Here is a 144,179-nt window from a genome sequence, read left to right as displayed (position 1 = left end):
CTGCTCCTCGTACTGGTGGACGTCAGCTGCTTCTTCCTGCGTCACTGCGGCCTGCTGATGTGCATCACGCGCACGCTGTGCAGCAAGAAAACAGCCACCAGCGGCAAGGGCAAAGAAATAGAAGAGGGCAAGGCCGCCTACCTGTGAGTTTTTTTCATGTTCTTTTTTTTGTTTTTTCTTCCCAGTGAATTTAACTTCTTCAATCAGAGGATTTGATTTCTATGGTAACAGTTGGGATGTATCCGTGTTCGTCAGTCACAAGATCATTCATGCTTGCAGAGGGAGCATCTGCTGTGGGTGTATCTGGATGCTTGTGGGTTACGTTGTGTCACGCTGACCACTGTTTTTGCTGTATAATTTTGTGCAACAATGAACTGAAAGACCAGATTTATTCAGAGACGGCAAGACATTTGATCCAAAATGTTAGATAACCAGCTGCATACAGAAGAAAATGAGTCCATATTTCGCATAAATTGAGAATTTATTGTAACAAGGATTCAATACCAATTCGTGACTCTTAAAAAAGTGTCACAAATTGGTATTCGTTTTTTCTTCTTTTGCCAGATGAAGTCGCATGTCATGTGCAGCCTAGAATTCTCTTAAACATATTTACTGTGAATGAGAAAAAAGGAGACTTATTTTTACCATTTACTGTAGGTACACCTACAACAGCCGCCCAACCACCCTTTCAACCACAGTATGTCTTCGATTATGTCTTATTCACTAACATCAGTGCGTCTCATACATGTATGTGCAGTGATTTCACCTTTGGAGTATCTCGTTGCATGCATTGTGTGTACGTGTACATTCATGACGTGCATGTGTAAAATCTCTACGTAATGTGCTCCCATGCTTTGTGTTTGTATTTATATAAATTATGCATGCAAATAGTCTATGAGTGACCCCACAAAAAAGGCTCATATTAGTGCATGTATGTCCAAGATGAGCAAACACGTACTTTACCTTTTTTTTTCATTTTATCAGACAGCGTGCAGTTTTACAAGCCTACCCCCATGAAATTCATAGAACAATTGATTTTCACATTTAGTCCCTGTGTTATTTTATGCAGGGTGCTAGGCATACCAAGGTTTTGCAAGATAGCACCCACAGCGTCTGATTCATTGGCCTCGGCAGTGCCATTTTTGTGTTCAAATTGTCAGTGTGCCAGCCCAGTGTCTGGGATGCAGCAAGAGGGTACAAAGGAAGGTAGGAGGAAGGGGGGGTTGACTTTTGCTGAGTCACTTAAGCGCACACTGCTGGAGGGCAGAGTGACTGCCTGCCTGCCTAGACAGCATGTAGACAGTGCCCCAGCTTTATGTTAGAGCTGGCACTGTAGCAGCAACTCACACGGGCATTTACAGGCTGTGTGAAGAGCTGTATGTTGCTACTCCAACTTCTTTATGGCTATATTGTAGTTGATCATTTAGTACAGACACATCACAAACACAAAGCAGAGTCCCAGACATACAGTACGGTGCCGACCTTCACATAAATAGCAGCAGAATGGTGCAAAATGGTCGTGAAAGGCAAAGATAGTATCAGGGTTGCTCTATATTTCTTTTACAATCTGGGTCTTATTATCAGAGTTTTGTCCATCATTCATTCTGTTTATGTTTTTTCTCCAGCATCTTTGTTGCTGAGATACAAACGCTTGCTTTAAAATAGAGTTCACAGGGCATCCGGATGAGGATTGTTGTATTAACATTGTGTTTACCAAACTAAAGGGATACTCCAGAAATGTAATACTGCACTTCAATAAAGCTAAGACTAAGAAGAGACAATATTTGAGTTAGTTTTATTAGAGAAACTTAGTAAACTGATATGTGTAAAATCAGAGGGGGGGATCTTTAATGGTTGAGCTCCGGGACCACTGCCACATTGTTTACTTCCTGGGTCATCTTTGACATGGACTTTTATGTGTTTATCAATGCAGAGAGATTACAGGTGACTATACTGTATATGCACATTTCAGGCGCAATCAATTGCAACGATGTCTACATGTACCCAGATGCCCAAATACTTGCTGTTTCAACTGGTGTCTCTGCATCTGCAAAAAAAAATGTTTTATATCTGATGGGAATGATGGCCATAACTGTGAAAACAAGACCCTGGTTATATAGAAATTGAATTTTTGTCTGAGTTAGTGTGGCGAGAATGATGTAATAAGGTAGCCACCCAAGATCTATACCACTGAGTATAATGAGATAAAGCTTAAGATAATATAAAGCTCAGACACTCCTACTGAGTTTGCAAGATGTCAATAGTGTGAGTCTGAAGATGCTGAGTGGTAATAAGTTGTAAAGACAAACAGCAAACCCTGCGCAGCAATATCAATGATATCGATAAGAGTGTACACAGTGATAAATAGCGAATAGTGAACTTTAAATTAGGAGGGTGTAAAGTGGCAGAGGCTGTTTGTGATGGGGGTGTATAGTGGAAGGGAGCTGAAGAGTGTGGAAGCGTGTGGGCTGGAAATCTGGAGGTGACAGGTAGTGCAGACACAGTTTGTCGGGTCATAGATGGTCTTCACCGTCCATTTTTCTCACCTCCATGTGGGGCTGAAGCTCCACAGCGCGGTTTTAACTCTTGAGGCAGAGCTGGACTACCAGATGATGGAGGATGTGAGGGTGTCTTTCTATTATGAATCTGTCGAATTGCGCCAAGATCAGTGGGGACACCCTGGGCTTTGTGATTGCCTCAAGAAAAAAGTTGAAAGGTGTTCGCAGTGCCCCCATCGACTTCAAAAGTCAATCCTCACTTCACGTTTTTTTTTTAAATGTTAAGTGTAAGTTCTTGACTGTGAGGTGTGAAGTCAATCATTGGGTCCGATGGAAAGATGAAACAGACGGGCACATCTTGATTCTGGACAGGTTAACCGAGCTGTGGTCTGTGCAACATACCTTTTAAGACCGAAGCCTAAAAGTGGGCGTGATGAAAAAACACATATTCAAGCAATAAAAAAAAAAAAAAAAGATTTAAGTAGGGCTGCTCCCTCTTAGTTGATTAGTCGACTAATCGGTCGTTTTGGTCTTAGTCAGCTTAGATATCTTTAGTCGATTAGTCATGTTTGATGCTTTTTTCATGCTGAATGACTTATTTCCAAGAAACGTATGAGCACATCTCTGGTAAACACAAGAATTAAGGGTTGACATTTTACCTAATAGATATCACCGTGAAACCTTTGATTACTTTCATTAAGGTAATTATTTGTTGTATTACACGTTTTCTGAAATGTTGTGTTTAAATATGAAAAGGAGGCATTATCTTATTCAATATATGCATCCTTTTGCATGACTCTTTGCGGAGAAACTCAGATTTACAGATCTGTCGATTAAATCAACTAATCGATTGGTCGATACAATTGAATGAGTGTTAGTTGACTAAGAATTTCTTCAATCGAACACAGCCCTAGATTTAAGATTCAAAATCCTTTATTAATCCCACAATGGGGAAATTTACACTGTTGCAGCAGCAAGGGATAGGGGGGAAAAGTACAAGACACAGATAAACAAACAAAAATTAAAGAGAATAAATAGTAAAATAGTAAGATGTATTTACAGTATACATTTTTATTGCACTGTTTATCAGTCCTGGTGTGAGTGTGTGTGGGTCTTTGGAAGTATTACTGTCTATAATTTTGGTTCGGCACCAACCTTTTTCAGCATTGTCTCTATGCATTTTTCTTCATATGGTTATATATAGTAGTATATGGCCCAATGGTTAGCACTGTGGCCTCACAGCCAGAAAGTTCTGGGTTCGAATCCAGGTCGTTCCGTGTGGAGTTTGTATGTTCTACCCATGTTTGCGTGGGTTTCCTCCAGGTGCTCTGGTTTCCCCCACTATCAAAAAACATGTACTCTCCAGTCAGTGCCCTTGATCAAGGATCAGATCTGGAGTTGGCCCCAGGGTGCTGTAAATTACATTACATGTCATTTAGCAGATGCTTTTATCCAAAGCGACTTACAATTGCTATATACTGTATGTCAGAGGGCGCACCCCTCTGGAGCAATAAGGGGTTAAGTGTCATGCTCAGGGACACATTGGTTGATGTATCGCAGTGGGAATCGAACCCTGGAATGTGTCATATCCACTGCGCCATCACCACCCCAAAATGGTAAATGGCTGCCCACTGCTCCCTTGAGGGATGGGTTAAATGCGTGTGCAGACATGTATGTGACAATAAAGTACCTTTACCTTTATAGTCCCAGTGGCAAATCCAGTCCCACCCTGTATCATACAGGAGTTCAGTCATGACTTACATAAAGAACTAAATTCGCTATTGCTGGAATAGTTCTGTGCTGATATCCAACTATCTGGTGATAAAAATTGATGTGGAATAAAGGGCCACTTCCCTTTCTACTGCAGACAGCAATTATAATCAATTTTTTAGCCCAAACATACAAGTCTGTCCATAAATTGGCACAATACGATACTGTGTCATGGCACAGTGAAAGTTTATATGTCAGGGTGATGCAGGAGAGGGTCTTACTGACGTCAGTGAACAGTTTGCTGTTTACTCAGCCTTAAGTGATGAGTAACCGGCAGACTGTGTGAGTGTCTTCATACTCTGATGACTCACAGCAGGAAATATATATAAAACAGAATGCTAAATTATAGTTTAGGCTCCTGTATCCTGCAGCGATAGAAAGATAAACAACAGTGCCAAACACTGAACAAAAATACATACTTTGAGTTGCAATTAGATTATTTTATTTTGACATGTTTCAGTTATACAACGCTGGATCACTTTCTGTCCACTAACAATGTGCGGTATGAAACAAATATTTCAAAAAGAAACCGTATTTACTGAATCACAACTGCCTTCGGAGATGAAACGAGCTGCAGCCTCGAGGATTCATCGGTTTACTGTCTGAAAAGACTTCATCCCCAGTAGTGTCGCAATCTGAAAAAGTTGTCTTTTTGTTAAGAAATCAGCATGTATATTCATGGTGTTTGTTGTGCACTTATTTTGTCAAAGTTGTAATTACCAGGAACAGAAAAGAAATTACAGTTGTTTTCTTTCTGCAGTAATAGCGCCCCCTACATAATAATTTGTTACGTAATTTACATAAATGACGTTAGTTAAGTATGGTACATAAGTTAAAATAAGTCAACGTTGACTTTTTGTTTCACATGTGACACAGACAGCTGTATACGGGACATTACTGTACAGTAATATGAGTGGAAATGTGATCCTGTCACAGCGAGATGAGGATATTTTTTTGTTATGGGATGTTGTGTTGCAGAAAATTAACTAAAAGGCATAAGGGAATTAATGAAAAGCGATGGATTGTAACTACTTTGGTCAGTCATCCAGGATTAGATGGCCTACTGTAATTACTGCTTTGTGCTACGTTGCATTGTATTATGCAAGCAAGAGCATTTCACCCTCTTTGTCATGCTAGTAAAAAAATTACAGTGACTCTTGATTATGCAAACTTTTTCGGAGGCAAGACATTGACACGTAGAGAGCACTTAACTCTCAAATTCTGGAGCGGCAGGCTCAGATGTCTGACATTTAATTAAGTGTGATTTTGCGGTACTTCATTTTAACTCCAGAGCAAACAAAAAGCTGCTTGTCAGGAGAAGCTAAAAGGCTTTGGAGGGAGCACACCTGAATTTCTAAATGAAAAAAAAAAAAAAAAAAAAAGACATACATCTGTTTGGCCTTGGAGAAGAGGTTTCCACACATTCTTCCCACACAATCGCGCTCACAAGCTGATTTCTTTACCAGGTCAGGTAACAAGGTCTCTGGTCCCCGTGTGTCCAGCCAAAGTGTCCATCAGCAGCTGTGTCCTTGAGTAAGACTTCTACGCTCACTCTCAGATTCTGGATGTCAGCTATGATGAAATATGCATGCTGAAGAAATGACTGTAAGTGTAAAGATTTAGTGTAAACAAACACCTCTGCGACGTAGTGTGTTTTAGACCCCGGGCCACCTAATTTATCCAGGATTGTTGTCAGCCTTTTATGGCCTGCTGTAGATGGCCTTGTGCTTAGTTAAGAGGGAGGAACTAGTCGCCCCTGCTGTGCTTTGGTTTCACTTAGAAGCTTACAGATTACAAACACACATCTGGATTCCCACTCTGATATCTCCCCGGCCCAACATGAGGTGCACACAGCTGCTGGCTCTTGCAGCATTATCAAAGAGGCTTGTCAAGACCCAGTAGCATTTCTGTTTGCTTTGTGTCCCAAACAATATTTTAAATGGGACTTCTGAAGGAGTGTGTGTGTGTGTGTGTGTGTGTGTGTGTGTGTGTGTGTGTGTGTGTGTGTGTGTGTGTGTGTGTGTGTGTGTGTGTGTGTGCGCATAGAGTAACTCTTGCAGACACATGAGGGTCCATTACAGTACGTACCTCCGCATTTGAGGAAAAATCCACAGCCTGATTACCTTTGACTCAGATTATTGTGTGAAAACAAACCTGTCTTATTAACCAAAGTCAGACTCTGTATGTAATTTTCACAAACTCTTTTGCCTTCTTTATTTGCGATCTGTTGTCTATCAGGTGTGAGACATCAGCATCACTGACCTGTCTGACTGTTCAAGACACACCAACTGCAACTTGCATCGTGGTGTCTAAAGTCCTGCTGACAGCACAGCTGCTGAAGCTAAAAAGTACAGCCGGGGTGACAAATTGCACGAGGAACAAATTTACCGGACAAAAATGGTTTTCATGTCGGCTCTGAGAGGATCATACCGGGGGGTGGGGGGGGGGGGTGTATTGTTTTATTAATTGTTTCATTTCAAAAGCAACATGTAGGGATTGTAGGTGGCAAAGAAAATAAATTTCCAGAAGTTTGACGTATAAAAAATCCTTTCTGATTAGTCTTATCCTGCTATTTAATCCTTTTTCTATTTGATCCGGTCCAACAGTGGCCCCAATTGCCGCAGCATGATAAAATGTATTATTTAATCATCAAACGCCCTTGTCAAGAGAAACTAGTGGAAATGAGTACTGTCAGTGAAGCCAGGCTTTGAGACCTTGCTACAGTAGCTCCTGTGGTGCCTTATTCACTCTTGGCAGTGTTGTTAGCGCTGTTAGCAGCCCAGCAGCAAGAGGACCCCCGTGCCCAGTTTTGACAAAAGTATCCCCCACTAAAATCCTACAGCCAACTCCTCTTCCTCACTTATGGTGTAACTTTTGCCATTTCTTGCAGTGTCCGTTGTTTGTGTGTGTAGTTTTCATTTTATTCTGACACGAACAGTCGCTTCTCAAAATTCCCAAAGTTGGCTGTATTTCTGCTTTGCTTGCAGATTGTGCTGAATATTGTTTTTAACTTCAAAATATATGTAAATTTGGTTGTTAGTTTTTGAATCAACAGATGTTTTTGTAGTAGGCATGTGGTACTTGACATGTACTACAAAATGCCACATGTATTCATGTATTTACCATAAATTCAGTAGCCGCACCAAAAAATAATTAAAAAAACTTGAGCCCCAGCAAAAAAATCACTGGCACCACCTTTCAATTATTGTATTTCCTTCACTCTCCATAGCTCTGTATGACAGTGAAACTGGGAACCTTAATCAGTTATTATAGATATAGTTAATACACTACCGGTCAAAAGTTTGGGGTCACTCCATTACAAACCGAACACCAGCTGAGATCAGTTGCATTGATTTTTTTAACCAGGGCAGCAGTTTTCAGATTACATTATGTGCTTACATAATTTCAAAAGGGTTCTCCAATGTTTTCTCAGTTAGCCTTTTAAAATGATATCAGATTAGTAAACAGAATGTGCCTTTGGAACATCGGATGAATGGTTGCTGATAATGGGCAATGTAGATATTGCATTAAAGAACAGTCGAGAACCCTTTTGCAATTATGTAAGCACATAACGTAATCTGAAAACTGCTGCCCTGTTTAAAAAAACAATGCAACTGATCTCAGCTGGTATTCTGTCTATAATGGAGTGGAATGGAAATGGAAAAAGACCCCAAACTTTTGACCGGTAGTGTAAGTGAACAGCATGTGGGAGATATTTTGTGAATTGAACAGCTGCCTGGGGATTACACTTCACTTAACACACTAGAAGGGGGAACATTTAAACTTGGAGTGTAAAGAGCCCAGGGGGTCTCTTCAACTTGGTATGGAGTGTTACATTTGATTAAATGGAAGTGTATCTGTTCAGTGAAAGAGTAAAAGATGACACCGTGGTCAGGGAAGTAAAGAGTGTGTTGTATTCAGGTCACTGACGCGTCAGCAGTTACTTCCCCAGTGTATCAACTGCTTAATGACAAACTGTTGATATGTTGGTAGAGTGACTGCATTTGTGGTTCCCTTGATTTGGCATCCACACTCAAGAGAGGAAACATCAAGCGGCAAGCCCTTCCCAAATGTTGAGAAAACCTCCCCATCTGAACATAAATCCAATCTGGGTTTGCATGAAGCTAATGGGACATGAAATTGGCTCCACTATGCAGCAACTTTAACATCCACCAATCAACCAAAGGGGAAACCCCTCTGGCCGATTGCAATATTTGGGCTTATTAGGTACAGTATCACGCAGGGCTACTGTTTTACATTCATGATCTCACTGGAAAAACTCCCATGGAGTTGTGATGTTATGCTGATGCAGAGTGCCTTTTAAAATCGACTATTCACTGTTTATGTAATAAAATAATTCAATATTGTGAAACAGCTTTTTGGACCATCATTGGACACTGTGGCAGCATTAGGCTTTTTTAATGTAGATACCAAGGCTTTATTAAAAAAATAGAGCTCCATCACATAAGTTTAATATTACATTGTTAGAGTCAAACCCCAAATTCCACTCATTAAATAATATATGAATCATCCAAAGACATTTGATCTCATATATTCAACTTACCCAGTTAAATATTTGGAGTTTGTTCTCAGTCAGAGCACATGAAACCTTAAAAATGCAAATTATTTTCCATTTGATGGCTAAGAGAGGGGATGGAGCAGAATCTTTGAGTCAAAAGGCATCGATGGATGGGCGGTTTATGCGTCTCGTTCAAGGTGACGAACGAGTCTCGAATGATTAACAGGAGTTGGGGAAAAACAACACAATAAGAAGCAAGGCAACCCTGTGAACTCAGGAAATATGTAGCCCTTAGCTAAAGTGGTCAAATACCGGCAGATCATCTTAAGTCTGCTTCGTCTGCTCGTGACCCAGTCCCTTGTTCCAAATCTGTTAGAAGAATAGGAAAAACACTCTGAATGTGAGGGACAGTGATGAGTTAAGCAGTTAAAAGCCCCAGGTCCTTATTGATTCCCTTTATTAAATCTATGCCAATCCCAAAAGATGCACCATAGAAGAAAGGATTTTGAAGCTTTGATGTGCAACTCAATATATTCTGCACTTTCAACATTTATTGTTGTCTGTGCCTGTTGTTCAGGCGTCGGAGCAAGCTTATGTTGAGGGACAAATTGCCTCGAGACGTCAGCACAGGGGCTTTATTTGCAAAATGAAACGACAAAAGATAGACAACTGTTCATTTCACGCTGGTCTGTGCATGGTTCATATTTTCACAATGAATGTGTCCCTATCGGTTTTGTCAATAAGTGGTTTTTGGTTAGGCTTTGGTATTTTAATGGCTACAGCAAATAAAATGGACTCTTAGTCGGTAAATAATTTAAAATCTGTGTACTGCAGATGTACAAATTCTTTTTTGGGCTTTTCTGCCTTGGAGAGAGAGGGGAAAGACATGCAGGAAATTGTCACAGGTCAGATTCAAACCCTGGACCTCTGCGTCGAGGCATAAGCCTCATAGTATATGTGCGCCTGCTCTACCCACTCACCCAACCCGGCCACTTGGGCCTTTTTTTATGTCCAAATAAAGTAGTACCTCATACCAAACTCTAATACAGAAAGAAATTTAAGTCACATTATGTAACTCTATGATTCTATTCAGACTTTTACCCAGTCTCTGTATTAACTGCTATAATTAAGCCGTTTTTTATGCCGAATGCAGATAAAAGTTCTCGTACATCATATCACTGGAAACACATCCTGGTTAGATTTTCATCTTGCGGTCTCATTATCATAAAGATAAAAGCTGTGATGTCCTTTTACTGAATTACATGAAGCTAGAATTATGGAGGATGAGAGGAACAAGCGCGCCTGAGAAGAGGTAGTAAGACAATCAAATGGCTCACGCTTAGTAACACAGCAATTATATTTTATCTCTTTATTTCCTTCTTTTTTTCCTGGAAATGAATTTACAAAAAGCAAATGGGAGATGTGCCAGCTCTGAGGTGATGTTGTTCAGGTCGACTCAAAAATGAGAGCGCAGCACTGAGGAGGCATGAACAAGAACAAGACCAGTGAATAAACCAGGGCTGACAGGACAAAGGAAAGCCTCTGATGATGTTCTGAATGTGACAGTTTGATCAAATCTTGAGATTCTCTAGTAATAATCGCGCTAAAAGCCTAATATCTGACAGGATGTGTTAAGTCCTAGTGCAGCTCTCTTCAAATGAACCCTCTTAGAAAATTGTTTCTATCCTTCTAAAGGATAGTGTTTGCCAAATAAGTTTTGAAAGACCTGTTCCCATTAAGAGGTACTCCAATGATTTAATATTACACTTCCAAAAAATTAAGGGAAAAATTCACAAAAGAATGGTTGAAACTGAAAAAGCTGATGGTGAGAGATCCTGACTTTTACTCCCTAGTGTTAGTCAAGCTCCGAAAACGCTGGATCCTACATCTCCTGTATAATGCAGCTTTAAAGCATATTTTCATGTCTGGTAAATGTCTTTCAAACCCCATGCCTCTGGTTTAAAATGCAGTCTTTCTGGGCCGCCTGGGTAGCTAACCTGGTAGAGCATGTGACCCATGTACAGTGGCTCAGTCTTTGCCACAGTGGCTACAGGTTCAATTCCAACCTGCGGCCCTTTGCTGCATGTAATTCCCCTTCTCTCCCCTTTCATTTCTAAGCTGTCCTATCAAATAAAGGCCTTACATGCCACACAAAAAAATCTTTAAAATAAATAAAGAAACTCACTCTTTCATTCAACCCTGATGACGTCATAGTGATGTCATCAGGGTCACCTATTTCCTCAAACATGACAAAGCTGCACAGACGTCCTTATGTAAGTGTTTTTACAGGCTGCACAGTGCTCCTAATGACTTGTAGACTGACGGTCATTTGTAGAATAAGTGGAATGCCCCTTTAAACCTCACATACCATGCACACAGCAGACGACACTCGGCAGCAAGCTAATATTTTGCTCGGAGACCCAGAGTCCGATCAGTACTCTTGGGAGTTTTGGGGCAGCTTGGGATTTGTATCTCCCCGTGTGGTTAGGTTTAGGATGCAAAAACACTTTGGTTAAGGTTATGGAAAGACTCGTTTAAATATTGACAGTAAACACAACCCTAGCTGATGCTTAAAGTCAGCACTGTGTTCCTCTACGAACCGTCTTTCCCCTGAGAATGCAGCAAAGTGTCTGCCAAGTCATGTATAGTCGTGACTATTACAAAAAGCTCCGTGTATCGATGTGATGTCCAAATACTTAGGTCAAAGTGAAGCATAAATATGAATAATCTGTTTCTTTCTTCTGTGTGCAGCCCTGTAGAGACTTTTATATTTAATATCCCTGCATTCTTTTCACTTCACTTCAATTCAGCTTTATTAGTCCCGATGGGGTCAACTCATTCATGCACCAAAAGGTCTAAAAGGTGATTACTGGTGGGCTCTAAAGCAAGAAGTGCACAGTTTGTGGAGAAAACCATTAAGCCCACACACTCTCATGGCAGTAATTCAGTTCTAATTTCACTAGCATTTAGCGTTTGTGCCTGCTTCATACAAACACATCCTCCAGGTGGTCACTCTCGAGTCTGTGTCTGTTCACATTTATTGTATGTGTGCTTTGAATTCCTGTAATTACCCAGCAGTGTGCAAGTCTCAAAATGTCTGTGCTTTTTTTTTTCTTTTTTTTTATTTCACTGCAGGAAACTACCGCTGAAGGAAGAAAATGGAAAAGAGTCTCTCAAGCCGGATACAATTGAAATCAAAGTGCACAGTGACAACAGCATCCACACAAAGCCCGACGACAGCAAAGCGTAAAACGGGTCGGTCCCCTTCCCCACCAAAAGAACATTCGGATCACGAGACCAAAACCCAGAGAAACTACAACACTGGAAAATAGTGGAGTAAAATACCATATCTGTTTATAACAATGCCCCAGTGACAGGCATGTGTAAATACAAATAATAAAGAGAAAATAGAAAGAGAGAAAGGGTCAACCTTTTAGACACCCTGAGCGATAAATGTATCATGTTCTTAAAAAAAACATGGCATCAGTGGAAGGCTGTTGTTGATCAATGATTGTTTTTCTGTTCATAACTGACACTTTCTTGAGCATTTGTTTGTTTTACAGCCCACATCAGACTTTCAAGCAGTAAAATGGTGTTAGACAAGCCCCCACTATGACTCCTTACACCAAGATGGTATGCTAGTGTGCCCCCTTCGCTCACACCACTAATGCACTTGCTTTTTTTTTTTTTTTTGAGCGAATGCATGGGCCGACCCTCACTGCGGGATATCACAATTATTTAAACCCAGTCTGCCGTTTCCATGCCTGAGTGTTTCACTACAGCAACCTTTTTATGCCTTTTAATAGCCGAGCTAGGTGCCTGGCTAATGTTAGGCAAATGCTGAGGCATTGTGTTAAAGGCCAGATGACTTCAGTGACAAAAGGTCTTAATGAGATGTTGAGTTTTCATAGCTTCAGGAAAAACGCGACAGTTCTTATGGGAGGCATTCGTTCCCGGTAACATTTCAAGGGTGAAAAATTGTATCAAATGGGGCCAGGTCATTAATTACTAAGGAATTTGGACTTGATATTTAATGAATAATGCTTACTGAAGGGCTATTGTGGAGTTTTTGTTGCAAGAAAACTAAAAATGACAACAAGAAAGTTGCAGTCTGCGAGGTATACAGCATAATGCGCATCGATGCCATTGTTAGCAAAACCTTTTATATTAACACTGAACATTGTTGATGCTCTCGGACGGTCTCGTTCTCCAACAGTTTGTGCATAAGTAGGTTTTATTCATCTGTTGGCAAGCTGCATTTACAGTTCAGTATACTGTACCTGTGGCAGAGGTTAACTGCACTGCAAGCTGATGTGCGCTTTGGTATGCAGCTTGAGAAAGGCCACAAATGCCCTGATTGGTGTCACGTAATTGTTGCGATGTGAATGGTAGGACTCAAGGCATGGGAACAAACGAGTTTCTGACGAGAAATAAATCAACATGAGTGTCGTGTGGTTTTTGATTATAATCGTTTATTTCTTCATTCATTTCTGCCTCAGATGCATTTTTTGTTTCCTGGTCTGATCGCTATTCTCTCTGATGTTGTCATGTGTTGTACATAGGTGGAAAAAAAAAAGAATATTTTACAGAGCTTTTATGTAAATATACCCCAAAGGATGTCTTTTTTCAAAATGCAACAGGCTTGGCTTTTTTTGTGAACGCTCCTCAGATGAAAAGCTGTTTTTCCTTTTCATTTTTTCTTCCTCTGTTGTGTTTTGGTCCAAAGTTCAGTGATGGTGTAATATTGCTTTTTCTAGTCATTTGCTTTCCCTTAAGAAAATCCATGCCCTAAGGCTATTTCATGGTATTTCAATGGAGACAGTAATTACGGCATTAGTGTGCCTTCTCTTCTTTTTTTTTTTCTCCCCCCTTGTGGCCAAATGCAGCTGCAGCAGTCTAGATCTTCAAAATGAATTTTGATCATTCTGCTTTTCGCCACAGAATGTGTCAGAAGATTGAATTTTATTGTGGTGCTGTGAACTCTGGGAAATGTAGTTTAAGAATCGTGGATTGTAGTCGACAACACTGGACAGAAACAGACGTGTATAACTACCATGTGCGACTAGATGTCAGGTTGCTGCTGTAACTCTGGAGTAAAAAGCACAGTGATGCGTGCGTGCGTGCGTGCGTGCGTAAGTGCGTGCGTGCGTGCGTAAGTGCGTGCGTGCGTGCGCATGCATGCACATCTGCACGCATCACTGTGCTTGGTGCATCATGCATCAGTGAGTGAGTGAATACACTTGTCTACATGAATCAGGTTGCATGTATGTCTGTTGAATGTATCTGCAAGTACTGTAAGTAAATCTGTGTATGTTTGAGTGTGTGTGCCCAGTAAGAGTTTTTCACAATAAGAGTCTCCCAATATTAAATAATAAACCTAAATTTAAAGAGTATATCTATCTTACTATTCTGGCATTAATTTTGTTATAATATTAATTAATTAATTAATTATATTTTAAAAAATATATATAAAAATTAGTAATATTTTGTTAATTTATCTATTTATATTGGAGGAAAAAAATGTATTCTAGAGTACACTTTTCAGTTCCATGATGCATCGGGCAGCTCTGCAAGTCATATACAGTAGGCTGTGATGACCACGTGCCAGGTATGAATGTCCGAGTGCTGGGAGTGTTCCTCTTTGAGTTGGCGAGAGCTCTCCCATGGAGTTTCAGAGTGCGCTCTGATAGGTAAAACCTGATTATGTAGTTCTCGACAGTGATTAATTCTCCAGGCTGCAGCACTCCACGCATGTGTCTGCGAGTCCCCAACCACCCACCCCCCCCACCCCTACCCCACCCCGCCCCGCCACCACCCCCTCAGCCACTATTCCCTCTCAGACTCCATTTGTTTTTTTTATCTCAGACCTCATAGCACTGGCTTTGTTTTCCTCCCAGAGAGCCCTTGTACCTGCATATCTCAAATGGATGGTCCTGCCATGGAGTGGTTCCGCTGCCTGTTACGATGACTGTAAATATGGGAGCACAGTGCCTGGAGGCTATACGATTTGTACATGTTCTTTTGTATTTGAATATGACTCTAAATACCGATCCACCCCTACCTTCTTATCCTCTCCTTCCCCTTCCCCCTCCTCTTGTCCTTTCCTCTGTCTCCTCCACCTTCGCCTTGGTCCTTTTTCTGTAGGGGGTAAAACAGGTGTGTTTGAGCTCAGTGTACAGTGTGTGTCCTCTTTGTCCCCTGCTCCCACCCGTGTCCCCTTGGACTGTCCCTGCTGAGTGTGCTTTGTGCAGGAGGTGGGAACTATTGATGTCTCTCTGTACGTACCTGTGGAACACTTGTGACTCCTGTCATTTGCCGCTGTAAATAAACATGTCCTGGTAGAAGAGAGTGAGACGTTGCAATTCATTGTTTCATTTTTTGCCTTTTCACTGGCTCTCCAGCGCACAACGTGGGCGTGCGAAAGGATCATACAAGTATTGTTGAGCTGTAGCTCCTATCGCAGGTAATTATTTTACATATTTATGTTTTTGTAATTCAAAGGTACTTGTTAAATGTTTATGATGATGCTTTATCACCAAAGTAGATGATTTATGTATCCTTTATTTAGCCAGAAAAGTCCCATTGAGATACAATATCTCTGTTGCCAGGAAGTCCTGGTCAAGATGGACAGCAAAACAAATAAGTTTCATATAAGTAATGTATCATTATTATTATGTAGTAGATGAAAAAATAGATTTTTGGGAAATGCACTTTTTTTCCTAAGAGTTAGATGAAATGATTGATACTCTCATGTCTGTACAGTAAATGTAAAATGCTGAAGCCAGCAGTCAGATAGCTTAGCTTAGCATATAGACTGGATGAATGACTATATGGATAATTGATACAAAATCTTGGAGGCATACTGTAGTTTGTAACTCCTATAATTATTCATACATGGTTGGTTATCAATCATAAACAATTGTTGTGGTATGAACTCCTTGAAGACAAGATAAAACACTGGTATTGCCCTTTAAAGCTAAAATCAGTTTTGAATTTTAGGACTTTTTTGGTTTTAAATAACTTAAAAACTGATTTAATTTTAAGTTTTCAGGCAATAAACATGTCTCATTGCATTAATGGGACAGTAAAAAAAAATTATGTGAGAGATTAAATGGATTTAAAATGAGTAGTAGGAGCATTAAACAAAATGTGAAGGTAATGTAACACTGATCACCACCGCGGGGAGAAAAGATAGTCGTAGATACTAAAACTGGGTGAACATTTTGTTATAATCCTCGTCATTGTAACGGGCTATGCTGCAGTCTGCTGGAACTGTGAGATAAAAGCAGACTTCTCCACAAAGACACAACTTTAATAGCTTTTAATTTTTTTTTTCACCGTTGAAGTCGCCAGGGCTCATTTTTCCGGAGGACAGAGTGCTATTTCTGTCAAGGTCATTCCTAAACCTTCATTAGGCCTACCCCCCGTTTTAAATGGTAACTGTGATGCATCTAAATCTGGCCTCCGTTCCTTGAAACAGTAGAAGTGCTTTAATGATAAAAAAACAGAGAGACTGAGAAGCTCTGCTCAAAGGAGGAATTAAAAACAATTGTGAATAGCATGGAGGAGCCACAGTGTTCCTTTACAAAGCTGCCCCCTCTTCAGCACTCATTTGAAGTCAGCAGATAACGTTTCTCAGACGTCTCCCCCCCCCGAGAGAGAGGGAGGGAGGGAGGGGAGCAGCGGGCTGCCTGTTGGATCCTGGCTGCAAGGGCCTCTGTTAACAAGGGGAACAAACTTCAACTTCGTCTCCCACAGGGGCTCAAAGGAAGTCTGCACATCAAACACTGAGTCTCATTTGGATGAAGAGATGCAGAAAGGAGCGATATCTGTGGGGTAGTGAGTTGGGGGGGCGATGGATGGGGATGAGTTGAACAATCACAGGAAGAGTAGGAAAGACACTGAAGTTTGTGACGCGGTAGCCTGACAGGTGATTACTTTCTCCCCATGGCAGAAGTGTTGGACCACACACACAAACACACACATAAGCAAACATTGTGTTTTAGCCCATTAAATGCCGCTGGGTAGTCACACACCACGTGAAAAGATAGCGCAGTAAGCCTTAAGGTAATATTTCCCCCCCTAATCTTTCCGTTTGCAGAGACTCCCATGATACTGTGTGCTGACAGCACCTTAATCCCAACTAGAAGAGAAGTTTGGGAAGTGAGGGGGAAAAGAAATCTCCCCGCCATTGCTGAAGTTTTCTCTCTTACAAACATGCACGCACTTAAATGCCTCCTGACAGATGCTTGCACGCAGAACACAAATGCATTTTGAAAACTTTGCCTACATGCGAGGAAGTGGAGCGTCCCCAAAACTCTTAGCCTCATGGGCAAATCCAGCAGGGAGCTTTTTTTGGCAGGTACCACTCTCCACTTCCTTAATCTGCTTGATTTCAGGCTCTCCCAGCAGAGGGTAGAAAGCGGCAGGTGTGTGTGTGTGTGTGTGTGTGTGTGTGTGTGTGTGTGTGTGTGTGTGTGTGTGTGTGTGTGTGTGTGTGTGTGTGTGTGTGTGTGTGTGTGTGTGTGTGTGTGTGTGTGTGTGTGTGTGTGTGTGTGTGTGTGTGTGTGTGTGTGTGTGTGTGTGTGTGTGTGTGTGTGTGTGTGAGAGAATTGGAGGCCTACTGTCTAATTCACCACACACACACACATTACGATACAATAGATCTGTCATGGCAGAAAAGTTGCGTTTTTTGAAACTGTCACCTCAGTTACACTTGTGACCACGCCCAGCAGTGATGTAATGTTTCACTTGCAGCCAAAGCAGGATTTCTTGGAGTTTTTGTGTAAAGTTTGCAGAGGTCTCGCTAACAAAGACACTGCTCCATAGAGGTACTAGCAGTCAAATCCTCCACAGGGTACCTTTTAAGATGGAGGATCATGAGATTAATTCACCATTCTGCTGCAATGCTTGCCGAAAATTCCTTTTTTTAAATCCGTTTGACCTTATATACGCTCCTTATAGCACACTCATTCTTTCAAATGAAGAAAAACCCAACCATGGAGATGACACACCCTAATTCTACTTTTGCATGATTTAAGGGAATTTTAGTAAAGTATAATTTGCTTTATGTGTGCAGAAGTTAGTATAAAAACTTTATACATCTGGGTAAAGCTTGTATCACAATTATCACTAGTGGTAGGGAGCAGCATAATAAAATGTAGTTATACACATACCAGGTTATTGCTTGAAGATGGATATTGTTTTGCTGAGTCATATTTTAAAACGTGGGCTTGTAACATTGCAGGTGAAGCTTCAAGATGAAGGATGGATGCAAATATTTAAAGTAGTGCAGATGCTGGGAGCAGAACAGCTCCATCAAGACTTGCATGAAGAGTTGAAAAGGTGAACACACTTGGAAGCATGCCTCGTTACGGAGCTTTTGACTTTTCAGCAGATTCCTGTAGCTGGGATCGAGGGACATTTCCCCTCAGTACTTCTATCATAAGCATTTCTATCAGTAAGTTCAGCATCACTTAGCATTTCTATGAAAGCCATTACATGCTCACGTCCTCGTTCATTTGGAGCTACAGCTGAATAATGCCATAACACGACATCTCCTGCATCTGTCAAACTCAATATAACCCTATTAACTGCCGCAAAGAGGAGCGACTGGGCAGAGAATTTTTAATATCTTCAAGAACTTGCTGACTAATGTTTTATAAATTCAAGATGAGGTCATGTCACCCGCTGAGGCTTCTTAAATTGGCTTTCGGAGCAGCTCATACAGGAAACATTGCGCTCTAACAACGGGGAGCAGAGGTGAAAACATAAATAGCTGAGGAACAAACACAAAAGCCGCACCACCTCTATTTTTCTTATTAAAAGCAACTAAACATCAAGCGATAAAACAGTCCCCACACTGTCTCTTTCTTTGTCCCAACAAGCGAGCTCTGGAGGGAACTGAGACACAATCCAGATGACAAATGAGAGCTTTATGGCGGTTCGCACCGCAGGCTCAGCGTTCAAGGACACACCGGGAGGATTTTCCAAGGGAATAGGCCTAAATTACTTCAGGTTGTAACTCTTTCAAAGTGATACAGTGCCTTAAAAGTGAAACACATGGGGTGTGTTGAGGCCTTTTTGATATTCAGTGCAGACACAGATAAATACATTAGGATGGAAATCGTCAAAAAGTCACGTAGGCTGGTCACTTTATCTCTCTGTGCTGTGATTCAGGGCTCTTTCATTATAAAGCTCAGCGCTGCAGGGGACATAATTGAGTCTGTGCATATACAGCTGAGCTGTGAAATACCTTTTTGTGCTGGATGAAAGGACACTTCCTCATGCAATAGAGAAGTTTCAGTGCACCAGTTGGATTTCTTTGCTCGGTGGAATCAAATCACAATGAATGGATTTTATGCCAGCAATAACTAACTGCAGTAATATACTCAAAATAATTCAATGCTATTATTTTTGCATTTGAAGGCAGCCTGTGATGTATGTTCAAACCAAATTGCACTGCAGGTATGGTTTGTGAGAAATCAAGATTACCTCCCTTTTAGAGTAAAAGAGAATATTTGAGAATATTTTACCACCAGCTTTATTATCACTACTAATACATAGGATTCATCTTTTTTTCCTACAGTTGAAATGAAGTGTGTAATGTCACACACACAAAAAGACCTGCCGCTGGCTGAGTTTTAAGTTAAAATTCTCCCTTGGATAATCTTACACAATCAGACATCATCAATTAGTGATGCTTAGTGCATTATTTTTTATTTTTTGCTTTTGCAGAAGCTGCTTTGCTGAAAATATATTGGTGTGACTTTTATCTACATTTGAATAATAATAACAGATCCCAGCATTTAAATTGATCCTTGTACTAAGCCTGGTAAACTGTGTTAGGGTGTTTCAGGGTGAATTGGATCTATGTACTACAGCATTATCTGAATTCCCTGTCTATTATGTCCATTTTATTCCAAACTGTAAAAGCAAGGTAGAGCAGTTAAGTGTGCAGCATCAAAGCTAGCTAACGATGCCCCACCCTAACATCCTGTTACAACAGGAAGTACTTAAACTTCCAGGAAGCACGCTTCTATTTGACCTTGACCATGCGTTTGACATGCTGTTCTGGAGTGACTTCAAAAACCAGCTTTGTGTGGTAAACTAAATCCATTACGTCTTATATTTTCCCAATTCAATTCATCGTGTGACACCTGGATACTAGCTTTGCATCATCTAGTTAACAGAGAGCTAACATCATTGCTGCAGTCAGTTTACTTACCATTTACTTGGCTAGACACCTAGTTGTGCTACATTTGAAAGGCAGTAAGGTTTGCTCATCTCTAAATTCCTAAAGTCCTTTCAGAGTTGTTTGAAAGTGAATTAACAACAAAGCGTAATTAAAGACTGCTAATATCAGCTAATCATGCTAATTCATTGCTTTTAGGATTAATGAGCACGCCGCTCCACTGAAAACCGTGTGTATCTAAAATGTAATTTTTTTTCAAGGGACTTAAAAAGAACCAGCCTTGATGATTAAGCTTAGTGACAGTGTTTTGAGATAATCCTATATGCTAAGATTTGAGAAAAGGACAGACGTGATTAATATATTACGGATTTCTTCCAGGAGAAAACCTGCCAGAGCCAGAACCAAACAAAAAGTCAACCCTGACAGCAGAGCTGAGACTTTCCCATCCCTTTTAATCACAACGTGTTGCAGCCAGGGACCCCGAGGTATGACTCACCATACTCTGTATTACAGCATGACTTACATTGTGCAAAAACTGGCATGCCACATGGGAGTAGTAGAGGTGTTGATTATGTTGTCGCCAGATATTTCACTGTTAATTGGTCCATTTTGACCTTAATAATCTTTGGAAAATACAAAGCAATTAAAACTAATAGAACAGTTGCCCTCTATTTATGTAATTTAGCTCATTTTAAACTCTCCGCTGTCAGCTTTGTTTTTAGTTACGCTAGTGCTGTCTCGAGGGATGCCAATCAGAATCAGAAAAGGGTTTATTGCCACATTAAGTTACACTTATGTGGGATTTGCCTTGGTGAATGGTGCATACATGAACAAGCAAACAACATTAATATGAAATAAACCATAAATACAGAAACAAATATATACAAAGAAAGTAACTGTTGCATTAGGAAAAATAGGCTGAATAGGTTGAGTGCAGTATGTGTACATAATTTGTGCATGGCCAAATGTATTGTCCAGGATGTAGGTCAAGTGTAGTGACTAGGGGTGGGGGGGGTGGTGTTTGAGTGTCAGTGACAGTGGGGGACCGGGGCCTTGTTGGTGAGGCTTACTGCTGAGGGGAAGAAACAGTTTTTGTGGCGTGAGGTTTTGGTCCTGATGGACCGCAGCCTCCTGCCAGAGGGGAGGGGTTCAAACGGTTTGTGTCCGGGGTAAGAGGGAGCTGCCAATTGTCCAATGTTATCGGTGGGTCCACCATTTTGATCTAGACTAAAATATCTCCACAACGTTTGGATGTCTTGCCATGCATTTGCTACAGCTATCCATAATGGATGAATCCTTAATTCTGGTGATCTCCTAACTTTTCCGGCAGCGCCACCATTAATTTGACTGAAATGCCTCAACAACTATGGATTGAGTGGATTGCAATTCATATTTTTTACAAACCCTCATGATTCATATTCAGGTCCCCTTCATAATGTTCTGTAATTACTTTAGTGATCCAGTAACTTCCAAGATGGCGCCTGTGAGGCGGCAGCCTGTTGCGTGCAGCTGTGTGTAGTTTGTGTGTGTTTTAGTATTTTATCTAAACTACAACCATAGCGTGTTTTTTTAGATTTTTGTAACCCCGACCATAAAGACTTTTAGCAAGATTTTATCTTAACTAATCACCAGTATGTGCCTGATATCTGCAAGACAGAGGGAGCAAACTGACTTGACATACAACCACCAGGAACTGCTGAACCTGGTACATGGCTCAATATTCGGGATTCGACATGACATACCGAAGGAACTATTATGGAGGAGGCATCGGGGAACGCGTGCTGGGGTGAAGAGAAACAAGAGGAAGGTGGCGAGAACATGGAGAGAGTCTTTTAAACAAGTTTACCATCTATAACCATGGGAAACGTTCGTTGCTTAACAAACAAATTAGAGGAGATAGAAACCCTTGTCGGGACCCAGAAAGTGTACCGGGAGAGCAGCATCATATGCCTGACAAAGACGTGGTTGACAAACAACACGCCCGACTCTCTGATCAGTTTCATCGGCTTCAGGACGATACGAGCTGACAGGGAGACCGCAGCGAGCGGTAAGCAGAAAGGAGGGGGGCTTATACTGCTCGTCAACAACAAGTGGTGTAACCCTAAGCACGCTACCATTAAAGAACAGGTATGCAACAAGGACATTGAACTTTTAGCGGTTAGCTTAAGACCATATTACCTACCCAGGGAGTTCACCGTGGTGGTAGCCATTGTTGTTTACATTCCTCCATCTGCCAAGGCGGAAGCCGCTTGGGACGTGGTACACACAACTATCGCGAGACTTCAGTACGAGTACCCAGACATGTTCATTTTTATGTCTGGAGATTTCAACCATGTCAGTCTCTCTAAGACTTTCCCACTTTTAAACAGATCATTGAGTGCACAACCAGGGGTGGAAAAAATGCTGGATCTCTTGTACGCCAGTGTGAAAAATGCATACAAATGTACACTGCACTGCCCCCTCTTGGGCGCTCAAAACACGACATGCTACACCTCTCTCCATCCTACACCCCAGCTGTCAAGAGGCTGCCTGTCACCATCAGAACATCAAAATGCTGGTATCCTGAAACTGATGAAGCACTGAAGTGCTCTTTTGAGACTACAGATTGGGATGTGTTCTGTGAGAAGTATGGGGATGATATTGATGGCCTAACAGAATGCATTACCCATTACATCAATTTCTGCTATGACATCATACCATTCGTTGCTTCCCTAACAACAAACCATGGATTACCGGCAGCTTGAAGGCCTTGCTAAACGAGAAGAGAAAGGCTTTCAGGGAAGGAGACAGGAATAAAATCGAATAACTTCAAAAGGTACTGAAAGGGAAGATTAAGGAGGTAAAAGAAGCGTATAGGTTAAAATTAGAACAACAACAGCTGCAGCAAGATGGAGTGAGGCAGGTACGGGCTGGGATGCGGAAGATCACAGGCATGAAGCAGAAGGGCGGTACGCTGCCTGATGGCGAACAGAGTCTGGCTGATGATCTAAACAGATTCTTCAACAGATTTTGACTGCCCTGTATCACTCCAGCCTCCCCCACCTGGTCTGCTGACCATCACTGCTTCTGCTCCATCTCCTCCCCCTCTCTCCAACACACCAATGATATCATCCGCTTGTAGTCCCCTTTTCCCACCTCTTACCACACCAGCAGCCCCGCCTATGATTCTTCATCCAGCTCAGGTCAAGAGGATGCTGGGCGGACTGAACCTAAGGAAAGCAGTGGGGCCGGATGACATCAGTCCAAGGCTACTGAAGACCTGCTCTGCAGATTTATGTGGTATTTTAACACACCTGTTCAACCTGAGCCTGCGTTTACAGAAGGTCCCAAGGCTGTGGAAAACATCTTGTCTGGTCCCTGTCCCAAAGAAAAAACATCCCACCCACCACAATGACTATACAAATAAAGCTATACAAATAAAGCTGCCTTGCCTTGCCTACAGACCGGTAGCGCTCACCTCACATGTTATGAAGACTCTTGAGAGACTTGTCCTTTTCTACATAAGGACTAGTGTGTCAACTCAAATGGACCCTTTACAGTTTGCATATCAGCCCAACATCAGTGTTGATGATGCCCTCATTTATATGCTGCAAAGGTGCACATTTGGACACCCCTGATGCATCTGTGCGGATTACATTTTTTGACTTCAAGTGCCTTTTAATACCATTCAGCCTCGACTGTGAGGGGAGAACATGGGAAAGATGAAGGTGGATCCATCACTTGTCCTGTGGTGTTTGGATTATCTATCCCTCAGACCACAGTATGTACGCCTGCAGTGTCTCAAGCACTATTCTAAGCAGAAAGGGGCGCCACAAGGAACTGTGCTGGCTCCGTTCCTGTTTACCATCTACACAGCGGATTTCCAATACAACACTGATGGATGCTTCTTGCAGAAATTTTCAGATGACACCACAGTCATCGGCCTTATCAGAGGAGGCGATGAGGAGGAGTACAGAGGAACACTCAACAACTTTGTGCAATGGAGTGCGGATAATCCCCTCCATCTCAATACCACAAAAACCAAGGAGATGGTTGTGGACTTCAGGAGGGGGAGGAGGAGGATCCAACCAACACCAATCGCCATCAGGGGCACTGAGGTGGAGTTGGTGGCCAACAGTGCAGCTTGACAGCAAGCACACTACTTCACACACTACTATTGGCCAGGCGTCCATGCTTACATGTACAGGTCCTATCCCCTGACCAATCCCCTAACCCTAACCTTAACCACTCAAGGTCAAATGCCTAACCCCAACCAATCGAGCTGCTTCGTAGGGCGGGTCTTGGAATGGCCATAGTGGGATTTGTAATTTTGCACCCTGCACACCCACTTCACCTCCTGAAGTTGATAAACAGCAGCACCTTCAGTCAAAGACTGATGGCGCCAATGTGCAAGTTGGAGCGGTATAGGAAGTCCTTCATACCAGCTGCTATACGACTCTATAATGCACACAAATAAAATAACTTTCCTTCAATTATATTTTTGTATTTTAACTTATTGGTATGGATACATTTGAGTAAATGTGTGGTGTTATGTCTGTCTTGAAGCTGCTGTGACAATGTAATTTCCTGCAAAGCATTAATTAAAGGATCTATCTAACTTTACATCAGCATCTTCGCCATGTCAAACTTTCAAGCTGCCCAATACTTTGGTTTATGACCAATAACCTGCAAAACTAATGACATTCCCTGAAGCCTCAGCTGTACTTTGGGTTTAGTGCTAATTAGCTAATGTTAGCATGCTAACACTCTAAACTAAGACGTGAACATTGTAATTATACTTGCTTGGAATTTAGCTCAAAGCAACACTGTGCCTCACAGAGCTTTAGCATTGCTGCTGAAGTATCAACTTACCTGCAGGGCTTTGCTTCAGTTTGTAATACTACTACTAATAATAATAATACTCTAATTTAATTCAGCGATAAATAAATGAAGATAATTGTTCTATCCATAGATGAATTGTAATCATTTTGTTTTAAAATATTCCACAGTCTTCTTTATTTCACTTGCTGTGTCTTATATCAAGCCAAGCTTTCCTATCACGTTCAAACATTACCCAGCTAGCGAACCAGTTAACTCGATGGTTTTCTCCATCTGCTGGGGGCGATTGTGGTTTAATGTAACAGACCCAACTGCGAATGATTCAAATCAGAAGCCTTGGGCACACAAAAGAAGTCCTCCGCTCAAGTCGTTCAATTTACATTTATGTTTTATACATTCTCCTGATGTTCCTATCAGAAGTGACAGTGTGATAGGAGTTTAGCGTTTTGCTCAAGAACACTTCACACCCGCTCAATGTTGGGGGATTTGACATGTGAGCTTCCAATTATGATGCTATCTCCCCTTAGCACTAAGCCATCCTGCTAAGCACACAGTTCGGCCACATATCAGCAGAGCATGTGCTACAGTGTCCCTTAAAGCCTATATATATTATTACATTTGCAGAAAGCAGCATGCATAACTGAGCAGAGCCTAAGGATAGAATTCTCTCCAATAATTGAGTGCATGGCAGGGTAAATGTCAAGCTATTTGCAAGACATTCGTGAGCTGTGGTATTCTTCTCTATTAGCCTAATGTGCCAGAGTTACTCATCTAGGCTTTGTGCAAATTCATATTGGATTTTTATTAAAACTCAAACCAACAGTAATAGTTGTGCCTCTGGGGTAGCTTCAAAAATCAATTCGTTAAACAGCACAAAATTACCCCCATAATTGTCTCCTTGGACCGCATTACCCAGCAAAGGTGATTCTCATTCGAATGTAAGTAAACTTTCCCTCATCGAGGAAGATGTTCCCTCACTTTTGACTCCGCAGCCATGTGTTCCCTCATTACAGTAACAACCCCAAAAATACAAATGGAATCCTGTGCACTCCGCTGAAAATCAGACCACAGAGCCTGCCTGTCAAATGGCCCTGCGGCGATTTCTGCTGCTAATGAAGTGCAATATTCTGGCATATGAATCCGAAATAGAGCTGTATATTTGGACACATGAATATATATATACAATCAGCTAGACTTGGCTCATTAATGAGGCGGGGAAAGCAACCAGCAGACAGGATTCATTAATTACAGAGTGACATTTATGGATAATAACCTTCTGGTGGATATCACGGCTAATGAATATGCATAAGACTATCAAAGGGGAAGCATCCAGTCAAGATGAAATATCTATATTCAGATCGGTGATCGGGTTACTGCCACGTTGTCTGAATCAGCAGCACATCATGATTTCAGAGCATGTGATGTCGTAAATGATTTTTCCCAACTTGCCATGTGAAGAGACAACGCAACTGCCTTCAAGCAGCGCCGCCGCAACTTCTACAAACTGTTTTTGTGGTCTGAGAAAAACTTCAGAAATGTTAAAATTCCATAAGACAGGAGTTGAACCTTTGCTAACAGAATATAGCTTATTATTCTGGTGTTACAGCTACAGAGAGCTCATTGTAACCGGAAGTGGTGGTGATGTTGTTAATGCGTGTAGGGGAGCAGTTTTCGGATCATGCATGAAATGATGTTCAAGGTTGAGAAAAATTAAAAGATCAGAGGAATGCAGCGACATTAAAGGACTAGAGCAGGGGTGTCGACCTCAACTTCACTGAGGGCCACACTGGAAAAAGAGAATCACATCAAGGGCCAGACAAGTAGAGTTTATTGACATGCTTTTATTTAATCAAAAGTCAAATATTTTTGACTGTATTATTGCATGTCTCGTATAGCTTTCTCTCTTACAGTTTGGTTGACATAGATCCCTAAAAAAGTCAGCAAAAACATTCCTTAGCCATCATAGAGTTTAGCAAGTCAAGCAAAACAATCCTTCTGATTTACATTTTTTTAAAAGGAGGCTACCTGACTCACCTGTTTCACAGGTTTAAATATGCAAACTCACTGGTTGGGTGCACATTTCTGAGTCTCAAAGTCTGTAAATCTGCCAAATTCTGCTTTGAGTGTTGGCAAACTACAGTTTGAAAAACCGTTTCCCATCTTTTTAGTTTGGCGCACATCTAGGGGGGCCAAAATGTATTGTGATTCTAAATTGATATGCGGGCCGGATCAAAATTAGCAAGGGGCCAGATTTGGTGCGCGGGCCTTGAGTTTTACAAATGTGGAATAGAGCACTTATTTTCTATCTTGTCTCAAAGCTAGGGATAAATGTGTGTACTATGTTTTGGTGATATGGCGATATAGCTCTCTCTTTAATAACTGTGATTGTGTACGTTAATTGAGAGCAGTGCACGCATCAATGAACAGGAGTGCTTATTGAGCAGTATTGGATTTGTAATGAAGAACTAAAAACAGAAATGATTCCCATCTGGTTATATTGTCTATAAATAACATCTGTATTACCATATAGAGGTATCGCAATATAAAATTGCATATATTGTGATAGGTATTTTATATTACTTATCCTAACAATCCTTTGTATCTCTGCTATCACAAATAGTACACTTGGCTTTACCTCGTGCTGCTGTCTTTGTCACTTACTAGAGCAAAGAAAAAATTAAACAAGGTTCTTGCACACAATATTGACAGGTGCGTCGGATCTGAGAAAAAAATCCAAGCAAAAACTATGAAAATTAGAGGACTGAAACGGTGTGAATAATGTGGGAAGAAGTGATTCTCAGCACCAAACGGCAGGCAAACTAGCTGGTGCAAATAGTGTAGCGTTTTGCGTTTCTAAGAGCCAGATATTTCTTTCAGGAGTTGGTGGAAAACAAATCAGAGCTGAAAGGAGAGAAAATATTGGACTTACATTCATCAGGTGAACACGAGCATGACTCCAAACGAATGCTAATGTTGCTCTGTATCTGCTGGATGTCTAATATAAGGTTGGCTAATAATTTTTTTTTTTTTCCGGGTGGTTTCAATTTTAGTTTGGTTTTAGTTTTTCTTGAATATTTTAGTTTTATTCAGTGTCAGATACCAACAAATGTTTTCACTGCTTATTCATATTTTGGTTTGTGTTGACTAACCCTGATCTGGATTGGTTGTGGCTCCCTTCGTTGGGATTGATTGTGGATGATTGACTCCACCTGTGCAGTATTGGTTGTATAATTAAACCCACCTGTGTGTGGAGTATTGTTTGCAATTGGCTGTGCACACGCTGAGGAAGTGAGCGGGCCAAAACGTCCGTTGTGTGGCAATAAATTATCAAATTGGAGTGCTTTCCTAGTAGCTTTATTTACGATTATTCACTTTTAGGATCCATCACCCAGCCTTCTAAGCTTTCTAAGTATCTACATGAGTTGAGCGTGTCCAGTCCTATTATTATTTTTTTTTTTAATGGCTAACAAGTTCACCATATTAACTTAAAAAGTGACAAAATATCACTGTTGTGTTTACAGCTTGTTTCCACTGCCAACGTTTTTTTGTGGACATGTCTTTTGTGTGTGTTTTTTAGGAGCCATTTGACAAGAATAACATCTTAAAACATTTCCCTGTTGTCACCTGGAGAGATAATAATTAAAGATCTTTGTTACAATCAGTCACCCTGACCTGCTGCTCAGAAACGACAGGGTGAAAATGTGGTGTGTTCATAATAGGAGAAACACTACTTCAACATTTAGTCACTTTTGTGCAAAGGTTTAATCAGTATAACTGCATGAACTAGGGAAAACAGCACTTCCACTAATGCTTTTCTGCCAGTGTACAGCACATACTGTAATTAACCATCACAAAGAGGCAACTCCTTGTCAGTTCAGCAGATGGTAGATAGAGCATAAAAGTATTACTTAGGAGCAAGAGGCTACTGTTGTTTTCATTGCTTGTCAGACATTTCATCTAGCATTGGTCTTAATTGAATTCCCTGGCTGAACATTAATGTGATACCCCTGTAGGTCAAACTAATTAAATAGTCATAATCAAAAGGATTACACAATACGATGGTGTTAAAGAACATATAAAGATCCCTGTATAAGAATAATCGAATTCAGAAGGTCAAGTTAACTAATGTCCCTGTTTCATCATCGTGGGATCTTTTCCCATAATGCCCAGGCTTTTAAATCCGACTGGATGTTAAATTTAAAAATCTAAAGCGTGGGGACAAAACGCTTTGAGTGTCCACACCAATGACCTTCTGCAAATGATGATTGATACCGCTCCCCTTATCTCATTGTCTCCTTCCTCTGCTGTATCAATCACTTACAAAAAGTAATATGAAAAGATGTGCATTCTCTTCAAGTCACATAGAGGTTAAATAAAGGAATGGACATCAAAGTGTCCAAAACCGAGAACCATATTTCTTACTGCTTATGAGATAACGCATGGTTACTTGTCAGCTGCAGGAAGAAAAAGAATTGCGATTTAATGTCACAATGGTTCAACTAGCAATATATACGGCGCCAGAACAATGTGAATTGGTTGTGTTTCACAATGAACATCTAATCACATGTGCAGAAATAAATCCTCACGACTAGCAGATCTGTTCAAAGTGTCCTCAAAGTTTTGAAAAAATTTGCTGAGATTTTACAGTGCAGTAGACAATATAATACCTAACTATGTATGAATAATACTTGTGAAAGAATAGGGTCAGCTTCTGCCGTTTTAGATCAGCTTCAGTCCTCCTCAGCTGTGTGTAGTGGGAGATTGGATCATTTCTTCAAAGGGAAACATAGCTTCCGTTCTTTGAGAGATGAAGGAATTGGAAATCTGCTCTACACCATGTGCTCCACAACATCCTGTGAAGGTTCACTGATATTTTGATGTGAGGATCAGGGAGACGGTGGACGGCTTTTCACTTTATTCTGCCATCCATGAAACCTCATTTCTTTCTATTTCTACACACGTCCAGATAAAGGAAGAAGGAAGAGAAGTGACTCTTGCACCAGGTTACTGTATGTGTACGAACCTATAGGTCATAGATGCATGAGACTTGGCGGCGGTCCTATCTTAAAAAAAAAAGAAAAGAAAAAGAATATTTTATATCATACAGATTTTAATAAGTGCAATGCTAGCTTGTAAATGTAGTGACAGGTGAAAGGTAGTATGCATTGGAAAACAATTCCCATATTACTCAGTGCCTTGCATTCCCAGTTAAATGACCCAATCAGGGATGTTCTTTGAACAGTATGATGACATTAAGCAGTAAGAGCCCGGCGTTAGAAAAGTCACTTTTAAATGTCAATGTTGGACAATTTCATGATTGAAATGTGTTTTATTTATTACAGTCACAGGAGCTAGAACGAATGGCTCATTTGTCCTTGGCTCTGAAATGGATGATTGTAATGGACGTTTATAGTGCACTTACTTTCAGTTTCATTTCAGTGGCTTAGTTAATAAGTTGTCTGACCACTCTTAATGCTTAATGTTCAACATATACCAGCTTTGCATGTAGCATATTATCATAACCAGTATAGTCTGGCTCAACGGATTTATTGCTGGGATAAAGCCTGACATCCAACGTGTCTCCCACCCGCAGGATGGCTCTCGCTATCTCCGCCATAGGGACTTGGCGCTGCACGGGACGGTTATGATTGGTTGCCGATTTTGTTTTTCCCCGTATCCCAAAATAGATGGGATGGAGCATACTCCAGCAGTGACACAGCGCTGTGGATAGGTCATGTGAGACTAACCAGTAGAACCAGTAGGAATGATGACCAAAACTATAAAGGCTTGAGTTGTAGAAATAAAAAAAGAGTATGTTAATGATGCACCTGCATTCAGAGCACCCAACTATTTGCCTTTGTTATAACTTTGTCAGTGCTGTTCTTTTTGTTTTGCTTGTTGTATTCATGGCATGTAAATGTTTTTTTTTTTTTTTTTTTGGAACCAGCTTTGTAATTCAACATAAAAATCCTTTTTATGTGGTGCTGCATTCACAGACAGCAATAAGAACGGCCCATGTTTGCACCTTCTCATCTTAAAACACAACTTATTTGGATCCTAGTTCCATCATTAACAGTCGTTAATGGCAAACTAACTAGATCAAGATTATTCTTGACCTGTTATTAGGCGTGTTGATTCAGCCGCTTTATCCCACCGAAATAACAACTTGCTCTCATATATAATCTAATTTAAGAATGCACATCTGAATATCAAGCTTGCCCAAGTGCCATTTATTATGCATCATTAACATATCTGTCCCTGTTGGGGTCTGTCAGTCAGGGCACAGAGTCGTGTCGTTTTGCAAAACATATTGGTTTCTGTGTACATCCCCCAGAGTCTACACCTACAGCCAACCTGTCGGCCTGGCAAGAAAGATGAAGCCTGTCACCTTTTAGTGTGCGCCGAAGGTGAAATGACATTTGAGCGCCGTGCCAAATGTGAGTGCGGTCTCCACTCATGCGCCGCTGTCAGGAGTGATCACTGTTATTTCAGCTGCCTGTCCAAAGAAGGGGTTCCGATGGCTCACCCCCTTTGTGCTGCCTTAAGGTAGTCAAGCTAGGAGCCTCGCTCTGCAAATCTGATTAGAGGGGCTGTAATAGCGGGCTGTGTGGGAGAAAGCACTATAGTGTATGAGGAGAGGACAGAGCAAAACACTGCAGCCATCTCTTTGTCTCTTCCCCCCTTTACCCTCTCCCTTCCTGCTCTCTCTTCAAAAAACAACATGAAAGTGTATTATAGAGTATCATGCTGTCACCTTGGGATGTGATGGGAAATAGAATGGACTACTCAATAGACCGCTAAATTAACTTACTTTAATTTTAGAGCCCATGCGACGCACAAAGGCAGAAAGGCATGCACACACACGTCCATTACTTAATATGTTTTATGGATCCTGCCTCCAAAATGAGATGTCCACCCTCTGAAGAGGTGACAGGGGCTATTTGGGAATGATCGCTGATGCACTGCATCAACAGAAAATGGCTGTTTGTCTCTATAAACACACATGAATCATGCAGCTAGGGACCTTTTCATGTCTTACAGGATTTTGTATGGGTTTACCTTTCTATTAAAATCCACAAACATGTTGTGAGATTAAAAATTAAATACACATTAAAAAGGGAAATTGTTTTTGCATTGTAAATTAGTTTTGCAAACAATACTTCATTATGATTATTGGTAAGTTCCTCTAAACACATTTTATATATATATATATATATATATATAAAATTGTAAAATGATTGCAAAATAACATTTTAAAGGTTGCAAATTGCATTGGAATTGGTAGAAAATATAATTGCAATCCATGTTGGCTACAGTTACAAAAAAGCAAAATGGGACTGACTAAAGGTATTATTATCAAACAAATGTGTTTTTGCTATCATGTGGTTTTAGTTAGTGTTTTTTTTTTAAATGATAGTGCTCCTATGAGGTAAATTATTATAATTGTTTTGAACAACACAATGTCCCCATAACTTTTGCAACAAACTGACTCACATATGGAGACGAATATGACCGTGTTAGAGCTGTGTGCGGTAATGTGCGTGGAACATCTGTTGCACCTCTCCACTTTATTTCAGAGAGACTCTTGAGGTAATTGCACCGATGGCATTTCTAATACATTTCTAACACCACACACTGTACGACGGGGAATTCAGTGGAAATAATAGCTGAGTCACTGACTGATAACGTACTTTAAAACCAAGGAGGGATATTAGAGACAGCGGTAGCTCCTTTTATAATGCAGATGATTAAATCCACCTTGTTAACTTTGCAGTTTAGGCTCCTCATCCTCCGTTCTGAATCTATATAAGTCATCTTTAAGTCGTGCTGCGTGGAAATCTGAGTCACTCTGCAGGAGAACAAGCTCAGCTCCAAATTCCTGCTCATGTCATTTTTATGGATATTTGTTCCTATGAATGAATGTGCTCTACTTTTCTGATACCCGTTATGAACTGGCCGTAACGCTCAGTGTTCATTCTTTTTGAACACGTTGCTGTTAAACCTGCAGCTACTTTACAGTTAAAGCCGCAAAGTGGTCAATCTTTGCTCTTCGGTTTGTGTGCAGCCACACAGAAAACCCATCCATCAGTGCAAGCTGCTATCATCCGTCAATGATAGCTGCTAGTTCAACATTTTGGGAAACGCACACATTCGCTTTCTTGCAGAGTTAGTGGAGAAGATTCGCTTTCAAGTCTGTGTGGGGAAATATGAAGCTGAAACCATTTAGTTTAGCTTAGCATAGAAACTGGAAACAGGGCGGAAACCGCTGTCTTAAATGTTATATCTTTCACTCTCCCCTTCCATTTTCAAATTAGTTTAATTTCACAATATTTATTTCTATATGCTCTTTTAAACATTTAACTGTGGCTTGATTTTCTTACTCAGTTTTCTCATTACTCTCTCTCACAGTTTATTACTCAGTCTCACTAACTCTGCTCTCTGTCCACTTCCTGTCCTTTCACAGCCTTTCCCTCCTTCCTCTCAGCAGGGGAGTCACGCCCAGGGCTTTTACTTTGATTTTCATCTTCACATTTTTCAAGCCTTCGCTCCACGTCCAATAAATATTCCAAACTAGTTCAGCTGACATGCTAAATCATGTTCTCTACTCATCGTGTGTTTAGTTGACCGAGTGCTGCTTTTTCTTTTACAGTAACACATATCCTGTCAGTAAACTATTAGATTTCAGCATGCTTTAGAATAATTGAATTCTATTTGTGGCCTCGAGGCCAACTGAAAAGATATATCTGGCAAAACTAGATATGTAGTTGTTGGAACGAAAGGGTCAGAAACCGCTTTTATACCCTTTTTATAAAAGTTTAATTATATTACCTTCTAGCTGATTCATCTTGCCTGACCGCAGGTTAAATCTTCAGTTGACATTACCGTCATGACATTATGGCTTTGTCTGAATGGTGGTCGCGCATTACTCCCATTAAAATTAATTTGAATGCCCAGCTTGTTAGCCTTCTCCTTCCACTGGTTGTGTGATTTGAGCCATCGATTCGGAAAGTGTAGCGCTGACTTTTTGGATTAAGTTTCACTGCTTATTTTACATCCCAGTGTGCCATGTGGACACATCTGTACAGTCGACCACATAAACCAAACATCAAGTGGGGGCGGCATCCTAATCCTGTACGCACTGTGCGTGATTTTATTCCGCAAAACATGTAATAACAATGCGTAAATGCACACATGAGCAGCAGCCGACAGCAGCTCTGTTCTGCTCTCTGCTCTGATCACAGTAATAATTTCCTCATTAATTATACGTTATTTCACATAACACCCATCCACTATTAATCAGAATGTTCATTTTTATGACTCCATCCATAGATAAACTGAGTATTTCCAAACCCACAGACGACGCTAGCATGTTGTTTAAATCATGTGTGTTAACATGGACATGAATATTGCGGTTATGAGGCTTATTCCGTTTTTGATCATATTGGGGATATGATGTTTGGTCATGGCACACAGAGAAATCATGTTATTCATATCTCCAAACAGGCTTGCTGACAGCTGTCTGCTCTTACCGCATCCACCTTTCTCTCTCTTACAGATCGCTTCAGTAAAATATTGTCATGATCTGGTCATTATGATATGATAAAAAGTATACTAGGAGCACACTTTCGTAAACATAAAATATTATAAAAACATCTGATTTCTGGCGCAGTAAACCGGTTCAGCGGGCGTTTTTTGTGCGTACTGTGAAATAGAATCCTGCCAGCGCCACTGCATCAACCCCAACACTGCCCCAAGGAAGGCAAAGATGTCCTAACATTTTCAACTTCTGTAAACAAACACTTCTTCTACCTGCCTACCACATTGCTAAAATCACATTTGACCATGAGATCTTTTTTTATATAAATAGCCCCCCCCGGAGCATCCGAGTCACCAAATCAGCATCTAACATCTGCTTCGCTTGGCTGCCGGCCAGCTTGAGCTGAGGCAAATGCCTGTTTTTCCTGTAGTCCACCAGCGTCCTGTCGTGGACGGCGCCCTCTCCGGCTCATTTCTCTCCCCGATCCCCACGCCCAGCTCCCTCTCAGGCCTCTTGGTAAGCCAGCAGCCTGCCAAGCCACCCTGGGGGTCACACAGTGTCATGGCTAATGTGACAAAGCCAGCTGCTCATCATTGCCCAACCAGGCTCTCACCAGCTGTGATTGGATGTAAGGGGTCGCCTAGCTTTGCCCGCAGGGGCCCTGGGGCATCGAAGGCGGCTCAGACGTGTCCTCTACACAGATAAACGGGCTGAACTGTGTTCCTAACTTTGAAGCTGTACTGAAACGGCTCTTCAGAAGTTTATTTTATTAGCCGGGTACAGAAAAGTGTATCCGTGTGTCTTTGTCGGTCTTTGGCACATGAAAGTACATCATTGGAGACACAAGATATGATAACGTGTGGAAACTAAAAGGAAAGGTCAGCTCCCTGCGAACAGCAGAAAACCCGTATTTAAATGAAAGGATAAAATCTTAAATGTACAGCGGAACAAATTATCTTTCAAAGCAGATGTCTGATATAACTGTCTTATTTTAAGCATTTTATTTAAAACATTTCTGTCACTTATTTGGTGTCATACAATACGCCACATAATCCGTATCAGAGGTTTCAAGTTTGGGGAGTAGGAATTTGTGCCAATCGGTGACAATTAAAATATTCACATTTGGAGTTGACTGATGTTGAAGCGTTTGTGGTCCACTTAAAGTCCTGATATATTACCCTATTTAATCTCTAATTCAACACTATTAGGCTACCTTCTTTAGTGGTAAATGGACTCTTGATTGGTGTGCAATTAAACACCAGCTCAGAGTTAAATCTGGTACGGTACGCTGCTTATTTGGGGCTAAAATAATACACGTTGTTACCCATCAAATTGCATTTACAGCTGGGTGTTAACCTCTGTATTTTTTAAAATGTAGCAAACCTCACAGCTAGAGACTATAAAATACATCTTGTCTTCCAGAAAATTGCCCCTAATGTGCCAACATATCTGAAATGTTATACTTAAGGTTTCATGTTTAAATACAAGTGTAGTGAAAAAATACCCACTTTCTAAAGTCTCCATACTTCACGTTCCCTTACTGTGTAATATGTAAACTAAAGACTGATGAGTCACATGTACAAAACAACATTTAAAAAACTTATTTTGCTCGTAATGGCTGACCCTGTGACCCCATAGTTTTGAGTTTGTCTCCTGTAAAACTGGCAGAGCCAGAATATATGTTTGCCACGGTTCCCCTTTGGGTGGTGACAATCAGTATTGAAGACAATAGTGAGACAAACAACCCCAGCTGCCTAGGATACCACTCTCCAAACAATCAGCCACAACAAAAGCAAGAGAAAGCCCCCTCGCCAGCACTAATTGTTAATAAGGGGTTTTGGCATAATTGATTTTTCTTTCATTCAGTTTCCAATTTGCTCCTGTTGCGATGGCATTTGTGTCCCTCGGGTCTAATCTAACGTTTGTGTTTTTCAAACCACAAATGCTTTGTGCAGCAAACAGCCCGGAGGAGGAGGAGTATGTCGTCTAACCAAGTTGCTCAGGAGCCTTTCGACAAAAAAAAACAGATGCATCTCATATGGAAATGTCAGAGTGCCTCAGAGACTTCTGCTCATGGTGGGGATGGAAATGTCGACTGCTGTGTAGTTAGTGAACTAGTGTTGTCTTGAGTGTCTCCTGCATGGATTCCGCTGTCATCCTGCAGCTTCGTACTTGCTGCATCAAATTAAGCAGTCCTACAGGTAGTTCATTCAAATTAGGTTGGGGTTAGTTAGCAACAGAATTAAATACCAGACGCCTGGGGTTTTTGCAAGCTTAAAAAGCCCATGATATGCATAATACATGTTTATCAGCTGCTTGTACCAATATTTTATCTGAATGCTGTGCAGCATGAAATAGCAGTTCGGCATTAATGAGCTTTTACAAAAGCAGATGTGGAATCATGTCAAATAACTGTGTGAAACACAAGAGCGCATTTAGAGCCAGTTAAGAAAATAAAAGTGTTGATGATGACTCTAATATTACATGGTAGCTTCATCAGCTTTTAGAAAGAGTTGACATCCTTTGAGCTTTATTCATGTCAAATTTGAAACCACAAATCAAATGAGATACGAAGCAGTGAATGTGTGTTTATTCCTTCTTGGACAGCCGCGTATTGGATGAAAGAACAGCTGTCTTTTTATTTTATGCTATTTTTTTCTTCTTTGAAAACCAGCCTGAAGGAGAGTTTTCCTGAGGGCCCGGATGTAACGGGGAGCCAGATGCTTTTCCAAATCTGTGTTGAATTGTGCTTGAATTCTTTGATAGTGCAACGGGCGATAAGGCAGTGCAACTTATCTTGGAGCTGCCACACATAAACAAGCATGGCTGAACATATGCATCGATAAGCAGCCCAGCCTTCAGTACTATCTACTCTTTGCTGTGGTTTATCTTTATCTCATGAGAGGGTTATTCAAAACAATATGGTTAAAACTGGTTATTTTCCCATCTAAATGTATGCCTCTTAGACTGTTTTTGCACTTCTCTATTAATTGAGATTAACACTATAGCGATGTTCTGTGTGTGGTAGAGGAGAAAGTGAGATTGTCTTTGTTACTACATGCACTCTCCCCTTAGTGGCAGGAAGTTCCTTTTTGTTGAGCTGCCTACTTAATTCATGTTGAAAGCAGTGTACTGTGCAGCGTGGAGGTTTTTTAAAATATATCATTAACCTATATATAGATTTGACTTGTGCTCTTGGGTAGCCTGAACCATTTGGTGAGTTATCCATCTGAATCACTCCCTGTAATTACAATAAACGCTAATTACGAAGGCATTTATCACACTATCGGATCATTTAATTGGTTCCTGGAATAAATGGAAATGCCATAAATTGTATTTCTGTACCACTTTTGATGGCTACTACCCTTCCAGGAGCTGTCTGGTGTTCAGTAACTTGCCAAATAGCACTTCAGAAGGATGAATAGTTGCCCACACAGGCTGGCATTGATTCACAGAAGCCCCACCTCAGTTCCAAACCAACAAATGTTGGATTTTGAGACTGTCCAGCATCAGTCCCTTGGTCAACATGTTTTATAAGTGTCATTCTAAAGGGGAAGGACAAACAAAGTAATTTGGAAGAATTCTTGGAGATGGATGGAACAGAAACAACCAGCAGTGTAGCGTTCAACCCAGGCTTCAAGATCATGATCAGTTTCCATATTTTGTTTTTAAGATTTGTTCTGTTCGATGTAATAAAGGAATTAGAGGAGGAGATGGTGCATCTCCTCTAATTAAATGTTTTAAATAAATTAGCCTTTAACATACAATAGGATGGTGTATAGATGATCCAAGAGTACATAATCATCTTATTTTCTATTTCAAACAATAGAAATGTTTAGAAAGTTTAGTAAGCATCACATTTAGCTGATAATGGTCATGGATTTTGAAGAATACCTCAATCCTGCCCATTAGTTACTATATCTTAAGGCTTTGTACAAGGATGGTTTGTGCAAAATTACAAGTTGCTAAACTTTATTGCCATTTCAACCTCAGGACATCCCATAACCACACTAGGATATAAAACGGTGGTATAAAACATATAATGACCATAGTCAAACCATAAATAGCAGGTGTTCTATCATCACCATAAACCAAATACGATGTGTATAAATACGATCATTGTATACATACCATAATAGTGTCTTATGGATGGGAATGCTAACACATCTGAGTTAAAGGCATTTAAATGTGACATGTTGCTTAGCACCATCACATTTGGCAGGACCTTTTGGCTGCTATTGCTCAATGCATTCATTAATTATAGCATTTTACGTCGTATAGGCGCTGTGCCTCCAGGATTTTAGAAACCTCTTACAGGAAAACATATCTTATAATGAGTAAGCCATATCTTCCTAATTATAATGTGCCATGTACCAAATTTGGGGAAGATTGGATGAAATGTAGTGGTGAAAAACAAGAGCAAACAACCACAATTCAAAATGCAGATAGTTCATTCACTAATATCTCAGCACACTTCACACCAGTTGTTAGGATTTTAGGTTTTTATGTCATCTTCTCAACATTGTCACGTCAATATTTCTGTGCTTAGAGATGAGGCATTCTGGGTGTCCCCCGATGGTGTTTGAATGCCTACAGCAAATACAACTAGCTTTATTTTAAGAGGCAGTCACTCTGTTTTGACTAAAAACGGGCAAAGTGCAGTCTTCATGCACAGAGAGAACTGAAGTAGTGCTTTAGTGAACACAAGGGAACACAAAATGTTTACAATAATGAATGTATTTTGGTAAAATCAAAGACTGGTCAAAGTGCAACTGCTTTCTCTTGTACGCACTGTTGCAAATTAATGAATAACCGAAAAACAAAAGGTAGCAGACTCCATCCCTCTTCCTACCTCCTGAAGATAAAAAGACTCCCATTAAACAAAAGTATTTTGATTTGGTCCTCTCCTGGGAGCTTGTTACTCACTCGTACCCCGTAAGATGAAGGTCAACAACCAAGTTTTGAAAAGCGGAGCACCCTGTGGCGAGCTCATTTTGCCAAAGCTCCTCTCGGTGCTCGTCTTTCTTTACTAGACACTTCTAATAAACAAAAGAAAAACAAGCCTCCCGTCACTGTTCCCCGTCACTAGTTTGTATTTAATAAGATGATTAATGCATAGGATTCAACCAAAAAAGCACATCATTAGATGAATAAAGCTGACACACCATCTGATTCATTTATCATAAAGGCACTGAGGCAGCTTAGACAGAGAGTACTGTGTGTAAATGAGGGAATAGACTTTTTTTAAGTCTGTTACAACCCCTGGGAGATCCCTTTTTGTCTTGTCTACAAGGAAATTTGACAGTATTAAGTATTTATGACAGGAAGTCTGTTTGGTGTAGGGTAGCGCCTAGCAGTTTTTTGGTAATTAACTCATTTTGTTGCACTTAATCAATCACATTGCAGCACCCTACAGGGGAAGGCGTGTCAATTTTATCACTTCATATGTCATAGTTATAATTAGGGCTGGGCAATATGTCAAGATTTTATCGATATAGATATATGAGGCTAGATATCGTCTTAAATATTGAATGTCGTAACATCGCTACAAGTTTAGTCTTTTCCTGGCTTTAAAGGCTGCATTACAGTAAAGTAATATTCATTTTCTGAACTCACCAGATTGTTCTAGCTGTTCCACGTTATTAATGATTATTTCTTAAAAATCTCATTGTGTAAATATTTTGTGAAAGCACCATTAGCCAACCCTACAATGTCGCCGCAATATTGATATTGAGGTATTTGGTCAAAAATATTGTGATATTTGATTTTCTCCCTATCGCCCAGCCCTAGTTATAATCATTAGGGTTTTCTTTACATCCAACCCCATTTTTTATAGTTTTTATGGCCAGAATTATTTCAGCAACAGTCATTGAATGCATCTTTTAAATAGTAATCATTACTGTAAGTAGAGGAATTCAACTTTTTAAACTGCACTTGATGGTTCATTTTTTGACCTTGGAAAAATGTATAATCACAAGGTCAAATATGATTCAGGAATGACCACCTGCTCCATACTTCCGACATGTGATAACAACTAAACCGTCTCCATAGCAACTGAGTGAACTCCATCCATGAGATCTGTCTGGAAGCAAGATTTCTTGTCAACGAGGATTCAAATTGCTTATCTGGCAAGGGATTTACAGCAAAACTATGCATGCACCGACTGCGCCTGATGCAAAAGACAGGGTGCTCACATGGTTCGAAACTAACTTTGGTGCGTTTGCTCGGTTAATTTACTGCACAGTGGGCTGGTCTGAAAGCTGTCAAGCGTACTCTGTTGCGGTTCGACAGTGTGAAAGCGAAATGCACCAACCACAGGACTGTGTGGTTTCAGCACGAATTGAAGAACTTTACTATTAAATTAAAGCATTAAATCCTACTGCTTTTCGTTAGCTGCCAAGGAAGTGATCTTATAAGCGAATATATACAAGAAATATCATTTGGTAACTACAGTTACGTGCAGTGATGAACTGGGATCAAAAAAATGGCCCTGGCATTTGCAACACACCAGCCCTATTTTTGTTAATAACCTAGTTTGGAAATTAGCAACTCCGCCTTCCGAGTGTATCTTTCCACGCACTTTGCCACAGTACAATCTTGAATATTTGTGGCTGCATGCATAAAATAACTTATCAAAATTAACCAATGACAAATTATCAGTAGTGGCCCATAGGGGTCCATAGTGGGGCGGCCCTTCTGGCATTTGCCCAAATTCCGTCACTGGTTGCATCACCATTTAAGTGCGTTAGCTTTTTCCCAATCAATCAGAGAGAGAAAACATGGAGACAGGTGTATTGAGCTTGGCCGGTTCTCATTACACAGTGTAACATAGTGACCAAACAAAGCTGCATTTCATGTAGCAGAGAGCGACAGTAAATGGTCAGACATTATTATGACTGTGGTATATGTCGTGCTGACAAAAGCTGTAGCCATACATCTCTAAAGAACAGAATAGTTTGTCCTAATATTCAGTTACATAAATGTCCCTATTGAGTAAACCCGAAGATAACCCACATAAAAAGTGATTTGCAGCTGTCTGTTAAATACAAAACAAATCGCTGACTCATTCTACACTTAACACTAGCTTGTTTCAAAGTTTGATGGCTCATTTGTGAACGTATGCACCCCACCCCACACAGAATATAAAGCTAACAATCACTGACAGTGATTCCTTTTTTAATTACAGAGGCCCATTGTCTCGGTGCGAAGGCTAGAGAAAGCTTGGCCTGAGTGGGCAAAGGGTGTGTGTGTGTGTGTGTGTGTGTGTGTGTGTGTGTGTGGGGGTCCAACCGCCCAGACACTGAAGAGATGCTGTCTGACTCGGAGCGGGTGATTAGATTTTCTGATGCATAATGCACAACTGTAGACTGTTTTTCAAGCATGAAAATATTCTTTACTGTATTCAGAATAATCCACATTTTGTCCCACTGCAGGGTTTTAAAGCTATACTGTAGGAACAGTGTTATTTTTAAATGTACCTACAGGCATACATTGCTGTGGAGAGTAGTTGATGTCACCCTAAGATAATTCTAGGTAGGAGGATCATTAAAATAATGCAAACAACCTTAAGAATGTAGTAAAAAAAAAAAAAAAAGAGAAGCTGCATTGTTGGGGTTGCCAGGTGACAATGGCTAACTGTGCTGCTAATCAAGGCTCTTCCAAAGATCTGGCCTTGCTCGCAGGTAAACACACACTTCACTTTCAAAGAGTCTACCTCCGCCTTTCAAAATGCTTCTCTTTCCTCACAACCAGTATGCAGTCTGTATTCATTACCTTTCCTCTGGCATCCCCTGCGGTCAGGCTCCCCCTCCAGACGTTTGGCATCAAATAGCTTTAGCTGCAGGAAACACTTGGATGCAGATGCATTGTTTATGCCTCCCATTGTTTGAAATAATGGAAATTGAACAGATTAAATGTGGCTGATGTAGCTGTCAACTTTGTATTTTTTTTTTTCCCCTCCACCCTCCTCAGGTTTCATTAACATCCCCAGACCATAGCACCACAGTGGCAGATTAGAGTTGCAGTGTCTGAGCATTCATTAAGGACTTGTCAGAACAGATGGTTACCATCCCGGCCCTAGGGATAGAGAACAGACGATGGAGTTTATCTGTTTTGATAACTGACTTGCTGAATTGGAATCATGCAAAGCCTAATTTTTTTTTTCCCGTGCTCATTCATTTTTGAGTGTTTTGTCCTCTGGTGACGCCTCGGAAAGGCTCGGAGACTTTGACACTGCTAACGCCGTTGCATCTTGTTTGAAGAATGAAATGCAGTTGCTATAGCAACCTGGCAAGACGGGTGTCAGTTGGCCAAAGTCGGTTTAACCTGGAGTAGCCTCTGCAAAGAGAAAAGAAGAGAGGGGTAGCAGGACTATGAGATTCTCACAAACTCAAAGATTCTTTTTTTTTTTTTTGCTTGCTTCTGAGGACCACCCTTTAGCAGGATGATTCAATCAATAAATCTTTTCAGATGGAATTGCCTCTGAAAAAAACCATTCCCCTGCTGAAACTAAACATCTATTGACAATACAAATTCAGAGCCTTTTGGAGGCTTTTTGCAGATATACTCAAGGGAGCAAATCTGAAAAGAAATGACTTGCCGAGGATGGAAAAGGAACGCCACAAGAGACCAAATTTAAGGTTTTGCCTTTCAACATTGCTGTAGACCTACAAGCGTGGCATTATCCCAAAAAATAATGAATGTGTTCCTTTGATGTTTTCATGTGAAAAAACTTGGGACTATAATAAAAATGATTTCTCCTCAATATGTCGGACATACTGGGCTGATTGGAAGTATAATGCTCGCGTTGTCAATAAAAAGGAGTCGTCATTGGTACCAGTTGCAGCCTTTCACTGCGTGCCGTTGTGTCATGCATTTCAATACAGACACTCCATTATCTCTGAATGTGTATCATCAGTTTGCAAATGAGCCAATTAAACAACATGAAATGTTCTATGCTGTTGTACAAACAAATCCAGCCAAAGCCTTTACTATCGCACTCTATTCATTTCTCATTACGGCTCAGCGGGGATTTTTGTGGATTGGAAGTGTTGCCCGATTTTGTGGCGCCAAGCAACCACTGTGTATCTTTGCTCACGTCTAAAGGCAGTTAAGCTTCCTTTTCCTCTAAGCAAGGAGAAACAGGGTTATATATTTATTTTATTTTTTATTGCCTTGGTGGTGATCTGGGGCGCGAGTAAGAACCCAAGCCAGGGCTTAGCCTTTCTGTGAAAATGGACGATCCTATTACATCGCTCGTAATCTCAGCGGGGCCAGACAGGGCGCGGGGGATATCCCATCCACCCCTTCGTCTCCTCTGGCACGAGCATTGCCCACTGACCTTCTGGAGTCCATTTCCCAACAGCAGATCTAGTCCAATAAGTCATTTCTTTGAGCCGCCGTAGTGCACTGGGCCGAACTCGCGGCAGATATGATGGGAAATGTTGGACACTCTGAGTTCATGTGATGTGAATAAAGAATTAGAGAGTTAGCTGCGATGATATGATACACATGTCCAGCACCAAAGGGGGAAAGTAAATACATTTACTCACTTAACTGCCAGATATACTTTACTTTACTTTACTTTTCAGATTAAGATTTTAGATTTTTCAACAACAAAAACAACTTTGCTGGCTAAAGAGGCAGGTGTTGTCTTGAGCTGTTTCATTTGTCGTTTGCTGTACATTTTTTCCAGCATTCAGGCGTGAAATACGGAGCTTCCCTTCTCCGGGAAAAGCTGTGATCTGAGTAGATTTCACTGCACAGTGTAATTTGAGTTCTTCAACTGTTGAGGGCTGAGATATATCAGCACTTGGAAAGACAAAAAAGTCCAGGGTGCTCAGGAAGTTCAATCAAATGCATGAAGGTGCTCTTTGGGGTAAGGAATTCAATTGAATGTAGAGGAAAAGAAAAAATCCAAGGCACTCTTCTTCAAAATGACTTAAAAAGCCTTTATTGTATTGGCTATTTCATATATCAGCACTTATTTAAGTTACAGTGTCAAATTCCAGTTTCCATTACTGCTCTAGCGGTCGTTAAGTGCTAAACTGTGCGTTGCGTTAGCATGATAATCAGCAACCGTGAGCTATTGCTGTCTTAGCGGCGGCCAAATTGCAAATTTAAAAATAATTAGAAATAAACTGAAATGGGAAACCGGAAACAAATCTTACGGTATCCTTGGCCCATCGTCATGGCACCCCACTTTAGGAGCCATTGGATAAAAATGTATCATCTCATGACCCCTCAGAATATTCTTGTGACCCCTTGGAGGGGACCCGACCCCTAGGTTGGGAAACTCTGAACTACACTACCCAACAAAACTGCTCGCTTAATCAGTAAAATGCTAGCCATACGATGTTGCAATAACAATCTAACCTAATATATCAGTCACAGAGGATAATTTCCTGCAAAGTGAGTACTTTTACTTTTAATACTTAGCACATTTTGCTGGTAATACCTCCTTATTTAAAATTTTTTACCAGAGTAAAGGCTGTGGGATCTTCTCCTTCCACTGAACAGAACACACTGTAGCACTGTGGGTAGCGATAGTTTTCAGTATCGCCTGCCCTAAGTGTTAAGCATCTTAATTCATTTCAGCATATTTCAAAATATGACTAGAGTGCCAAGTGATTCCCTGGATCGCCCTCCTTACATTACCAGATGGCACGCTAAATTACATGTGAAAGAGGAAAATTAAATGCAAAGTTAATGATATTAATTTTGGCAGCTCCATGCAGGACATGATGGCCGTGGTATTTGATAAGGACTAAATACATTTAGCTTGGAGTCCTAATTAATATGTTGGTTAAAAAAAACTCCAATACAAGCAAAAAGAACATTTTCTAATCAGACACTCTGGTGTGTTTTCCACTTTGATCCGATCCAGTTTGAGAGTGCTTAGTTTTTGAGGAACCATCTTCACAGGCTGGAGAGAAAAGGCTTAGAAAATCTTTAATCAAAGGTAATAGCTTTGAATCTTTCTCATGGGGGAACTGAGCCTTGTTTATTCAGTTTCAAACTCCTCAGGCACCTATAAATTATAGATAGGCGCTTTAGCGTCGTGATTTAATTATTAGTATTTTCATAAGCACGCTGGCGTGCTGTAATCTTTAGCAAACTTGTAAGAAATAGATGTGGTGTTTATTTCAGTGTGCTCTTCATCTCCTCTTTTCTTATTACTCGTGTTTCTATAATTCCTTATCGCCCGATCAGGCTGCCAGGCTCTTGTTCATTTTGTTGGATGTATTTTGCAATTATCTCACCCGACGACCTGCGAGTGTTGCATGTGGGGACTGGATTGTTGTGATAGCAGTCAAGCTTGTCTGTCACCCTCCTCGCTCTTGTGATTATTGGGGTGCGTTTGTGTCATAGGTTGTAATATCGAATGACCCAGTATCAAAGTCCCAAATCAGCAGACAGTCCATGCATTAGAATCATGCTAGATACCTTTTTTTTCCGAGAGAAAACTGTTGTTCCATGGTTACCTTTTTTTTGTTTGCTTTCCGACGACATGAGCGATTGTTTATTGTTCAAACTACCGGAGCAGAAGGCGTAGCTCGTGCCACCTCCTAATCTCTGATGTCATGCCAGTGTGTGCAGCACAACTCCACAGGGAATCAATTAGAAAAACTGGGAGAAAAGACTTTGATAGCAAGCAGGATGACATTTTTGGGGATGTGAGAGCATTTCCTGGCTCAGCCTCGGTTGGTGTTAATGTAGAATCAAAAGCTGCAGCTGTATGCCTGCAAATTCCTCCGCCTGTCAAAGGGGCAGCTCGGAAAGAAGTTTGTTGTCTTTTGCTTTCTTTGGCAAAGACTGTTGCTGTTTTTTAAATGTTAATCAGACAATCCAAGATTGTAGGTATAATTTGAATAATTTTGTAAGAGTTACACGTCGTATATGCTAATTTCTGTCGGTTTCCATCCAGGTCCCTGCCAATCTCCCAACATGCTGCCTTTGTAGAAGCAAACATCCCCCATCTTGTTTTTAAATCGAGTTTTCTTTTGAGGGGAAAAAATAAATAAATTTGTGCTGCAAATATTACCTTTTATATCCCAGGTCTACTTTGGGGAGAAATGACAGCGGCTGACAACACGCACTGTGAAATTGATAGCAACGGAAAACCCAACTGTAACCCAATGGTTTGGCCTCCCTCATGTAAGTCATATTATTAGCCAGTTCAGTGGACGGGTTAATGACATAGTGGTCTATTACACTCATGTCTGTAAACAGAGGCACATGTTGCTGGTGCCAGGAATCTGCCCATCACAAGTTTGACTTTATGACTTGGAGTCTCTTTAAAGAGCTGCAAGCTTGTTTCCACAAATTAAATCAAAATAAAAGATCTTTAAACATAAAAAAAGCCTCCTACATTACATCAAATCACTTCCTGAATCCAAAACAAGTGCTTCACAGTTTGTAGACCCATTTTGTAATTAGTTTTGAAAAGATGTCGTTGTACATCCAAGTGCATATAGGTACAGTATTATAAGATAAGATAAACCTTTATTGTCATTGCACAGAGACCCATACAAAGGAATTGTGAGTGCCACAAATGAAGGTGCATTAGAGATAATAATCAAGAGACAAAAAATAGCTTAAAACAAGAATAATTTCAGGCATAAAAACACTAAGGACGGGACAGGAAAAGTATGTATTCCTGCTCTGTTCATGCTGCAGGCATGGCAATGACATGTATGGCAACTAAACTGATTTATAAGGCCTGTTATAGTCATTTGTAACACTACATTTCCATTAAATGTGGTGTGGGTTAGGTATTTGTCCAGCGAAAGGTTGGTCTTTAATTCTCATTTGAAGATCAATTTAGTTTTGTGCTTTCCGTGTAGAAGACGCTTGACTCCTTCTTTTATCCAGGCTGCATGAATACGGAAAACGAGGGCCAACATTTTTTATTATTTCAAGTTGATCAGTTTCATAATTCATTTTCATTTATACCTGTGATTTATAGTTAAGGGATTCCCTGAGTGGAAAAATAAAAACATGGAAATATATCACATTTATTGTCTCCTGTGGCAAAAACTCATACGTTTTTAAAAAAAGAAAAGCAGATATTCAACTGCCCTGGAGCAGTTCAGTGTAAAAGTCTTTGTAAAGACTATTTTCGTGGCACTTTTGCTTTATTAGACAGTTCACAGTGAACAAGAAGCTGAAGAGCAGGAAAGTAACAAGCAATAAAGGTCCAGGCTGGTTCAAAAGTCAGAAAACTGCTTTTACATGGTAGTTGACAGAGCTGTCCAGACGTTACCCTTTCAGAGAAATGCCTCCATGTGTCTGTGTCTCTGTGAAATGTGTAATAGCCTCAAGTAATATCCTGTAAGTCAAATTAATAAGTTCACAAACTGTAACACCGTTTTTTAAAAGCTGATTTAACATTAAATGTCTTCAGCTGCTCTCCATTTTATTGAGGGTTGCTTGCCATTTACAATATGTAGGGCCATTTTATAAAATTTTATCCTTCACAATGGAGGCGATCTATCACCTCTGCCTCGTTTTTTAATCCCAGGTGACTGAAACATCTGTCAGGATGACTGAATGTCGATATAGCGGTACAGCAGGAAGGGAGGGGAGTGGGGGGAGATGCAGATCCAGCCAGGAGTGATGACTGAGAGACAGCCAGAATCTCATCTAGATGTGATGAGTATCACTCAAGTGTGTGTGTGTGTGTGTGTGTGTGTGTGTGTGTGTGTGTGTGTGTGTGTGTGTGTGTGTGTGTGTGTGTGTGTGTGTGTGTATGTATATAAATAGATGCTCATTTTTTCAGCTGATGGATGCTTTATCCATAACAATATCATGGCTGCGTCTATTACGGTGGCACCAACAACCCTGGCAGAGATAGTGTCATACTTTATCTACTGATGGTATATGGGACCAACAGATGGTCTACTGGAAGATATGTAACGCATGACAACAGCCCCCCCCACGGTGCATTCAAGGGCAGCTGTACAAACAGATGCGCAGGAAAGTCCATCTTTAGCAGACAAGGTTATCAGATATTCATGGAGCCTAATTAAACAAGTACAGCCTGCATTCAGTCCCACAGCACATTTCTTAGCGATGACATATCGACCTAATTAATTTTTGGTTTTATTAGAATATGATTTCAGCTCTCGGGCTTTCAAGTTAATCAGCTGCCCTCCTCTCTGCTTTGGGAAAAGCTGCGATGTTGCATGCATGGCTTGACGGTTAATGTTAAGGAACTTTTTGTAACTTTTTCCTCTCAACTTACCGTGCCTGCTTCTACAGTTGGTCATTTCTTACATGTCCTGAAATGCAATTTGTTGTAGACTGAAGCTGTGTGGGTTTTAAGAAACCAACTTTAATTTTACATGACCGCTATAGTACATCCCTCATGTAGATCCACAGGCCTGTCCAGCCCAGCATCCCTAAGGCCGGTTACACACTGGCTGCGTGGCGTGAGCGTGTCAGCTGCGTGGCGTGTCCGTTTATATTTCGGCTCCCATGTTAACAGGTTAGAGTTTACACACTGCCTGCGTGACACACACGTCTCAGCGTGCCTGCTAGAAATAGAACCGATGCCTATTTTTCATGTGACACGCAAGTGTGTTTCCAGGCAAAATAGAATAGGAAAACATGTTTATATGTCATTTAGACACAAATACATATTAATAAATGACATGTTGATGTTTGAAAGGATTTGATATAAATGCAGATATATAAATGTAATTTAAAAACAAAACTATTTTCCAATATTGCACCTGTCAATACAGAACGAAATGTTCTGTAGCCTATTTTGCCGTCAATACTGCTAACGTTGTCTTTGCTGTAATCAAATCAGTATATACTGTATTTATGTTTAACATGGTATTTCATTTTATCAATGGGAAACATACATGTGTCCAGAAAAGGCTAGCAGCAGCAGCACTGCGTCAGACACATTTCTTGTGTGTAAAGACAGAAAAATCCACGCAGCTGACACGCAACAGAAACGCCACGCTCACGCCACGCAAGCAGTGTGTAACCGGCCTAAGGGTTACACTCATACGCAGGCAGTTGGATGGCGTGCACGTATACAGTAGGGCTGGGATGACATGCTTGTGTCCCGATTCGATTCTTTCACAATACATGGGTGCCAATTCAATTTGTATTTGTGATTTATTGCAATTCGATAGTATTGAGCATTGCGATTTTCATTTCCTTCTTTAACAAAAACAGAAGTTGAATAACCTGCTTCTAAAAGACAATATATCATGAGACATTTCTGAATACTAACTGTTTTCTAAAAAGAATGCACATCACACATCAGTCTGACATTTATTTCATTTGTAAAGAAGTACATAACATGGATTTTCTGCATTTTGCTGGAAAAGAATATGTTGTAGTTGCCGTCGGCGGTATCATATAAACAGAAAATATTAAGGGGAATCACTGGTTTAAAAAAAAAAAAAATCAAACCAAAAAAATCACAATACATACGATTTTAGATTTTTTTTTTTTTTTACCAGTAATATACAGTAGGGCAGTTTGTGAGTGTGCATTCAACATTCAGGACTGTAACCAAGACCCTTCCCTAACCTCAAAGCTGCCCTGTGGAGGTTTCCTGTATTCAGTGTTTCTCTCCCAAACTCTCCATTGTGTGCACCTTGAGGTCAAACAAACATGTTGAATGTATTTCTTTCCTCATAAAACATAAAGTGGATTTTTTAAATATTAAATCTTGCATTGGTTACATCCATATTTGCTAGCTAGAAGTCTTCTTCTTCAGTACCGTTTTTGCCTGTGCGCATGCATATGCGTCCTCCTGCATGTGCACAGTACAAACAAATCGGAGATCCACTTATAAAAACATAGTGCTACTAGTGGCCAAAAACTTCACAACGTACCTTTTTAACCAAGTGTTTAATTTGCCTCATCTTAGCCACCGTTTATTTTCTATAACTATGATATTTCCCTTACCTTAAAAAGCAACATAACAACCTCTTTATCTTGTCAAAAATGCATTCACACCCACCATCACAAGTCCTCCAAATGTATTAAGGTAAGGGACCTAAATGCACTGCCACACATACATAAGCTGTGTCTCATTTGAAGTAACCGTTATTGGTTAATTGGTTTTCTGTGTCTGTAGGGTTGAAATATGACTTTATAACATTAATTGAATATGACAACATGGAAAACATAAGCCAGTAAACCAAACAACAAATGGCTGTCCATTAGAGTCATTGCAATGCTGAATCATATTTGTAACTCTATGTTTTAAAAGCCTGTAAACCTGAGGTATGTTCCTCCTATCTGCTCTAACACAAACTGTGCTGCAGGGTTTTTATATTTGTCTCCAATTAACACTGGCACACTTGTGGTGTATCTGACTTCTGTGTCTTTATACTGTAAATTCCTCTGGTCAGACTGCCCAATGTAAATGTCATTAAACCAATTTGCTTGTCCATTGGCAGAAACACCCAGAGAGATGATGTTAAAATTCCAATTACACTCCCCGACATTGCCACAACCTGCTTTCCCTCGCCATATCTCCCAACAGCTTGCATAATTGATTAATAACAGTAATTGCTAATACATAATGGATAATAATGGTAAAATGGCAATTAGCAATGACAAGGCCTTCAGCAGTTTCTCCCATTCAAGTGTGAATGAAAAGGATTTAACAAACTGTGGATATGAAGAATTTAGAACACCTGTCATGTCACATTTATTAGGGAAAAAATTATTTTTAAAGGCAAATGTTTTTTTTTTATCTTACCTGTGCAAACAATATTTTATAATGTGAATGGTAAATAGTTTAAAATATGAAATGATAACATATAAACAGTCAGCATTGGGTCAGTGTTTACAAGGTGGATTTCAGTGGTTTAAGTCAAAGATTTAAAAGACTGTAGGAACTTGAGGGTTAAAGCACTGAACTAAACTGAAGACTCTGCTGTTTTTCTTCTAAGTCACCTTCCCGTAAAATAAAAACCCTGCCGGCACCGGAGCAGCAGTATCATCCGAGCCTTATTAGCAAACCAAACAGGCTGCTGCTCACTGCCCCGTGTACCTTATAAAAGTTGTTATAATCCCAATAAAGGTGAGAGGAAACGCTGCCCGGATGCTTAAGTGGCCGTCCTGGACAGCCACCTGCATCTATTCCTGTCTTCTTTTGCTTAATTAAGATACAGATGTCGGTTAATGAGAGCGGACGCATCTAATGAGTGATGCTAAATCCAATGGGTCACAGTTGGCAGTGCCACATGTGCTGCTGCTTTTGATCATGCTGGCTCTCTGGCTCTGTAATTATACAGAAATTATACATATCCCAGGCTATTTATTCAATAATGTATTTATCCATTATTTGACTTGTTTCATTTTCCTTTTTTTGTCTCATGCAGTCACATTTCTGGCAGTCTGCAGCAATTTGCCATTTTTTTTAGTTTAAGTCCATTCAAACTCGTTACTTTTTCACCAAAACTTCTCTCCTGCGCAAGCACAGTCAAGCACCTTCATTTGACAGGATAGAAAAACTCATTTCACCTCTCACACACATCGGAATTAAATGACTTTTCCCTTTCAAAGCCCAGCACAGCACTTTTTCTTTCGACTGTATATTACTTTTTTTTATGGAAAACAGTAAAGTTGATGTAAGTATTACATTAAATTGCCTGTAAATGCACGCGTGAATGCATCCAACTGAGATCCCAGCCGACTCCAAGGTGGATGAATGAGAAATTCATTTTTAGGGAAGCGGAGAACGAGCCGTTAAGCCCGTGTTTGCACACTTTTCTGCATTCCAGACACTTCCACACTGAACTAAACTGTGAGATGGCATCACGATTCACATGGCGTCCTCTGAAGCACGCACACAACTCCCACTATGCTGGAGAGTTCTGGCTAATCCAAGACCTTCATAAAGCATGTGTTGGGCCTTAGCGACACATCTGTCATTCTGACGTCCACTAGCGTGGTCTGGACTGTCGGTTTCTAATCCATCTGTGCTCTGCAGAGAGAGTCCGCTGCCAACTGGATCTTTGCTAAGCCTTTGGAGGAGCAGAATCAACGGCAGCTCCTGCCAACTTGCTGAAAGTTTTTATTTATATCTTACCGTTTATTTCACCCATTTCTGATTTTTCCACTTGCCTGGTTAAGTGAGTATGTTGACAAATGTTTTCTCTGATGAATCGGATGCTTGTGCTATTTGCTTTGATGTTGCCAGGCGATCAGGAGTCCATGGAAGGAGGGTAACTTTAATCCCGAGCACCAAAGGCAGAATAAGTCCAATGACTTTGATCTCCCTCATGCAGAAAAACCTAGTAATTTGCCACTGCAATGCCACCGTGCTGGTAATATTGGATTAAAAACTCCCTCTTTTCTTCTGCTGTCCACTCATGTATGGCCTGAGGTGTGCGGTTGAGGTCTGTCAGGGGTGCTTTGGCAAACTGCATAATAGAGAAAAAGAGGCAAGCCGTTTTGACAGCAATTCTGTACAGCAGGACAACATTTTCACGAGGGCATAAGAACTCAAATGGGCACAGTTTGTTGATAGACTGTTGGTGATATTGTGCTTATATCAGGCTCTACCTGTTTACATGCATCGAGGCAAGTGGTGGATAAGCAATGTAATAGCTAGATTTAAGGGTCTGTTTGTGTATGTGCCTCAGGCCTATAGCAATGCCGCGTTCCAGCTGGTTTTCAAAAGGACCGTGCCGGCCTTTTTTCCCTCGAGCAATCAGAGGTCAGCGAGCTCATTCGCAGCCACTCAGATTCCTGTGAAAGAGCAGCGTCAATTATACAGCTGGGGAGTGTAAGGGCCATAGCAGTGTGAAGTTCAGATAATGAGTCATTACTGAAAATTAACAGCCGTGGTGATGGGCCATCTCATAGCAGATGATGGATCCGGTAATAGGTTTTCAACAAGTGTTCATATTGTCATAACTAGTTTCATTACCAAAAGCATCTCCAGCACTACTCAACCTCGGAACAGGTCTAATTTCAACTCAGGTCTAATTTCAAAAGACGAACGGCACAATTTTGCAATTCTTTTTTTGGTTGTGATGATAAAAAAAGTTGGAGGCTGAAGTAGATTGTCATTGTCCACAGCTTAAATGTCCCACATTATGCTCACGTTCAGGTGCATACTCGTATTTTGGGTTTCTACTAGAACATGTTCACATGCTTTCATGTTAAAGAAATGTCTGTCTGAGTATACCTGTAGTCACCCTCTGTCAGAAAACACTCTGTTTTAGCGCCTGTCTCTTTAAGACCCCCTTCTGAAAACGCTCAGTCTGCTCTGATTGGTCAGCGTTTTTGGGTCTTCCGCATCTGGCTCTCAGAGTTTCTGCAATGACTGTGCAGCCGGGGAATGACTGTAACGGCACCGTAGCGGCACTTTGATACTTTCACAGTATTTTTAAAACACCTTGACCTGCTTAGTAATCAAAGGCATAAAAATATCACTACAATATAGGACCTTTTAAAGCTGCACTAAGGAATACTTTTTTGGTGTAGCTCGTATTGATGAACCCACAGAGACTCGATTGATTCACTGTCACCCCCCTCATTAACCTAATTTCCATTTAGTATGTGCATGTGAGCTGTTTTCTTTTTTTTATTAGATCAGGGTACATCAACACTGTAATGTATGCGTTCCAAGCATGTGATTTGCCTTTGCATGTTTTGGAATGTTTACTCTCAGTCAACATATTCGCTCACACATTTCTTCAAAGACTTGCACCCTTGGTGCAGGTTTCACTTATCATTTGAATATGGCTTTTATCATCCTTTTCATGCCCAGGACAGGTGACAGGTCTGGGTGCTGAAATCACATTTTGTTATGAGACCTTCAAAATAACATATGTAAGATGTCATGGCCGCTTGTTCACAGATCACAGGTTGAATATGAGATTCTCGGGCAGCACAAGTGTGAATGGAAGGGGGGGTCATAAGAGATGTGGAGGTATGAGACAGAAAGGAAATTGGAGTGACAGAATTTGAGACAGTGAGGTGAGAGAGGTGTGACCAAGTGCAGCAGAGACAGAGATCAGGTCATATTTCATCACTGTATGGAGAGGTGGAGGGGGGGCGTCAGAAAGGCCATGAAGGACCGTCACTGCGAAGCTTAAAGTAGATTGTCAACACTTGGTGTGTGTGTGATACCAGTGTGCTGTGTTGACCCGTTCACACAGAGTGAGGACTCTTCAAACAAACAGATGAATTTTCTCATACCTGTGTGTGTAATGCCAAACCTTTTGCTGAGAATCCCCCAGACACCCTCGTACCAAAGTGTGTGGTAAGCGTATATGTCCATGTGTTCAAAAAAAAAAAAAATCTCAATGGAAGAGTCTCAGTGTGGGATTAATTACAACAAGAGAAGTGGAGTTAATGAATGTGGAAATGCTTTGGAAAGTAGCTCACATGTTGAGATCAGGTTACTGCCAGATCCATAAACACTGCTGCAAATAGTTAATACAATGGCTATTGTATTCATAGATTCATCCATTAACCAGAACCTTTTTATATATGCATGTATCCATTGTGAGCTAAATTCAAAAGTCCTTCTGCAAATACAAGTCATAGAGATTTGCTATCATAATCATGGGTTTCTCTTTCTCTGCGGACATTTGATTTACAGACTCAACGAGAGCACACGGTTTAAATCTATCGCTGTCTGGTTCAGCAACCAATTTTTCAGTGTTGTCCTGCAATCTTGAATGATTCTGACCCCCCCCCACCCACCCCACCCCAACACCATATCTGCCCTCATCGATCACAGTGGATGGTTTGGTCCAGATCCTGCCTTTTAAGATGGATGAATTCACTTTCCTTGGACCCTTTGAGATATGGTACATTCCATACCACATGTAATAAAACAATCAAACAATCAGTGTGGCGCGCACACACAGAAACACACTTTATTTCTCTCTCCTTAGAATTAATCTATACGCCAGTGTGTGCATTTTGGGTGGCAAGTGTTTTGAGCAGTTTCTTGATGTTTTTGACTGCCTTTAGTGGAGCCGGATCGGCAAGGACGATAGACAATTTGTTGGCGAGCAGCAGGTGGTCGGGTTAATTGCCCACGGTGCTGGTTGGAGAGAAAGTGCCTTGCTGAGCGTGGAGTGCCTTCTGCACTGGCAGAGCTGGAGTCCGGATGAAGAACAGCAGTAAGCATATTGTCAGCTCCCACCTCGCCACCCTAATCAGCACTGCTATGCACTCCCATTGTTCAACCCAACTGGCTCACTTCCCGGAGGAATTTCTCTCTTTCTCTCTCCCCGTTTTTCTTCTTTCCCAGTGCCACCCACATCCTCTTCTTTTCAATCCCTTTCATCTCCGAATTCACTCCCTTTCTCTATCACTCTGTTGCTAATGCCGCTCGATCTCCATCCCTCCCCAGTCTTTAGCATTGAATTCCCATCAATCCTCCCATCTCCCTATTACCTTTTACTCTTTCATCCTATCTCCCTATGCACCTTCCCCTTACTCCCTGTTGTGTATACCCCACCTTGCTCCTGCCCTTTCTCTGTTCGCAGTCCTTTCTTTTCTTTTTCTTCCCGGAGGAGCGGGATATTGATGTAAACACACACAGAGCCCTGAGTGGTTCTTAAGCTGCTCTGACCGATCCACAGGCCTCCCTCCATTGTTCCGGCAACTGCAGGAAGAGACTTGATTTCCAATAGGCTTATCCCACCAGTCCTCCCAGTGCCATGTCCATAAAAAGATGGCGAGGGGTTTGACTACATTTTTTGTGGGGCTTGGCTGGACTGAGCACGCCTGGCTGTCAGTGTCACGGCTCCACCGTGTTAATGGATCAAAGGGATGTGGGCGGCGGGTGAGAGGCAGCGCTGTAATTAAGTATTTGAGACCACGCTGGCAAAAATAGAAGTGGAACTAAATGGATGGTTATGGCAATGACTGCTATGGAAAGCAACACAGCTTTGGAAAAATTTGATGAAATCAAATCAAAAATTTAATGCAGATTATTCACGTGGAATAATGAGATTGTGGTCCTCCAGCACGAAATGATTACGTGACGGCAACGTGAAGGGGAGATAACGTTCTCATGTGTGAAAATCTTAAAAACAGACAATTTCCTCACCACAATAACAACAACATAACGTGTGTTTACTTTTCTGTGGTGAAAGTAATCCTCCCTTTGTAGCAAAGGTGGAAGTAGCATGCGGCTGTTGTACCGACACAAAACATCGACAGAATGGGAGGAGGTCTGGGTTAACAAAGCGATTGACTTTGACACAAGAGACTGTGGTTCACATTCATGTACCAGCAGTCTATGTGGTGCTTTTCTAACTCCAATCTTTTCCTACTTTCTCTCTGATTTTCTAACCACTCCGTCCCCATATAGTTCAGATTTTGATATTAAAGTGCTCATATTATGCTTTTTGGCTTTTCTCCTTTCCTTTGTGTTATATATCTTTTTGTGCATGTTATAGGTTAACAAAGTGAAAAAGCCCAAAGTCTACCCCAAAGGGACTTACCATCTCCAACAGAAAACACTGTTCACAAACTGCTCCAAACAGCTCTATTGTAGTCCAGCCTTTACTTCAGAGACTAACGTGGTCACTTTGTAACTTTTCTTTAACTTAACTTTACTCACTTTGTTGCCTAGCTGCTAGCGTGACACTCCCTCATACTATTATTTTTGGTAACACTTTATTTTACATGTCCACAATTTCTTAATAAGTCTAATGAAAGATATTTGGTATAACTCAAAGGCAAAATATGAGTTTCCTTGACAGAAAAGTAAAGTACATATTCATACATCTATTTTTGGACAGACGTGCACACACTTCCTGAGTGGGCGCGGCTTCGTTTGGTAGTGTAGTGAACGCCACGTGGATGAATGAAAAGTTTTACATTTTCAAAATGTATTTCATTTCTTTGGCTAACATTAAATAGTTACACTACTAAAAGCCATATTTAGCATTACTAAAATAAGTCTTCTGTGGCATTCGCGAATGTTAGCTGACTTTAGCTTATCTGTGTTGCCAGACCTCGCAAGATTTTTTGCTGAGACAAACGGTTCTGGAACAATTCAAGTCAATTTTCTCCTGATTTGTCCATCTGAAAAATACCATGTGTGAAAATACCATCAGGATGCTTGAGAGATACAGTATGTGGCTTGTGAAAAACGGGTCCAATATTTACTTTGGTGACTATGGGGTGAAAGAATGGCTCATAATCTTTGTTCACATTTGCGGTGACAGGCTACCTATTCCAGGCGTAGGAGGTGCTGCCATCAGGCAGAAGATATAGGGTGCCATCCTTACAAACCAACCGGGCTCGCAAATAATTTATTCCTACCAGCATTACACTACTGAATAAGTTAGGGAAAATAACGTGATCCTTTCCGTGTGGTAATACTGCACTTTGGTTTAATATTAAAATGTCACTGATGATGTTGCACCTTACTATTGATAGCCCACTGGTGCTAATGATACTGCACTTTACTATTTTATAATGTAGAGATACTTGGTGTTGTGTATTGTTGTTGTGCGGGGGTGAGGGAGGGTTTAGTGGTCCTGTTGTTGTCTGTCTGTCTGTCTGATGAGCTGTATGGTGCAAGATGAATTTCCCGAAAGATCAATAAATGTCTATCGATAGATATATCTATTCACTTCTGTCATTGTAATCAATACACTCAGGGCCTGGCGAAACCCATGTGACACAGATACAGGAAATTACTGAGTTGCGGTGTTTTGCTTTTAAACCGTCTCTGCTGCCAAGAATATCCCTTTGCCTACAATTGACCTTTCACTGTAAATTTTGTTCCAGTAAAGAGAAAACCGCTATGACACTATGTTTAGTGATGAGATGTGGTATACAGCATGAGAAAAGTGAAAACAGTTATGCAGGAAATAAGTTTGAGTTTAAAGACCGTTGATACAACTACACAAGTATATGAATCACAGCTTTGGCTGTTCTATAATTAACATTTATTTTGAGGTACTCCCACTGCAAGTGCCAAACCATTTGCTGCCGACTTGGTGGCAAACATTTTGAAATATTGCATACAGTAGCTTGTGCTCTTGCCAATTTAAATGCCGCTTTTCCTAGAAACGACTCATTACAGTTTAAAGAAACGCTGGCAAACCAACACTGGAAAATTGGTAGTCCTTGCTTTTAAAGGTCGATGGATGTTTGGAAGGCAGATTTACTTTTTTTACACTCATCTTCCTTATCTAACTGTATAACTGTGGTTGCTTTAATAATGGCCGCTTTGGTGCTTTCGGTGTATCTGATAATGCAGTACAACAGTGTCCCAGTGTCCAATATTTAAATCCTACTTATCATGTTGTCGCTTTAAATAAACAAAGTCTCTTGTGATGTTTTGTGCATAATTATACATATCCATTCCCCTGTAATTCACCCGGACTAATTCGCTATCTGTGGAAACTTTGCAATCTTGATCTGAATTTAAAATCCTAAGTTCCTTGCAGTATCAAAGAATCGTGGGCATGCAGCATGCATTTGTAATGTTGCTCTTATCAGACGGGGTAGAGAAGGTGAAAGTTCGGGTGAGGAGAGGTAGGGCAAGCAAGTCCACCAACTACCGCATATTCTTTGACATATTTGAACCTGTTTGTTTGCCTTTTTAATCCTACAGTACCACAGTTGGCTGTCAATACTTCCTAACCCTACCTGAGGATGCTTACTTTTTATCAAGGCCCAATATAACACCACATCCTGTCTATATATAGTACCGACTGCAAATGTATTTTAAGGCATGTCTTCTCACAGCAGATAGGGTCTGCGTTTGTATTGATGTTGTTTGTGTCTGTGTATTTTTTCTTTTTTTTTTACGTAACAGTCTGTATTCTCCCACCTCCCCCAACCTTTCTCTTCAAAGTGGCATAAAAGCCAGCCGTCATACCTGACTATCAAAGAGCCACAACCAAAGCGCAGGCTCTCTGTTGTGCCGCTGTCATTTTCACTCTTTTAAACAGCAAAACAACAGAGACCTTCAAAAGTCACGGCCACTCTTGATGAACACGCCGTAACTTCACATGGTTTGACTCAGGAGATCTCGGCCTTGTCTCAGAATTTTTGATACGAACATGTCATAAAGTTTTGAGTTGACATAATTGATCCTGTGACAAAAGATTACAGTCATTCAAAAGAACTCAGAGTAAAAACACACAGTACTACACTTTGTTTATCGACGTCCTGGCAGATGGAACGTCTGGTTAATTGTTAATCCTTAACTTTGGACAGAGTTGTTTGTATGTATTAGAAATTCCATCTTAAATGTTAAAAACGCATATACCTACCTTTTTAAACAGGCTTTTGGTTGACCTGTTTGCACTTTATTTTGTATGTATTACCTTGTAATTTGAATTGTGTACTGTGATTTTAATATGTATCATCGTGTATGTTTTACTGTAAAGCACTTTGTGATTTTGATCTGTGATCAGCTCTCTATAAATAAAAAAATATTTATTATGCCTTAGACGTCCTTCCTCTACTTGCAGTTCATCTCGTCTTCAAAGTTGGGGAATAATGGCCCTTTCATAGAAATGTGTTTATTATAACTCATTCTCACAACGGGTCCATATGATACCGTACGAAAATTTATGCACACCAAAATGTATGATATCCTACGAAATTAGGAGGCTGCCAGCTGGTCACGTGACGCAGAGCGGCAGTTGCTAGTTGTTTAAGCTGCTACAGAGCTTCACGACGCGGGCTACGGACCTCCTCGGTCGTATCAGTGGCAGTTGGTAGATGTGTTTAGCCGAAAATGGGTGACTTTGAGCCGCGTACAGAGCACCGTGAGCTTCCGCTCGTTTTGGCGGATATTACGGTTAAATTTAGTCCACAAAATATAAGCGTTTTGCCGTGACGAAAGTTAAGATTAGGCACCAAAATGACTAGTTAAGATTAGGAAAAAGATAATGGTTTGGATTAAAACACTCCCAAGGAACACACCATTCCTGGGTGAATGTCTAGGCCTATTGTTTTCCCTGGGAAGCGAACTCCGCTCCCTGGCTTCAAAGTCCTGTCTTAACACCCAGTCTTCCAGTGGCCACCAATATAGTAAATACAGCAACAACAAAAAAAAAACGTGGAATGCTTATGAATTACAGTGATTCACTTTTTGTAGCTTTTTGAACGAATGGTGAGAACTGGCTGAAATATTAGCAGTTTGATGATGATAATGTTTGTTGCAATGGTTTAAAATGTCCTCTTGTTTCACACTAATGAAGTCACATGTATTGATTGATTAATCATCAAGTAAGCAAGCCGGTAAGGATGAATACATTTCGTTCATCAGGCCAGTTTAGCATGTGGTAATGTGACTCATTACTTGGTCGTGGATGTCATGGCGACAGCGAGGCTGTCAGCAGCGACTGAAGACGTGGATTCGTTGAACATGAATCGTCCATACGGCGAGCAGCCCGACTGTCAGAGATGCATCAGAGAGGGATTGTGTAGCTTTGACGGGGGACACAGAGGATAGAGACATGCTTGAAAGGTTGAGGTATTGAATTTTACTTCCTGACAGCTGAGCGACCTTTCGGCTCTCAAGGGGGACGAGACAGAGATGGATTTCGCAGTCGTCCGCCTCGCTCTCAGCCGCTCCTCCCACAGGGTTAAGAATTAATGCTCCTTTCTACCTTTCCGCTGAGCGAGGCGGCTCAAGCGGAACAGCATCACCAAGCACTCGTGTGCAACGTGGCTGTACACAAGAAAGGAAAAAAAAATCCTTACAAGCCAAAGTGGTTATTCTCACGTGAACTCGGGCAAAATTAAAGGAGAATCGTGTGAATTAGCTCGACACAAGAGCGAGGCGCCATGTTCATTAGCTTTGCAACAGCTGTGCTTGGCACAGGGTTGAGCCTGGCAGTGTTAGGACAGTTCAAGAAAGAGAGCAGAGCACCCACACAGCTAATTGCACCCTGTTCTCACCGATGCCCCGTTCCCCTCTTCGCACCTCAGAAGAACTGCTATTCATAAATATATGCAGCATGACTGGGCCAGGTCCCATGCTAATGCACTGAATACCAATGAGACTCTCGTCTTGACTCTCAGGCTGCGAGGCAGTTCTCTTCTTCTTTGGTGCCTCTGGGCAGAATTTACAATCTCACATCCCCTTTCTGTGGCTGCGAGGTGAAAGTTACAAATCACAGTTTCATCTGACGGCCTGGCTAACTCTCCACAGGATCACCTGGTGTCTTTAGGAGATACGAGATAAGAATACACCTCAATGAGCTGACTTGTTTTATCTCGGCTTTAATGCATCTCTTCCCTTTTGCGGACAAGATGCGCTCCAAGCAGTATTCCTTAAAGTTATTGACTCTTGGCTTTGCTGGTGCAGTCCTGCTTTGTTCCAGTGTACGGGGAAGGTTTAGAGCTGCTTAGGCCGTGTAGTCACGTACCGCTAGTCTTCCTGGCAAAGTGACCAAGAAGTGCTGAGAATGATAGAGTTGAAATGACAGCAAGTGATTTCATTCCCCATCTATCTTTCAAGGCATCACATGCAGCGGCCAATGGCGTGGTGGCTGTCTACGCCCCATTACTCCAACCGGCCAATGAGCCATCTGCATGAATGGCCTCATTGATTCCTCTTTACTCGTGCTTTGTGGAAAATATACAGAGTCGGGTGGAGTTAAATACTGATACATCAAGAGGCGGCTCACTAGACAAAGACAGAAACCAGCCAATGGAACGTCAGAATGCAGAAAACCTTCTCTTCATAATGTCTTTGTACTTTTTCATTCAGGATTTAATTGGCAGAGCATTGAGGTCAGTGATAAAGATTGACTCTAGCAGGACGTTTGCCTGCCAACACAAGGGACTGAGCCCAGAGGATCCAGCTGAAAGGACAGTCTCAGCTCTCACCGAGCCCACCACACTGCTGCAGTATTTACTATACACAGGATTCAGAGCATTCACTATGAATTCTTTATGAGCATGTCAAAATATTGTTCGGAAAAGGCACTTCTATATGTCATACCTTGAAGACCCTGTCAGTTAGAGTATCCATAATGTATAAAATAGAGTTTCACACTCGGTGCTCAATTTAAAAAGAAAAAAGCAACGCACAAACTCCTATAGCACTCAAATATTTGAAATAGGCGTGGAATGTCTAATCTTGATTTAGTTTTAGGAGTGGACTGCAGACATCAGTGGAGTCTCTGCCTGTGTGGGAGACTTACTAGCCTGCAACAAACATCCCTCATGCCCTGCTTGTGAGAAAAGACTGTCAGCAGAAACAGTGGAAAATTAGCATGTTTAACATCATGGCAGCCAGACAGAGATAATAAATAAATAAATAAATAAATAAATAGATAGATAGATAGATAGATAGATAGATAGATAGATATGGTTTAGATGGTAATTTAGAAGCAGCTGATGAGTTTACTATAGTACAGCCTCTAGTGTGTGTTTTTCCACTTTATCCTCGTCCCTCTCTTCTTCATCTACACCCTTAATCTCTGCTGTGTGTCAATGTCAATCCTAGTGTGATATAACGAGTGCAAGAATGCAGCGATGGGACACGACAGCTGGAGGCATGACTATTGCTGGCGTCAAGTAAAATGCCACCTCAAACTGCCATCATGCCCTCGAAATAACCTGCCAACCCCTCTGCAACCCGTTCCTCCCCGCAGCTCTGACGGCCACTTTACTCGCACCATGAAACATGTCCGATGAAAGGTTAAAAAGAGAGGGCAGGAGGATTGGCGGACTGTCTTAAGGGGGGGAAGAGAGGGAAGATGTGGAATTTTATTTTATTTTGTATTTATTTTTTGCTGAAAGCCCTGATCCCCACAGGACTGTCAGTGGCACGACCCGGTCTTTCTTCTCCCTTTCAGTGTCGGCCTTGGTTCTGTCCATCTGGTTCAGGCTCAGTAATAAATATATATATATTTTTTTTTTGTATAGGCAACCTGCTTACGCAGCAGCTTTCTGTACAGCTGAGTAATGCAATGAATAAGTCATGTACTGTACTGTAGGCCTATTATTTGAAATGTTTGAGTTACCTCTCTATGCTGTAGTCCAAGGGCCACAATAGGGGCAATTTATAAGATTTCATCACACGTGCATACTTGCATAGATACCCAGGTTTTTTTTATCTTACTGATATTGTATTCAATTCTAAAAAATAATGGAATCAAGATCAAACCCCAGTCTTTTTAAAAGGCATCACCAAAAGGTATAAATCGATAGACGAAAAGAGCTACATCAAATATGTAAGAAAGTCCACAGATGAGCAAACCAAGGTTAAGTCCTCAATATATTCTCTGGAACTGTTAGAACTTTATATATTACATTCAACACGTTAAACGCAGCAGTTTTTTAGGCTGATTCTGATATTTTTATGACTCAAAATCTTAAGATCAAGAAAAAGAAGACCTGGCTCAGTTACGTGATATCTCGGGCCGATTTGCTCCCACAAATGGGCTTTTCGGTCTTTGCAGTGATAGTTTCTGTCTGAGATCCTACAGCTCGGGATAGACGGACATGGCCAAAAGAACAAGCTTCTTCTCCATTTTCTACAGGGTGACGAGTCCCTCCCTCTGTAATACTATATGATTGGTTACCTGAAAAGGAGCAACAACAGCGCCTTTCTGATAAGTTCATAGATTTTCAAATAGAAGTGCTTGATATAGCTGCACAAAAAAGTTGGAGGCACTAAGTCAGCCTGTAGCCGTAAAACCCTAAATGTCGTGAATTGAGTTTAAAGGTCCCATTGCATGACAATTTCACTTTTTTAACATTAATATGCATTCCCCAGCCTGCCTATGGTCCCCCAGTGACTAGAAATGGCGATAGGTGTAAACCGAGCCCTGGGTATCCTGCTCTGCCTTTTGAGAAAATGAAAGCTCAGATGGGCCGATCTGGAATCTTCTCCTTATGAGGTCATAAGGAGCAAGGTTACCTCCCCTTTCTCTGCTTTGCCCACCCAGAGAATTTGGCCCACCCATGAGAGAGAGACCTCATGGCTTTCAAATGAGCAAAGTGGCAGTTGGTCAAGGCCACACCCCCACCCTCCACCTTGCCCCCCCTCTCTCCTCCTTAATAGCTACAGACACAGAAATGGCACATCCTAAGGAAACCTCATTGTGGGACTGGCTCTAGTGGCTGTAATTCTGCACCAAGGCTGAATTTCGGGAAAGAGACTTCAGATACAGTATTAGGGGACCACTAAGGTCTATATAAAAGAGACTTCAGATACAGTATTAGGGGACCACTAAGGTCTATATAAAAGAGACTTCAGATACAGTATTAGGGGACCACTAGGCCTATATAAAAGAGACTTCAGATACAGTATTAGGGGACCACTAAGGTCTATATAAAAGAGACTTCAGATACAGTATTAGGGGACCACTAAGGTCTATATAAAAGAGACTTCAGATACAGTATTAGGGGACCACTAGGCCTATATAAAAGCATCCAAAGAGCACCATGTCATGGGACCTTTAACTTATAGTTAATTTGAACTGCTGTATTAGTTATATCCAGACGTAAAGGTCCTTTAACATCCCAACATTTATAATAAATGCTCTTCATACCTGGTGCCTTAATGCCCATCTTCAGTATTCTTTATTTTTTTCCATAGAAAAGAGGCACCTAAAGATAAAGACAGGTCCTTGATTAATAGAGATATTGACAAAAAAAATGTTCTAATGCTGTAAATTGGGAGCAGCTAATAAACAAAATCATCCCTAAGTTTTCATCCATAACTATATAATATATATGTGATTTTCCCTGTAATTTAAATGGCCGAAAATGCATTGATTGCCTAAAACATTTTGATGAAATATTTAGTCTGCAAATGTTAATACTTGTACACCTCAGTTGAACTTTGGAAACAGAACTTTCAAGTGAATAATCTAAACCTCTATCTGATCAGAGCTGACACTACAAAGTTTAATACAATCTATGTAGAGCTAAAGCTCACACTCCTTCATTTAAACGATAACTGCATAATAGCCGTCTTGTTTTGAGGCAACTTTAATGGTTCTTTCATTATTTCCCGAAAAATCTAACCAAGCATAACAACAAAGGCTTCTGCAAAATGATCTTACGCAACTCCCTTCAACATGACAAAATATTCTTCAGTTATGCTGGTGGTAAAACCCAATTTGAAGAGAAAGCGGTTTATGTAAAAATCCCTTGATTTAATTTTTTTTCTGACTATTGTCTCACATGACAAATGGCGCTGTCTTTGTTTCTTGAACTCTCCTTTCTGACAAGTTCCTTTTCTCTTCCTCCCCGAAGCCCTGAAACATCCATAATTACATTTCTCCATATGTCTCCTCACACAATCCCCCATACATCAACATCACAACAATTCCATTAAGTCCCGCTGCGTTAACTAACGACAAAAAAGAAAAGAAAAGTGCATTCCTTAAACAAATAAGAGATGAGGCCATTGGAGGAAATGTTTGATGAGCTTAATCCCTCAAAGCCATTTGTTGTGGAGATATTTTGAAAGAGATGCTATCGTAGAAAGGCAAGAATCAGCGGACTGTGTTTCAACCCCTGCTCCTCCTTCTCCTCCCTCCCCTGTCCTTGTCTCTATGCCCTTGGCACCGCCGCAATTCCCCCACAAGATGGTGAAGTGTAAATCGACAGCCACACGGGAAGTAATTACTGCGAGCTTAAAGCACGGGAGTGTTCAAATGAGGACGAAAAAATAAGTTGATTGAACAACAGAACCAATAATTACCAAATTGTTTTAGACACTAATGAGAATCTCTTGACAAATTACCGTCATGGTTTTTAAGCGGGCACCAACTCACAAATATACGCATGCCTACCATGCACGTGCATAGTTCCCAGTAGTGTTACACTTGAAAAGATCCCTTCATGTTCACTCATTCTGTGTTATTTAAATATTCCTTATGAAACATACACCTGTTATATCAGCTTAAATCCCAAAGTAGGGCCTCATTAGAGACGAGTTACCCTCCCTTGTAGATACTATGGATTGTTACGTCAGATTAATTACACACTTTTGCAGGCTTTGATTATAATAAAAACCACAAAACATCATTGAAATGTCCTACTTCAAAGAAGTAGTTTGACATTTTTGGAAATATACTTATTCTTTTTCTTGCAACAGTTAGACAAGAAGATTGATACCACTCTCAGGTTTTCAAGTATGGCGCTAGAACAAGGAGGTGAATAGCTCAGCTAAGCATACAAACTGGATAGAGGGGGGGGGGAACTGCTAACCTCACTTTGTCTCAACAATACACACACCAACCAGAGCTTTTGAAACTAATTAAGCTGTAAGTTTGGACAAAGGCAGGCTGGCTGTTTCCCCTGTTTCCAGTCTTTACTAATTGGCTCCTGGTATTAGCAACCGTGAGAGTGATATCAAGCTTCTCATCTAATTTTCAGCAAGAAAGCGAAGAAGTGTATTTGCCAAAAACGTCATCCTAGTCCTTCGATATTTAACATCCATTTCCATTGCTTTATATTAGAGCAGCCATCTTTAATGGAAAGATATGGAAGCAATGTGCCACTTAAAAATGAAATGGAAGATGCTTTTGTCACAGCGGACATATTGACCTGTCAGAAGAGGAAAAGCACAGGTGTTACTAATAACATTCAAGTGTCCCAGTAAGCCATGGCAGTGTGACAGGATGTATAATACCAGGACCCAAGCAGCTATTAACTAATTAACCGTCAAACAAGTGACCAAATTGTTTATAATGACAGGACAGACAGTGATCTATTACTCTTGATTATGATTTAATTTAGCTCAATACATTCTGGGTGTTTTATATGAAAGATTCCCAACCTTAAACTGTGCAGTTTATTACAAGTAATGTGTGTTTTGGCATTTCCTTTGTGTTTAACACAGAGCCATGGACACAGAGCAAAAATACTGACCTTGGTTCTGTGTAAAGTGTCTCGTTTTCATCGATCAATAAATCAATCCCGACCGCCCTCACCCAGAAATGACCATATTAGGTAATTTATGCAAGCAGCTCATAACTGATAATTACCTTTTTTTTCAGCAGCGACCACTCGTGGCTGTAGTAATTATGAGCAAATGAGGAAGCGAGGTGACAAAGTATAAGCAAGTATAAGAAGCTCTCTCTCGTGGCACTTTGGTGTCCTGTGTAAAAGCATAAGTCAACGGTCAGTTTTTTAATTTTCAAATTGGTGTAATGATAGTAAATTCATTTGTAGCCACATTTGCAGAGGAGAATAAAGACGTGTAGTGACAGTGTACACCGTGTTTTATGCATGTATGAGTTTTCTTGCTTTACAACTTATTTTTTACAACAGTTATAAATCTTACGATTAAAATCGTTACACCACCCCCCATACATTTTACAACTAACGCAACCCCAAGTCACCAAGAACCATTCTGAAATGAAATCTGTTTGTTTCAGTGTTCTTTACCCATGGGAACATTAAGGCTTAAAAAATAAATAAATATCAAACACTTATAAATTCATGGTGAGCAAGGCCTAGAGATGGATAGTTGGCTTAATAAAGTGTGCTTCAGAAAAGGAGGGATGGGGTACAAATTGGAGACGGATGTACAGTTGGAGCCAAAATCAATAAAGACTTTCATTTCCAAACAAGATGAGGCGCCGGGAGTTGATTTATAGATGTGGTGCTGATGTACGGACTTGGCCTCTGCACGTCCATCAGAGAGACAGGAAACCAGACCTGCGACCAACGTATGACAAATGACTGACACAGCCAATGTTGCATAAACTCCATATTGGTAATCAGATCAGAGTCGGGGGGGGGGAAGGAGTAAACAAGCTCTGTAATTTACTAGTTCAGCTTGTTCACATCGCTCTAAACATGTACTTAACTTTTCTCTGCAACATAATAGCCTTTTTATGAATGTTGGTACAGCCAGGGCTCATGCATACTTGCAATATGTCTGCAGTGACTAATCATGCATTCATGTTGCAGGCAATATGATCAATTTACGTTCTTTTCCTGCAGAGCTGAACAGCAGACATTTTTTGATCATAAAAGAGAGCTTTTGCATAATGAGTGAAGATCATACTTTCATCCATTTTTTATCTCATAGGATTAATTAAACAACTTCATCAGGCACAAGAGTTATAGCAATACTCCAGATCATGTCAATAGCCCTGCCAAAGCATTCACTGTTCCACTGATTAACAGGTGGCAATAACGCACCAAGATGTGCTGCATGTGCCAACAATAAAGGCAAGGATGTTGAAGACTTCAAGCCATTAAATATGTCAAAAATGCTGGATTTAAAAACACTTGAAAATGTGCCTCGCAAATGTTTATTAGGAGGGAAATTCAACACATTTGTAGTCTTGGGGAAAAAATGCTGAACTTAAAGCCTCTGAACACCACAGGTGATTTCACTTACTGTGGCTGATTAGACCCTTGCTCAGGTTGAAGTGTGCCAGAGCTTAAAGAATTAGGTCATCTTTTCTACCAATAAAAATGATAAAGGGTCATTTGTACTGCCCTAACATGTGGAACAAAGCCAACAAGAGACCCAGGAAGATGTCAATCAGTCTAAACACACCCACACAGTCCTGGGAAGAGGTCTAATCAGCCAGGTTAAATGAAAACACCTGTGTGGGTGTTCAAAGCCTTTAAAGCATTGGTTTACAAGAAAAATCAACTTTAAGTTACATAAATTCAGAGATGCAAATATTTAACTTTTGCTTAATACTCTTCTACAGTAGGATTGTTGCCCCCATTACCTTCGCCTCATGTCTAGGCTGAAACCTCTTTGGACACGTTGTGGAGGTCAGCGTGTTCAGGGTAAAATTTCAAGTTACTTGAATCTTGGCTGTAAAATCAGCACAGTGCACAAGAGCTTGTGCAGCTGGGCATGCTGGAAATAGAAATTTGATATAAGGACCATGCTCTGTACAATGTCAAACTTAACTTTTGTTAAAGCCATATGTAATGTAGGTCCTAATACAAATCATTTTTAGCTCATTATGTTACTGGTAAATTAAATAAGGCACAAACACAAAGTTTAACATTTATTTAAAAATTATTTTAACAAAACATCTTGTTGATGTTGGTTGGAGGCCAGACCTGTCAAAAGAAACACATGCACTCAGTTTGCTAGTTTGGTTACCTAAACATGCAGTATGGTGTAATCTTTGCCTGATTAATTGAATGCAGGTTAACAGTCAATTGTGAAATTGTAAAAAGATTGTGTTCAAGTTACTCACCTCTGATGTGTCTCCTCTCCAGAGTGCTCGTGCTAAAAGAGTCCACCAGCTTATCGAGCCCCATTTTAAAGGTCCCGGGACATACCACGTCTTAATTAGTGAAGGGGTGTTTGAGTACTTAGATTAGTTCAGTTCAGGTTATATTTGTCTGATTGTACTAGATAACGTAATACAAAGTTAATTGAGATTAATAACAGTAGAAATGTATTGTATGCGTTTGTTGTAGTTTGTATAATTGATTATGTTAAGTTAATTTCATATTTGCCCTGTGCTTTGGTAGGGTCGAGGTAATGTCAGTGGCAGGCTATAAAAGGCTGCCAGTTTCTATTTAGTGCTTCTCCTGTCAGGGTCACATGCTACTGCGGTCCTCAGTGAGTTGTGGCGTGTGTATGCCAACAATTTTCTGGTAACTGTTGGTAAAATAAACACCTATTTGGTCTGGACTGTACTGCTGCCTCAAGTCTCCTGTTGTAAATATCCAACCGCTACACGGCCATTCTGACAAGTGGTGTCAAGAAGCTGGGGCCTACACCGCAGTGAGGAGTTGAGAATGATTAGAGGTGCAAAGAAAATTGATCAGCAGGAAGATGCAGATGTCGGTGCAAGTGCATCCCCCTGACCAGGGGGCCATGGCAGCTGGCAACCACTGGGGAAAAGCTAGATGAGTTGGCCGGTCTGGTCAAAAATATTCTCCGTTCTCAAACAACGAGAGACCACCATTTGGACCAAGATTTCTCGTGTCAAGAACAAAGGTAGTGCTAGTGTTTTTGCCTGTGTTTATCATAAATAATCTTGAGTGTGGCACAGACACTGAAGACTCTTCCAAGCTTACTGGAGGCGCATTTCCTAATCAGGGGAGAGCGGTGAGATGGGAGCTACTAATATATGTTCTGTGGTGGAGAGCAGGAGAAATTCAGATGTAGAAGGGACCTGAGGTGGTGCAGGGGTAGACGGCAGTCTAGAACTGATGAGAAATCCTTTGGGTGTGCAGTGGGACTTGCGTGGGCGGCGCAGCTGGACCGATGACAGGACCTGAGGGGGTGCGGTCGAGACCTTTGGTCGAGACCTGCGGAGACGCCCTTTGGGTGTGCAGGAACGACGCACAGTGAGATGTGCGAAGGACAGCAGAGCTGAACCCAGGATAAAGGGGCAGGCTGTCAGACCTCGAGGAGTACGCCTGGCCACTGGCACTGCACGGACGCACCGACCGGATGTCACCGGCCCCCTTCCCCGCATGACAAGGTAAAGACTGTAGTCCCTTCTAAAGAACAGGCGGCTTAAATCTTGCTTAACAGTCTAATAAAATAAACTGTACTTTTGCTGCTGCTATTGAAATTTACCCATATAGAGACAATTTTAAAATCAAACCAAGCGTGTGTGGGTGTGTATCAAGCCTGGGGATTTAAAGGACCTAAATGTCTACTTTTGTGACACAGTTTCAGGTGAATGAAATGAGAGAGTACAGACAAGTGGGTAGAGCTGCAGGAGAAGGAGCAAACGGAGGGAGGACATGATGAAAAAATGACCCAGATGAGGGGACAAGTCATGCAAACAATGTTAGATTTCAGAATAAACCTCCAATCTGCAGAGAACCAAAGCTGCTCCTACTGTCCCCCAGATGATGACATTGGGAAAAAAAATGTTGACCACCTTTTGAAAGAATGGCTCAAGTCTGTCAATGGCCAAAAGCTGAATAGGCTGTTTGCCTGGTCCCTTTGCTGATGGGTAATGCATGTAGTGTATATGTGCTCATGGACATTGCAGACTCTGAAGATTATGAAAAAGTAAAAGAAGCAATTTTGGCAAAGTATGAAATGACTGCAGATACGTACCGTTGAAGATTTCGATATATGAAAATGTTTCAAGGAGGAACCCCACGTGACCTGTATGTTGGTCTATAAGACCTGTTTTCCAAGTGGGTAAAACCAGAAGAGTCCACAGTGAAGGAGATATCTGAAATGTTGATCCTTGAACTGTTCCTGAGGATGGTGCACCCTGATCTCGAGGATTGGATTCAGGAGCATGACCCTTCTACTGCAGAGAACGCAGCTCAGCCGGCTGAAGTCTTCACAGCAGCCAGAAGAGAGACCAGACACACCACCTTTGGCCGAGACAACAACTATGCCCAAAGCAGTAAGTCCACTGGGGGTGAGTGGGGTTCTGGTCACACTCAGGGTGGAAAAATGGAACTTGTGCTTCATTCTTCTCTACAGTAGCAAAGTTGCCGCCATTACCTGTTGCCTCCCGTCTAGGCCAAAATCTCTTGGGACACACACGGATGTCGGCGTGTTCGGGGTCCAATTTCAATTTGGTTGAATTTTGGCTGTAAAATCAGCGTAGTGCGCTAGAGCTTGTGCAGCTGGGCATGCTGGAAATTCAATATAAGGACCATGTTATGCACAATGTCAAACTTTTGTTAAAGCCCTGTTAGGCTGAATCTCACAATTTAAAGTTACAAACAATGCTTTGCATTCTTTCTGACATTTAGATAGAGTAACTCTGTCATTATCATTTCCTCTGTCTCTAATTGTGTTTCTCTCTGACTCAATAGTTCTAGACTTCCAAAGCTTCTTAGTCAGGCACAACTTTTGTTTGATTATTTCCTTTAATGACTGCACCAATGATGCGTCTTTTAAATGTTTTGGATAATGGCTGCATCCTTTATTGTACTTAATAAAGGCTTTTAAGTCGTTCCATTGACCTTATTTTCAGTTCATTTTTGAGTGAATTAATGCAAATGGTGCATGCAGTAGCTACCTATATGAAGTGCTACATTAAAAACCTATTAAAGGCAGTAACAAGTCAGCTCCTACAGGACACATTTTGGGAAAAATGTCACACTTATTGTTCTGAATGCACTTATTGTAAGTCAGTTAATATGATCATTATATACAGGTAGATGCCTCAGGCCCTGCAGCAGGGAATATGTTAAAACCATTTCTTCCATTAAAAAAAAAAAGTGCTTCAAAAAAGGTTTTTAGTGTCTCACAAAAGCAGGAATAGAAACTAGTCATTTGACAGTATTTGGACATCATAACACGCTGCAATCCTTTGCACTCATTTATGTCTTTGTGAAACTGCACAGTGGTGTAGATTTCAACATGTAGTCTGTCATTTTGATGGTGTGGTAGAGTAATTACAGAACCATAGCCAGTTTTGTCCATGGTTAATAGAGATTAATAAGATAATTTCTGCATGCGGAGGAAAATTAATTAATGTACAATGTTCTGACCTCTGTCTGAAACCTCCAACATCCCTAACCACACCAGGCCCTTGAATTATATTTTTAGAGGCTCTTTTCATTCTGTGTTTTTAATGATTTAAAATTAGTCTGTGCCTGCATGCATTTACACAATTTCAGCTGCTAGGTACGGCTTTAAACATTGGTACAGTTTATCCTTCTGTTATGTATTTGTTTGTGTAATTGGCTTTTTATTGTAATTCTCATTATGATTAATTGTTGAGCTCTTTTGTTTTGTCGTGTGTTGGCCTTAACATTTCTTCATGCTGAATCATGTGAACAAAGCCTAACTGAATGTAAACACGATCAGAGTTCAGTGCAGATGGATTTATTTCCCCACATAGTTCATAAGCTCCCTCTTGCGGACATTGCATCTTAAATTTCACATTCAACTTCCTTATGGTTAGTAGTGTCAAGATAATACATGATTAATGGACCTTTTTCACAGCAGACATGTTGACTTGTCATAGTAGGAAAAGCACAGCTGAAACTGATAACCTTAATGATGGCTCAGTTCCATCAAGTGTCCCAGTAAGATATTTCAGTGAGTCAGCATGCACAATACCAGGACCTCTCCTAAGTGGAATGCAGCCACCATTAATGGGTTTGAATACACCTGTGCTTTTCCTACCATGACATGTCAACTTGTCTGCCGTGAAAAAGCTCTATTTATACAGATTTAGGGACTGTATGAACATTGTTGGGCTGAGGAGGAGGGGGGCTAGCAGTTTTGAATTGTCACATTTCATTTATTTACTAATAACTAAAAGTACATAAGTAATTTAAAATTGTATGCTGCAATTTAAACCGTTGAGGAATAATTCCACATTCTCTGAAACATGCCTATTCGCTTTCTTACCGAGAGTTTGATGAGAAGACTGATACTACTCATGTCTGTATGGTAAACATGTAGCTGGAGCCAACAACCACTTAGTTTAGCATTAAAGCTGGAAACGGAGAGAAACGCCTAGCTTGATTCCGTCTAAATGTAACAAAATAAAGTAAAAAAACGACAATTCCATATTATACTGTGGGTTATGTGCTGAAGTATTTCTATTTCTTCCTAAGCCCTGCGATTTTTGTTGCCCCACCCTGCATCCCAAAAATAAAAATAGACGTTAAGATCAGATGATGTCACAAGCTAATATCTATGAAAGTAAATGGAATATAATATAAATATGGAATGAGTTGAATATAAAGTTAAAGATCCTCCCTAGCTCTCCCAAAAAAGTCATAGTTCTTTTAGCAAAGAGAAAAACCTTTTCTGACCTCCCCCCCCCCCCCATAACTTTTTTACGGTCCCTTAAGGAACATTGAATTCTCATATATATATATATAACACACACACACACCATTATCCCTTAATTTAGTAGTGTGTAGTTAACGTACCGTAAAGCTACATGAACATTAGCTCCAATAATGCACCTAAAAGATGTTCTTATTTTGCATCAGCAAAGTACTGTGGAACTATTTTCACCTTTTTAAAATGACATGATTCTATACCAGCATCTGGCAGTGGAGCCAAAAAACGAACACCTGTAACTACAGGTACTGCTTGGTGGCGGTTAGCAAAGTGCTGTCAGCAGCAACTAAGTACCTATAATCATTGTAAAGAACATCTTGAAGGTTGTCAACCCTTTTACGGAGACCTCTTTATGTAGCGAATTATACAGCATGTGTGCTGGATAGACGTCTCTAAAATTGCAGCTTAAACGCATGTAAAATGCAGGAGAAATAAAGTGGGCAATTGTTGCAAAATGATTAATACAAAGTCAAAACAAATGTCAATACTTTCAGCTGACTGGGAACTCAATAATTTGGAGATATTGAATCATAATCTAATTATATTGTTTCCATTTGAGAAATGTAATCCTGGTTTACGGTGGATTTGTCTTTATGGGGGGACTAATTTCTTTGACAAGGATCGTGTGATAAAAATCTAAAAGTTAGAAATGAAAGATATGTGGGGGAGATTGACAGCAATGTGATTAAAATGTGGCAATTAAGTAGTTCCTCTTTATTATCCAGCGCACTTAGAGTGAAATGTGGGACCTGTTCACCCTCTGCAGAATGAATGAGGTGTTTCACTGTTTAAAATGAATGATTATTTTTTTAAATTTTATTATTTGCAGACTGTTTGCATTTAGTTAACTGTTCTCGAAAACACCCTGATCAGGTTAAAGATGTGAATAATAGCATGTTTGTGCCGCCACCACCCCTCTGCACCCTTACCCCAGCCACTTCATATACTCATATAGACACCATATCCCCTCCATAATGCTACCTATCGCGTTAAGCCTCTCATCCCCATTCAAACCCAGAGCTTCCTTGCTCCTTTCCCATTTCAATCTGCACTCACTGTAATAGAGTTCGCTATCACATTCTCCCAGTGGGGCAACTTTGCCTCCAAGCCAATCTCTTTAGCTGTAGGTTTTCATACTGTCCCTGGGTGTGAGTCATGGGTCAACAATGAAACTGTGAGTGCTCCCCCCACCCTCTATTCCTCGCTCTCCATTGGCGCTCTGAGACCCCGGCGCCTCACAGAGCGTGGGCTGCCCTATGTTGGATCGTTGGAGCGCTGCAGTGTCAACAACCTCTTCATGCTTTGTGCAGGGGTGAATAACTCAGGGCATCCCAGCTGAGATGTGTTTTACTTAGTCGTACTGTGGTACTCCACCCCGGAGTAATCTGCAATAATGGAGCTGTTGTGATGTAAACAAAAGACCTCCAGTGCTGGTGTCTTTTATACCAAGATAACCCAACAAATATATACCAACAAAATACTATTTACACACACTGGATACAGAGATTTACAAGAGGAATATAAATTACCAACTGTGATAATCTATTAATCCCTTTTTAATCATTTTTTAAGCAAAAACATTGTCTGGTTCTGCTGTTTGATAGCCTTTAAAAAAACTGAATCTTTGGGTTTTGGACTGTTGGTCGGACAAGACATTTGAAGACTTCCCTACGGAAAATGTGATTCACAATTTTCTGATGTTTTTTTTCAGACCAAACGATTAAGGAGCCCTGAACTCCTCTACATGATCTCTCTCTTTGTCAAACATACCTTCTCAATTCCTTTGTATTTAGGGGAAGAGACTCTGATTAATTAAAGTGTGGTGCACTGCAGAAGAGTCGTGTTTGTTGAAGCTTTCACTGGTCTACAGCTATTTGTTAAAAGTGACAATGTCAAAGGGTAGTTCTGTTGTTAAGGAGCAGCTATGTGACGGTGGTGTGCCTGGTGTTCTGAAGGCTTATCTCCTGATTGCAAAACTTCCTCACATTGAGAAGAGTCACTGCAATCTCTGATTTACGTTTGAATCTGTTACTGTCTTTCAAAACAATCCCCCAATTTCAAAATCATGTCCAACTGATTGGAGTCTTTTCCAGAGGGTGTGTCAGCGTGATGGCAGCAAAGTGGGCTGATTGGAAAGATTTATTGTTGTTTGGCAAGGCGTGCTGATCAGAACCAAAGGCCATGCTGTGATGTGTTAATCAAACAGTGTGTGTGAAAGGCCTGTCGCTGATGAAAAGGAGACTGATGGGCGTGTTTGAATTCTACAAACCTTAAAAAAGGAGTGAACGTAGCCCTTATGTGAGTGTCTTCATTAAGCACTTTGATCTAAAATCTCCATCATTGCTGGAACATCTGTGCCCCTTTTTAATGGCCGCTTTAAAGAGGGATATTTTAGTGTGAAATGCATATTTAATCCTATTAGAGTCCATATAACGAACAAACCATGTCCCATCCACCAATTCCCACTGCGGTTTTCAGGATTACATTATAATATAGCAGCTATAAACCAATGGTGCCAGAATAGGGGGGAGGGGGGGACAAGACTTTTTGTCCCCCCACTTTCAGGTGTTCAGTGCTGCTCAACTCTACTCATGTCATAAAAGTTACTAAGATAGCCACCCTTGTTCTTTTTTATTTATTTTTTATTTTGGTATGCATTTTTCTTGTTGTATTCTGGCAGCAGCAGGAGATGTGACCGGTGTTTTTAGTGAGTTGGATGAACTAATGTGTCTCTACCTCACTGCTGAGCGAAGACCTGCATCTGACCTCAGTAGGCGCACTCAGTACTTTGGAAAAAAAGCGTAGCGGACTAAACCCTGCTGTGCTGTGGTGCTTTCTATTTGCTAGGCATATTGGTTGGTTGGTTGGTTGGTTACCGTGTCCATAATAACATTAGCCCTAAATGTTGTGTAATAAACAAGAATACACTGTTGTTTTTGTGTTGAGAAATGTCGCAGATATTATTGTAAAATCCCCATTAAAGTAAACACAGACAGTTAGGGTTGGGTACTTTTCGCATCTGAACCAATACCACTACCGGTACCTGGAATTCGGTTCCAATACCCACCGGTACTTTTTTTTTGGTACTTTCCCTCTGTAATTACAAAAACACTATATATATATATATATATAAAAAAAAAAAAAAAAAAAAAAAAAAAAAAAAAAAAAAAAAAAAAAAAAAAATAAAAAAATAATAAAAAAAAAAAAAATATAAAAAAAAAAAAAAAAAAATAAAATAAAAAAAAAAAATAAAAAAAAAAAAAAAAAAAAAAATAAAAAAAAAAAAAAAAAATAATAATATATATATATATATATTATATATATATATATATTATATACTGAACATTGTTATTTAAATAAAACCCCTCCCTCCTCCCAAACCCGTCCCTACAACCTATTCAATTGAATAATTATAAATTTCTTACTCACTGTAACTTTTATTGTTGTATTTGTATATTATTATATTTTAGCTTGTTTTATTTTAATCATGGCCGTTTTTAATTTCTCTTTAATGATTTATGTAAAGCACTTTGAATTGCCTTGTTGCTGAAAGGTGCTGTAGAAATAAAGTTTCCTTGCCTTACAATCTCAGCCTGTCAGTCAGTCCCCAGGGCACAGAACCCACTGTTGTGCCTGCTCGTGTCATAGGAAGTGTAACGTCAACAGCACCGTGACTGTTTTTGGCTCGCCATTAATATCATATCACGGTGAAAGGTGTCTGCAGGAAGTTTTGAAAAACTGTAACCACACTTGAAACCACTTTATCGGCATTGCCATGACTCTCTGTGACTTCAACAAAACTGCAGAGCCCACGTTGCTCCGTCCGCACCTGTGTCGGACCTCTGGCTCTCTGTCAACATCCAGAGAGCTTGCGCTTACTCTCAGGTACCAAAATTTGGCACCGTTTGATTTTTACCTGAACCAATACTCAGTAGTACCGACGTGATTCGGTCGGTACCGGTAAAAGTATCGGGTTTGGTACCCAACCCTACCGACACTAAGGAGAGTTCCAGGTGGTAAGGTCCGTTATCCAATGGGAGGGACAGGTGAAGCGCTCGCTTTGAGTGTCAAATGTCGCCGCAGATGGGATTACATTGGAATTAGTTGAAAGCCCCCTGCGTCCGTCTGCATGAGATGCTGAAAGACACCTTTTGCGTCAGTGTCAAAGGCCCCTGACCAAGCGCTGGTTTTTGACACGCTGGGAGTGAGACGGTTTCTGTAACAGTGACTCTGAGCCCTAGCCTAGAAATCTAGATGCACCCTAGCAGCAGCAAATTTAATTTGCAGCCAGGGGGGTCTAGGCACTCTCCGTTGACTTGCGAGCTGGAAAAACCAAACTCTGGTCAGGCCAATCACATCGTGTATAGAGTCGTGGGCGGGCTTATGGCTGCTGCTGCTGCGAACAGCGGTCTTCTGGAAGACTTGGAGTTAAGCTTTTCTTTGAGAAAAGAACAAAGAACGGCACTGAAGTCATTCTTAAAAAAGGAAGATGTGTTCGGAGTTTTGCCAACCGGATACGGCAAAAGTTTAATCTATCAACTAGCTATCGCTACCTTCTTCGTTGCTCTGCCTGGTTGTAGCGCTAGCCTAGTACGTGCAGAGGGAATTTGAAAGACAACCGTTTATCTCGCCCCTCGGATTGAGCCCTGTCAATGGTGAGTTCCCAGACCCAAAATCTTGATGTGGGTCTGGCTTGTCAGGCTATCGGAGCCCCTCAATGTCCTTAATTTCTTAAATTCAGTTCACACTCACCATAGAAGGCCTTGCATGCTCACCGCTTTTTGGCAGACTGCTGCGCTAAAAAAATTAATTTCTTAGGATTTCTTACCATTTTGTAGTTGTACAAAAAACTAATGGGCTAGGCTGAGACTGAAAGGGAGATGACGTGAAAAAGTTGACTCGTCTATTACGTCAGCGAAAGCTGGACGCCCCCACTTCAAAACTTATCCTGGCACCACTGCCGTATACTGTATACCGGGCAACATGCAAGTAGGACCATGTTTTGGCTTCTAACCGAAGCATAAAAATGTTTGTATGAAAATTTAAGTTAAATATAGGAGAGGTCATTGGCTTTTAACAGTCATACTTTTAAAGGAATAGAATGGTTTGCTGAGAGTTAAATGAGAAGACTGATGCCCCTCATGTCTGTATAGTTAGGTTGGTATAGGAGGATTTTGTTACTGCTGGTCACAACCATGCTATTGGTTTCCCTCTATGTATAACATATTTATATTTAACTCTTTTAAAAAAAAAAATAGCATTTCCCAAAATCTCACACTATTCCTCTTGAACAGAATCATAAAGTTTAGCAATAAAGGTAATATTTCACTAAATGTACACACTGTGTTTGGAATAAAACCCTTCAAATATCCTCCTGTATTTTTCACCTCAGTGCTCATTGCGATTAAGCCCTATTCTTCTCTGTCTCAGGAAGCCTCTCCACATATAAAACACAGCCCGGTCTCTTGGCAACTGGCACATTATTCTATTCTATTAGAGGCTTCAGGATTAATAATTATGGGGTTTAATCTGAAGCATGGCTAATGTCCAGCCAGGCTCTCTCACTGTGGCATTGTGCTACAGTGCATTTGGGTCTGGAGCAGGCAAATGGTCGCTCAGGTCTCCAATGCAGCGTCCTTTTATAGAATGTCAACAGCTGGAGGAAGAAAAAGAAAAAAAAGCAATGAGGAAAGAGCAGGTTCTTGCTGAGACTCAAAATAAAACAATTTACACACAACTGGGGGCCTTGGCTCAAATCCTCCCGAGCTGGGAGCTAATTAAAAAATGTGACCTCGCACAAAAGAAGGCATAAACAAGTTTTATCCCCCTTTGCTCTGGTGCCATTTCCATTTTTTTCTCTGTACCCTTAACTGAATGAGTCTCAGGGGAGTCCGACTGAGAAAAATGAGTTACTGATTTCACTCTGACAACTTGGCTAAGTAGCTTACAGGAGCAACAACTGCACTCTGAAGGCTGCAGTGTTTCACAGTCAGATGTGGCTCTCACTGATCATTTACATATAAGAATTAATGTCTCACATTGGAACTTGATACAGTATTTTAACAGAGGAAAAAACATGACATTAATTAAAACATTAATGCACATAAAACTCGTAAAGTTTTGACTATCTGAAGTTATTTCCCACTGTGGTTTTTGCCCACTTTGAAGTAAATTAATCACTACAGCAGCCATGTAAAAATGGGTCAGTTGATACATCGACCAATAGCTTTGGAAGAAATATTGGAATTTGTCCTGCTACATAATTCACACCGGGACTCAGTGTTTAAAAAAAAAAAAAAGGCTGACATTTGATGAATACATCCATCAAACAAGTCGATTAAACTGGATTCTGGTGCATGCGAGAGAGCTTTGAATTGTCCAGACTGCACACTTTGTACACATGTTGTTGAGGATTTGCTGAGGCTGTCAGGCCTTTTGTGAATGTGGATCGTTACATTAAAGAATAATCCCTGTAACAGACATCCTACAGATCAGTGTTATTTAGATCCAAATAATGCCTAGCGAAGTATCCCTGCTAGCTCATGGCTCAGTGTTTAAATGTTTTTACCTTTTTAAGATATGTAGCTGTCAGAGTGACAGTGGGTGAGCAGGAAGCGATTCAGTGTCTTGCTGAAGGACATTTGGAGAGGATAAACGGCTTTTGATGGATACACACTGGCTGTCGGCTGGGATAGAACCTGTGACCTTTCCGATAAAGGAAGGTCTCTGTACCCACTAGGCCACCCGGCCACCTCATTTCTTTTTATATGGACAAGAACCAAGGTCAAGAACATGTCGGTGTTGCATTTGCAGTGACAGGTGGGGATTTCAGCACTGAATCTGTCCATGATCTCTGCGAAATGACTAGTTGTTGAAAACAGCAGTGGGAAATAACTAACTCCAGGTACTCTCTTTACTTTAATTAAGTACTTGTTCCATGCACTTCTTTTTTTGGAGTACACCACTACTTCCACGCAAGTACAGCGACCCTTTCACTATGACCATAGTGCTCCGATCAGATTACATGGTTACTTTTTTGCTTCTGCTTAAGTAGTTTTCAAGTTCTCCTCTTGAGTCTCATTCAAATAATAATTCCGATTTATTACAGGTCTTATTCTTGTATTTATGGTAATAATGCCATTGTACTAACCAATATATTTTATTAGTCCTGTGCAAACATATTTCAAAATTCTCATTTTCTACAATATCTGTGCATGGCAACTACGGTATGGTTTAGGTTGCGGGAAAGATCTATGGAAAATAAATATTGTAACTATGGTAAGGGAAGATTTGAGGTTACAGTAAATGCAAACACGTTTATTTGTAGGTCTGTGAAAGGTATATTATTAAAAGAATAATGATAAGAGTACCCCTATTAGCAAATATAAATCCCCACTGATGATAACCTTACTGGCCTATAGGTAAGGTAGTCACTACGAGCCACCCACAGATACAGTTCATCCTGAGAATTCACTGTGCAAACATGTATGTGTAACAGTAAAAGATGATTTATGAAATCATGCCAACCATATTTTAATAGCTTAGTATTCTGCAAAAAATGTATGTATAAAGGCTTTAGGCTGCCATACATGTTATTGTAGTTTAATATGCAACTTCATTTTATACAATATATGTAGTAGGGGGGTCCCTGACCTGTCTCTTTCAGTTAAGAGGTCCTTGGCTGAAAAAACGTTGAAGACCCCTGCTATTGAGTACTTTTTTATGCCTTTTTTCCTACTTTATTAGATACCCATCATGTGAATAGAAGCATCTTGGCCTGCTGACCTGCCAACTCCGTCCAATACACTGCGCTTGACTTCACCACAACACAGAGTGTATGGGTTGTAGCTGCTGCCGTAGTGGGTCAAGCACACGTCGCATTTTTTTCCTAGACCGTGGTACAAAAAGGGTCAAATCCTTTAACTGGAATATGGGCTATTTCAAAGTACAGATTCCCAGCCCTGGTGATGAGACATGAACTACTGTCTCCTGCTTGAAAATCTGACCCGCTTTGCATCCATCCACCACCTCCACACCATTACTTTCCACCTCGCTATATAAGGGGAACGTAAATCTTAGGATACCGGGCGGCACAAAATGTTACCTTAACCAATGGAAATGATGGAGAAAACCATAAAAATAAGACTGTATATTATCTGTAATAAACCAGTACTATGAGGAGGATTATTTAGTACTCTTTCCACCCTGGATTATCATTTAAGACACAATGATAACTTTGACCTTGCAGACTTACTTTTCCCAGGGGGGAACTGCCACGCATGGAAACTATCAGACAGTCCCTATCTTTGGGTATTCTGGTGACTCATTCCCTTACACACTTGTAGTTGCAGACATTTGAGCTACACACGTATTACTTGCACGGTGATAAATCACATCTTTTATAGTAGTACCTTCCCTTTCTGTGTTGATAATCTAGAAGCCCTATGATGCAATGTCTCGATAGAAGCCAATAAAAGCCGTAGATTATTAATGAGCCTTTGAATAGAGAGAGTTTTGAAATGTCTATAGGTGGGTATTCCAACAGACTCATCCCTCACCTGCACCGCCGTAATGAGACACCCGGTGAGACGAAAGGGAGGCAGCATGGCGAGACAGCGCAGAGCAATCTTCCATTGAGCCAAAGATCTCTGCAGCACCCTGAGAGGCTTCACTCTTCCGATGCTTATTAATCCTGAGAATGAAATGAGGTTAACAGTGCTGAGTGGTTCAGAGACAGCCATCAGCGGTAGGGTGTGATTTTGATCTGCGGATAGAGGGGAACTCTTTAAGATTGTGACAAAATTAGGGAAGACTTGTGGAGCGAGATATCCATGATTTGTTAAAAGTGACATGTATTTTTCTAAAATGACTGACAGCGTCAGATAAGAAGTTTTTTGTAAAGAAGTCGTTGAAATCGTTGGTTGACAAAATGCAACAGTTTGAATGGATCCTCCTTTTGTATTTAAGAGATGCTTGCAGCATTGTATTTACTTGTGTAGTTTGATCCATATCTAGCATCTAGTCTAAAATGCTGAGTCTCACCTCAAAGCTCATTTATTATCTATTTTGTAGCTTTTGATCATTTCACATTATCTCCTGTTTCCTAGGCGAAGAATGAACTTTATATCTCAACTTTTAAGCAAATGTGGAGGAGAATTCCTGAAAGTACTCTGGGCAAACTCCTTGCCTGGTTCAAGAATTACAGCATACATATCTGATTTGTTCAGCCATTCAAATAGGTCTGGTGCTTATTGATGACCCCATTCAAATATATGTATTCCACATTAAATATAGTTTATTAAATGTGTCACCCTGGATGTTAGCTTTTAATGTGATTCTCATCCTCCTCTCTATAATTGTCTGCGTTAATCCCATCTACTTTTCATGGACAAGTCTGTTTTTTGTGCCAAATTCATTTTCAAAGTGTCAGAGTATGTTTCATGCTCTATTCTTATGCTCCAATGATTTTTGGTTATTTGTTTTATGTTTCTTAATGCATGACATTAAGTGGAAATTTGCTCATCCAGGCGTGCTACTAACACCGCACAAATTATTGCTTCAACATTTTGCATTTCATCCTTCTTTGATTTTTATCTGCGAGGCAGAAATGAAGCCCTATAATTTTTTGGCTCATAAATATCACTTTTGTGTTATCTGATTGTAGAGTTTAATCATATTGAAGATGCAATCTGAAATATAATTGCTGTTGTTTTCATTTTGGCGACAGCTTTGGCGCCAAAGATGCTTTACTCCAGCGATTCTGCAATGAAGCCATCTGTCAATCAAAATACATTTTTAGATGACGTTTTCTTATTTGGATAGGTATCTTTTAAGCTGCTATAATTCATATTTTTATATTAACAATTGATGAAATGACTATGTGGAAGGTGTCGCTTGTAGAATTATCACCCGAGTCGGCAGATTTCATTAGAAAAGCTCACCCTACCTGTCCACCACCAAATTGCCGATGCACAAAGTTAGCGGCAAGCTGATGAACATTGTGGAACATTTAGCAGCTGTAGAGCCAGATATTTCCCTCAGGAATTGGTGGAGACCAAAACAGAGTCCATGAACACTGGACTTAAATTCATTGTTTATATCTAGAAACATGATTCCAAATGAATGCTTTGAATATCAACTTTATAAGGTGTTAATATTGACAAAAACAACATTATTTTAAGTAATAATAACCGTACAGAGCAAAAGAGTTATGCTGCAGAAGTTACTTTCTGAGGTTAAAACTGTATAACTGGATATCACAGTGCAGTGATATGAAATGTTTGTAGGAAACAGAGTTGAATACAAAATGAAAACCTCAAATGTTATACTTATTAGGATTATTACTTGAAAATTGAGCCTCTTGAGCCGCTTCAAGAATGGCAATAAAAACACTGCAGCTGTGGATGAAGTTATTAAACATGAATAATTACTAATCCTTTCATCTACATGAACTTAGAGGTAGTTCAGCAGCTTAGGACAAGAATATGTTTCATGCTGGAAAATGTTCAAGGGCCACTCAGAAGTCTTTCGTGGGCTGCAAGTGGCCCCTGAGCAGGACTTTGAGTACCACAGATCTACAGTGCCATGTGTCAGTGAGACTCTCTGAGCACGGCATTAACTACAGGAGTTGGCTCCTCTCACGCATTGGATGGCAAGAGTACAAAAGTTTTCTACAGTGCATGTTTGCATGGTGATAAGTAATATTTTATTGAAGGTGTGATATGGCCTTACCTACAGAGGATGGAGGCAGTCTCCGCTTCAATCAGAATCACACATAACGAATGCACGGCTGCGCATTGCCGGTGCTGCAGGCGAGATTGCTTACGCTCCCTTTAGTGTTTGAACTCATCCGGGAACACATAAGTGAAATAGGGGTCATCACACTCCTCTGTAGTCGCACAAAGTTCCGTGTGTGTGTGTGTTTTGAGTGGGCATATGTGTGTAAAGGACGGCAAGTGAATGAAAATGCGACGCAGCAAATCTCTGAGCAAATCCTTTGCAGTCCATTTCTATATTCTTTTGAAAATCCTCGAGCTCCTCTCTCTCCCGCTTTCATGCTTGATGCAGCCTAGAAATTTTGCGCCGCTGCAATTCTGCTCACTCAACTGCTCCTATACTATTTTTTATGGGCAACAACAGCTAACCATCACAGCCAAGAACCATTAACAGCAATGGTACATGTGGTTTTGTGCTACGTCCCCTGTAGCGATTGATGAAAGGTGCTGCCCGGTTGAGAAACACTGCAACAAGCAGACAGTGATATTCGTTACCTGAATGATGCTTTGGGGCTGCGGTGTAGTGGCCAAGAAATATGAGCACCCAGGTTTCTGCCCCATTGGCCAAGAGGAACATTTCCCCACAGTCTCACGATTAGTTTGGCAGGCCTCCCCCCCTCCTCCCCGAGGTGTGATTCTCCCCTGCAGCTGTTTGTTGTCACGGCCATGTGAAGTATTGCCCTACAGTCGCATGCCGCTGCACTAAAATGCATCACACTGCGAGTTTGTCAGTTCAGGATATATGAGCATATGTGTTGCTTTATGTGTCGGCTGCTGAGTGTTACGGCACCTTAAGCCATCCCTGCCTGCCCACGCCGCACAATGGTGGCTTCTCAAATCCGGTCGTAGCATTTGCATAGAAATTGGTTCTAGATTGGGAGATAGGCCCTCAAAAATGCTCTCTCTGTCTTTCTGTGTCAAACACACACTCGCACACACACTCACACAAATAAACAGTCATATAGAAAGTCAGTTCCTTTAATGCCCAATCACTTGGAAACATGGAACACTGCTCAAGAAAGTCCGAGGGGAGGACATAATGAGAAATAGATCTAAGGACAACCCTTCATGTTTACCGAAAGGGTGAGTGGCAACCAGAGAGGATTTCAAATGCAGAAATTCTCTTTACGGCATTCTCTTTTAAGATATCTGTAATTTACATGCCTTTGGTCCTCCAAACTCCATTCCCAGTTGTTTAATATTTATTATATCAGAAGTTCCTTAGTTTATCAGCCTTTAACAGTAACTATCCTTGTCATTTCTGCTTTCTTGGAGAGTAAATAGAAGAAGGTTGACTGGGCAGAACAGGGGAAAGAGAGAGGAGGACATGTGGCTTGAGCAACAAGCATTTATTCTGAGACCTCTATCAAGAGGATCTGCCACCGCTATGGTTGAAGGAATAGTTCAACATGTTAAGAAATACGCTTATTTGCTTTCTTGCCAAATTGGATGAGAAGATCTCATATCTGTATGTTAAATATAGGGCTATAGACACCAAATCTATGTGGTTAATGCATGACTGATGGTTGTTTCCTAGCCTTAAAGAAAACTACATTCACAGTGACATCCAACCATTGAACCAGACTGACTGAGATTATTGTTGTTCAACACTTAAGTATAGCTTGCCTATAAATCTTAAAGCAGTGTCATCCTGTCGTAATCCTAAACGTGCATATAAACTAGAATTTGTGTGAGAGAGAATGTGGCTGTACGGTTGATAGTGTACTCTACTGTATCTCCATGTGGAGAATAGAGAGAATATCGTCCTTTCTATTGGCAGCTTCTTTCTAAACAAAAAGGCTTTGTATGTGGATAGGAAAAGAATGAAACAACAATGTTCAATACATGGCTTCGTTAGGAGTGGGTGCTTCCCGAACGACAGCTTTGTCTTGTTTGTTTTTTTTCTCTTGATGGACAATAATAATTTGTTATAATTTACACTGCCACAGGACATAAACATTAGGTGTGTTCAAAACCATTCCCTATCACAGAAATCCACTATAAAATACCCACAGTGCCCAGCTAATTTTAGCGCACATACGATGTACCCTACATTTTACTCTTGTATACCACAATGCAACGTGGTTGCGTTTTCCCGGAGGAGAAGAAGAAGCAAAAGGACTTGTTTGGTTATTCCCAATATCACACGTTATATAGGGAATGGTGAGTGAGTAAATGGCAGAACGGTTTCGAACACAGCTATTGTTGTAAAAGGCATTTGAGCAATCAATGCTGTAGTTTTTTTCACTGCAGACCAGAGCAAGCAAGAGCCAAAATTTCAGGTCAAACCACTTTCCCAAAACCCTCAACTGCTGCGATCATCAGTTCCTCCTATTGCTAAACTCTCATAACCAGGCCAGGTAAAACAGGAGACTGCTGCATCGTCAGCCATAAACCTTTTTGACGCCTCCTTGAACTTTTTCTTATTTTTTGGGCATTTTTATTTTTGACAGGACAGCTGAAGACATGAAAGGGGAGAAAGAGGGAGAATGACATGCAGCAAAGGGCCGTAGGTCAGAGTCGAACCTGGGCCCACTGCGTCGAGGAGTAAACCTCTATACGGGCGCCCGCTCTACCAACTGAGCTATCTGGGTGCCCAACTTTTTACAATTTCTTCCTGGATATTGAAAAGATGTTTTCGAGGAGCCAGAGTTGGAGGAAAGCTGATAAATGTCAGAGGTTGATAGCTAAACTGTGGGCCGAGCAGCAGGGGTCTGGAGAAACGAAGCAGGGTAAATGGCATTCTGTTGCAGAGACACTCAGCTGTATTGACAGCTATCTCAGCGGGCATCATGAGCTAATGCCAGGTTGCCTGATGCAGGTGTCTAAACTTAAAGAGCACCTTTCTGTGTGTGTGTGTGTGTGTGTGTGTGTGTGTGTGTGTGTGTGTGTGTGTGTGTGTGTGTGTGTGTGTGTGTGTGTGTGTGTGTGTGTGTGTGTGTGTGTGTGTGTGTGTGTGTGTGTGTGTGTGTGTGGAGTATGAGTGGGGCTGCAAGTTAACAGATGGAAAGTTTTCTCCTCGCTTTGTGAATATCATATGTGTGATTTGGAATGTCAGTACGACGTATTTTAGGCTGATATCTTCAGAAAAGAACTCAACACCTTTTGCTCTGTGATATATGAGCAAGGAGCAGAAATTGTCCTGGTGTCTGAGAAACCTGACAAATGTGTCCCAGAGAGGAACACCAGCCAGCTCAAGCAACTGTATGGAACATTATCTGCCAAGGACAGTTTGTTTTTGCAGTTACGTGATGATGTATAGCATTCCACAGCTAAATAAGACAAGTGTTTCTTCTGTTGTCAGGCAAGGGGAATCTGACTTGACTTAAGAATAGCCGATAAAACATGTTTGCAACAATCCGCACAAGCACTTAAACAACAGCTTTGTCTCAGCTGCATTAGTAATGACTTATTACTGCTGTCATTCATGTACTGGATGTGCTATATATCACAGTATTTGACAGTAATAAAACATGTCACAGCATTTCTTGAAGATGTAATTGAAAGTGGCGTACGATTTGATTTGTATTCATGAACGTGCCATCCAGCTTGTTCATGGAAAGTTCAATTGCTTGCCTGGACAACAGGAGCTTTGAGAAAGCAGGTTTGCGTTTTTTCTTCTTTTTTTTATTAAATTGCTCATATTATGCTTTTTGTCTTTTTCCCTTTCCTTTATTGTCTTATAAAATATATCTTTTTTTGTGCACGTTATAGGTTTACAAAGTGAATAAGCCCAAAGTCCACCCCAAAGGGACTTACCATCTCCAAAAGAAAACACTGTTCACAAACTGCTCCAAACAGCTCTATTGTAGTCCAGCCAACAAAGATAGAACAGAAGTGTGATGCCTCACTCTGTAGCTAAAACAGAGCTCAACACAACAAATAGCAAAAAATTGCCGGTGCAACACGGATGTCTTCTACTTGATGATTTTATTTCTTAAGGTGCATAACAATGACTAACGTTTCGATGCAAAGTTACATCTTCATCAGAGTCCTTGGAGAAAATGGGCAATGGACCCGCAGAAGCGCAGAGAACTCCCCCTTTTTTCCTTGAGAGCTCAACACACTTTTTGAAAAGAGGAGCCGTGCGGTACAACAAAAATATGGTGTTTTTTGAAAATTAAACCATGTAAAACTATTCTGATATAACCTCTAAATACAATTATGAACCTGAAAATGAGCATAATATGAGCACTTTAATTAATTGGCCATTTAAATTGTAAGTTTTTTTATATCCTACACCTATACCTATAATCATCATAAACATTATAATAATTAGTAGGCATTATAAAAGAAATGGACTGGACTTAAGCACTGCTGGGGAAAAAAGGACATTCTCTGCATCTGGATGGAATTCTTTAGCTTTAAATTCTCCCACGTAAATGCATATAATTCAACTGCACTAAATGTCTGAAGGTGTCATTTACTCTGAGTGATTAAATTAGATTTCAGACACCCGGCACGTCGACTCCAGATGCTCCATCTGACTGAACACGGTGTGACGCGTTCCAGAATAAAAGAACAGAGAGCTGCAGGAAAGATTCTATTTGCCGTTGAAAGAACAATCTGTGCTGTGCGGTATGCACTTGAGAGAACAGACCATTGATGGGATTTTGAATAAAATCAGTTTTGGACAACAGAGCTTGGCAGGTATAGAACTGTATCTCAGAACCACCTGTTTCCCTATGTAATTAATTACCGGCAGATCATGATTTTGCTCTTATGTTGGACTATGAGCACAGCCATAGAGAGCTGTTACTTAGATGTTTCGTGGAGTGCAAAATTCACATTATGTGTTTGACAAAAGACAAAAACGCTGTCCTTGTAGAGACTAAATGTTCTTTTTTTTTTACAGCAGGAAATAAGGGTGCAGGCTGGCCAGGTTGCCTCCTGTAAAGGCCTATATAAAGGTAAGTTAACAGCAAGACATATTTTACAGCCTGTTGAAGTGAAGAATAGAATCTCACACACCTCGTGGCTTTGTATTAAGTTTTATGTCGAAAAGTCTGTCATGGATGTAGCACATAATGTGAAGCGAGGGTTCGGCTGAATTCTGTCCAAAATGGATGGCTTCCAGCTCTCTAAAGAAATCCATCCCCTGCTCCTCTGCAAACGAGCCAGGATGTTAACACTATTGACATTAGCGATGTAGGCGTACGGGGCCGGGGAGGGGACAGCCAAGTGTGTGCTGAAGTCCCTCCGGCAGTATTCAATGTTTGTCTCTGTGACCCAGAACTACCTTCTGACAAAAGCGCTACCTCATTTCAATGCTAATGTGCTGTTATGGGTATTTTCAAAAGCGTTTGCTGCTATTTATTATGAATCAGCTTACCTGAGAGGCGCCGGTTAATCCTGTAGATCCCTGCACAGCTGCTGTGCGCCAAGAGGTCATGGAGATAGTGTTTAAATAGACTCTGCCTCCCTTTATTATTCCAAGGGGACAACAACACGTCTGTACACAGCCGGCAGATTGACTATTTTCTCCCTTTTTTTTTTTCTTTCCCCTGCATGTCTGCTAAGTGGCATCAAGGTAAATGTCACAGGGTCAACTAGCACACTGTTTTCACATAACAAGACCTCTTCTGGTCGTTTCTTCATGTCTAGGAAGTCATTTTATGAAAAGCTCGGAGCGACCCGTCCCAACCTGGAGGCTCGCAAGAAGCTATCGCCAACAATGACACTTTCTGAGGCAGGTTGTGAATAGAGGACAGCGTAATGTATTTGGAATATGGACACTGTAATGGGAGGGAAAACAATCTCAAATTGCCTCCAGCTGTTCCCTTTAATAGACGTTAAGATATTGGGAAATGTACATAGCTGTGTAAATGCCAGCAACAGTCAATAGAAATGGGGAAATATGTTATCTTTTGGGGCAAAATATCACAAGGAAGACTCAACTTGTCATGTCGGACGAAACATTCGGATGGCGCCAAAAGTAAAGAGTTGGTGTCCTCAGGGACATCTTCATCCACCTGGAGGTGTCCAGTACAAAAATAGGTCTACATTTTTTACAGTTTTTTTTTTTTTTTAAGGTGAACCGCTTGGCAGCATCTACCTGCAGCAGTTCAGAAGTGGTCACTTTACAAAGGCCAGTGAGGGGAGCTCAGCAACACTGATAATACAGCACATTTAGATTTGAGGATTTGGTGTTAATGATAATCAGATTGTCTTGAACCGCTGCCTGCCAGCCAGCCAGCCAATGAGCTTTGACGGAAAGTTTCCGCGTCCCTTTTAACTGTGATGTCAAAACGGTTGAATCGGTCCTCTCTCCTTCAGTCTTGTTTAATGTTTTGGTAATTGTGGCATTGATTTGGAGCCAGTCCTAAATGTGTGTGCTGTCACTGTTGTTTAGTTGCACTCTGCAGAAAGGAGCCGCTGGTTTACCTCAACTTGCTTGTGTCTGCCAAAATGATTAACACACCGCACATTTCAAGCGACCCTCATGCCCACAGTATTCACATTATTCATATGCCTTTTGAGAGAAATGTATCGATCTGTACATTTGTTGACAAGTGTGATAACTAATAGCCGAGCCTTGTGATGACTTCATAGTAAGAGAATTCCCACTACGTTGCTTTCAACTCTTCAGCTTCTACAAAAAAAGCTAAAGGTGATGTTGAGGTGAAGGCTGCCTGCGAGAAACCGAGACAGCCTCTCTGTTTCTATCTTTCATCCCAGACATGTGAAGACTTTCCCCTCCTACCTCATCTGTCTGTTGACCTGCTTCATATCGGCTGCCGATCACGCTCGGAGAGCCCAGTCAGTTTTAATCACACTCTGCTTGTCGAGCGTCCAGCGGCCATTGCTGCAGCTGTGGAAAACCAGAAGAACACGGAGGCGAGACGAATACCAAATTCACAATTACACGCACTGACAACGGATCCTGGATCCCGTAAAGATGACGCTACAAAGATCAAAGCCAGTTAGTAAAATACGAATTTCTTAATCAACCATAACTCTTCATGTCTGTGGTTCTTGTAGCCTATCCCTTTTCCTCCGCCAGATGGCACTGTGCAGTGACTAGACTATTTCACTCTCCTTAGACTCCATGTGTTCTTGGAGGAAGAGCCAAAGTTGCCTATTTGTATAGGAAATTGATTTCATGTGAGTTCTGTTTTTTTGATTATTTGGATTATTTATCTAATTTGTGCCAGAACATTCTGGCCAAAATACACACACAAACGGAAACTGAAATTGGGGTAGAATTTGAAAAATAAGGAAAACAAATTAAATAGCCCATTAAAATATCCTCACTAACATTTCTTGAAGAGGTTTTGTGCCTCAGTGGAACAACAGAATCCAGAAGTTCTCTGTATATTTCACCCTGACGCCCCCTCCTCCTGTGATGCCAGGAGAAAGAGGCGGCTGTCGGCATCACGCCTCTGGCTGTTTTACCAAGCATCAACCGTGGTGACAACACATACTGTATATCTGCTGTGTTACCACAGTAACTGCTCAATGCTGCATTCCAATGTAGCAGCACTGACATCTCTTGGCCTGATGTAAAACTGTCACAGGACAGAATAGAAATCCTGTGCTTTATCTAATCACACCTTTTTGGGCAGTTTGGGGTACTCGAGGGAGAAAACTTCCGGTGTGAATTGGATGGTTTTGTCTTTATTTCTAGAACAAACGCATGCTGTAACCATATTCATATTATTGTTTGGTGAACATAATAAACTAAGAAATCTGCTCCGTCTTACATGACTGTATTTAATCATCTTTGCTAAAAAAGAAAAGAAGATTCATACAGGGTTATAATATGATTTTATTATGAAGAAACAAGCTATAGACACACACAGTAGAAATTATATACAAGACGCACTTTTGCTTGTTTTAATTTCCTTCTGAAAAACCCTTGTAAAAAATGTAAAAATATATATAGGCTATAAATTTGAGATATTATGATTGATATTGGAGATTTCATTTAAGCCTGAAATTCAAAGTTGAAAAAGTTTGTTCTCAATTGAAAACTGAAAAAAAATATTTTTTACAACTAGCCTACGTTTATAATCCTGAATAAAAAAAAATCATTATTTATTTTTCAATGAATCTCACATCACATTGTAAACAAATAACTGAAAAAGAAAAGATATTTCCGATCCAACGTGACTGTAGACAGAGCAATTTAGAGCAATTGACTAGTATTTAATATTGACAATGCTTGTATATTTCTTTTAGATATTTGAAATATATTTGACCATCTCATTTGATTTAATTTTTTATTTAAATACTGTAGAGTTACACTTGGAAATCATGTTTCCCCTGTGCTTTTCTCATGGCTGAACGCGGCCAGCAGGGGCGCTAGTTGTCACTTTGCCTCTCTGCCCAACCGGTAAAGAAAGCACTGAAGGTAGAACCACGCATGCGCAGCGCGCTGCTTGTTTGTTATTGTCGCAGTCTTCTGTCTGCCACTTTGGGAGATGGTAAGACATGACTTAATATATCTCTGTATAGGCAACGGTTTAAGTACATTTTATTTAGATTAAAACATAAATGGACTGCTTACGTGCAGGTTAGTGTCACAAATTATTTTCCAAAAACTGAGTGTCCCAAATGATGAGGGTCTTATTTGAGACCGGGTAGGTGTAGAAATGTAGTAGAAATGTCAGAAAAGTAGCTTGATATTAAACACCCCTTTACTTAATACAGCAAAGCCTCCAGGTGGTTTAGCCGGTTCATAATTAATTAAGGACATTGTATGGGGAATTGCACGTATCCCTAAATAGACTCTTGGTAGCATAAGTCTCGAAGCAGGGTTATCATTTGAAACAACAATGATTTAGGAGCGGCTAGAAATGGAAACTAGCTTCATACAATACATTGTTTTAACAACTGAAGTGGGTACGTACTACGTTGACCTCATATTGAACTATTTTGCATTGAAATGTAACGTCACACTACATGTACTGATGCACTTCACACATATATTGTTACAAGGACATAAGCTTGATACTGTGTGTGGAGTTTTCAAATCTTAAACCCTGTGTTTGCAGGTGAGGCTCTCAGATGGAGGCAGTGTGTGAGCAGCAGGTCCATGGAGGTGATGATGATGAGGAGGAGGAGGAGGAGGCAGGAGCAGATGAGGCCATGCTGTGGTCCTTCCAGGAGGCTCTGGAGAGACAGACCCTGCAGATAGGAGCATCCGCCTGCGGGGCCACAGCTGTTGTGGACGTGCTGAAGGCCCTCGGCGTGGCTGTGGCCCCTGAGGAAGCAGACCGCTGCGTCCAAACGCGGCTGAGGAGGAACGAGTCACCGCTGCCGGACTACCTGCTGTCCCGGAGTGAAGCCGGTAAACGTCCTGATATTTAGGAGGGCCAGCTGTGGGCCCCCTGGGTTTGTCTCCTCCACCTTTGTGGCAGTGGTGAAGTGTAACTAAGTATATTTATTAAAGTATTGTACTTAGGTACATATTCCAGGTACTTGTACTTCACTTGAGGATTTAAGTGTAATGCAACTTTATACTAGAACTAGGCAATATATTGGTATTACATCAAAATCGATATATGAGGCTAGATATCATCTTAAATTGTTGTCTTTTCCTGGTTTTATGGGTACCCTCACTCTAGCATATGCTGACACACATTCATAAATACTACATGCAGTGGGCTACATGATCCCTGAGAATGTCCCACAGCATTATAATCCACTAATGAATAAATAAATGTAAATATGAATATATATTGCACCCTATAAATATTGCAGATTCCTACAGATAGCCCTGACCAAAACACCATCAGATCCTGTGCTTTTGTACTGTCCCTCTCATTTACCAGTCTAATTACTGAAGGGACAAAAGACTTGCTAACCCTGGCTGTTGTCATTGTCCATTGCAGAATCCTTTGCCCCGACAGCTTAGTCGGAAGCTGTTGTGCAGAAAGCGAGCAGGGTCATTGATGATGTGCTTAGCCTTACTCAGAATTACACAACTGAGCAGCTGACATCTGGTCACACCCACTAACCCACTCGCCTTTCTTTGTTTTCCAAACGCGCAAATCATGCCAAAGGGCAGGATGCTGTGTAGGACAGCCTTGCAAAACATAACGATCCACATTAAGTTTCCTTAAGAAGAACATTTGCTGTTGCAGTTTTATTTTACCTTTTACAGTTGAATGTACATCAGCTGGTCATCAATCTCTATCCCTAAGTATCTGTAAGCGTTAACTCCTATGATGGGTTCATTGTTAACCTTGGCGAATGGGACTCCTCTACTACATCTCAAATCTATGATCATTTCCTTTGTTTCAGTCACATTGACCTCAAAACACCATTTAATGGAGTCCCCTACCTTCCTCAAAACCACCCAAGGATGATTTGTCAGGCTTTAGGTGCCCCACCAAGGCTGTATCATCTGCATACTTAAACCATTTCGGGTAATAAAATATGAATACATACATCATGACTTTGTATTGGTAGCATTTCTCAGCCGGGCCTCTGGTGTCACAGTAGCAGAGATGATAGCTTCCCCCCTGAATGAGGCTCTGCGACGCCTTGAACACATAAGCAGGTTTTCCTCCCAGAGTGACAGCTGGCTGCACTGTCAACCAGGCAAATTCAAACGTAGCCTCTTGAGTTAGACAAAGACTTTTATGTCTCTCAGAGGAGCGACTGTAATTGACTCTTTAAGCTCCGTTACACAATTTTTGCATTGATATTTCAGGCGTTTAGCTCAAGCTGTCATCACACATGTGAGGCTCTGAGTGGAAAAGAAAACACACTTTGTGTTCATTGGTCTTGGATACTACAAGTGAAATATAATACGTTTCTGTATTTCTATAATGAGCTTAAAAAAATAAGGATTATAACTTCTTTCAGGTGCGACTCACGCTCAGCTCATCCGAGGAGCAGAGGAGGCCAGTAAGGGGAAGGTAATGGGTCGCTTCTTCCACCTTCACCCTCGGCGGCTGGTCAGACTCATCCCCTGGCTTGCACGCTGGATCCAAAACGGCGCTGTTCCCGTGGCGACCATGAACATGCAGCTGGCTGTACCCGAGGGAGAGGAGGTGCCCGACGCCTGGCACCATCAGCTCATATTTGGCGTTGCACCTAATGCTGTGTTCATGACCAATCCTTTAGATGTAGGTGAGTAATTGCAAAGTAGGGCTGCACAATATATATATATATATTTTTTTTATCGTTATCAGGATATCAACTAGCGCAATAAACATATCGCAAGTTTTTTTTTCGAATTATTTGAAAGAAAATATCAGCAGAAAACTGCACTTTAAAATGTAACCATATTCTTTTTTTTAATGGTGATTTTAACGTTCAATTCAATTTTCATTTCAATCAATAACCTAATGTTGGAATCATTTTTTAATTCAACAAGCAATTTGCTGTATTTTAGCAGAATACTAAAAGCAGCAGAGATGAGTACACTTAATATCTGTTTATGTATCGCAAGTCATGTCGTTATATTCAACGTTATCTCATATATATATATATATATACATACACACACACCTCATATCGTGCAGCCCTATTGCAAATAAACTGCTCTTTTAGGAGAATCATATCACCTGATATAGATGCATAACATTATTTTTCAGTAAGTGAGGGAGAAGTGCACCAGAGACTCTGCAGTGAATCGGTGTTGCTGATTCGTCGAGAAGACGTCCTGCAGAGACTGACGCCAGATTGCTGTCTGTCCAGCTTATCAGACAGCCAGTCTGACCCACGCTGGAAAGCCCTGGATGTCGAGGGTAGAAGCAGTTAATTAGGGTTAGGGTTTTATTTATGCAGATTTTTCATCTGTTACATGTGTTTTCATCTCTATTTTCTTCCTATTAGGTCAAGTAAGGCAGATGGCCCTTGACGAGCAACAGGAACAAGATCCACCCAAGTTAACGCACATCAAGATCCCCGCAGCGTACAGTTCAGGCATCACACTGTTTGTTGTACGACAGACCGAGTTAGGACAAGAACTCCTCAATGCTCCCGAACTCCCTTTGTTGTAACCGGACTGCCACTCATGGACTTAAAGCTTGAAGACCTATACATTGGGACGTGAAATATTTAAATTGATAAAATAACGCTATTGATCCTACTGAGTAGGATCAGCAGATATCCACCCTGCCGACGACCGACAAACAAAAATCAATATTTATTACTCATTGTTATACAACCTCTGTTCTCTAACCTAAGCTGCACAAGCATCCTTTTGCAGCAAGTTTCCACATGTCATCAAACTGCTGAAAATATCTTAATTTCTATCACTGATACCTTTTTTACAATGCATTTTCAACAGTTTCATGTCAGTTCATTACTTGAATAAAGTAGGTTTGAAATAATGAGAGGAGTCTCCTTTTTACTACATCTATAACATCACATAAAGCTTTCCCTCATCTGCTCCTTGCTGCATCCAGCCAATCTCATCAGCCCCTATTTGGCCACTTTACACCTTCTTCCAGTTAACTTTAGGATTGACTTTCAGAACATATTGATTTTTTTTCAAAGCAATAAATGGCAAAGCTCCAGCTTATATTACAGAGCTCTTATGTCCCGATAGTCCAAAGCTTATATCAGCAGTCTAAACTCCTCTGATTGCTCCAAAGGCCACATTAAGCACGGAAGGTTGTAGAGTCATTGCAGCCAGGGTACTTAGATGTTGGCACAATTAAAGAATAATATCCTGCCAGCTCACTTTTCCATACGTCAGTTCTATAAATGTTAAGATGACTATTGTCCAATGCACTGTATGCTGTAGGACACATTTGTTGCATATATCAATTTATTTGTGGTTTTTTGGACTAATTGTGAATCAGCCTGCAAAAAAGTTCATAATAATACATTACAATACATTATAGGGTTATATGAAGGGTTAAATGGTGACCTGTGGTGGAAGAAGTATTTAGAAGCTATATTTAAGTAAAAATAGCAAAGGCACGAAGTAAAATTACTCTACTACAAGTACAGTATAGTATTGAATAGTATTATCAAGTAATAATACTATATCGGTAGTATTATTGCAAAATAGACTTTAAACCAAAGTACTCATTTTGTTATACAATTATATTGTTTGTTTTTATTTGATTATTATTTTATTTGATTAATAATGTATTCCGGTGTGAGAAGCTTTTTACTGTTGCAGCTAATCAAACTACTTGTGTAGTTTAACTATTCATATTTTTTTAATGGAATGTTAGGTTTAGCATGTAATCTGCAAAGTAACTAGTAATAGCTATACATACATGTAGTGGAGTCTAAAGTGCAATATTTTCCTCAAGAATATAGGGGAGTTGAAGTACAGTATAAAGTACCTCAAAATTGTACTGAAGTAGAGTAGGTTAGTACATGCATGTAGTTACTCTCCATCACTGCAGTACAAAGGACAAATAACATCCTCAAAATGATAAATATCTATGTCTTAAAGTTAATGACTCGTCTTTGTTATTGTCTTATTGCACAATTAAACTAGTAGCAGACCATTTTTGCCTCAAAGGAAGTGAATGCCAATGATTACAGTGGCTCCTTTGTTGCTGTTGTAAATAAATTAAATTTATAAAAAAAAACAAAAAAAACATGTTGTGCCCATGGTTGTGCCTGAGGATGACGTAAACATAAAAATACTTTTATTTTGAAATCGAGACGCAGAGATGTAGGCCTTTTTTTTGGAACTCTGCACGCCATTGCTAATTAACTACACTTCCCATGATGCACTCGACAGTTACACCCCGCGGAAGTTGAAAATCCCCAAACTTATTAAAGAAAAGTAGCTTGGGCAGCAGATACAGGTAAGCGTACATAAACGAAACGGGAAACAGTGACGACTTTGCATGTTTTATTCTATTTAGCACGTTAAGCTAACTTTGCGTAGCGTGTGTTAGCGCTTAGCGCTACATCATGGTGTTATTGGATCCACGTGCTGTGTGTGTGGTGTGTGATGATGACATACTTTGCCTCCACGGTCAGACTGCAGCCTGAGAGCAGAGCAGAGCAGATACTTGTGACTGCTGTCCTGAACTGGGCTCTCCCTATTTGCTGCTTCTCACATACATACTAACACACAGGTGAGTGACAAAACAGCATGCTAGCTTTTCATTTCACCAGTTGTTTATATGCTAATGTTGCTAAAAAAAAAAGTCATTATTGTTAATATTTTTATGCAAAAGCAGTATAAACGCATTTTACATATGCGTTACTAGCTTATACAGAAAACCCATTTGATGTTAGTTGGATTAAATGAATTGAATGTTTACTTTTTTTAAGAATAGATTGCTTCAGGATGTAGACAACAACATCCATCCTGTTGAAGTGCAGAAAAAGTGCATGTATATTTATGCATGTGCAGGCATATTGATGATACTGTACATGAAATGCCTGTATTAAATTAGGTGGCGTATTTTACACAGTTAAGGGATTATTACTTGATGCCCTGATTTTAGTTATGTAGTTAAAATTGCACGTTACACAGTATGTAAAGATCCTAAATCACCTCCATATTGGTCATTTTTTCTAAGTATACATTGTTGGATTTGATTTGCTCCCTGACGTGAGTCACATGAGTGGAGTGATTTCAATCAAAGCCAGTGATTTGACTAATTGTGGAACACGTGCACCCACTGTGCAACACTCACCCCTTTGTACTGTATCTGCTTCCAATAGTGTTGAAGAAGGCAGATTATAGACAAGGTATCTGCACATCCGGGTCTTTACTATAGTAAACAAAGCAATTGCACAATCCCCGGGTCACTGCAGATTGGGGTGGTTTGTCCTCTGACCAGTGTCTTTTTGCCTGTTCTTATATGAAATGTTGAACCCTCGCAGTGTTTAACATTTGGAACTTCTTTATCTTAAATTACATTTGAGGGTGAAAGTGAATAAAGTGAGTCTGTTTTTTTTTTTTAAGTTAAGATAGTTTAGGACAACACATTAGCCCCAAAACCACTGAAATAATTCAGGTTTTTAATGTGTGTCAACACTGGTTGTCTGTTGAGGGAATTTACATTGTGTGACAATGCATATCATGTATTACTTCAGATAAGAACAGTTTTCCTATTCATTGTGAAATCTCTCACATACAGTTGAAATACGAAATCCCACTTTAGATGGTTGCAAACATTCACAAGTAATTAAGATAAGGTATTTGCATGCCTCCTGTATAATTCTAAAATCTGCATATTATATTTACATGTGCAACTAATAAAATAAATACTTGCATAACTGAACAGTGGTTTGCTTCAGAAACAAAAATGTGATCCAGTCATTGCGTCTGGTAAATGAAACCTAGAGAGAGAGAGAGAGAGAGAGGAACAACCACTGCACTGCCAAACTGAGGCTAAGGCGAATAGTTTGCTGTCTATCAACCTGATAACGGCTTTGTTTTTACATGCAAATGAGCCCCTGTTTGCAGTTGCTGGTGATTTGGCCATGCCGTTTAATTGTAGACTTGTGTTTTTGTTCTAGTTGATTGGATCCGGGTTAGTGTGGCATTACAAGATAATGTAAGACCCTAGGCCTCACAAAAGGTCAACGCCTCCTCACAGCTTTCGTTATAGGTCAATCTTTGCATGCAAATTAAATGGATACTTTACAAACAATTGGAGCCGAATGAGAAGCACTGGCTGGTAGGGCTGGATATCATTTAAAACATTTTCGATACCGGTACCAATAAGGTGACTTTGATACCGGTTCCTGAAGAATGCTTTTTTTAACAAAAACAAAAAATTACAACATCACACATTACGGCAAAAAACTTTTTTATTTATTTTTCAGCTCCTACTACGTGAGCCCCGTCTCTGTACGTAACATAGAGTTTTCCCTGCGTGTCCAATCACAAACATTATAAGATCTTAGTAGAAGCATGCTCACTATGCTCACTATCACTGATGAGATGTGCTCCTTAGGTATTGAAATTTGGTGTTGAATGATGAGGCATTTTTTTTTCGATACACTATACTAAGGAGGCAATTCGGTCGTTGATTAAAAAGTATTGAATTCGGTACCCAGCCCTACTGGATGGTGAATGTGTGAATGGTTTCAGTTTAATACTAAATGCCGGGATCTCTAATTTCCTCGTCACTCAGGTGCCATGGCAGAGAAGGTGCTGGTGGTCGGCAGTGGTGGACGGGAGCATGCGCTTGCCTGGAAGCTGGCCCAGTCGCCGCAGATTCAGCAGGTCCTGGTGGCCCCGGGGAATGCAGGCACGGCCAACTGTGGGAAGATCAGCAACTCTGGTAAATGCAAACGCAGAGGCTCTTTAGTTCAGTTTACTCTTTTTTTTTTTTTTTATTTAATTTGACTAAAATCAGGGCTGAAAAACCTTGAAGCGCATTGCATTTCTGTTTTATAAAATGTAGTAGGTACAAGAAACAAATAATTTCAGGCTGCAACTAACAATTATTATTGTTTTGTTTTTTTTAAAGATTTTATTTTAAAGATTTTTTGGGGGGGGCATTTTTAGGCCTTTATTTCCTCAGGACAGATGAAGACATGAAAGGGAAGAGAGGGGGAACGACATGCAGCAAAGGGCCGTAGATCGGAGTCGAACCCGCGGCCACTACGTCAAGGAGCAAACCTCTATACATATGCGCCGCAGTGGGTAGAGCAGGAGCACATATACTGAGAGGTTTATGCCTCGACGCAGAGGTTCAGGGTTCGAATCCGACCTTTGACAATTTCCTGCATGTCTTCCCCCTCTCTCTCCCCTTTCTCACCTAGCTGTCCTGTCGGAAAACGGAAAAAGCCCCAAAAATTATGTATGTATGTATGTATGTATGTATGTGTGTATGTGTGTGGATTTATGGAGCTTTAACCAGTGAATGTCATGCTTATTTGCCTAGAGAAATGACCTGCATGAATAGTTTGACAATTTAAGAAACACGCTTATTGGCTTTCTTGCTGAGAATTTGATTAGAAGATTTATACCACTCTCATGTCTGAATGCTAAATATGAAGTTCCAGTTAAAAGTTAGCTTAGCATAAAGACTGAAAGTAACATAAACAATATAACCACTTCCTTACACCCGAGGTTCCCCCTATAAAGAAGATGGTTTGATCTTATATTTCGTATCATCCATAGAAGTGTTTATAAATGTAGCACTACATTAATGGCACCCGTGTGCAAGGTGAAGAGAAACTTGTTAAAGGAATATTTCACCATTGGAAAGATGAATATATATTTAAATTGGGTCACTTATGTAGTAGAAATGTGAATTTTTTTAGAAATTGGTGGCTTCTAGGCCAAGAAAAGCCAGAAAATGTGTTTTTGGCTCATGTGGATGAAAGACACCAAATCCCAGAATGCACTTGCTTTGCTGCTTTAGCGTCTACTCCCAAGCCACGCCTACCCTTTACAGACGGACAGTGAGGCGATCAACTCAACAAGTGTGTTTTATTGTCATTTCAACCATATACACGAAAAAACGTTTCAAGTGGTGTTACACATTTAAAATATATACTTTTTTGCCACAGCTGATACATTATCCGGACTTCTTTCAGCGGGTTGATTGATAGCTCCAGAGTGAACAGAACTGTGTCCATGGCAACGCTCTGCTATGCATGGCAACGGTGTGTTATCCTTAGCAGCGGTCTGTTATCAAGAAAATAACAGACCGCATTTTACATTAGAATTCAACCAAGCCATAAAAGAAGGCTAACACATAGCTACTAGCATTAGCTCTTGGTGGGCTGTGGTATAAACATTGAGTATAAACACAGCCGTAAATTTGCGTGGGATGTAGAATGGTCAGCAAGGTGGCCAGCTAGCGTTAGCTTTCCACCGGCACACTCGTTCAGCGCTCCCTGCTGATGAGGTCTCTTTACCAGCCAGAGGCATCGAGCACCACCGCTGGTCTCCATGCAGGCGAAGCTCGCGTAGTGTGTAGAGTATTGCGTCTGTAATAAAGTGTCCTGCATATTCTCCGATGTGTACCAATGTATCCCAGTGGTACACGTGTGCGGTAGTTTGAATGCACATAATTGTTGTTCTAAAATTCCCGTCGGGATGAACAGTTTCTGCTCCTGCTGAGAAGCTAAGCGAGGATTCAAGATGGATGACACTCGTTTTTTCCTCGGCAATCTCTGGAAAAAGCCGACAGTCCAACCCCCTATGGGCTATGCGGAAGTGGCTCCTAATACTGGCAGTAGTCTTTTGCCTCTGGGCAAAAAAGCCTCAGATGATGCAAAAATCGTCATTTTGCGTCATCTGAGGCTTTCTTCAAGACCCACAATACAGAGATCTCCCCTCTCAGGGGGACATGAGGGAGGGAAGCACGGTCATTCAAAAATACTACCGGGTTTCTACTGATACAAAGCTTAATGCTAAAGTGTCCCTTTAATTAATGCACTGATTGAATTAATGACACAATTAGCTTAATAGGATGTTGATAATAGCATCAGGCAGCTGATGAATGTAAATGATCACTCTCACTCTCTCCATGCAGAGGTGTCGGTCAGTAACCACGCCATCTTGGCTCAGTTCTGTAAGGATCATCACGTGGGGCTGGTTGTGGTCGGACCTGAGGTACCTCTGGCAGCAGGTAAGTGAGCTCCATCACGAAGCAGGGGTATTTGATGTTTTTTAAGCGAAGGACCCGTTAACTGAAAGAGAGAAGGAGCAGGGACCCCCTACTACATACATATATTGTATAAAATTAAATTGCACATTAAACTGGGCTTACATTAACATGTAGGGTGCCTAAAGCCTTTATACATACTGTTTTTTTGCATAGAATACTAAGCTATTCAAATAGCCTACAAATTTTTGGCATGCTTTTATAAATACTGTACATATGGCAGAGTGAATCCTTAGGATTAATTGTATCTGTGGATGGCCTTAGGGACTCCCTTAACTATTGGCCATTAAGTATATTTGCTAATATGTTGCATTCATGTTAAGACTTTTTAACTTTTGAGAAAAACTTGGAGGAAGCCCCCCTGCATTGACTCTGAGGGCCCCCCCTAGGGGGTCCCAGACCCCCTGTTGAAGATCCCTGATATTAACTGTGGTCCCTTTCTCCGTATCTCTCTTCCCCTTTTCACTTTAACGTCTCTTCCAGGCATTGTCGATGACCTGACGGCGGCCGGAGTGCCCTGTTTTGGCCCATCCGCGAAAGCCGCTCAGTTGGAGGCCAGCAAAAGCTTTTCCAAGGCCTTCATGGAGCGCCACGGCATTCCCACTGCCCGTTATGGCTCTTTCACTGACCCCCAGGAGGCCTGCAAATACATCCGCACGTCAGTAGAATACACAACATTTGTATCTTTTGGAGGAGTGTATTTGTGCACAAGTCCCAACAAACATTTGGTAATATAAAGAAAGACATGCATGGACAGTAAAGGTCTAGGATATAAAGAGATATGTCCTCCTCCACCGGCATTGTCCAGCTAGTTAATCAATTAAGTAATTAGCAGAGGGAGGAAAGTGCTAAATGCATGGCTCCCACTGTTTTTGGTAAAACAATAACTTATTTCTTTTAATCAGTTTTGATATCCAGCAGCAAAGTTGTGGAGTTTTGTTTTCAGAGCCATTAAACGCAGCATTTGCACCATAACAGAAAATGATATCTCTACTGAAGTTTTGTCTCTCAGATGGTTTCATGAGTTAATGATCTAAGATGTGATGATTGCCTTTCATATTAGAGTACCCTCAAAAACAATCATAAACAGAGTTACAACTTGTAACAAAAAAAAATCCTTTATAGTCAGCGAAAGTCATTTCTTTGGTTATATAAACCATCTTGGGCAGAACAACAGCTGCCGTGTTTTGACAGCCTTCATCCATATGGATTCCAAACAATGCACTGCACATGTTAAATGGTCCACACACAAAAAACATTTTATGTTTCATATCAGCGATGCAGCATCTGTTCCAGATGTGTTTTCTGTGAAAATATGTTGATTCTTCCTACACTTTACTGAGTTTATTTCCCTGTTTTGGGGTCTCCAGGGCCGACTTCCCAGCGCTGGTGGTGAAGGCCAGCGGGCTGGCAGCAGGGAAGGGAGTCATTGTGGCTCCAGACCAGGATGAGGCCTGTCAGGCTGTAATGGACATCATGCAGGTGTGAAACTACTAAAAGCATTTCTGTGTGGTCATTCGTCCTCGGCAGTTATATTAGCAAGGGGTGCAAAGAAAAGAGAATTTCCTGCAATGTTTAGTTCAGACGTTTTCTGTAAAACGACTGTAGTAAAGCCTACCTTCTTCATCAATCTGCCGCACATTGAGATCTGGCCGCTGACCACTGATCAGTCCCGCTGAAACAAAGACGGAGACAGAGACAATTTGCCAGTATGATTCTGGGCTCAAACTGTATTTAACCCAAACCAGTCTTTGGATTCCTTCTTTTGTTGGCTGGAGTTTCTACATAATACATTTTAAAAAAGTTGACGTAAAGTAAACGTTGTTTGTGTTAAGCTCTTTCTCTGTAGCCTCCGAAACCAAGAGTATCTGCTGTGCTGCATATATAATATATATATTTTTCGTCTCTTTAAGGATTTCTCTTCCATTTTCCTCTTGTTCAAAGGTAAACCTTTTTCTTTGACACTGTGCATTGCAGGAGCGAACATTTGGAACTGCAGGGGAGACTGTGGTGGTTGAAGAGCTGCTGGAGGGAGAGGAAGTGTCTGTGAGTTTGTAACTTGACAGAATCGAGCTAACTTTACCTTTTTTAAAGTATGAGTTAGAGGGAAACCGACATGATGTTAATCCTTGTCCCCCTCGTTTTTTCTAGTGTCTGTGCTTCACTGACGGCTCGTCGGTGTCTCCGATGCCTCCAGCACAGGATCACAAACGGCTGCAGGACGGCGACCTGGGGCCCAACACCGGCGGCATGGGGGCCTACTGCCCCACCCCTCAGGTACACATGCCCTTTCCTTATTTTTTGCTGAATCCTGTGTTCATTTTAGGATTAGGAGCAGTCCATTTGCGTGCAGTAAGGCTGCAAGATATGAGGAAAATATGCAATAACGTTGTTGAATATCGCGTTAACAGTATTACTTGCAATGAACAGATATTAAAATGAACTCAGTTCTGCATTTTTGCCGCTTTCAGTATTCTTCTAAAATACAAAAAATTGTCCGTTGAATTTAAAACAAATGAAAGGACATCACTTCTAACATTCTTTAATTGAATAAATGGAACATCGAATAGAATATAAAAGGCACCACTAAAAAAAGAATGAGTTACTTTTTAACGTGCAGTTTTCTGCTGATATTTTCTTTCAACTAACACAAAAAAAACTCAGTGTCTTTTGCCATATGCCAGCCTCTCGCGCGTAGCCAGTTGATATTGCGATGACGATTTAAAAAAAAATAATAAACCTGATATATTGTGCAGCCATCTTTTTTTAATGCTGCTCATGCTGTCTCTCGGCCCTGTGCAGGTGAGCCAGCAGCTGCTGCAGCAGATCAGAGAGACGGTCCTTCAGAAGACTGTGGACGGGATGAAGGAGGAGGGAACCCCTTATGTGGGCAAGTGCTTTTTTTTCCATCTATACATGAGTACAGTATGATAGGATACGATACAACTTTATTGTCAGTTTACACTGAAATTCATTTTGAGTTAGACAACAATTACACATTTAGTACAAAGATGAAGACCTATCAACAGCCATGGCAAAGAAACCTGTTTCATGATATCCTCGGATCCAGATCTTAATTGGCAGCACACTAATTTTGGTTTAGCAAGAGGATAGTATAAAAGAGTTCTTAAGCCTGTTGTATCTAAATGAAGGGACTCTAAATTGCCTGTTAGTAGGCAAAAGTTGGTATTCATAATTTAAAACATTCGTTGAGTCAGAAGAGATGGGGGGGGGGGGGGGTTTTTTTGTTTTTTTTGAAGGGGGGGGGGGGGGGTTTTTGGTCGAAACCTTTTGTTTTTTTTTTTTTTGTTTTTGGTTAGTTATTGAAACCCAGCCTGTTTTCTTATCTCAAATATGTTCCGTTCTTGTTGTCCAGGTGTGCTGTATGCAGGGCTGATGTTGACCAAGCAGGGGCCAAAGGTCCTCGAGTTCAACTGTCGCTTTGGAGACCCCGAGTGTCAGGTTGGTCTTCTTAGACCCAAGGCACCTATCACCGGATCTTCTCATCAAATAGACCTCAAATATCTACTGTCAACTCTTTTCAGGTGCTGCTGCCACTCCTAAAGAGTGACCTGTATGAAGTCATCTTGAACACCATCAACGGCAAGCTGGTCTCCAACGCCCCCGTGTGGCACCAGGACAGCTCTGCGGTCACTGTGGTTATGGCCAGCGCCGGTTACCCCGGCTCCTACAAGAAAGGAGTAGAGATCACAGGTACGGTTTTGGTAGGGCAGACACAGGAGGGAATCTTCACATCATTTTATTCAGTCTGCCATGCTGAATTCCAGTTTGCAAATCGAACCATTGCCAACATTTCTGTGTGCCAAGTGGTCTTTTTCTCTACTAAATGTTTGTTTTTTTTGTCAGGGAGAAAGTAAAAGCAGCAAGGCAATCTTTAAATGTAGTTAATTTTGTCTATTAATTGTTTGGCATGTTAAATATCCATAGTTACTAGTCTATAAATGGCCATTATGTTTTCTCAAAGCACAAATTGATGTATTTCGATTGTTCAGGTTATTACTATATAAAACAAAGAAAAGCTTGAGAAGCTTGAACCAGACAGGGTTTGACATTTGTGAAAGGTCTGGAGTAGATCCTTATGCATTTTTTTTATATTCTGTGTATTTATATGTATCTGCTGTTATCCAGAACTCGCAAATAACAGAGTACCACCTGTGTTAATCCTCAGGCCTGTCCCAGGTTCAGGACTCGGGGCTGCAGGTCTTCCATGCCGGCACCGCGCTGAAGGAGGGAGGCGTGGTCTCCAGCGGCGGGCGGGTCCTGACCGTCACTGCAGTCGGGCCGTCCCTGGAGACTGCTCTGCAGGCGGCCAACCAGGGCGTGGCGGCCATAGGATTCCCGGGCGCCGTGTACCGCCGCGACATCGGCCACCGGGCCATCGCCCACCTGAACCAACACAGGTGTGTGTGATAGCAATACAGGCGACACACAAGCACTAAAACATTCCATTTCTTGTTTTGTGTTGTTTTTACAGTTTTTTTTAGTTAGTATATCATGTAGAACTTTATGATTAATAAACTTCACTTTGGAAGTTCCAGTGTCCTAGTATTTCTTCCAATTTCCACACAACCAGAACCTAGCTTTAAGAAAGGCACAATATAACACTGGGAATAACAGCTCATCAGCTGAGTGGTTTGTATTTCACTGTCTCTCTGACAGAGGGCTGACCTATAAGGACAGCGGAGTGGACATCGCCGCCGGTAACAAGCTGGTGGACATGATCAAGCCTCTGGCCAAGGCAACGTCCCGTGCTGGTAACTTCATTTTCATGTACAAAAACTAAAGACCGCGCAAGAAAGTATTTTGTAGTACATCTACATAATGATCAGACGCTTGTATCTCTCAGTGCTCTAAAAGAATAGCTTGTTTCCTTGTTTCAAGCGGCTGATTGAAACCGTTTTGCCATTAAGAAAACAAATTGCTGTATTTTTAGTCATTTTAGTTGTAAATGCTGTCATTTTGATTGTGTGTTTCCAGAGATAACTTTAGCAGCCCTAGTAAAAACTCAATTTAGAAAGAATGAATGAAGCTGTAACTATGGCTGTAATGGCTTTTTATTCCCAGGGTGCAATGCAGAACTGGGAGGCTTTGCTGGGCTGTTTGACCTGAAGGCAGCAGGTTTTGTTGACCCAATCCTGGTGTCTGGGACAGACGGAGTGGGGACCAAACTCAAGGTGGGACTTGAGTTCCTTCATGTCAATTTTGAAGGAGAATATGGAAGATCTGTCTGTCAACCTTCATGTCCACTGTTTGCCACAAGTCATATTTTGTTACTGCAATGTGGCCCCGATTGTAATTTCAAAGTCGTGGACCACATGGAAAATCAAATGAAAGCACTAAAAACCTTGACTCATTCCAATTAGGCTTTGGCAGTTGCTAAATCGGCCAAGAAATAACCATTCAAAATTGGATCCAAATTGGGCTCAGAAGTAATAGAGCAGCAGGGGAGATATGCTTATCTGTACACAGATTCAAAGGCTTCTCGAAACCCCTGAACAGAAATATGAATGTCATTAATTGGAAGTGTGAAAGATCCAGTGTGTGTGTGCAAAAGATCAAGATGCCAAAATCTGACTTTTTCAAATCTCCAGTAAAATATCAGTCAGATGAAGCTCTTCTCTATTGCAGTTTTATTTTGTTGGTAAACATTTAGCAAAATTAAAAAAAATTATCCTCAGATTGCCCAGGGGTGCAGCCAGCACGGCGGCCTGGGCCAGGACCTGGTGGCCATGTGTGTGAACGACGTGCTGGCTCAAGGCGCAGAGCCGCTCTTCTTCCTCGACTACTTCTCCTGCGGCAGCCTGGATGTGGACGTTGCCGCCTCGGTAGTTGGCGGCGTCGCTAAGGCCTGCGAGATGGCGGGCTGCGCTCTACTCGGTGAGGAGATAGGATAACACTTTATTGTCCGTGGACACAGAAATTTATCTTGCAATACAAACTCCAACAATTAAAAAGACAACACAACAACATGAAGACAAATTTTATTTTTTATTTATAACCATCCAGCCCTGCAAGAATGGTTATAAATAAATATCATATATAGGGGGAAACTCACTTCTTTGAGCAAAGATATTAACAAGGGACAATTTGACTGTCTGACAGTGCGCAGTACGTGGCGTTCAGTGAACACGTTCTCCACCGAGTGGCCCACTCATTTGGAACAGATTCCCAGATGTTGTGTTTAAGCATGATGATGCATGATACGAGATAAATAGTCATATTTTGGCACGTCGATGATCCAAAAGCGGTCCTAATGTTACCAGTCGTGGTTCAAAAAGGTAGAGCTGAGTGGACTGGGCCTGGACTCCCCTCCCATCTTTTTTTTTTTTTTTTTTTCTTCATGTCCATGTCCAGGTGGCGAGACTGCAGAAATGCCGGGCGTCTACGCTCCAGGAGAGTACGACCTGGCCGGGTTCTGTGTTGGAGCAGTGGAGCGTGGGGCCCTGCTGCCCAGGCTCGGGGACATCGCCGAGGGGGACCTGCTGATCGGACTGGCCTCCTCCGGGGTCCACAGCAATGGCTTCAGCCTTGTCCGCAAAGTCCTGGAGAGGGCCAACCTGAGCTACAGCTCCCCTGCTCCTTTTGGCAAGTCGGGACAGACTGTTGGTGAGTCACCTTTTAAGTCACAAAGGTGGAACCTGAGTGTGCCCTTAATTTATGTGTGTGTGGTACCGCATTTAGACTTTCCCAAACAATTGGTAGCCTCTGTAGCGGTTTTATTGTTATTGGTGCAATATTAAGACCACATTTTCAATGAACTATGGTGCTTCCTGCCATTCTCTGGCCAATGGATTTCCCCTCCCTTTGCCGGAACGTCTGTCTGCTTTTGCTGAGAAATAATCTATGAAATCCATGAAATTTGGTGGTAAAGAATAATCATTTAACCTTTTGTGATCCTTACCCAAATGTGAGGATTTTTCTGTTTTTATATCATAGTAAACAGAATATATTTGAGTTGTTGACTGTAAGAAAACATGCACATCATCTTGGACTTTAGGACCTTGTGACATTTGTGCATTTGTTTTACAATTTTTCTGTTATTTTACAGAGAAAATGTTAAATTGAGAAAATAATCAGCAGATTAATGGATAATAAACAAAATTAATTTGTTTAGTTGCATTGCTGAAATATTCAGGTGGAACTTTAACCCTTGATGCCTACTATCTGACGGTAACTCTGCTTCCAGGCGAGGTTTTGCTGACGCCAACAAAGATTTACAGTCGTCTGCTGCTGCCAATCCTTCGCAGCGGCGCGGTCAAAGCCTACGCTCACATCACAGGGGGTGGGCTTCTGGAGAACATCCCTCGGGTGCTGCCCCAGGAACTGGCAGTCGATTTAGGTGAGATGAAAGCACGTGGACACTTCAAATGAAGCATATAAGATGTTGACGTCGGCAGTCTGCCTTTTGGATGAAGCTGCATTAGCATTTTGGAAATCGGTTACCTTTTTTATGATAACCTAGTGTGAGGCAGCGGAAGAAAAAAAGGAATAAAGTTTTATAGTGGGATGACCGCTGTGCACATTGAACTCAATGCAAATGTAAACATGAATAAGCAGCCTTCTTTTCATATTCAGCACAGTTCCCCTCCACGCTGTGTTCACCCCCCCCTCTCTCTTGAAAATGTAGAGGTCACTGTGTAGTTGTTATTTAAGGCTGCAGCCATTTCTCATTAATATTTCCTCTTGGCGTTTATACATGACTCAGATGCCTCTCGATGGAGCATCCCCCCAGTGTTTTCCTGGCTCCAAAAGGAGGGGGGTCTGAGCGAGGAGGAGATGACCCGCACCTTCAACTGTGGCCTGGGGGCAGTGCTGGTGGTTGCCCCCCTGGATGCTCAGGGGGTCCTACACCAGCTTCAAGCACATGAAGAGGCCTGGATCGTGGGTTCACTGGCCCACAAGCATCAGGGTGAGCCAGTCAAGTTATACAGCACAGCTTCAGCTAGTGGTTTTAAAATGACAAGAGCAAAGGAAAGGCTTTTTCTTTTTTTTATGCAGGGTCAGAGCCTGTGGTGGTCCGCAACCTGAAACACAGCCTGCTCAATGTTGGGCGGCTTCCGGCGGAGAGTTGGGCGTTGAGCAGAACAGCGGTTGCCACGGCAACAGCAGCACGCCCCGCAAGAGGACCAGAGTGGCTGTTCTTATCTCGGGCACAGGTGTGTTTTTTTATTGATCTAAGAATGAGAGTGGAATTAGAGCGCCTCGCAAGACAATTAAAGGATTAGTTCAACATTTTAGGAAGGATGCATGTTGGATATCTTGTCGAGTATAAGGAGAGGAGTGATACCGCTCTCATTTCTCTACAGTAACCACTGTTTTAGGACCTGTTTAAAAAATCCTGGGGTATGTTTGTCTCAGGCACCAACCTGCAGGCGCTGATAGAACAGGCCAAGCGTCCGTCCAGCTCTGCAGAGATAGTGGTGGTCATCTCCAACAGACCTGGAGTTCAGGGCCTGAAGAGAGCATCGCTGGCCGGCATCCAGACACGGGTAAACAGTCTTTTTTTTTTTTTTTTTTTTTTTTTTGTCCACAAAGAACATTCACACAAAACAAAACCGCCTGTGACAGGATAGTTGCATTCCCATTTACAGGTAGGTAAAGTCCAACAAACCTAGCTAGTGTGGAGTGATGATAAAGCGAAGCAATATTATCTTTTTCCCTGGTAATTCTAAAAGTTTGTAGTTAAAACCAGTTTAGTGCCTTTTAGGTTAACTGTTGGCAGGATATTGCAGTAGTCGAGCTGCATGACGACTTCTGCATCTTTAAAACTCAAAACTGGTCTAATATTGCGTTTGTGCTTCTTGACCCCAACTTAGGTGGTGGACCACAAACTGTACGGGAGCCGAGCCGAGTTCGACGGCACCATCGACCGCGTACTGGAAGAATTTGGAGTGGAGCTGGTGTGTCTGGCTGGATTCATGAGGATCCTCACGGGAACTTTCGTCAAGAAATGGAACGGTGTGGAAAAAAAACTGCTGTTTGAACTAAAATTTCTTACATTTGCATGAGATGATGTGGTTGGGTCACAGGAAGGTGTTTTACATTGGCTGTTTGTCTGTTACCGGGACAGGAAAGCTGCTGAACATCCATCCATCCCTGCTGCCCTCGTTCAAGGGGGTGAACGCCCAGAAGCAGGCGCTACAGGCTGGGGTACGGGTCGCCGGCTGCACGGTCCATTTTGTGGCAGTAAGTATGGCGTACCTTGGAAACACCAGACATCGAACCTAGAGCTTTTTCTCTGAACAAGTCACTCAACCATTGGTTTTGTTCACCTGTGTTTAGGAAGAGGTGGACGCAGGAGCCATCGTGGCACAGGAGGCGGTGCCCGTGCTGGGCGGCGACACAGAGGAGAGTCTGTCGGACAGAATCCGAGAGGCCGAGCACCGAGCCTTCCCCGCCGCTCTGGAGCTGGTGGCCAGCGGCGCGGTCCAGCTCGGAGAGGACGGACACATCATGTGGAAGTCCAGTTCCCAGAGTTAGAGAACACGCATCCAGCTCGGCCGTACTGTCGGCCATTAACGACGGTTTACTTCTGTTACTTAAAACTGGTTTTATAATACAAAAGAGACACTAACAACAGCTAAATCAAAATATTCAGTCATGTCAGTTGAGTTAGTAGATTTCATCATGGGATGTTTAAAGCTGGCAGACATACATATATTAAATTGTAGCATTTCTACTTCTTGTGTATAGAGTATGATGATACTTTAAACAAAATTACATTCCAATTGTACCTTTAACAAAATAATAGATGCACTGGAATTAACCTTAAAAAAAAGTCACAGTGGTCCTATTTGTAATGATGTCCAGATGGGAGTATGTTAGTAAAATAAATTTTTGAATGTCTGTGTAGCAGAATCTGTTATTTCATTATTAAACCTACCTTGGTGAATGCAAGAAACAAATGGTGTGGCATTTGTTTTATTTACTTACAATGTTATCAGTACATCAGAAGCACCTTGGTCATTTCACCAATTTCTTGCAAAGAAAAGTTTTTGTTCTGCAGAGCTTCATTTAGAAAGTTCTTCACACCAGTTCTGAGGATTCTTTTCCTCTGCAGTAAATTTGTCCTTGCAGACAACAGTGTCCAGTCAGTCGAAAATGATATCCTGAAAACATTTCTTCTCATCGGTTCCTGTAATCCTTTCAGCAGATTTCTAAGTGACCGTTCCATGTTTGTTAGCTTCTATGGAAGCGCAGGACGGACAGCCTCTCATTTCCAGCTCTGGTCGACAAGCATGACTCTCCCCTCAAGCCACATTTGTCCAGTAGACGGATAATCTCCTCTGGTGAGAAAAAGGAAAACATAGGCTACTATACTTGTTATCCACAATGTTTCCTGCACTGGAAATCATTTCCAAGGCATCAGTGAACTCACCTGGATCGTTCTCCGCTATAGTAATGAGGTAGAATAACCCTTTGCTGGAGAGCAACTGTGCTACCACAGGCAGAAACCTGTCGGTCACCTCTCGGCCTCGCTTCCCCCCGGCCCAGGCAGCCTCTATACCCGTGCTGCCCACCTGAAAGAAAAGCACACATTGATCACATGCTCCTCATCTCTGAACTGAAGAAGGTGCTGTACGGAGCCTCGCCACCTCTTCTGAAGGTGTGACCACGTAGGGAGGGTTGAAGAGAAGGACGTCCACTTTTCCACTTAAGCGGGGAAGGAGACACTCCGCCTGAAGAATAAAAAAGGAAAACAACGTATACAATTCACAACCTTTTATGCTCAAAGCATTTGAATACCTGAAATGTGAATGTAAAAAGTCTCACCAGTGACGTGTTGACGGGCTGCAGTGAAACATTGTTACAGGAAGCTGTCTTTGCTGTGCACTGTGCTGCTGCAGGATTCACATCGGTGCAGCTGAGAGACAAATGCAGCTTCTATTTAAAATGTGTTCCTCCCATGCATTTACAACAAGTAAGCCCATCTGTAGCCTATTGGCTGGGCATGAGAATTTACTTTTTTTTTACACTCACAGATATAGAGCTGAAGGTCCAATCACTGATGCTAGAAAAGCTGACACCACTCCCGAGCCGCTGCCAACCTCCAGACACACACACGGGCTACAAACAGCAGAGCACATTTAAACACCCAGAAGTGATGTTCAGGTGAACTAAAAGGAAACCTATGACGCTCATATCAGCTGTGCCTGACCTCATCAGCTGCAGCCTGTCTGCGTCTTTCTCCAGGGCGTCAACCAAGAGGAAAGAGTCCTCCGCCGGCTCGTAGACATCTCGGAAGTCTCCTCTTCCTGCGTGGGAGTAAACTGGTGTGGGGTAACTTGCAGACATGTTCTCTTCAATTACCAGACTCGCTATCCACCCGCACGTGCTCCTGGCTCACCCTTTGTTGTGATATGTTAAGTTCTGTGTTGTTTGTAACGTTAGAAAACGGTGTTGCTGTTTTTAACGTCGGCTTTACCGCAAGCGCCGCTAACACGCTGCATAAAAAGCTGTAAATGAAAAGCTATGTAGCTAGCCAGAATGTGTTAGCCACATAGCACTCACAGTCCACTTCCTTGTATACAACCTACGTCACGATGACGTACCTTCACCCCTTCATTTCTAGTTTTCTAGTCTTTAAATGAAGTCTCCTCAAACAAAACTAAATACTTTTATAAAGGCAGATTGTACAATTGATAGTTTGAATATACTATAATTTTAATTGAAGACCATTTATAATAATTTAATATATTTTTCATTTTTATTATTTAAAAATTATTTTCATATTTGTTAGTTTCATTTTAGATATTTTATTTTGACTACTCGGACACGGAGGGATTTTAATACTGTTCAACAAAATAAAACAAAACCACATCAGTTGCTGTTGAAAAAAAGATGGCTTAATTAATATGAGTGACACATATTTGGCTACATAGTGAAATAAAGACTAAACCCAGCGATGGTGGAAGTATTCAGATCTTTTACTTGAGCAAAACTATAATACCACACAGTAGAAATGCTCATTTACAAATAAAGGTCCTGCATTGGAAATGAACAGAAAAAAATTATTTTACATAATCAAAGTACATATACGTGCCACATTAATATACAACTGAAAACATCCAGAACTAGAACACCCAATTCTGTTGAGTTGAATTGAGTCCAATTGAGTTCCTGTACTAACACAAACACTTCTGAGCACAAACATCTTTATTTTCTACCTAGGAAATGGTTTTTGAAAATGATAAATAAACGGTGAGGTTTTTCTAAAGGGAACATTAGGAAACCTGAAAAACTCAAATTTGCTGTGCTTGTGCATTTGGGTATCTGGAGTGCCGACCCACACACAAACTGTAAAATAAGACAACCCATTCAGTTTTTACCTCATGTCTCTGTGCCTTTTATTCCTCCATAAGAAAAATGAATGGACACAAATTTATTGAGCCAGAATAATCCAATAAACTGTTGTTCTTCTCTTGTTTCTCCCCCAGGCAAGCACACAGTTTCCGGACCACAGCTGCGGAGTTTCTTCACTTCATCTACGTCTTCGTCAATAAAAAAAAAAGGGGGGCTGGGTGAGTCTTGGTTAGGATGCTTGTGGGAGTCCAGGCCAGGCCTCCCCTTTACATGGCTCCATCCTCCCCCTCCCCCTCCTCCTCCTCCTCCTCCTCCTCCTCAATGGATGCCATCTGGGAAGAAGAAGAGGATCCTTGTAGAGACCAGCTGAAGGAACATCTTCTCTGAGCTGAAGCTCTGAGGTAGGACATGCTTTCTCTCCGGATTAACAGCTGCTGGCTGTAATGTTGACGGATTGAGTTGATTTGAAAGGGTCAGGTCACACAGAGTCCAGAATCTCAACAACATTGTCCACAGTAAGGATTCTAATATATATATATATTAGAATTGGTTGAATTCCTGCTTGTGGTAGAGATATTTCCAGTGGCAGAACTGTTACCTTCTGTATGTTAGAGCCAGGCTGTGTTGGGTTGTTTCTGCTGAAGAAGTCTAATCAGTCTATGTAGTGATGGAGCAGAGTGTAAACTGCTGTCCTCCCTGTGTTCCATCTTCTAAAACCCGCTGGTCGGGTGGCTGCCTCGGTGTTGAGAAGGTTGGAGTTTGAAGCCCTCGGCAGGTCTGCTGGCTTTGGAAGGAGTAAACACACAAAGCAGTGTGTGAAATGTTTGAGAGAACGTGTGCTGAAGCTGAATGTTGTGTCAGCTCATGACACCGACGGCAGCGTTAGTTTGAGAGTTGTCGGTAAGCTGTCAGAGAGGCCGTGTGAGTGTGCTAGGCTTGGTGGTGTAGTGCTGTTGTTGGTTCTCATCGATCTCTGACAACGTTTAGCCGGCTCCATCTTCTCCACTCAGATGGGTTTAGAGTTTGACGTTTTGTAGACAAAACACCGAAAATAATGCAGCCGAGTGTGAAAGTAGATTTATGTTCTTTCTGGTACTTGTAACCCCAACCTTCATCGCTTAATATTGTTCTCCTCCGCCCTCAGCTTCACGCATCCCTGAACACACACGTTGCATTTTATTTGTGTAAGTTCCACAGAATGGTTAGTGAAGGTTGACAGATCTTTTAAACCCACACCACTTTGCTGGTTATTTGTCAGCCAACCACAAAACAGTTTGGAATTGACCGGTGCAGATGACATCATTTGTGTGGTTTGGTCATCAAAACATTAAATACTGGATCATTAAATCAAACGCACCCTTCCAAGCGCTGTGTGTGTTCAGTAAGTAAAGAAGAGCGGTCGCCCACCATTATTACGCCAGAGTTCCAGAAGTAGCGTAGCTTGTTGGACCTGCCGTCCGTGGTGTAGGAATAAACCGAAGATCAGGAAACATCACAACTTATTTATCAGTCATTTTATTTGGGAGATTTTTGCCATAAACGACCCACAGCACTGAATATCAGGCAGTCAGCTGTAGGAGAAGTAGACGTTAACCAGCAGCAACTAAACAGCTTTGGACAGGCGGTTCCTCCAGCATGGATTAAAAACCCACAGGTCAACCACTGACCCTGGAACGATTTAGAAGCAGTTGATAAGAAAACTACCTGTTGTTTATGTCAGCAGATGTCTTTTCTTGTTGGAAGTGTGACGGTGACGGGTTGTTGTATGTGGGTTTTGGCAGGCGGCTGCTGTTCCCACTTCCTGCGTACCGGGACTGAATCGTTTAGCGGTACGGGGTATCGGGGCCCTTTCCCCCCCGGTTGCAGCCCTAATATTAATATGTATCACAGCTTTCGTTTGTTCCGGTCTTTGTGTCAGCTGGATTGACCTTAGGGTGCAGCTCAGACACTAAATGATGTTAACAAGACAGGGCCCGTCCTCTGCTTGGGAGCTACAGTTCTCAGCACTAGTAGCTCTACCTTGTGTCTCGGTGTCTTTTATTCCTCCTTAAGGAAAAGAAATGGACCCAGATGTATTGAAGCAGAACAATCCAATAAACTCTTCTTTCTCTTGTTTTCTCCCCAGATGAGTGCAGAGTTTCCGGACCACAACGGAGAAGTTCCTTCACTCCATTCATGCCTTCTTCCGTACTCACTGTATACTCATAGTATTGTATGTCATGAAATAATTTAATAAAAAAGTAAGTAATAGTACGTATTATGTCAAAAAAAGCTCAGAAAAGTCATACATAATGTCAAAAAGTGTTATTACATAGTTATTACATTGTTATAACATGTATTAATGACAAAAATCTATCAAAAAGTGTTATTACATAGTTATTACATTGTTATAACATGTATTAATGACCAAAACATCTATCAAAAAGTGTTATTACACAGTTGTACACAGTACATGCCATAAAAGTGGGCGTAAATTATTTTTTCGTCCATGAAAAAAAAATTCAAAAAAAATTCTAATTTTTTTTTTCTTAAATGAGGATGTTCTCTTCCTTTGTCGGAGTTGTCCTATTCGGGTCTCTCCCTTGCTCTGAGGTGTCCTACTCTGGTCTCTCCCTTTATCTGATTTGTCCTACTCTGGTCTCTCCCTTTCTCTGAGGTGTTCTACTTTGGTCTCTCCCTTTGTCTGAGGTGTCCTACTCTTCTCTGAGTTGTCCTACTCTTGTCTCTTCCTTTGTCTGAGGTGTCCTACTCTTGTCTCTTCCTTTGTCTGAGGTGTCCTACTCTTGTCTCTCCCTTTGTCTGAGGTGTCCTACTCTTGTCTCTCCCTTGTCCTACTCTTGTCTGAGGTGTCCTACTCTTGTCTCTTCCTTTGTCTGAGGTGCCCTACTCTGGTCTCTCCCTTTCTCTGAGGTGTCCTACTCTGGTCTCTCCCTTTCTCTGAGGTGTCCTACTCTGGTTTCTCCCTTGCTCTGAGGTGTCCTACTCTGGTCTCTCCCTTTCTCTGAGTTTTCCTACTCTGGTTTCTGCCTGTCCTTGTGTTAATACTCTCCTACTCTCTTCTTGCCTGCACTTCCTTTCCTAGCCTCTCTTTCCTATCTGGGGGGCCTATCTAAGTGCACATACGCTGATACCGAGCTGGTCTTGAACCCGTCACTGGCGCCTTTAGTGGCGAGGACAAACCAACCGCGCCACCAACGCGCACGTACGCATGCAACTGTTCTCCGGGTGTATTTGTCTTTGTCATTCTGTGTGTAAAGCTCAAAATAAATTGACTGTTCTTGTGTTGGAACCCATAACCTTTGTGTCTCTTAACCAGCGTTCCATCACACTGAGCTATCAGATCTGATCACTAAGCTTATTGTTAGTTGTGTATTTGTCTTTGTCATTCTGGGTGTAAAGCGCAAAATAAATAGTTTATTCCTGTATTGGAACCCATAACCTTTGTGTTTTCCAACCAGCATCTTATCACACTGAGCTATCAGAACTGTCAACAAGTGGCATCTGTTTAGTTCTGTATTTCACTTCTTCATTTTGGGTGTTGGACCTTAAAATTGAGTTTGCCATAAAGGAGTTGAACCCACAACCTTCGGAACAAATCAAGTGGTTATTATCAAGCTAAGCTATCTATGATACTGGGAACTTTTGGGTTGGAGGTTGTATTTAACGTTCACATCACTGAGGCGAGAAATTAAAAAAATCTTCTGACTGAACTGGGATTCGATCCCTCAACCTCACAGTGGCAGATCACCAGCTTATCCTGGTGAGCTATTCCTCAGGCTGGAAATTTTTTTTCCGTTCTATTATTTGTTCTTCACACTACCGGGGACAATCCTTGGACATTTTGATCTGATCTGATGCTAGATCAGATCCACTAGACGTGTCCATGTCAAAGGACGTGCCTGGTGGCCTGCCTTATATTGCCTCTGATTACCTTGTCACGCAGTGGTTGTGAGGTCCTTTCTTACCAGCCAAACAAGGCCTTTTCACTGGTAAAAAAACTTTGCCTCCACAGGATGGTTTCTTCAATACTTTATTTCAAATCCCACTGGTCCCTTCTGCACAGCAATACAAAAAAACATGACTAAAAAAGACTAAAAAACACAACTCTCTTGCAACAGGTCACAGCCCCGACTTGTCTTTCTTGGTCCTCCTGTTTGTCTACCCACACACCTGTTTCCCGTCCACCTTTAACAACCACATCGTTAGATCCTGTGGCCAATCATGAGCTGTGGGGGGCAGTCACAGCTGCTCCCAGTCTAGGGTTAGATGCTAGATCAGATGCACTAGACGTGCCCATGTCAAAGGACGTGCCTGGTGGCCTGTCTTATATTGCCTCTGATTGGCTTGCCCTGTTATCCTTACCCTAAACCTCAGCACGTCAACACGTCTAGTGGATGTGATCTAGCATTTACCGGGAGGCATCAGCCTGTCTTGCTGAGCCACTTCTCTCTCTATAATGAACATTAAAAGGACCATGTAAGTGCCAATTCTGACCATGGGGTCAGAGCTTGGTAATAAGCAGCTGAATGCTGTGTGGGACAAAAGGACGTGTAGCTTCTTTTAGTCCCCCGGGGGCAATAAAGGTTCCATTCACTCATTAAGTCATTCATGTGCCCTCCCACTCCTGAAAGTTTTCATTATGAGAGACGTGCCTAACGACGGCAAAACTTCTAGTGGATGTGATCTAGCATTTACCGGAGGCATCAGATAATCCACTAGACGTTTGACGTCGTTAGGTTCGGGCATTGGGGGTAGATGCTAGATCAGATCCACTAGATGTGTCCATGTCAAAGGATGTGCCTGGTGGCCTGCCTTATATTGCCTCTGATTTGGCCCGAACCTAACGACGTCAACACGTCTAGTGGATGTGATCTGATGCCTCCCGGTAAATGCTAGATCACATCCACTAGAAGTTTTGCCGTCGTTAGGCACGTCTCTCATAATGAAAACTTTCAGGAGTGGGAGGGCACATGAATGACTTAATGAGTGAATGGAACCTTTATTGCCCCCGGGGGACTAAAAGAAGCTACACGTCCTTTTGTCCCACACAGCATTCAGCTGCTTATTACCAAGCTCTGACCCCATGGTCAGAATTGGCACTTACATGGTCCTTTTAATGTTCATTATAGAGAGAGAAGTGGCTCAGCAAGACAGGCTGATGCCTCCCGGTAAATGCTAGATCACATCCACTAGACGTGTTGACGTGCTGAGGTTTAGGGTAAGGATAACAGGGCAAGCCAATCAGAGGCAATATAAGACAGGCCACCAGGCACGTCCTTTGACATGGGCACGTCTAGTGCATCTGATCTAGCATCTAACCCTAGACTGGGAGCAGCTGTGACTGCCCCCCACAGCTCATGATTGGCCACAGGATCTAACGATGTGGTTGTTAAAGGTGGACGGGAAACAGGTGTGTGGGTAGACAAACAGGAGGACCAAGAAAGACAAGTCGGGGCTGTGACCTGTTCCAAGAGAGTTGTGTTTTTTAGTCTTTTTTAGTCATGTTTTTTTGTATTGCTGTGCAGAAGGGACCAGTGGGATTTGAAATAAAGTATTGAAGAAACCATCCTGTGGAGGCAAAGTTTTTTTACCAGTGAAAAGGCCTTGTTTGGCTGGTAAGAAAGGACCTCACAACCACTGCGTGACAAGGTAATCAGAGGCAATATAAGGCAGGCCACCAGGCACGTCCTTTGACATGGACACGCTAGTGGATCTGATCTAGCATCAGATCAGACGCCCCTTCTGTTTAAAGATGTCCAAGGATTGTCCCCGGTAGTGTGAAGAACAAATAACAGAACGGAAAAAAAATTTCCAGCCTGAGGAATAGCTCACCAGGATAAGGCGGTCTGACACGGTGAGGTTGAGGGATCGAATCCCAGTTCAGTCAGAAGATTTTTTTATTCTCACGCCTCTCAGTGATGTGAACGTTAAATACAACCTCCAACCCAAAAAGTTCCCAGTATCATAGATAGCTTAGCTTGATAATAACCACTTGATATGTTCGAAGGTTGTGGGTTCAACTCCTTTATGGCAAACTCAATTTTAAGGTCCAACACCCAAAATGAAGAATACACAAACTAAACACGATGCCACTTGTTGACAGTTCTAGATAGCTCAGTGTGATAAGATGCTGGTTGGAAAACACAAAGGTTATGGGTTCCAATACAGGAATTAACTATTTATTTTGGCGCTTTACACCCAGAATGACAAAGACAAATACACAACTAACCATAAGCTTAGTGATCAGATCTGATAGCTCAGTGTGATGGAACGCTGGTTAAGAGACACAAAGGTTATGGGTTCCAACACAAGAACAGTCAATTTATTTTGAGCTTTACACACAGCATGACAAAGACAAATACACCCGGAGAACAGTTGCATGTGTACGCGGCTGGTGGCGCTGGTTTGTCCTCGCCACTAAAGGCCAGTGACGGGTTCAAGACCAGCTCTGTATCAGCGTATGTGCACTTAGATAGGCCCCCCAGATAGGAAAGAGAGGCTAGGAAAGGAAGTGCAGGCAAGAAGAGAGTAGGAGAGTATTAACACAAGGACAGGCAGAGACCAGAGTAGGAAAACTCAGAGAAAGGGAGAGACCAGAGTAGGACACCTCAGAGCAAGGGAGAAACCAGAGTAGGACACCTCAGAGAAAGGGAGAGACCAGAGTAGGACACCTCAGAGAAAGGGAGAGACCAGAGTAGGACACCTCAGACAAAGGAAGAGACCAGAGTAGGACACCTCAGACAAAGGAAGAGACAAGAGTAGGACACCTCAGACAAAGGGAGAGACAAGAGTAGGACACCTCAGACAAAGGAAGAGACAAGGGAGAGACAAGAGTAGGACACCTCAGACAAAGGGAGAGACAAGAGTAGGACACCTCAGACAAAGGGAGAGACAAGAGTAGGACACCTCAGACAAAGGAAGAGACAAGAGTAGGACAACTCAGACAAAGGGAGAGACCAAAGTAGAACACCTCAGAGAAAGGGAGAGACCAGAGTAGGACAAATCAGAGAAAGGGAGAGACCAGAGTAGGACACCTCAGAGCAAGGGAGAGACCCGAATAGGACAACTCCGACAAAGGAAGAGAACATCCTCATTTAAGAAAAAAAAAAATTAGAATTTTTTTTGAATTTTTTTTTCATGGACGAAAAAATAATTTACGCCCACTTTTATGGCATGTACTGTGTACAACTGTGTAATAACACTTTTTGATAGATGTTTTGGTCATTAATACATGTTATAACAATGTAATAACTATGTAATAACACTTTTTGATAGATTTTTGTCATTAATACATGTTATAACAATGTAATAACTATGTAATAACACTTTTTGACATTATGTATGACTTTTCTGAGCTTTTTTTGACATTATACGTACTATTACTTACTTTACTTTAAATTATTTCATGACATACAATACTATGAGTATACAGTGAGTACGGAGAGAAGAAGGCATGAATGGAGTGAAGGAACTTCTCCGTTGTGGTCCGGAAACTCTGCACTCATCTGGGGAGAAAACAAGAGAAAGAAGAGTTTATTGGATTGTTCTGCTTCAATACATCTGGGTCCATTTCTTTTCCTTAAGGAGGAATAAAAGACACCGAGACACAAGGTAGAGCTACTAGTGCTGAGAACTGTAGCTCCCAAGCAGAGGACGGGCCCTGTCTTGTTAACATCATTTAGTGTCTGAGCTGCACCCTAAGGTCAATCCAGCTGACACAAAGACCGGAACAAACGAAAGCTGTGATACATATTAATATTAGGGCTGCAACCGGGGGGGAAAGGGCCCCGATACCCCGTACCGCTAAACGATTCAGTCCCGGTACGCAGGAAGTGGGAACAGCAGCCGCCTGCCAAAACCCACATACAACAACCCGTCACCGTCACACTTCCAACAAGAAAAGACATCTGCTGACATAAACAACAGGTAGTTTTCTTATCAACTGCTTCTAAATCGTTCCAGGGTCAGTGGTTGACCTGTGGGTTTTTAATCCATGCTGGAGGAACCGCCTGTCCAAAGCTGTTTAGTTGCTGCTGGTTAACGTCTACTTCTCCTACAGCTGACTGCCTGATATTCAGTGCTGTGGGTCGTTTATGGCAAAAATCTCCCAAATAAAATGACAGACTAAATAAGTTGTGATGTTTCCTGATCTTCGGTTTATTCCTACACCACGGACGGCAGGTCCAACAAGCTACGCTACTTCTGGAACTCTGGCGTAATAATGGTGGGCGACCGCTCTTCTTTACTTACTGAACACACACAGCGCTTGGAAGGGTGCGTTTGATTTAATGATCCAGTATTTAATGTTTTGATGACCAAACCACACAAATGATGTCATCTGCACCGGTCAATTCCAAACTGTTTTGTGGTTGGCTGACAAATAACCAGCAAAGTGGTGTGGGTTTAAAAGATCTGTCAACCTTCACTAACCATTCTGTGGAACTTACACAAAAAAAATGCAACGTGTGTGTTCAGGGATGCGTGAAGCTGAGGGCGGGAGGAGAACAATATTAAGCGATGAAGGTTGGGGTTACAAGTACCAGAAAGAACATAAATCTACTTTCACACTCGGCTGCATTATTTTCGGTGTTTTGTCTACAAAACGTCAAACTCTAAACCCATCTGAGTGGAGAAGATGGAGCCGGCTAAACGTTGTCAGAGATCGATGAGAACCAACAACAGCACTACACCACCAAGCCTAGCACACTCACACGGCCTCTCTGACAGCTTACCGACAACTCTCAAACTAACGCTGCCGTCGGTGTCATGAGCTGACACAACATTCAGCTTCAGCACACGTTCTCTCAAACATTTCACACACTGCTTTGTGTGTTTACTCCTTCCAAAGCCAGCAGACCTGCCGAGGGCTTCAAACTCCAACCTTCTCAACACCGAGGCAGCCACCCGACCAGCGGGTTTTAGAAGATGGAACACAGGGAGGACAGCAGTTTACACTCTGCTCCATCACTACATAGACTGATTAGACTTCTTCAGCAGAAACAACCCAACACAGCCTGGCTCTAACATACAGAAGGTAACAGTTCTGCACTGATATTTACCACCAATTAACCAAAAGCAAACACTTAACCACTGACCTAACAACACAAGCATGTGAGCCATCAGGTCTTTTCTCATTAACATTTAGTTTGAGGATATTTCCACAAACAGTGTCTCAGTTCCTCCAGGTATATATGTTAGAATCCTTACTGTGGACAATGTTGTTGAGATTCTGGACTCTGTGTGACCTGACCCTTTCAAATCAACTCAATCCGTCAACATTACAGCCAGCAGCTGTTAATCCGGAGAGAAAGCATGTCCTACCTCAGAGCTTCAGCTCAGAGAAGATGTTCCTTCAGCTGGTCTCTACAAGGCTCCTCTTCTTCTTCCCAGATGACATCCATTGAGGCTGCAGGTCTGCAGCTAGGAGACTAATAAAAGCACTGCAGCCGCCACACAGCTGACAGTCAAAGTCAAAAGCATACAAACAATAATCAACGGTTATGTAATGTATAGTTATATGTATAGTTCGCATTAGCACTGGAATGTGGAAATGTTCATGAATACAATGGCAAAGACCAACCTGCGGACTTCCAGCTCCCACGGACCATGTAAACACCAGTCCACCTGCAACCGTCTATTTGCAGAAACACAAACAAAACCGATACCAAACGCCATATTCCTTCTCACAGCGATGCCTACTTTTCTCCTAGCATCATTCCGGTGAATGTGACCGCGGGGTCGTTTGTTTATTCGCCCCCAAACAGCCAAAGTAGCAACGAGTACAGACGTTAGCATAAGCTAGCTGTAAGTTAGCAACGGGATGCAGGAACCGTGTGTGTGTTTGTGTATCCGGCTACGGCGAGTGGACAGTTCCGGATGATTATTGCCTAACCCGAAGGAAGGAGACTGCTGTGTGGGACTTCCCATAGACAGTATATAAGAAGGGACTTACCGTCCAGCCTCTGACTGACCTCAACATTTAGGACACACTCAAGGTCCCATCTCAAGCATCTGTTAATATCACTGATCAAAATCACAGGATGCTTTTAGTTGTCCTCTCAACCTGTACAAGTTAGGAGCACAAATACTTTTCAGGCTTGACCCACTACTCTATTACTCTATTTATGCATTTGTGCAGCTGCAGTTGGGAGTGATTATTTGCAGACTTATTTCTTTCTTGTCTATCATTATTACATTAGATTCTGCTGGTGGTCACCCGCTACAATCCTGGTACGTGGCTACAACTTGCTGGATGTGTATAAAAGAAGTTAAACAGTTCTTAAATATGGAAGACAAAAAATGACTTCATCAATACTGAAATGAATGCTGAAAACACATGAGTAACACATGGATTTGAAAATGAATACATGCATAAAAGTGTTAGTTATTCATTGGAAGATGAATGTATGAATGCTTTAAAAAATAAAATCTGAAACTCTAAAAATCAGCATTTGCATCAGCACATACACTTATGTCTATATAACATTTATTTTATTCTTTATTTGCATGTATCTAAATGCAAGACATGTATGTCCCGAATAATTACCAGAAGTTGTGTATTTTTTTGTATGTTTTCATTTATATATGCATTTGAATATTTCAGTATTTAATCAAGCCTTTTTCTTGGTGTATTATTTTATTTATCAATTAATAAATGCATTTTCTGTATGAATTCAATTCATGTGTTTTTTCAATTAAGGTTTGCTTTTATTTATTTGGTCATCTTCCAGCATGCATTTAAAAGTGTATTTATTGATTATAACGTAATTTGGTCCTCCATACAGGAATTCTTATTTATGCTAATTACATACAAGTGTGAGAGCTGGGTCTCAAAGAGTTACATGCACCGGCTGTTGTACAAGTTTTTTTCAAATAAATATTTAATATGTAAGTTCTTAGTATACATTTTATTTCAGGTTCAAACTGCTGAGATTTTTCATTACAAATCATAGGGTTCAAAGTGAACTTGTACCTTTTTGGGCTATGAGTCTAGAGTTCCCTAATTCTACCACTAGGCGGCAACATGTCTGTGCTACTATTACCACCATAGACTGTTAATATTAATTATTATGAATTATTATCATAGCTCGTTGCATACTGATTGGAGCATGCTAACTCCAGTGTGTGGTTGTATTCAAAGAAAAGGGTTATATTGCATTTTAAAGCAAAGGCAGTGTATATTTAAACTGGTTTACTATTTAGTTAAAAGTTGCAGGTTTAAATTCAACATAAAGTACTGAGGAAAAAAAGTCATATTTGATTCAGTGGGTTTTATTAAAATGTTTCACTCATTCAGCTCATCACAGGAACAAAAGGCTCAGGATTTAGTGAAATGTGCCATAGTGACGGCCATTTAAAAACACAAGCCAAATATTACAAAGAAACAGTGCTACATTATGCCGTGTAGAACTGAAATCTTCCCACAAATAAAAGGAAGTGCAAACATTAGTAAACAGAAGATGAGAACATCAGTAAGTTCAGAGATTTATACAAAGTGCAACAAGAACAGATCCCTTATAGGGCCTTAAACTATTTCAAAGTGTTAATATGCACAGTTTAGTGACACCATGGTGAGACTAGTTTGTAAACACATTCACACTTTTTCCTTTTGCTCACATTTCAAATTCAATAATATTGCATCAATATATATTTATATAAATAGCCATTTAATAGTAAGCTTTGCACACACATACATACAGTCGACCTTGTAAAAATGAGACCAAATGTGCCCAAACCAACAGGGACGGATTCATTTTAGCAGCATCTTTGGCGCTTGTTGCCAGAGGGAAAACACCTGATTAGTTAAAAAAAATGTAATTTAAAATTAATATATAAATACATACAGTATTGTGAGGCTCTTTATTTATATAAAAAGTGGCAGGCCTCTTTAGCAGGTTAGTACTACTGGTACCCTACAGCCAGTGGTTTATTGCACAAGAGCAACAGGGAACAACTCCCCCCTTGGCACGGACCAAACTCAGGAGCATCAAGCTGTCGGTAAAATTAGACCTGATCTGCATCCACTCAAATCCAGAAAAAAAAAGAAAAGACATCCCGCCTTCCCCGAAAAAAATTCTGCATAGAATTCAATGGATGACATGAGAGGTCAGTTCACTTGTGGCCCTTTTGGAGAACTCTTGTATGCAGGACTGAAGCAGATTTAAGGTTACAGTTACTTTTTGGTCAAACCCATTCAAAACGTCCCCAAGGAAAAGCTTTATGTTGAGGTGTGGCGAGTTACCCGAGCCAGCGGGGTGTCCACCAGTCCATCCATCCATCAGTAGCAGCCGTCCCTCCAGCTGCTGTCCCGAAGGACACTGAGGGTGGACAGGCTCTTTGGAAACTGCAGAAAATAATAAAGGAATGGTCAATTAGGCATATCTGACAACCTTTATAAGAGAGCACAAACACGTTCTACTACTGCACAGTACTTCACATGGTTTCATTTATTTATGACATTAGGCCTTTTTAGGGAAGTGCAACATACTCCTTTTTTACTGTCTTCTATTATTGATGTGTGTAGGTTATGTATTAGATAAACAGTGCTGGAGATGTCTGGTTCAATGTTTGTGTTGTGGATTATGTCATATATGCCTGTACTGGACAACAAATGGCCTCTCGGGGACATTAAAGTTTTCTAAGTCTTTTCTAATCTAGCAATTAGGGCTGAAACTAATGATTATTATTTTCCATTAATCTGTCGATTATTTTCTCGATTAGTTGTTTGGTCTATAAAATGTCAGAAAATAGTGAAAAATGACGTCCTCAAATGTCTTGTCATGTCTTGGGTCATCCACTTTTGAGCCTAATTGAAATTTTTGGAATATCAAAAACTTCATACCCTGGATTGTGGTAAAAATGTGTGCCTTTTCTGCCTCAATATATGGTGCAAATGTCTTTAATTATGTAAAGGAAAATATTATTAGATATTTAAGCCTATGCTTAAACCGATAAAAAAATAATAAGATAGTTGACAACTAATCGATTGATCACTGCAGCTCTAATAAAATAAAGGCTTTACCTCCGCGCTGGTTGGCCCTTGCTGTTGGGGAGCTTGGGGTGCCAACAAAGGAGGCGGAGCGGGGCAGGCCGCTGCGTGGCGTGTTTGGGGTGGAAGTCGGCGCCCCTGCCCCTGTTTTGTGTAGCTGTAAGTAACAACAGTTTTAATGTATGACCGATTTTCTTGTACTTGTTCCATGTGCTCTTTGTCAAGGAGATGTGCTAGTGTTGCGTCAGTTCTAACAGCTCTTTGATCATCCCTCCATGCTATCATTGCACACTTGTGTCGTTCAGACTTTGCGTGCACTGAAAGCCCCGCATCTCTCATAGTTGCCTTTTTTCAGTTTCTAAAACCAGGTGTTGAAACAAAAACAGTGTCTGGGGCATTTGGTGTGCTAAAATGTCTACATGCACAGCAATATGTAGAGTCCATCATGACAGAATACTCAAGCCATGGATGAAGATATTACCAGTTTGGCCTGAAGCTCCGTCTTCTGCCCCCCATCAAAATGGTTGGGAATATATTCAAGTTGGGCTGTACTGGTACATCATTCTTGGACTTGCTGATATCTGTAGAAAGATATACAGTAAACATAGGGCACAACTACAACATGTATTTACTTATGCATGTACTGTATATCTGCATGCATTTCAAAATGTAGGGCAAGCATGTACTTAAAAAAAATAAGAAACAAAGCCATATTCATACAAAGAAGAAGTTACAGCAGAAGGCCCCATTTTAAGGACACACAGTAGGCCTACCATTACATTGTAATTGCACTGCTTTGCAAATAGTAAGAACCTTCTCCATCCCAAACCTGATGGGGCAGTACTTGATCCACATGGATCCACTTGCTGTCCCCTCTCTCTGTCCCTGTAGGTTTCTTCCTCCTGTCCTCACCCTCCTCTTTCTTCCTCCTCACCCTCTGGAATTTCCCTCTCTGTGTCAGAGCCCCCACTTTCATCACATGCTCTCTCACCAACCTCCCCAGACTCCTCCAGCTCTTCCTCTTCCTGCTCCTCAACTCTCTCAACACCTTCATTTGTTTCTCTCACTGCTGTTCTCTCACTTTTTTGTTTCCTGGGGCCAAAAAAAAACAAAAAAAAAAACGTAGGGGCGTTCATTATATTTGGTAGCCTAACCATCCCTCCCTACTTAACACGGGCAGATAGCCTGTTGATTACGTGACTCAAATGGATTTGTTATCGCAATGCAACAGCCGAGACGGATGAAGTTCCGTGGTTAACATCACAGCATTGTGTAGACCTAGCAAGGAGACTGACATTTTGGATATTCGCTTCTTCTGCTTCGATGAGTTAGCTTAGATATGATGACGTTTCTAAAGCCATCGAGACCAGACATTTCCAAACTTGACTTCATTATCAGTGTGAGGAACAAAAGGAACACAGTTATGAGCAGCAGCAACAAGTCCCTTACGAGATGATACGTTCTGCTTACCTTGGACTCTTGCAAGAGGAGAAATCGCAGCTCCTCTCTCCAAGAAGAGCTGGTTGCTGAGCGCTCATTGAAGAGTGAGGTTCCCGTCACGTGGGCACCGTGGTGCAACCAGTTGCAACGATACCCGCACTTCCGGTTGGTTCGGTTCTTCTTCTTCTTCTTCTTCTTCTTCAGTTGCTTGTTTAACGGCGGATGCGGACTAACTTAGCGCACTACCGCCACCCTCCAGATAAATTGTGCATGATCATCACTATGGCACATCCTTGAGAATACTGTAGCCTGCAAGCTACAAAAAATAAATAAAAAATATAAAATAAAATAAAAAATAAAAATGTATAGAAATAACCCTATATTCTGTCAATGAGTCCAGTGTTCTTTAAAAATGCAAGCATATACTTTATTACTCTATGATCGGAGCCCTTAGACAAAAAGATCTCTAAGAATAAAACTTTCCCCACTGCCCTCTATTTTCCTTTTCATAAAAACCCTTTCTCTATTAAATTTCCTACACATCATAAAGACGTGTTCCACTGTCTCTGGCACATTACAAATCTCGCAATTTCCTGTATTATGTTTTCCTATTAACTGTAATGTTTTGTTTAGTTTGGTATGCCCTAGTCTCATTCTTGTAGAAATTCCCTCTTCTTTTCGACACCTTAATACTAAACGACCCTGACCAACCTCAGGATTTACAATGTAAAAATCCCTCCCTTTATCTTCCCTGTCCCATTTATCTTGCCACAACTTTTTAACATGTTTTTTAATCATTGACTTAGCCTCTGATTTTGATATTTTACACTGAATAGATATATTTGTCGCTTTCAAAGCCTGTTTAGCAAACTTGTCTGCCAACTCATTACCAACCATACCTACATGAGCCGGAACCCAAACAAACTTTACATGCGTCCCCCCATTTTGAATACTATACAGCAACATCAATATCTCACACACAATATCAGACCTTTCACATGAGTTACCTGATTTAAAATTTTCTAAGGCTGACAACGAGTCTGAGCATATAGCTACTCTTATCGGTTTACTTTGCTCTACCCACTGCAATGCCATCACAATGGCTATCAACTCCGCTGAAAACACTGATAAATGATCCGAAAGTTTCGGATCATTTATCAGTGTTTTCAGCGGATAGATCTGATGGACCAAATTAAGAAATGTTCTACAGCCGCTTGCTTTACCTTTTCATGTATACTTGCACTAAACGTCTCTCTCTTTACTTTTGCCTGCTCCCATGTTGAAATGAGGACACTTTTAGTTGGATGGTCTTCCATATGTCCTTTTAGATGAACAAAATATGACAGTGACATTTGCAGTCGTCTCAACTCAAATGGCATTTCCCCTACTTCAACCTGAAGCTGATATAGGGGGTTCTCATGGCTCCTGAACATATCCGGAGGGCTGAACCCTGAATAACATCAAGCTTTTTAATTCAGACTTTGCAGCAGACCCATAAACCACACCCGAAATCAACATCTAATTAATCCCACATATAATCTTTTCATTGAAGTCATATCTGCTCCCCCACTCCTTATTGCACAAGCACCTAATTATATTAATGATTTTTTTACACTTGTTAACTACCTTTTCAATATGATTATGCCAGGTAAGCTTAGAATCAAAAAGCATACCTAAAAATCTCACACATTTTACTCTTTCTAAATCTCTACCATACAATTGCAACGTAAACCTTTCTTCAATTTTTTTAAACGAGAAAAACACTACCTTGGTTTTCTCAACAGAGAACCTGAATCCCCATTTCCCAGCCCATTCTTCTACACAGTTGATAGCTTTTTGCAAATTTTTAACAATGAATTGAAAATCATTACCCCTTTTCCAGAGAGCGCCGTCATCTGCAAACAATGATTTGCCTATACCATAATCAAGTGTATCATATATATCATTTATCATAATAGAGAACAAAATTGGTGAGATAACACTTCCTTGGGGTACACCATTTTCCACAAAAACACAATCAGAGAAGCTACTATTTATCCTCACCTGAATTTGCCTATTGCTTAAAAAATCCTTAATCCAGCAATACATTTTCCCGTCTATTCCAAGCCTTCAAATTTTAATTAACACACCATCCTTCCAAAGCATATCATACGCTTTTTCCATATCAAAAAAATAGCAGCTACTACTTCTTTACACACTTGGGCCTTTCTTATATCACTCTCCAATTTAATAACTGGATCCATAATTGACCTTCCTTTCCTGAAGCCGCTTTGGAACGACGTTATCAGATTTCGAGACTCAACAGAAAAAGTCAGTCTCTCCACAATCATTCTCTCCATTATCTAACCTAGGTGGGATGACAAAGCAATTGGTCTATAGCTAGAAGCCACAGTAGGATCTTTCCCTGGCTTTCTAATTGGAATAATAACAGCCATCTTCCAGCTCTTTGGAATTTTCCCTTGTTCCCATACCTTATTGAATAACTCCAATACAGTATGAAGAGCTTCGTTACCGAGATGCTTCAACATTGCATAACTTATTCGATCTTTTCCCGTAGTTGTTACCTTACCGCCTTCTCGCCTTCTTTAGTTCACCTAGTAAAAAACTTGCATTCAAGCTATCATCTCGATCCTCTACATTTTCTAAAAGATATTGGTACTGTCTTTTTGTTGCCTCTCTTTTATGTCTTTCATCTTCAGTTAAGTTAAAACTACTATGAACATTAGCTATATCTTTGACCATTAATGCTGCTTTATCTCCATCCTTCACTGCCATAGTCTCACCATTCTTAAGGACTGGATAACTCCAAGAATGCCGCGCCCACTCATTTTTATAACAACCTACCACAATCATTTACGGAGGTTTGTCTTCCTATAGTGTTACAATACTTTATCCAGTAATTCTTTTTTACTTTCCTAATTACTTTCCTCACCTTAGCCTGCTCTCTTTTATATTGCATATACTTTTGAAAGCTTAAACTATTTTTAAACTCTTTAAATACTTTATTTCTAGTGTTTATTGCGCGTGGCGAGTCACTTGTCCACCATGGTACCAATTTCCGCCTCGTACTTCCCGGCCTCGACTTCGGCAATAGAAGCTCTTGCAGCTTCCACCATAGCCACACTAATATTTTTTTTCTGCAAATTCATCCACATCATCTATCACCTCAACCTGACCCATATTCCTATCACTTAAAACTGTAAACATTATCCAATCAGCTTTATTAAAATTCCATCTTTCAGAGAAACTCTGGTTCACATTGCAAAGAAATACATTTTTTTTTTCCTTTTTCCTTTTCTTTTCTTTTCCCTCCTTCCCTTCCTTTTCTTCCTTTTAAGTCTTAGCTTGTAAAATCAAGCGTGAGGCAACTGTGAGACAGACTGTGATAAGGATGTTGGTTTCTCCCCGCGCCGGTTCCGCCAAAGAATTTCTAATATAGGAAGAAGTTCCACTCCCTCGTTACTTCCGGCTTCTGAACTGGTTGCAGTTCCACCAGAGTTCCATATAGGGGGCGCTCACAGGCCAGTGCAGAATGAATGGGGCTCTATGGAGATATACCCCTCAAAACCCACTTTTCTCAGGATATAATTTTTTGTCTAGTAATTTGAATGTTGCATTCGAAAGGTGAGGCTAATAAAATACACACTGCTGTGTGATAGATTTTTATAAAGACGCTTTTATGTTCTAAAAAGCCTTTTAAAATGTCAATGTCGTCATCGACAACACAGCTGACAGGTTAGGCTCTCCCTGTTAATACATGTGCTAGAAAGAGGTTTGCTAATTTTTTAAAGACCACACCGAAATATTCACTCTGATATTCAGGCTCTGTTTCGGATGCCGTCAAGCGGGATCTCCGATCGTAATCACTCCTTCACTGACCAATCAGCATTCATTAGCAGAATGCTAGTGTGTTATACAACGACTCACCCTGTAAGAAATCAAAAGGACATAAGTACTCGTTCATTCAACTTTCGACCTATAACCCATGTTGAACTTGCAAAAACTACAATCAAATCTGAGGTTTCTCAACGGCAATCTGGCGAAAGAGACACATTTAGCCGTCTAGCTCCATAGAGTCCCATTCATTTTGCACTGGACGGATCACCCCAGTGGAACTCTGGTGGAACTGCAACCAAAATCCGGTACAATGGGGCTGAATAGGGGTGGAACGGCTTTCCGTGAGACCGCTTTGGTTCCGCTTTCTTTCTTCTTCTTCTTTGGAATTTTACGGCAGCCGACATCCAGTAAGTTGCATTGCTGCCATAGGAACTAGCACCTTACTGCACTATATCCGGTTATATAGCCCAGTGTCTATTAAAAATTTGAAAAAACAACGTGTTCCCCTCCCGCTTGATCCTACTTCTAAAATATTTTTCAGAGACACTTCTTCCAAGCCAATTTCTTGCAATTCTCTGAGTAGATCTTTGGCGGTCATAATTTCTACAAGAAATCAAAACATGTTGCACTGTCTCCGGTTCCTGACATGACCACAAACCACTCTGGTGCTTTCCTAAAATAAATAAAGTGCTGTTCAGAAACGTGTGACCAATCCTCATTCTAAAAATAATAACCTCTTCCCTACGTCTACCCTCCCTTCTTTTACAAACATTAACTGAGTCAGTGACCTTACTAATTGAGAATAAGTGCCTCCCTTTGTGTTCTTGCTCCCAGAGCTGTTGTCATTTTAAAATTGTTCCCTGCCACACAATACTTTTACCCTCCGCCTTGGATAGATTAAAGGTCCCATGACATGGTGCTCTTTGGATGCTTTTATATAGACCTTAGTGGTCCCCTAATGCTGTATCTGAAGTCTCTTTCCCGAAATTCAGCTTTGGTGCAGAACTACAGCCACTAGAGCCAGTCCTACAATGAGCTTTCCTTAGGATGTGCCATTTCTGTGTCTGAAGCTATTGAGGAGGAGAGTGGGAGTGGCAAGGTGGAGGGTGGGGGTGTGGCCTTGACCAACTGCCACTTTGCTTGTTTGAAAGCCATGATGTCTCCCTCTCATGGGTTGGCCAAATTCTCTGGGCGGACAAAGCAGAGAAAGGGGAGGTAACCTTGCTTGTTATGACCTCATAACAAGCAGATTCCAAAACGGCTCATCTGAGCTTTCATTTTCTCAAAGGCAGAGCAGGATACCCAGGGCTCGGTTTACACCTATCACCATTTCTAGCCACTGGGGGACCATAGGCAGGAAGGGGGGAACTCATATTAATGTTAAAAAACCTCATAAAGTGAAATTTTCATGCCATGGGACATTTAATGGTGACATCTTCTGCTTTCTTTGCTTCCCCCTACGTAATATTGTTAAACAATAGAAGTTGAAATTCTCCTGAACGCTGCGCTGGTTATTGTGTTATCACATAAGGGTGTATCACACATGCATTTTAGTGCAGGGACTCAAAAACTACCAACTACTATGGTTGTTTTTAAAGGGTAACTTCGTTTTTTAGTTCAACCTGGACCCTATATTTTCCTGTTTTTGTGTCTGATGGGAACAACAACCTTTGACATTGGTCCAGTATTAAGAGAGATCGCTGCAGTCGGCAGTCAGAGAAACAAGCTACAATGTAAGTTAATAGGACGATTTCTTCTCACTTTCTATATACGTCCATAGGCTCAGATTAATATTCTAAGTGTCTGACAACATTATGGAAAGGATTTCTAAGGACGTTGACCTTTCTGTTAAAGAGTAAGATCCTTTTTTTAAACATAAAAAACATCCGCCAAATTGCGTTCACTAAACTACCAGACTCCATGTAAATGAACAGTAATTTTAGCATCGTAAAATACACTGTCGACAGAAAAAATAAAACTACGAAAAGGCGTTATTTTGGGTCGTCTTTCCACTTTTCCAACCATCACAAATCTAGTTTTGGTTGAAATAAACACATAGTTTACCGATTTACATGTGGAAATATGTTGGCTCTATACATGCTAAAAGTAGGCCTACTGATTAGCCTATTTACATGGTGGGTTTAGTGCTAGCGACCTCAGAGCTGTTTCTGGTTAAACAGAAAGGTCTTAAAGAGGTTTTAAAGGTCTATCTCTGTAGGTATATTTTTCATAATGTTGTCACACACTTAGAATAATCATCTGAGCCTGTCAGCAAGAAAACAAGCACTTTTAGCGGACCAAATTGACGATGCACATTTGCCCCAGGTCTGTAGAGTTACATTGCAGTCCGGTCTGTGGCTGCCGACTGCAGCGATCTCTCTCTCTCTTAATACTGGACCAATGTCAAAGATTGTTGTTCCCATCAGTCACTTATAACAAAAAAGAGGGTTTATCTTGCTTTCTAGACGTTCCTGCTGGTACCGACCTGTTTGTAGAAGTTCCTCAGCTCTCTGTACTGCCACAGCGTGTTCAACACCTGCGCTGCCGCCTTCACAACCTTCATCGAGTACCTGCCGAATCAAGACGCACGGCATGTTAACACATGAAGTCGTTTCACACATCACAAAACTGTAATGCCAGTAAGATACCACTAAAGTACCTTTTGTTCTGAGAAAATGACTCAAAAGTCATTGGAAATCCTTTTCTACTTGTTTTTTGAAGTTTTTTTTAAATATCGCAATATCAACTTGTGCAATAAACACATCGCGCAAGAAACTCAGAGATTTTCTGTGTTAGTTGAGAGAAAATAGCAGAAAAATACACTTTAAAATGTAATGTCATTGTTTTTTTAGTGCTGCCTTTTATATTCAATAAAATGTTCAATTTGTTCAGTAAAATAAAGTTGGAAATGATTTCCTTTCATTTGCTTTAAACTCAACAAGCAGTTTGTTGTATTTTAGCAGAATACTGAAAGCAGCAGAACTGAATACGCTTTAATATCTGGTTATTTATCGCAAGTAATCGTTATCAAGATATTCAACATTTTGCATATTTCCCTCATATCGTGCAGCAAAATTTAAAAAAATGAAATGGAATTAAAGTTAAAGGTTCGCAGTGCTGTGGAGGAAGGTCTGGCTAGTTGACACAGCAATGCCAGACTAGGCTACTAAAAAAGTAAAAGCTGACGTGTTTTGCAGAGACTTGATGAACGACTTGATGAACCCTGCGAACAGATTTCCCCGTGACGTTCCTTTGCCGTTTCGTACCTTTTCCCCCGTCCTTTACTGATGTCCACCAGCTTCTCGATGCCTCCGCTGTCGGCCAGAGCTTTGGCGTTCGCCATGTTACGGCTGGTGACCTCGTGCAGCGTGCAGCAGACCGACACCACCGTCTCGTCCGACAGCGACGTCGGACTGCCGCCGGGCAGCCGGTTCACCAGATCCCGCATGGCGTAGCCTACTTTCCTGCAGGAGGAGACACAGAACATGGACTTCATTTAGACATTGTCGTAAAACTTGTGAAGTTTTGCAGACACGGTCAAAAGATGATGGCTGTGTACTTATGTACTTAGTAAAGTATGCAAAATATCCTCCCATTGTAGAAAGAGTAAAGGATCCAACCAGCTGTGTGTTTAATGGTCTAATCATCTCAGCTGGACTTGTAGCCGTTATATTGTTGGCTAGTTTATCAGATTTTATAAACTACATGTGTTTTTGTGCAGAAACCTTAATGTGTAAAGTAACTAGTAACTAAAGCTGTAACAGATGAATGTAGTGGAGTAACTAAAGTAACTAGTAACTAAAGCTGTAACAGATGAATATAGTGGAGTAAAAAGTACAATATTTCTCTCTCAAATGTAACGGAGTAGAAGTAGAAAGTGTCTTAAAGTGCTCATATAATGCTTTTTGGCTTTTTTCCTTTCCTTTATTGTGTTTTATATATATATATATATATATATCTTTTGTTGTGCACATTATAGGTTTAGAGTTTCAGGAATCTGAAGGAAAAAAAATAGAGAAGAGTGTGGATTATATGCATATAATGTTGAAAAAAAGTCATGGTATCGTATGTCAGAAAAGGGACCTATATTATGTCGGAAAAAGTGAAACAAGTCATAGTATAGCATGTTGAAAAAAAGTCATATTATTAAAAGAGCATTATTACTTATATATTTAAGTAATACTTTTTGTGTGTTGAAAAAAGTGAAGTCATAGTATAGTATGTCGAAAAAAGTGATTAAAAAGTTGTGGTATAGTATGTCCTAAAAAGTCATAGTATAGGATGTCGAAAAAAAAAAGTGAAAAAAGTCATAGTATAGTATGTCAGAAAAAGGAATGTTGAATAAAAAGTCATGGTATAGTATGTCAAAAAAAGGTCATGGTATAGTATGTCAGAAAAGTGACCTATATTATGTCGGAAAAAGTGAAAAAAGTCATAATATAGTAGGCGTATGTCAAAAAAAGTGATTAAAAAGTCATAGTATAGCATGTTGAAAAAAGTCATAGTATAAAAAGGGCATTATTACTTATATATTTAAGTAATCATTTTACATTTATTATTATTATTATTATTATTATTATTATTATTATTATTATTGTTATTATTACTGAAACAGAGGGGGCCTGTCCATGATGCTGAAACAGAGCATTATTACTAAAACAGAAGGGGGCTGTCCGTTCTATGGTGTTTTAAGCCCCCAACGTCTCCTTCCAGGCATCGCTGTGACCGTTGACAAAAAGAGCTGTCCATGGTGCTGAAACGGATTATTGTTACTAGAGAGGGATGCTGTCCATGGTGGTGAAATAACTGTCCATGGTGCTGAAACGGATTATTGTTAGTAAAATAGAGGGGTGCTGTCCATGGTTCTGAAAGAGCTGTCCATGGTACTGAAACGGATTATTGACACTAAAACAGAGGGGTGCTGTCTGGTTCTGAAAGAGCTGTCCATGGTGCTGGAATGGAGGGTACTGTCCATGGTGCTGAAATAGCTGCCCATGGTGCTAGAATGGAGGGTGCTGTCCATGGTGCTATAAGAGCTGTCCATGGTGCTGGAATGGAGGGTGATGTTTGTTGTGCTGAAAGAGCTGTGCATGGTACCGAAATGGAGCGGGCTGTCCATGGTGCTGAAAATGAGCTGTCCTATATCATCTACCTCTATCTATCCTACTTTATCTAACCTGGTATTGAACCCTGCACCTGCAGCTTTGCCCTTACGTGCCCTAACGACCCTCTATCCCAACTCTGCTACGGTTAGGGCAGTTCTCCTGGGGCCTCATGTATAAACGTTGCGTACGCACGAAAAGCTTGCGTACACTGGTTTAAAAAACAATTGCTGACATTAGGAGAAACTCATAAGAGGTAAAAACAGGAGGGTATACATCAAAAGGTCAACACATTCCAGTTGGTGCAAACCATACACGCATCTTACCGGGACATGCAGGACGTGAACCCGAGTCTCCTGGGTGAAAAGCTGATGCCTATTCAACTCTGCCACCACCTCTGACTCCACCTCCAGCGGTTACAGTGCGCAGTTAAGACGAACTGTTGAGTTTAGCAAAGAAAGACATTTTCTGTTAAATGCAGGATATAAACTCTGGTCCATTAAGGTGATTGAACCCAAGACCCTTGTGTCCTCTAAGCAGCATTCTATCACACTGAACTATCTGATCTGATACTGTACACTGGTTAGACGTTGTATTTATTGTTCAATTTCAGAGGAGAGAAGTTGAAAAACTGTCAAGACAAATGTGGGATTTGATCCTTCAACCTCAGATGGCTGAGTCAGTGAGCACAAACATATTTGTTTTCTACCTAGGAAATTGTTTTTGAAAATGATAAATAAACAGTGAGGTTTTTCTAAAGGGAACATTAGGAATCCTGAAAAACTCAAATTTGCTGTGCTTGTGCTCTTGGGTATATGGGGTGCCGACCCAAACACTGTCGTTCTTCTCTTGTTTCTCCCCAGGCGAGTGCACAGTTTCCGGACCACAACTGAAGAGTTTCTTCACTTCATCTACGTCTTCGTCAATAAAACAAAAGGGGGGCTGGATGAGTCTTGGTTAGGATGCCGGGCCTTGTGGGAGCCCGGACCAGGCCTCCCCTTTACATGGCTCCATCCTCCTCCTCCTCCTCCTGCTGCATCTTTCCTCTTGCTGACCTGTGTGTCTTCTAACTAGCGTTCTATTAAACTGAGGGGAGTATTAGACTTGACTGATATTGTACATTCCAGTATTGTTTAGCCAGACAGGGGAGCCTAAGCAGGCCTAACCTGGCTCTCCTATCTAATTGAATGATAAATACAACCTCCAACCCAAACATGTCCATCTTCACAGATAGCTCAGCATGATAAATACCAACACAACTGTAGCTGCAGATATGGATAAATAGAGTAATAGAGTAGTGGGTCAAGCCGGAAATGTATTTGTGCTCATAACTTCTACAGGTTGAGAGGACAACTAAAAACATCCTGTGCTTTTGCTCAGTGAGATAACAGTAACTTGAGGTGGGACCTTGAGTGGTTGAGTGATTCCTCATGAATATTCTTCTGTCAAATCTTCAATAAATTCTGACTGTCAAAGTACATAAAGTTTCCATCATTCAGACACTTGTTTTATACAAAAATAGTTCTATTTGAAGAAAAGTTGACATTTAGGTTTTTCATTGACATCAAGAGAAATGTAGAAAATCTTCCAAGTTCATTTAGAATGCAGCTGATTGCAGGACTCAAAAGACCAACAGAAAATGGAGGGAATCAAAATGATGTCCCACAGATAAGGTAAATAATTGCACAACCTATAACTTTCACTATCATGTTGAAAGAGGGTGCATAAACTCACACTGTTACCATCAGATTAGTGATTCAGTTGTTGCATTAAGTACAATGAATAATGTTTCTAGCTCACATTAGATGTCTTCCAGGGTAGTAATTGACAATTTAAGGTTTTAATGCTGGTGAGTTAGCCCATCACTCGTGTATAAATCTCAAACCGATGCAGCATTACTCCTGGTTACATTCATCAGGGAAAGTCTTTGCACCACATGTGGCTGTTTATCACATTGAATAAGTACTGCTAAAGTACCAAACAGCTTGTTAAGGGTCTGAAATAATTCATAATTACATTTCAACATTATTGTCATTGTGTAGTGTACAAGTACAAAGACAGCGAAATGCAGTTTTGCATCCAACCAGAAGTGCAAAAAATGAACACGGGGTGTTGCATTTGGTATCCCTTCAGAAAGAGTGAATGAAATTGAAATATGCATTGAGGAAGCCAGTGGGATCTTCCAGCTGAGGATAGGGACTGATGTGTTCATCCAAAATGGTCTCTGGACCAGCTGCATGCAAGAACAAGATACATGTTTGAGAAGAATTAGATGATTAGCGACTAAGAGAATGTAAATACTGATGGCTTTGTGGTTTAAAGTGCTGCTCTTGAATTATGAGGTCATGGTTTCAAACCCAGCTGTCAAACTTTGTTAAATGTGAACTTCTTATTTTCTATCATTGCTACTAAAATGCCCCAAAATACCATACAATGCAGATACGATCATTTTCTTGTGGTGGTTATAAACTGAAGGAAAACTTTCTTCGACACAAACTAATGTGATGTGTCCTTATGTTCAACATTTCTGACTAGTGATTATTCTTTGGGACAAAGATGAACTCAGGCCTTAGCCTTTCAGTGGTGGTGTAGAGGCAATGTTATTGATTCAAGATGGCAAAGGTTCTTTGTTTGAATCCAAACAATGTTTCTAGCTTTTCTTATAAACTGAAGGAAAACTTTCATTGGCACGCACTTATGTAACGTGGCATTATTATCACTAAAACAATAAGTAGAAAACCTGATTTAAACCAAATATTCAACATTTCTGACTAGTGATTATTCTTTGGGACAACAATGGACAATGACTGCAGTATTTTGATAGTGGTGTAGAGGCAATATTATTGGTACTTGATGGGAAAGGTTCTTGGTTTGAATCTGGCTGTGGACAATTTTTTCAGTTTGTCCTCTTGAAAACCTTCTACTGTATTCATAACAACAAACTAAAGCACTATGGGGTTCTCTACTGTGGTATAGCGGCAGAGTCAATGGTACATGTTTTCAAAGGTTGTTGGTTTGAATCTGGCTGTGGACTGTTTTTTTTCAGTTTGTCTTCTTGAAAACCTACTGCTGCATTCATAACAACAAAATAACACTCTATGGGGCTCTCTGGTGTAGTGGCAGAATCAATGGTACATGGTTTCAGAGGTTGCTGGTTTGAATCTGGCTGTGGACGATTATTCCAGTTTGTCCTCTTGAAAACCTACTGCTGCATTCATAACAACAAACTAAAGCACTATGGCGATCTCAACTGTGGTGTAGTGGCAGAGACCATGTACTATTACATGGTTTGAAAGGTTGTTGGTTTGAATCCATTTATGAGCTCTATTTTTTTTTTATAAACTGGTGGAAAACTTTCTTTGGCACACAGTTAAGTAATGTGGCATTATTATCACTCAAACAATAAGTAGAAAACCTGATTTAAACCAAATATTCAACATTTCTGACTAGTGATTATACTTTGGGACAAAAATGGACGCTGACTGTGGCGTTTTGATGATGGTGTAGAGGCAATGTTATTGGTACTTGATGGCAAAGGTCCTTGCTTTGAATCCAGCTGTATACTATTTTTCTGCTGCATTCATAACAACAAACTAAAGCACTATGGGGATCTCTACTGTGGTGTAGTTGCAGAGTCAATGGTACATGGTTTCAAAGGTTGTTGGTTTGAATCTGGACGTGGACTATATTTTCAGTTTGTCCTCTTGAAAACATACTGCTGTATTCATAACAACAAACTAAAGCACCATGGGCATCTCTACTGTGGTGTAGTGGCAGAGACCATGTAACATTATATAGTTTCAAAGGTTGTTGGATTGAATCTAGTTATGAGCTAGGAAAAACTTTCTTTGGCACACAGTTAAGTAATGTGGCATTATTATCACTCAAACAATAAGTAGAAAACCTGATTTAAACCAAATATTCAACGTTTATGATTAGTGATTATTCTTTGGGACAAAAATTGACTTGTCTGCGGTGTTTTGATGGTGGTGTAGAGGCAAAGTTATTGGTACTTAATTGCAAAGGTTCTTGGTTTGAATCTGGCTGTGAACAATTTTTTTCAGTTTGTCCTCTTGAAAACCTACTGCTGCATTCATAACAACAAACTAAAGCACTATGGGGCTCTCTACTGTGGTGTAGTGGCAGAGTCAATGGTACATGGTTTCAAAGTGATAAAAAAGTCATAGTATAGTATGTCGATAAAAGTTATAAAAAACCATAGTATAGTATGTTGAAAAGAATTGAAAAAAAGTCATAGTATAGTATGTCGATAAAAGTGATAAAAAAGTCATAGTATAGTATGTCGAAAAAAGTGATAAAAAAAGTCATAGTATAGTATGTCGAAAAAAATGATAAAAAAGTCATAGTATAGTATGTCAAAAAAAGTGATAAAAAAAGTCATAGTATAGTATGTCGAAAAAAGTGATAAAAAGGTCATAGTATAGTATGTCGAAAAAAGTGATAAAAAGCCATAGTATAGTATGTCGATAAAAGTGATAAAGTCATAGTATAGTATGTTGAAAAAAGTGATAAAAAAGTCATAGTATAGTACGTCGATAAAAGTGATAAAAAACCATACTATAGTATGTCGAAAAAAATTGAAAAAAAGCCATAGTATAGTATGTCGAAAGAAGTGATGGTCTGAGCTATATTTAAAATTTTGTCTGTGGTACATGTTAAGGATATCAGGCCTAGTTTTGAGATGGCTGTCTTTGGAGTACCTGAACAAGATGTTGTCTTGTCCAAAAAGTGTCAAGACGCATGCTTTTGCATGTCTTTTGGCTCGTAGAAGAATATTACTTGATTGGAAGTCAAGTAAAACACCCTTAGTTTCACTATGGCTTAGTGATGTGATGCTATTTTTAAAACTGGAGAAAATTAAATATTTCCTTAGAGGTTCCACCAAACGTTTTTATTCTGTATGGACCCCAATGATTTCTTATTTTGAAAAGAACGCAACTCTTCCCCCAAACTAAAAATAATTATTGATATCAAAAGACCTGTATACATTGGATCGGATGAGGTAATCCGACACATTTGGCTAACACTGTTGTCAATTATTTTCTCACTGTTTGCAACATAAGAACTTTGTTCTTTCTTTTTTCCCTTTTTTTTTTTTCTGTTCAGTGGGTGGGTTGTGGGAAAGTGGAAAAAAACTGTAAAAACAAGGAGTATTGTT

The 144,179-nt window shown here is 40.9% G+C and overlaps 5 protein-coding genes and 5 long non-coding RNA genes across 20 annotated transcripts in view; 5 read left to right on the top strand and 5 right to left on the bottom strand.

Moving 5' to 3' along the window:
- The window catches only part of LOC120554444 (neural cell adhesion molecule 2-like), a 395,781-nt gene extending 380,642 nt beyond the window's left edge, over positions 1-15,139 (top strand). For all 6 annotated transcript variants that reach the window (XM_039793325.1, XM_039793328.1, XM_039793327.1 and 3 more), the window contains 2 exons: positions 1-143; positions 11,923-15,139. The exon at positions 1-143 is cut by the window's left edge. In XM_039793325.1, the coding sequence (XP_039649259.1) occupies positions 1-143; positions 11,923-12,037 (258 nt within the window). In that variant the 3' untranslated portion in view covers positions 12,038-15,139. The remainder of the gene's footprint in view (positions 144-11,922) is intronic.
- Positions 15,140-67,501: 52,362 nt separating this feature from the next.
- Positions 67,502-69,504, bottom strand: LOC120554443. Its single transcript, XR_005638450.1, has 3 exons — positions 69,476-69,504; positions 68,993-69,126; positions 67,502-67,958 (listed from the first exon to the last, which is right to left on the bottom strand). It is a non-coding gene; the product is annotated as an uncharacterized LOC120554443 (long non-coding RNA).
- A 330-nt stretch (positions 69,505-69,834) lies between these two features.
- On the top strand, positions 69,835-97,087 carry LOC120554441. Of its 4 annotated transcripts, XM_039793320.1 has the most exons (7): positions 69,835-70,717; positions 70,912-71,608; positions 89,650-89,704; positions 93,791-94,086; positions 95,610-95,876; positions 96,344-96,496; positions 96,585-97,087. In XM_039793320.1, the coding sequence occupies exons 4-7, from the start codon at positions 93,804-93,806 to the stop codon at positions 96,749-96,751; spliced, it is 870 nt and encodes a 289-aa protein (XP_039649254.1). In that variant the 5' UTR covers positions 69,835-70,717; positions 70,912-71,608; positions 89,650-89,704; positions 93,791-93,803; the 3' UTR covers positions 96,752-97,087. The 4 variants fall into 4 exon arrangements, with proteins under 4 accessions (XP_039649254.1, XP_039649253.1, XP_039649255.1 ...); XM_039793319.1 differs by lacking the exons at positions 69,835-70,717; positions 70,912-71,608; positions 89,650-89,704 and adding an exon at positions 93,128-93,220; XM_039793321.1 differs by lacking the exons at positions 69,835-70,717; positions 70,912-71,608; positions 89,650-89,704 and adding an exon at positions 93,174-93,309.
- A 1,325-nt stretch (positions 97,088-98,412) lies between these two features.
- gart (phosphoribosylglycinamide formyltransferase) lies at positions 98,413-113,182 on the top strand. Its single transcript, XM_039793317.1, is given in 24 exon segments — positions 98,413-98,527; positions 98,706-98,803; positions 100,820-100,969; positions 103,178-103,273; positions 103,793-103,967; positions 104,680-104,791; positions 105,287-105,355; positions 105,461-105,586; positions 106,112-106,199; positions 106,686-106,771; positions 106,855-107,023; positions 107,499-107,730; positions 107,990-108,084; positions 108,395-108,504; positions 109,009-109,207; positions 109,685-109,936; positions 110,517-110,669; positions 111,036-111,239; positions 111,329-111,379; positions 111,382-111,486; positions 111,689-111,819; positions 112,147-112,288; positions 112,401-112,516; positions 112,613-113,182. Coding segments are annotated over 22 exon segments (3,054 nt in total). The 5' UTR covers positions 98,413-98,527; positions 98,706-98,803; positions 100,820-100,824; the 3' UTR covers positions 112,811-113,182.
- Positions 113,183-113,235: 53 nt separating this feature from the next.
- n6amt1 (N-6 adenine-specific DNA methyltransferase 1) lies at positions 113,236-114,866 on the bottom strand. Its single transcript, XM_039793318.1, has 6 exons — positions 114,489-114,866; positions 114,311-114,397; positions 114,104-114,194; positions 113,926-114,009; positions 113,709-113,850; positions 113,236-113,616 (listed from the first exon to the last, which is right to left on the bottom strand). Exons 1-6 carry the CDS (start codon positions 114,623-114,625, stop codon positions 113,510-113,512), a joined length of 648 nt encoding a protein of 215 aa, XP_039649252.1. The 5' UTR covers positions 114,626-114,866; the 3' UTR covers positions 113,236-113,509.
- LOC120554439 lies at positions 114,478-117,826 on the top strand. 2 transcript variants are annotated; one of them, XR_005638448.1, is made up of 3 exons: positions 114,478-114,603; positions 115,768-116,034; positions 117,759-117,826. It is a non-coding gene; the product is annotated as an uncharacterized LOC120554439 (long non-coding RNA). The 2 variants fall into 2 exon arrangements; XR_005638447.1 differs by having other exon boundaries at positions 114,495-114,610.
- On the top strand, positions 117,821-119,058 carry LOC120554440. Its single transcript, XR_005638449.1, has 2 exons — positions 117,821-118,373; positions 118,480-119,058. It is a non-coding gene; the product is annotated as an uncharacterized LOC120554440 (long non-coding RNA).
- Positions 119,059-122,061: 3,003 nt separating this feature from the next.
- Positions 122,062-125,410, bottom strand: LOC120554436. 2 transcript variants are annotated; one of them, XR_005638444.1, is made up of 4 exons: positions 125,214-125,410; positions 124,955-125,090; positions 122,476-123,138; positions 122,062-122,432 (listed from the first exon to the last, which is right to left on the bottom strand). It is a non-coding gene; the product is annotated as an uncharacterized LOC120554436 (long non-coding RNA). The 2 variants fall into 2 exon arrangements; XR_005638445.1 differs by having other exon boundaries at positions 122,508-123,138.
- Positions 125,411-126,888: 1,478 nt separating this feature from the next.
- On the bottom strand, positions 126,889-130,200 carry LOC120554435. The gene is made up of 3 exons (XR_005638443.1): positions 130,092-130,200; positions 129,103-129,202; positions 126,889-127,976 (listed from the first exon to the last, which is right to left on the bottom strand). It is a non-coding gene; the product is annotated as an uncharacterized LOC120554435 (long non-coding RNA).
- Positions 130,201-136,359: 6,159 nt separating this feature from the next.
- Positions 136,360-139,017, bottom strand: LOC120554784 (plakophilin-4-like). Its single transcript, XM_039793810.1, has 3 exons — positions 138,803-139,017; positions 137,165-137,362; positions 136,360-136,468 (listed from the first exon to the last, which is right to left on the bottom strand). Exons 1-3 carry the CDS (start codon positions 139,015-139,017, stop codon positions 136,360-136,362), a joined length of 522 nt encoding a protein of 173 aa, XP_039649744.1.
- Positions 139,018-144,179: the final 5,162 nt, after the last annotated feature.

The sequence above is a fragment of the Perca fluviatilis genome, chromosome 24 (assembly GCF_010015445.1).
Source record: "Perca fluviatilis chromosome 24, GENO_Pfluv_1.0, whole genome shotgun sequence".
NCBI lineage: Eukaryota > Metazoa > Chordata > Actinopteri > Perciformes > Percidae > Perca > Perca fluviatilis.
Note: the sequence above shows the minus strand (reverse complement) of the source record. Positions and strands in the feature narration are given on the sequence as shown.

What these genes read in the sequence shown, in the direction of transcription:
- LOC120554441 (XM_039793320.1), top strand. Translation starts at nt 93,804, where the DNA reads ATGGAGGCAGTGTGTGAGCAGCAGGTCCATGGAGGTGATGATGATGAG. An exon ending in GACCAATCCTTTAGATGTAG is followed by an intron (nt 95,877 to 96,343) that starts GTGAGTAATTGC and finishes ATTATTTTTCAG; the next exon opens with TAAGTGAGGGAGAAGTGCAC. An exon ending in GAAAGCCCTGGATGTCGAGG is followed by an intron (nt 96,497 to 96,584) that starts GTAGAAGCAGTT and finishes TCTTCCTATTAG; the next exon opens with GTCAAGTAAGGCAGATGGCC.
- n6amt1 (XM_039793318.1), bottom strand. Translation starts at nt 114,625, where the DNA reads ATGTCTGCAAGTTACCCCACACCAGTTTACTCCCACGCAGGAAGAGGA. An exon ending in GACAGGCTGCAGCTGATGAG is followed by an intron (nt 114,398 to 114,488) that starts GTCAGGCACAGC and finishes TGCTGTTTGTAG; the next exon opens with CCCGTGTGTGTGTCTGGAGG. An exon ending in TATAGCGGAGAACGATCCAG is followed by an intron (nt 113,617 to 113,708) that starts GTGAGTTCACTG and finishes TTTTCTCACCAG; the next exon opens with AGGAGATTATCCGTCTACTG.
- LOC120554784 (XM_039793810.1), bottom strand. Translation starts at nt 139,017, where the DNA reads ATGGACAGCCCGCTCCATTTCGGTACCATGCACAGCTCTTTCAGCACA. An exon ending in CAGCACCCCTCTGTTTTAGT is followed by an intron (nt 137,363 to 138,802) that starts GTCAATAATCCG and finishes CTCCTCCTGCAG; the next exon opens with GAAAGTAGGCTACGCCATGC. An exon ending in AGTAAAGGACGGGGGAAAAG is followed by an intron (nt 136,469 to 137,164) that starts GTACGAAACGGC and finishes TTGATTCGGCAG; the next exon opens with GTACTCGATGAAGGTTGTGA.